This window comes from Octopus sinensis, unplaced genomic scaffold (assembly GCF_006345805.1).
Source record: "Octopus sinensis unplaced genomic scaffold, ASM634580v1 Contig13674, whole genome shotgun sequence".
In the NCBI taxonomy this organism is placed as follows: domain Eukaryota; kingdom Metazoa; phylum Mollusca; class Cephalopoda; order Octopoda; family Octopodidae; genus Octopus; species Octopus sinensis.
The window spans coordinates 548,534-692,712 of NW_021833026.1; the positions used below are offsets into that span (position 1 = coordinate 548,534).

Here is a 144,179-nt window from a genome sequence, read left to right on the forward strand (position 1 = left end):
AAAAGTAACATATTCAATTTTGTTAACTCCTCCATGCGGGAAGTCATGCAAACTTTTAGCAACTATCTCCATTTCGGGTTCATTGTCTAGAGTCTAGACTCTAGACAAATCACTAGCTTTTGATCTGAATTCGCACATTTAAGATACAATCTATACATTTACAATTTGTATGATACCTTTCATTAATTACAGTAAAATTTTCAATTTTCTTAACTAGTCTATTTTTTTTTTGCTTTGTAAGATGTTCAGGAAATTTTATTCCGTAAAGCATCTTTTAAAATTGGATATTCCAAACTATTCTTTACATAACCTTTGTACGAGGACATTGCTGCAAAATATACTTGCACGCTAGAAATAACTCAAGAAATTTAGGTTTTCCACCAAAAAAATTAATTTCTGATAATTAAATTCCTACAATTATAATTTTTTGTCAAAATGAGAGAGTCTTTAGCTAATTTAGTAAATTATTAAATGATAAGAATGAGTCCCGGTCTAATTAAAAGATTTATAATTTAATCCCATCAATGTCATAATTGCAAATTTCAAGGTCACGTCAGGTATCACGCGGCCCATAGGTATCGCGCAGCCCATGTCACATAATAACATTGTCGGCAAACAAGAGACAGCTGGGGGATCACGCCAAATCGAGTTGAACGCGTTTTTGACATCAATTTTAAGGAGAAATGGGATTTCATTACATTTTGCAGAAGTCAGCTGCCGTATGCCATGGGCGGCTGCTTCGCAAGCTCCTTTTACGCTTATGCCCAGTTGAATAGGCATAAGGTTAGCACTTGCTTCCGGAACCACTGATTGACAAATAATTTTAGCAGCAAGGCGTCTGAAGATGTTGCCAACAGCGATAGGCCGTGGTTTAAAACTTTAATTTTGCACATTTGATATATTTTTGACGTTCATATTATGAGTAATTCATATTTAACGTTATTATGACTCATTTTTTGTGCTAGTTTATTAATTTTAACATTATACAATATAGAAGCAATTTTTTTTGGAGAAAACAAATTAAGTTAGGAATTTACAGAGGGGAAATTCAGGGGGGGACTAAAGCACGCACCCTCCTGTGTAAAGTACCGCATGCGTGTTGCCACGGAGAATGGCGATGGATATCCGCTGCAAAAGCCACGAAACCTCGCGTAGCTCTTTCGTCCTGTGGGCCAATTTCCTCCCGATGTCGCTGATGAAGGCCGAGGTTAGAGGCCCTGCGACGCCCGATGTCTCCAAAGCGATTGGTACGAATATAAAACGGCGTCCAAGTTCTTGGTATTTTTTAATTTTGGCCGTCTCAGCCTTTTCCGCAGCGGACCCGGGGGAAGTGGCAGATGACATGATTGCCGATGGAGAGAAAGAATCGATGCACGTAGCATCCCAGACGAGGCACTTGCCGTCCCGAAAAGGAAAGATTGTCATTCCGTCTGGGCGTTTGCCGTCACCACGGTCCAATCCGACAGGACCAAGTTGTGACGGAAACCCTGCAGCCTTGAGGGCTCTAAGCACGACGTCATTTAGCCAGGCGTGGCGGGGATTTCGACCGGCACTCCTGCGACACGAGAGAGGATGGAGCCCTTTAGCGTCGACTTTGGCTCCACATCGGCATCGGTGGATGCTGCATATGTCGAGGCCAAGCCGAAGGGAGATCCCAATCCTCAGGCAGTCGTCATCCAAAAAGGTTCCTGTTGATATAGACGGGTAGGAGCCGAGCCATGCACGGCTGTGAGGATGTGCGGCCGAGAGTAGGCACGCTAGCCGGTGTTGGTCTAGCTCTGGTTTCATCTTCGAAAACGAGTCGGCGGCCCAGATTTCATCCCATTCCCGTTGCACGGACATGTCGGACGGGAGGGGTAGGTTAGCGTCAGTCTAGAATTCCAGGAGGTCGGCAGTTGGCAACTCCAGAGAGAAGCAATTTTTACAATATTTTATTAATAAAAAGAAGCTAATTAACTGATTAGACTTGTAGACTTTAGACTTTGAAGACTCCAGAGACTTTGAAGTGAACATCAATTTTTACAATAAATTAGTGTTATTTTAAGACCAAATCTTTTTTAAAAATTTACAAAATAACCTAAAACTTGAATGACAGCAAAGCACGAACCATTTCGATATTCGGCGAACAAAATTTGACGATGGCATCTATTAGGTCATCGAAGGAGTTGTCTAAATGGCTCACTTTCCTTCTTCATAAAAATTCTATAAATGTATTAGGAGTATTTAATACCTGCAAAATATGCACCCATGAAGTGACGCGCGGTCCCCCTTTGTCTCTTAGTGCGCCATTTTGCCTCGCAGGGAGTGAGACCAATTACAAATTGTATAGCCGCTCCATTTCAGTTGACGCCGACACCATAAAATACTGTGTCTGTCGAAACTCCACATGTACATAAAGCGAATACATGACTGTAAGGTCACTTTCGTGCCTTCGAGCCACGTACCTAAAAATAAAGTACTCTCTTATACTGTATATGTTCGACACCCATTTTTATGGCACAACCAGAAGGGTCATAAAATGTCTGTTTTGACATTTTTTTTCTTTGGGAAAGATTCCAACCTCTTGAAGGAAGACTCCATTTCAGTACAGGGAAGTTCATAGTCCTTCAGTTTTGCAAATTTTCGCATGACAACTGTATCATTCATCTCCACAAGCCGGTAAAAAATTCAAATTTTTTAATAAAAAATTAGAATACAATTGGTTTGACCATCAGTTTGATGTAAAAAAATTCGAAGACAAAAATGACGCAATTTTTATAATAACAAAAAATTTGAGAAAAAGTCAGCTTAAGAAAGAATGTGGATTATATTTTATTAATTAAAATTAAAAAATTGACATCTGTATTCCTTACCATTTTGTGTTATTGATTCCTAACTTGTCTTACAACGATCTCTTAAAAATTAAATTTGTGTACTCTATAATAGCTATTAATAATTCATGGAACAAGAGAGAAACTATAGAAAATTGCTTTTAACATGCATTTTCTAATATTCAAAAGAGCCAAATAATAAAACACACAAAGGAGTAACATCTTAGCCGAATTTATTGAAAAGATATGAAAATAGTAAGGAATATTGATTATATATTTTGAAGTTATAAAGCATAATCATAGATACATTCAAGATAATGAGAAAGAGCTCAAAACATACCATACTTTGATAAATATAGAATGCTAACAATTCTTGTGACTTCTTGGAAATGTTTAAAAAGCGTCCGATAAACAATTTGATTGAATAATGCGATTAAAAAGAATGAAGAAAAGATAGATTCAGTATATTAGACTATATTAAAAAAAACTATACCATTTTCTATTCAATTTTGACAATGCGATAATCAATATTGACATTTTTACATCAATTTTAACAAAATTGGCCGTTTGTGCACCTTTTGTTCTCTCTCAATCGTGCGAGACAATATAGATAAAACATTATTTTTTATTAACAAAATTTCAAATATTTATATTGGAAAATTCGTTTTTTCAATATTTTTTAAACATTTTACTCATTCAATACATAGGAATTCTCTCTAGCAGTCATCGTCATACCTGGTTTTGTGTGTCTGTGATTTGAAGTGAAAATATTGAAATTGAGGATAATTTTCAATCGAAAAAGGTTGACTATACAACGGAAATACAGTAGTAATTTCTTTTGGAAATTATGAATGTTATGTTGTGAAATTTTGTGTCTTATTTGTATCACTAATTCTGTTTTAAAACAGACTCAACTGATTTTGATCGTAGGATAATAGCAATTCTAAATAAGCTTTAAAAATATTAAAATTCCCCCAGATAATATAGATAATTTAAGTGCATTATTAACAATTTTTTTAATTTTATTTTTTTAAAAGAAAAGTCTGCAATTTAAATCAATATTTCGCGTATTCACCACGTTGTGTTTTGTTCTACTGTGCTCCATTATTTTTTTGTTGTTAAATCTAACTTTTATTCCCTATTTTATATTATTCTTATTCAATTTTTATCAAGAATATATTCAATAAATGCATTTTAGTAAAAATTAAATACGTTTTTTATTTGTCAAATATTTTAAAACAAAATATGAGTCAAAATGATTTTTATTTTCTTATCAATGATTTAATTTTTATTTAAAATGCTTTTTTATTTATTATATATCACGGGATGAGATTGACCGCAAATCCCACATTACCAATTTTTCCCAACCAATCACGAATTTTATTACAATTAAAAAAAACAAAATTATTGTTTTTTTGTATATCATCAATTTCTTTATCTGCTAGAACATCTACCAGAACTGCTAGAACATTGGTCAAGGGTCAAAAATGCCAAATATATTTTTTGGATTTTTGATCCTTCCTTTAGCAGGAAACAAATCTATTGCGAACAGTTTTCAGCACTGATTTTGCCAATTATTTTAATTTTTTTCATCAGTAGAGGAAATTATAGACGTGATCAAAGAACCGGAGACCAATCAAGACCAACTTGTCCCCCCACCTAATCGGAAGCTTTGGAATTCTCGGAAATATCAACCGAGGAATGGTTTGAAGACTTACATCTAAGTCGTCTACCTTTCCGCGCCCTACGGTAAAGGCAGCAAAATTGAACACATCTGGGAAATGGTAGCATCAATGATTAGAAAAGAATTAACAAGATTACATCCGATATATACTGCAGCTGTTTTATCACTATTATGGTGATAAAAACAGAGCCGAAGATTACGCCAAAAACAGATGTATTTTATGGTTCTAATGTCGTTGTTATAGCCGAATTAGCTGCATAAAATACGCCTTTCTTGTTGAACTGGAATATTGCACTTTTTAACGATTTGTCAAGATAATATAAAATTTATATCTAAAAACCATGATTTTTGAAGTATTGTGGAGTAAATTAAAGGTCTGCGGAAGTTTTCATATGATGAACCATATTTTGTAAAAAATGGATATTTATATTGTCCTGAAAAGGTATATGTATCCATTATAATAATCATCAATCGACGAGCTCTAGTGAGTGCTACGTTTATTGGATAAAAATCCAATGGACACTAAAACCTTAGCTTCAATACTTAACTTGTATGATTTGATCGAACGAACGATATTATACAGCTTCCTCTTGCCTATCTTGATAAAAATCAACAATGTTTATTTCGACAGCTTTGAAATCGGTAATCTGATTTCGTATTGTCTCATTTGTTTGGAATAATATTCAAATTACTCCAATTCCTGTCTGAGGAACTTTAGGTCAACGAGTCGATTTATAAACCTGGCTACAATATCGGTTTCGTCTTTAAAAATTATTACAAATATAACGTGGATTGTGTTTTGAACCTTGTTGTGTATTATTTTCAAAATAATTACATTTTGGTCTATCAATTAATATAACCGAGGAAGAAGTAAATTTTGTTTTCCGAATGAATGGAATTTTACTACAAAGTAATAATTAACTTCACTAACCAGAGAAGATTCGTTTTGACTTTAAAATGTGGAATAAGTTTTCCACTATAGAATTCGTCAGAGGGAAATTTCATAATTGTTTCGTTCATTCGATATTGAATCGATTTACATTTTGTGGATAAAGAATTGAAACCCTTTCCATTAGTGATACAGATAAATCCCGTCTTTCTGCTCTAATTTGAATTAATCCAGGATAATATTACTTTTTGATATAATTATCGGAGGTAACTGGGAATCATGACCTTCCATTATGCATTTTTCGGACAATAATAGTCCAATCCAGGATGCAGCTTCCAAAGCCTAAATATAATTACAAATTAAAAAGACTTGGCTGCATTCATCAATTATGATAACATCAAATGTTTCAGGAAACAAATTTAGTTTTGAAGCACCAGCTAATGTGGTAAACACAATTCTAGAAGCCCGAATTATCTTTTCCATTTGAGTTCTTATGACTTTATTATAAATGTTCATATTAGCTCTACGTGCTTCAGAATTAAATATATAAATAAACTATGGAATCACTACTTGAGTTTTGGATTGACTCTGACATTGCCATTTGACTTGAAATCGAGTTGGCTAGACCTCCCTCTAACATTCGAACTTCGTTTCCAATTCTTATAAAGGAGGCCTCAGGAATATTCAAGGAACTGAATCGGTAAAGTAAATTATCCACAGCAGCATTTGAAAAAGCAGCTACCAATATCTGTATATTTGAGAAAATATAACAACTCGTTTATTTTTATCAATAAGTAGCTGCTGAATAATTTCAAAAAAAATTTATTAAATGTCATTTCTTATATTAATCAAAACTAAACCATATAATATAATAAATTCCTACTGAATGTCCAAAATCTCTTCGTTCAAAATATATTCGTCCAACCATCGGTCTATTTCTTAAGAATTACTATTTTGTTAAAAAATCCATTTTTTACGATTTAAGTAAAAAAATTCTTTTTTAATTTCCTCAAATTTTATTAAACGAGATATATTTTAATTGTTTAAAACTTTAATTTTGCACATTTGATATATTTTTGACTTTTGATGTGTTATTGGTTTATTTATATTATGCGTAATTCATATTTAATGTTATTATGACTCATTTTTGTGTTAGTTTATTAATTTTAACATTATACAATGTCACCGGTTTTATAGCCCACTGGGTTGGATAACCCACCTACTGCCATATTTTATAATAATAATATTTTTCATATATTTAATTTCATTGGAAAAAATGATTTTCTTAATTATTTTAATAATTTATTGTTCTTTTTTTTTAATATTTTAGCGTGAAAACTATAACTTTTTATTAATAAAGTTTAAAAACTGTGAAAATAAGTAGGGTTGTTCAATAAAGTTCAATTAGAATATGGTTCTTTTGAAATTAACGACAAACCAACTTAATGAAATAAAAAATTTTGATGACACCACTACTATATACGATAAAGAGAAAAGGAGAAGGCTCAGGACGCTTAAAAATCGTTTTTGCTTCAAAGTTCCTGAAAAAACGTATATAAAAGTCGGAAATAAAAAACTGCGTTTTTTTACTCTAGAAGAAAGTGAGCTAAAGTTAAAAATTATTGAGGTATCTATTTCAAAACAATTGAAGATCGAGCATATGAATACTCATTTTGTTAGAGACAGAATGCTATCGTTACTAAGAGACCAAATATATTCAGTAACAAGGGAAGAAATTTGTAGTGTGATAGGAAAATATGTCTATTGCCAAGTAATGTTGTTAATCAGTGTTAGTCGAAAAATTTCATGGCAACAAAACCAACTATCACCCCCATAATTGCAAGAGGACCTAGAGATCGGTATATTGCAGATTTAGTGGATCTAAGGAGATATTCAAACCTTAACAGCAATTATGGATGGGCCTTTTTTTGAATAAGTCTTAGTTGGTTGTTGTAATCGACTCCTTTTCCAAATTTGCAGTGGTAAAACTTGCAAAAACGAAATCAGCTGAAGAAATAACAAGAAAGTTAAAAAAGATTTTCTTCTCAATCCGACCCCGAAAGAGATTCGGAGAGAACAGAAGATCAAATAAATGCATTGTTAATGTTCGACGGAACAAATCCAGAACTAAGTGATGAGTCAAATTCGAATTATTTTGAAAATGACGATAAAAGAACTGAGAAACAAGTGCATGAAAACCTTGTTAAAGCTGGAGAGAAAATGAAAAAACGTCGTAAGTGAAAACATGACGCAGAAGACATTGAAATTGGAGATACAGTGCTGCTGAAACACGACAGGGATGATAACCCTGGTAACCGTAGATACCCATTATATGACGAACTGGATATAAGTACACAGTTTCAGAAAAATTTGAAAAAACGTGTACTATTAATAAAGATAATGGAGAAACAGTATCAAACATTTAAGTAGATTAAAAAAAATTTGATTAAAATTTTGATTTTTTTAAAAATTTTATTTATTTTAAAAATGTAAAGCACAAATGAATGATGTGTGATTTATGCAACAGGCAGAAATATAAAAACTAATAAAAAAGAAGAAAATCAAAGTTAATTATATTTTCTGATGATTTTTAGATTATATTTATATTTTTTTGGTAGTTTTTTCGATGGTGGGTTATCCAACCCGGTGGGCTATAAAACCGGTGACATACAATATAGAAGCAATTTTTACAATATTTTATTAATAAAAAGAAGCTAATTAATTAATTGACTAAAGTCCAGAGCTTTCGAAGTCAATATCAACTTTTACAATAAATTAGTATTTATTTAAGACCAAATCTTTTTAAAAAATTTACAAAATAACCTAAAACTTAAATGACAGCAAAGCACGATTAATTTCTATAAAATGTTAGAAAAAATGAACGTGCTTAGAAGCCTATCCGGTCTATGGAAAAACGGTTCCCACTCGGTACTGGCGAATATTTATTGTCAAAATGTTGAACCGTCCATTTACTAAACCTGTGGATCATGGGGGAATCGAAAAAGTTCAACAAAGGGCCCACAGATTACCCGAAGGTTGGTCGCACGATAACAAACGCTCCGGTCCGGCTCCTCTGGAAGACCTGTCAAGCTGAATTTTAGTCTGTTTGCAAATGCCCCGACAAATGCGGCCAGCCACCTGGTGCGATCTTGTGTGGGCTCGTGGAAAGATTACCGAGCGAGGATGAGGTTGAGTTCATCGGGATCACGTGACGTTCGTTCGGTTTTTACTGTGGTCTTGGTGTTTTAATAAATAAGATAAAATACATAGGAATTCTCTCTAGCAGGCATCGTCATGCCTGGTTTTGTGTGCCCGTGATTGAAGTGAAAATATTGAAATCGGGGTTAATGTTCAATCAAAAAAGGTTGACTATACACCGGAAATACAGTAGTAATTTCTTTTGTAAATTATGAATGTTATGTTGTGAAATTTTGTCTTATTTATATCAATAAAAATAGATTCAGTCATCCAAGCTTTCTGTAAGCTATATTATGAGACTTTTAAACACTTCAGACTAGACATTCATAGTCAAAATTTCTAAAGAATCTAGGCATTTTTGGTTTTCCCTGGTTTTAATTTATGATCTCCGGTCATATTTGAACAAAGCATAATAGACAAACGGTCTTTAAAATTTTTGTTTCCTTGGAATCGGTTTTTGCATATGGTTTTCGATGGAATAAGCTTGCAGTATAATGCAGTTTCATCCAAATTATAGATTTGATCAGCCTTTACAATTTAGCAATTTTTAAAATTCTTGACAAAAAAAATTATCAAATGTGAGAATCTTTGCTTCCTTGTAGTTTATAATTTGTGTTTTTTTTATAAAAAGTGAGGCAAATATAACGTACACGAGAAATTTTATAAAACATTGCGCAATTTTGTTTCAAACATAGCGCAATTGAGATACGTCTGACTTTGAGCAAAGTTTGCACAATGTATTTAACCAGAAAATTCTGTCCCAGCTCCTTTGGCCTGAATGAATCGCAGGGAAACTAACCCCAAACACAAAATACGCCAAGCGGAGGAATATCCCGAAAGTGCGTTTAGTTTGAAAAAGGAAAATAGAATTGAGAAAACAGAATCTCTGGAAACCGAGGTGGAAAAAGATAGCATGCCAGGACCACTTCAAAATTACCCGGAAAGCTAGAGATATCTTCCTGGAGGAGTTTGCTTTGATCTGCATAAGATAAATGTACGTTTGCGAATTTGTTTCTTTTAGAGTGTGCCTCATTACTACGGGGCTACAAGAGACGAACAGTTGATCAGAGTTGAACTCTGAATCAACAAAAGATGCGATCTTTATTCCGCTAAGCAGAAGAAACGTGTTTAATGAATAAATATGACCTGCTTTCGGGTGAATTATCATTGATTCATAATGCTACAATAAATATTGTACCTTTGGGCTAGGATGGTATTGTGAACAATTTTTACAAGCACCATCAGAATACTTTCAGTGTAGGTAATTCAATCAACCCGTATACTGTGATAAGAAAGATTATGCAGGTTAAATACAGAAATGAGTGGATTGACAGGGATGAATGTCAACAAATTGATGTCAATTAAGAAAGACACTTCAAGAGACGATACTACGAGCACAATGATGTGAAACTAAGAAGTGGACAGAAAGACTCGTAACTCCAAGTATGAGTCGTCGTGATAGGGAAAAGACGGCAAGGATAGTGGCCCAGTACCTCATAAAGTAAAAATGCGAATTGAAAATTCCATTGAAATCTCATAACTTAGCTAACTAGTGTTTTAAATTCTCATTTTAATATAATTTAAGTCTAGAATTGAAAATCAGATGGTCGCATGAAAAAAGTTCAAAATTCATTTAAGAAAATATACTTTATAAGGAGTTGACTCACATGATAAAGGGAATTATGAATATAATAAAGTAAACTCTGAAAAGCTCACCCAAATATATCCAGGTAAATTTCCACATTGAAATAAAGAAAACTATTATGTAATATCAATCGCCAATAAACTTAATATTAACAAACAAAAAAAATAGTCAAAAATTCCAACTTTAAAAGCAAAGTCTAAACAACCTACAAAATAGGTAAAAACACGAGACTCAATAATGTATATTGAGACCTCGTGCCTACAAATGTAAGATAACATACCTGACTATAAACCTCTCTTGTTCGACAACTCTAGTGATAATTTAATGTAAAATAGCAAATAGGAATATATTATTCAATTCAAATATATTTTAAAATATCAGAAAATGATAAAAATGTTTATGAAGTGATCGCCTTGATCGCATTCTTTTTGGCATCACTTTTCTGTTTTTTTAGAGTGTTGATCCTTTCCCTCTCAGCACATGCTTCTTCTAGAACTTTGATTTTTGCAGGAAAACGAGCAGGGACGCCTGGATCCTTTGGCCGTCTGGCTAAAAATATAAAATAAATGAATACATTTTGTTAAACGTTTTTTGTGGTCTCGATTAACTTTTTTTCGATGTTGACGAGCTTTTTTTCGAATCATTCTTCCTACTTTATAGGACGAACATTTGTTTTCTACGAATATACAAATTACAATTAACAAACTCAGTTTCCGCATCACAAGACTATATAAAAACGTGCTCCTATTATTAATTATAAATATTATTAATTTAAAATTAAATTATATTTTTATTGATAAAAATTCCCAAGTTTACTTGAATTTATACTTTCATATATCACCATCGGGTCTTTTTCCTTTAGGGCATCTTGATAGCATCAATTTAAAATCATTGATATTGGATCATAACTAATTATATTAATTTTTGTTTAAATCTAAAAAAATAAATAATAAATTACAGGCAAACAAATTGAAATTTTTTGTCATTGATTTGTTTCTTGTTAGTATGGAGGCAATTCAGGCAGAGTTAGATCAAATAGAAGAAAAGAAGATCAAAGATACCGCCAATGTTATAACACACATGCAATCTATATTTTATAACATAATCCGAGCTCGGTCTCGCCTCATCAAGAAAATACCCAATTTTTGGCACAACGTGGTTGGGTTTCCAGTCTCAAATGGTTTAGTTCCTCAATTTTCCACAAACAAAATCATTATTGACCACTGAAGACAAGGAATTGCTTCTTCAAATCCAGGAATTCTTCGTTCTCGACTACCCTGATGACACATATTCCATTAAAATGATATTCGCCACTCCAAATCGTTTTTTCACCAACAAATCCCTGGTCAAAAACGTGGTCCATCAAAACAAGCGTTTTTACATATCCCAAGAGACCATAATCGACTGGAATCCCGGAATGGCAGGTCCTCACCTTGACCTTTAGAGAGACCTTTACATGAAAAACAGGAATACTCTACTCGGCTGGTTCGAGTCTTCCTCGGATATGGATTATTTGGCTTACAAAATTATTGCCGAGTTGTGGACGTGTCCGCTTGTTTATTTCCTGGTGTTTTTCCGTGAATTATTGTAGGGTGGAAAATTAAGCCAGGAAGTGATTGATATTCCACAGGAGAATTCCACGGATTTCCAGGATCCACTTTTTAACGTTTTTTTGTAGTTTAAGATGACAGGACGAAGACGGAGAGTCCGTGCTTTCAATGGAACTGACGGAGGAGAGGGGAATCACGTTGATTCCACTGAATGGATTGATGACTGCCTCCATTTTCGAGTTTGAATCACAGCAAAATGGATCCGATAGTTCCTTCTAGTTTACAATTTTGTTTTTTTGGTTTCTTGAAATGAGTTATTTTTTGAAAGATAAATTTGATGTTTTATTTCTGTTTTTGTGGAATCAGGGGATATTTCTGAGTAGACCCGCCCTATTATGATTTTGGTCTGAGGGTTGGTAAATTACAGTTGCCAAATTGTTGGCTTTATTTATAGATTTTGCCTTATGTTTACTCTTTTGAGGTTGATTTTCCGGTAAAATAATTAATTTAAAAACAATGTTTTCATAAATGAAAAAACAACTTGTATGCAGTTAGCAAAATTATGAAATAAATTCCGAGTTTAATTAGCCAAGAGAGTTGTAAAAGTCTTAGTTCGGACTATTTTCATGACTAGACAAGCAAACCTTAATATCAGTCAAGTTTGTCACAACACGTGCAATACTTCTGAGTAGTCTGAATATAAAATATCTATGTCCTCCAGTTAGTCTATAATAGACACTCCAGAACTCACTCTACTTCGATTAGGTCTGTCAAATCGTTCAGGAGCGAGGCCACTTGTTCAATGCTAAATTATTAATTTTTTCATAATGGAAATAGTTGTTTTAAATAATTACAAGTCGATTGGTTAATGGAAATGCTCAAGTACTTAATTGACATTAATTCATTATTACATGTTATTACCTAGTTATGTCATTTGAGTCCACTTGATGATTTTTTTTCTAAAATTTTTTTTATTATACAGAATACTATTTTTTTATTTGGAATCATACGGAATGTTGTAACCTTGTTTTTAAATAACATATTCCGGGCATTTATAGCAATTATTGTACGGCATAACATTTGGTCGATGTGCTAAAAATAAAAATTAACATTCTTTTATTGACAAATTAATTAATCTTTAATTTGTAAATTCGATTTTTTCCCAAAATATATTTCAATGTAAACTATTAAATTTTATAATTACCGTCGAGACCATTTCAAATATCCTATTCGTTTGACTGCATTAAAATTCGATTCAGATTTAAAAAGTGAAAATTTCGAAATACTTCACCTCTGAACTGGAAAATTCAATATTAACTGTTTGAAAGTGTAATTTCATCAAGTTGAAATTAACCTAAACACTTCCTAGTAATTAAGGACATGCTGAAGAGTGCCAATTAAACTTATTTATAATAACAACATTTATCCCAAAACACCCATAAAGTACCCGAAAATTCTTAAAAATCAAAAAAAATAAACAAAATTGTCTTAAATTGAATAAAAATATAAGTCATGGTACAAAAAAAACTTCCAGGTAAAAAATGTTTTACAAAATGATAATCACAACTTGGGCCTTCTCTTAGCGGACAACTGATAGAAAAAATCTCTGACATCCTCATCAGTGACAGCCTCCCCCGTCTCGACAAAATGTGAGGCAAATTGATTGAACTCATCGACCATATCTCTGACTCCCTGGGCCAAAAGAGACTGCTGATAAAAGCTCATTCCACTATTCCACTCCACTTTGTCCTCATCCTTTATTTCAGAGCCACAATCCTCCGGATCTATCAAAAACTCGACTCCTTCCCGTCGATACATGTCCCTACATTCCTCACACCTACACAGACGACTCCTCCACTCACTCTCGAACACAATCAGTCCACTCCCTTCCATCACCCCACTCTTGAGGGGACATGACACATTGGTCGAAGAAGACCCATAAAAATACAAAAACATGTGTTTTCCAGCACAGAAATGACACACCAATTCCTCGTCGTTGGTGAACTCCGAGTGTGTGATTCCTTCCAAATGCTGCCATATCAGTCACTGAGTGTACCTCTGGATGGAACCAGTCCTCACATATCACGCATTGGACTACTAATCCATCTTCCGGGTCGAATGGACATTTACACGTACAATATAATCCATCGAAATTACTCCCATAAACATTACTCTCATTCCTGTCCTTTCCCTGTGGATATAACTATATATACTTACCGGGCACAGTCTGCAGGGAGTGGAGGATAATTTAGAGTTTCCGCAGTCACATTTGAAATTCCGTTTTGTGTAAAGTTCGTGCATTTCGTGGCCTTCGTGGCAGTGGTACGAACAGGCGAGACATATTCCGGCCGGTTCGGAGCCTCGGCAGGTTACACAGGAATAGAGTGGTTGACGGACTATCGATGGCTGTAAGATTAGTTGATTGTATAATACATATGTGCAGGTTTTATCATCACAATTTCCAAATAAAGCTTTTATTTGCCGTTCTTGTTCTTCCTCTGACTTTATAACGTCTATTAAGTTGACAATATCCCCATCGTCACACATGACTCCAAAAATAATTCAAATTTATTTATTATTAATTAAATTAATCTTTAGTGATAATTTTGCTAAAAAACTCTCAGAAAATTTTTAATAAAAATCTTTCAAATTAAATTCTACTTTTTCATAACTGCTTGTAAAAATTATTAAATTAATTTAATAAAACAAAAAGTATTAGTTTAATATTAGTTGATTAATTTAATTAGGTCTTAATATTTTGTTAGTTTGACCGTAGTTTGGAAGAGTGGCTTCCTGCTCGGAGGCAAACTCATAGAAACCTACAAATTAAGTGCCCACTCACCCCTCGAGTCCTCCTTTAACAACAACGATATGTTTTTGCTGTTTTTTTTCTCTCTCAACTTTAAACAGGCAATTTTTGGATTCACTTTTTTATCTGCCACTCAATCAACAAAAACAAACCTCGGACTTGCTTTTCCAATGTTTTGATCAGTACAGCTGCCTCCTTTAAAATATTCAATTTGCTCTGCATCATTGATTTCCCCCCAAAAATAGAACAGACCCGTCCAAGCTCTTTAAAAGACATGTTGATGTCGTGGACTCGCATTCTGGAGTAACTCCAAAACACACCTTTCGCGACTGTTGTTGGCATATCGTCGATATTTCTCTTTGCACATTTTGGTTGATCTGTTCATTTATACACCACACTACTCTATCTGATCCATGTTCCCAGAATCGACCATCAAAGGGTCTCCCATTCCCGGGTAGGTCGGCGGTCCTAAGAAATACCTCAAAAACCTCCACCGTAATGCTCCATCTCCCCCCCGGCCATGTACTGCCAATAATCACCACCCAGTTACATCATAGTACTGATCTCCGTAGAAGCCCATCGAAGGATAGGACTCCCCGTAGCTTGGCTGGTATGCAGGCTCTTCGGGGACCTTTTAGATGTTACACGTGGATTACATGAAGGTAGTCTTCCTTTGACGGTGGGAGATAGGTGTGAGAATTATTGAAGGAGTCCTACCGTATGGAATAGAGCATACATAATTATTATTGTAGGTGAATTGGTTGGAATAGTATCTGTAGTACTCGGATGTTTTGTCATCTTAATCTAATGTCTAATTCCTAGGGGCATCGTACAGTTCACTTCCTCTTCTGGGTAGAGGTTGCTGAACTGTGGATAGTCCATTTACCAATTTATTAATGATCGCTATTTATGCACATTTAACAGCTGCTGCCTCTTCTGCTAACATCGATTCCAAATAATGATCATCTCAATTAGACCTAATTCAGAATACTTTGTTTCTGTCTAATGCAAAAATTATAATTATTTTACCACACTGACTTAATTTGTCTTAAAAAATATTATATAATAGACATTCTTCTGGCATGCCTCGTCGCCTTCCGGTAAAAAAGTGGTTGACACTTGAGGATCTATTTGATTACGCCCAAAATCAATCACCGAAAATATCCAAATTACTCCAAATGGATCCCAACGTATTCCTCGAATGCTCGGTTGATGTTTAATTCATTTATACCAAGAAGTGCGGAAAAGTCATCGAATCGTTTTATAGCCTGAGGTATCATGAGTGTATTGAAAGTCCACTTGGAAATTATTAATCTAACTATTAATTATTGATATTAATTAATAAAAAACTATTTTTTAATAACAACGATTCTCTACTGCTTTTTCTGAAATATGTTGTTCGTCGTTTTCAATTATGGAGACCTGCTTAATGTGCTAGTTTCGTTACGGCAATAAATGTGCTTGTCTTTTTAAAAATGTAGAGACCGCCCAAAAAGTGGCTTTTTCTAGGAATTTAGTTTTGTTGTGTATTTTTTGATATAGAAATGATGTTATTTTATCTTCAACTTTTTGAAAAAGGTTTTTTCACTTACCGTCCTGAACGTATTCAAATTGCGGAAATTTGAATTTTTCAATAAAGAAAAGACTCTGGGAACAGAGCAAAATCTTTGTTTCCTCTCATGGGAAAAAACATATTCCGGAGTCACTGCGGAGAAATTCCCTAAAGTTCCGCTATTGGGTAAACAGATATATTTTGTGGTATAATAAAACTCGACAGTGATTACTCATTTACGACATAAATAAAAATCTTGAAGGACTTGTTTGGCGACATTCTCAGAGATTGCAGTAATTACTTTACGTATGTCCGACTCCTCATTCAAACAATCGGCCGCAGATGCCACAATCTCCCGAAGGGTCCTTTCGACAAATTCCGTCGCCTTCACTGAATTAGGAAAAGCCTCGCTTTGATGTTTTCTCTAATTGAAAATCAGACTATAAAGATACAAGGTCAGCCAGAATGTCCATAACAGTCTTGAATGCTTCCCTAAGATTGTTGAGAGCGTTGGAATGATCTCGGGACAGACACGCTTCCCCATTTTTACTACAAAAAGAAAGAATTGACTAACGTAATCTCCGATTTTATCCTTTGGAGTGTGGATCTGTATTTTGTAGGACTCATCTCGAAGATTTCACTGATCAAAAATGAGGACCAACCTCTGTCTGTGATTCCGGTGATTGAACAAAGACTTTTTCTTAGTTTCAGCTGCTGAAGCCAATCTCTCTGACCCATATGTGTTGTGGCGAAGAGAAGCCAAAGACTTTGCAATGGAATGACTGGCTGGTTGTTTTTTAAGAATACTTGTTGTCGTTTGTTGAAGAAAGAGACTCGTTACTTTTGAGGTTAGTGTGGTGCTGATTGTACGAGAACGGAATAGTTGTTTGCGGTTTGTCAATGTTGTAGAAAGTGAAACGACTCGAGTGACTTTTTGCTTTTTTGTCAGTGATGAAATCTGATTTTCTAGTTAATATAATTTAATTTTTGATTTTAAAGACTGTAAATCTGTTTACTTTAGTTCTGAAGGTTCTGTAGGTTTTTCCCAATGTCGTCTCATTTTCTCAGTTTTTTCACACTTGCATGAGTGCTCTAAAAATATTAGCTCCGATAAAAATGAATTTAAATATTTATTACCAGCATTAGCCACATTAAAATTGACTTTGTTTTTAGAATTCCTAGTCTATAATAAATATAATTATTTATACTTTGTAGTCCTCATTCACATATAATTTATTCTATATATAAATTATTTTAAGTATTACACTGTGTTTCCACGGACGCATTTTGAACTGTCGATCGGCATGGGTTAATATAGCAATCAATAATTGATTTCCTCCATCGCGGATTCGAATGCAATATGTTGCCAAATATTCTTTAATCGCTAAATAACATAATTTTCACCATCATAAACATATTTATGAATACTTTAAACAATTTTTTTACTTCAATACATATATTTTTTGCATAGTTAAAACGATTTTAACAATAAATTTGCATTTTCAGAAATCAATTTAATTTCCCAGATGCCGACAACTACGTTGTCGATTTCTGTTTTGATTGCCCACTAGCCTTTTTGATATATTGGTAGCCTGAGGACTAAATTCATTTGTTAAAATAATCTTCCTTGTCTCTGTTTGATTTAATGGAAGATTTTTATTTATGAATTAATCAAGAAGGGAAGGTTTTCTAAATAATGTCTTCTGACTCAATTGTTCTAACTCATCTGTTTTTAAGTCTTTTTGGAAATCTGTAAATACCATGGGAAGGCCAGGTTTTTAAAAAAACGACTAGAGATTCCATTTAAAGTAAATATTAATAACAAAAATCAAACAAATACATAAAATAAACAGAAAAAACTTTGTGTTTGAATATTATTTTAATCGGTATACGCAGCAATGTTGTTCGTAAAAAACCAGCGATGTTGATATTTTATAAAGTTTTGTCTCGTAAATTTTTTAATGGCCCAATACCCAAAAATAATTCGTCCCAGAATAAAAATAGTTTCAATAAGATGTATTCCCAATTCATGTGGGCTTTTATCCCTTTCCAAAACAGCTTCGTATAGAATATATCCAATGAAGGGAGTCTCAATAAAAACTGTAAGAACCCACCCCGATGTCAGTTCAATAAGCTAAAAATAATAAAAAGAAAAACTTTGTCTCCTAAATTCCCATCCATTAGAAGGTATAGAGAAATTGGTTGAATAAGTGAGACACTAATTAGTCCTCCAAGAAATATACTGTCAGAATAAAACTGTTGTTATATATTGTAACATTACTTTTAAGGATAGTGATATTATCCATCCTAATGTCCAGATACAGTAGTAAATTGTGTTGTAGAAAATACATATTTGTAATGGTAGACTTGCCTGACATCTATCAACTTTAATCTTAATAAAATATTTTAATAACCAAAGACGTCGGAGTATTTGTCTATCTTTTTATACTTTTTTTCAGAATTAAAATTTATGCTTTTATACATTTACGATTTGTATTCCGCTATGGTTACTATTTTTATTAATTTTGTAATTTTATATTTATACATCATTAAACAAGTATAAAATAAATTTAAAATTCTAAACATAGGATTCCCTATAACACCAGTCCAAAACTTTCTCAGACGGACAATTACAAACAAACCACCCAACACGGTTTCCTGACCTTGATTCAGATAAAACGGCTAAAAAGGACGAACGAGGTTTTATATGTTTCTGCAAGGAGTAGGAAACCCACTCAGAGAAAGAGTGAACTAAACAGAGAAATTCAGGTTCGTCATAAAAAGTGCACTACAATTAAATAAAGCCACAAAAATGCATTATTTCTGTTGGTTGCCGATGGCACAACGAAAGCTGTCTATAGAGTTCAATATCTGCATCGTTGCTTTTACAATCCAAACCGTCAGCAGAAAATTTCCGTATGTTTAATAAAATACTGGCATTATTTAACAGACATTCTACTTTCTTTTATTCAATAGTGCTGTTTGTTTCAAGTTATCAATCTAAACAAGCTTCGAAATGATTTGAGTCAATGTATTTTTAGATTTAATATTCATTTCTATATTTAATTTCGAAAAGATTCCACATGTGATGGCATGATATTCTTATGGGTTATGATTGGTACAAAGCTCTAAAGTGCTGTCGAAAAATGATTCCTCTCACAGTTTAAAGCCTTGGAAAATGGTGTTCGGTTTCTAGATAAATCGGATATAAATATTCTGATCTCAGTTTGGCCAATGACTGCAAGTTTTTAGTTATTTACTTCTTTTTTTGTTTTAGGGATGCCAACCCAATTATTTTGCATATTTGAAAATCCCAAAGAATATTAAAATTGAATATTGAGTGCCAATTCTGTGGTTTATGACAGTCTACGTGCCACGAAAATGGATATATCTTTTCTTTGATAGACGATATAATCGATCTGATTATATATCTCGGAATCCAAAGGTGGGGAACCCGTCTAACCTGTTACATGGGTCACACAGCATAAAGGCAAGGAATCATTAAAATATCTTGTACGATGAAGATCAGCTGTCTAGATTTCCCACTTTGTCATTTGACTACAAAATTACCATTAGGCTAGAGAATCAGATTAAAAAAATTAATTAGTTTTTTTTAATTTAAATTTCTTAATTTTTTAATATCTATAATATAATACATATATTTAAAATTAAACGGGATAGGTTTTATGTTGGCATAATGGAAATTAACCAATACAGTTTGTTCTTTAAATAAAACAGTTCAGATATCGAGGAACACAAGCAGTACATCAAAGATTGTATTAGTCTGGCCGATTTTGTATCAATTGACCAGGAATTTTCAGGTTTTTAAACCACCAAACAATTCCAGGACTTCCCCAAATTTTTACCAGCCGTGTTTCGTCTCTTACAGAAGGCTTTGAAAAATACTGGCGAGCTCGAAAGGTAAATATAAACATATTTTTCATTTCCAGGATATAAGAAATCTCTCCGTGATTCAGTTTGGTCTTTCCACGTTCAAATATTCCGATAACAGGTAATATTAATCAAAATAAGTTATCAAGATGGCTGGTTCGATGTTTTCTCTTTTATCTCCTTCCTTCACAATCAACCCGTTCTAATCTGACATTCACAGTTAGTCCCATGAATATAAATTTGTATTAGTTGCCCACCGCTCTGTTTTTGTCTAATAATTGCTTTGATTTCAATCGTTTGATCAGCAATGGTTTGTTTGATTATTTACTTCCTAGGCATTTCCTACATGAACAGATCACAGGAATTAGAATTGGAGAATCACGGAAATGGATTGTCCAACGGGGTGGTTATTTCCTCGTTTTCCTCAATCATCCGACATCTCTGTGATTCAGTTTTCACTAATTTGTCGTATTTTTAGAAGAAGCAAATAATTGGGCATAATTTATTCATCGATATACTTTTCTTTGTCGACAAATTTATTGATTACCTCCCAAAAGTTTGTTTATTGATTTGATTAATGTAGAATTTCCCCTTGTTCGTCAAGACAGTCCATTCGCTCTTTAATAAGTACAGCTATTTGTTTATATATAGTTTATTTGACACGAAAGTGATTGCTGCTGCCTCCAATCTCGTGGTTTGTTGAAATGTTTAATTTTTCAGTTTCATGACACTTCTTTGCAGACAGTCTATCTCACGCTCAAAGAGAACGTGGCGTTTCCCGATTTCGGTATAAGGAGTATAAGGGAGTAGTTAGATGTGATGGATGGGGCGGACATTCAGTCAATCTGCACGTTTCATAATGCTATGTACGACTCCCTCATTTCGGGATTAGTTTTTATTGCATTACGAAATCATTTCGGAGCAATGAGTTTGGATTCATTTCGTGAAAACTTCAATCATAGGTGAGCTTGGTTGTAGAAGGGAGTAGTGTCTTTATGTCGAGCAATGGACCCGATTCTGTACTGAGACTTAAAATTTCTAAAACAAGTTTGTGTTAGTGTTGTTATATCAGACATACCTCCCTCAGTAAAGTCGAATGTCCTGGTTATTTCTACCTCAGAACATCTTACTAATGATCAGCTTCTAAAAATATTTGCCAATTACAGTTAGAGGGATTTAACATTGGTAGGCCCCATAAACACGTATTGGGATGAGGATTGTGGACTTGTTTTTGTGAGACTGTCTGGCACGAATATTAATTTAAAGATTGGTTTGGTTGTGGTTTGCTATTTTAGTACTTAATTCCGTGAATTTGGGGAGTCACGTGGTGGCGATTCCCTATTACAAGTACAGGGCTATTTGGAGAAGGAATGTTCCCTACGAAGATGAGAGTACATCAGAATTTATTCGACGGTCCATCAAAGAACATCAAACTTATAAGGACGATGATTTTCGGAATAAAACTATTCCTTAATTTATTGATAGGAATTTTTAATGAATCTAAAAACCAATGGTTTTACTAGTAATTTTTATGAGCGAACCAGTTTCCTGATACTGTAGCTTTTAAGAAATTAATGCGTGTGGTTTTGAGCTAAAGTGCTTAAAATAATTGTAAATGTTATTGTCATTACACGCTATTATGTTGTAGAAAAATGCAGAGGAATCATGTCGATCGTCGAATTCAATTTAAAAGTTCTGAATATGTGTGTTAAACAAAGTTATTCAAATTTATTCAATATTAATGAATGCTTGATTAGACATGAACTAGCAAAACCTAAAAACAAACAAAGAAATCATGCAAACAATATTGGAGAAAATAAAGAGGCTGTTCAATTAACAAAACATTTCGTTAACTTTTTTTAAACAAGGTAAACCTTCCATTCTTCCATGTCTGAGTATCTGCGCTTTTTCTACTCCAACAAACAGTTGATTGAAACTAAAAAATTTATGTAAATGATTGGAAATGAAGACATTGTATTGGATTTAGAAATCTAAGTTATGTCTATTTATGACTGATCGGAGATTCCCAATTCCTCATTCTGTTCTTGTGTCCTCTCGTACTTCCTCGTCTGTAAATTGTCATCTGGTTCCTCTCCCTTAGAATAACCATTGGACAACTCACAGTTTGAATACGGCAATTTCCGGCCAAATCATTCAGAAAAATTTTGACCCCATCACCATATTCTTCTCTACAAATCTAAAAAACTTAAAAATACAAAACACCCGATCCAAAAACCCTACAACTCGCTGACATTTTTCACGACACTCTTCGGGGGCACTGTCCCCGGTAACAAAGACAGAAGAACGGGCAACCTAACCAATGTAATAAAAACATGTACCATATCCCTCAGTCCCATCAAAAGACCTTCAACAGTTGTAAAAGTAGAATCCATGCCAACACCAGCTGTGCTCTCAAATTCAATCTCCGGGATCATAACCTTAGTGGACTCAGTCTAAATTGAACATTAAAAATCTAAAAAGCAACCAAAATAACTTCTCTCATCAAATCAAAAGTCGAATTAATAAGAAGCTCACATTCGACTCCATAAGTCTGGAAGGGTTCGGCAGACTTGACTTGGCAGCTCTTAAATCCACAATTCAAACATTTGGTGGTCATGAATACGACGCTCGAAAAATGTGGGACGTCGATCTTTTGGACTCTCAACTCACATTCACGGCGACAGGCCAAACAAGTCTCTGGCATTAAATGCATTTTGAGTTCTAAATCATCTTCACTCTCGTTGGATTCTTCATTTTTTACACCCCTTTTTTCCTCATCCTTCGTTTCGTAAAATTGCTGTTTCGTTATTAAAATAACGCCACTTCAAGTCCGATGAACAAATCCTGTTCTTTAGTCCGCATGTAGTGCTCTTCCACCAGCCGTCCTCCCTCCTCAGAAGAGTCACTAAAAAGATCAGACAAGAGGAATACAAGATTTGAATATAACTATTGCCAGATGGGTCATCCAAGACCTATTTTTAGTACATGATGAACAAACTAGTTTGAAATTCCCAGTTTTTAAACATTCGTTAAATTGATCGGAAATGTCGTCGATTTTGTCAGCAATTTCTGGGGTTTCGAGCTAAAAATGAAATGTCTCGAAATACCCTTCTGGCGGGCTGCATAATATTCAAATCTTTAATAAAATCACTAATCAGCCCCTCGCATGTCGTCAGGACTATATATACACATATTTTATACGTGTGCGATTTTTTTCAGGGGGTAACTCAATTTCTACATCCGGAAACCGAATTGTAGCGAACTCACTGCGTACAATCAATCTCAGCAAATCCTGAAATATCCTCAATTTAGTTAGAACCGACGGAGATGTGGCATGTAAGGTCCAAATGACTCCCTGTGTCTTGAAATCAGTGAAAGCCTGAACAAATCGCTTTTTGTAGCAACAAGAATCACAGGCAAATGAAGCGACAGAAACGATTTGAAAATGAGGAATATCCATTAACACTGACCTAAGTATGCCCTTTGGATTAGTTGGGCTATCTTTACCTTATTGCCACAGTTTACGCACACCTCCTCATGTTCAGTTAGGTCGCGCACATAATCTCGCTCTACGATGTGGTCAACCATCACTAACAGAATAAAACGTGATTTTATTTTTTATTTTTATTGTAATTATATTTTATTAATATAAATTTTGCCCCATCAGCATATTTCTTCCAATTCTTCCCTTTGACTCGTAAAAATAAAGCTTAAAGTCTTTCGAGTAATTTATATGCTTTAATAAATATTTTCATAAAAACTAAACAAATGTGGGAAATCAAACCAAAATAAATAATCAAATATACTATAAATATTTTTTGCATTCAATAATTGTAGCAACGACTAGGAAACGATTCCTCGAGAGATCTCGCACAGCCTGAGTAAAATGACAAAATCCAAACCTTGAGGTACTCCTCCAACTCAATTGCCCCCCTTTTAAACCCCTCTCCCAAATAATACATCAAATCCTCAATCGAACTCTCCTCGCAAATCAAATTAAATATTCTATCAAATCAGCAAATCAAACAACTGTTTATGAAGTGGATAAACAGGCTCGAATAACTCAGTCAAAGAGGGGAAGGGGTCACTATTTGCCGAACACAGGGATTTGTACTCCACTTCCACAGCCTTCTTTCGACTTTTACAAAAGGACACCCCCGAATCCATATCATTCAGAATATCCCTCAAAATGGACTGTCGTGATATCAATTCTTGCCGTTTCGACTCAAGCAATGACAAATTTGTCTAAATAACCAAAAACTCACAACTTTTATTTGAGACTCGATCCCTGTTTTCAGTCTCGTCAGCTTCTCAGAAGCAGCGGAAATGAGTGACAGACGGATTACGTCATCGATGGAGTCCCCTCTATTGGTGGAAGGTTGGGGACAGGCATCAGATGTGGGATATGGTGTGGCACGTGGGTAGACCTGTTCTTGTGGAAGGTCCCCGATCGCTGTCATTTTACGGTTAAATAAGACCACGGACAAATAACGGAATTTTTATGGAGAAAACTTGTTGTAAATTAGCACATAGATTTTGTAGAGATGATGTGTGTTCCTACATTTAGAAATAAGACTAAAACCTTCCATTGGTGAATATATTGAGTAAAGACTTGTCCATTGGGGGCGAGTTGTTCGCTCACATTCACAAACATGTTGTCACGTGGATCGACATAGACTAGTGGTGGCACATGAGGAAAATATTGCCGGAGATAAATTATGATGGGAATGTTGTAGGATGAACCTGCCATTCGAAATAGGAATTATCACCTCTGTAATTTACTTGGATTGTGCCTCGGAGTGAGAAATAGACTTGGTAGAACCCATTTTCCTGATGTTCTATATAGAGTGAAAGAAGAGTACTATTTGGATGGTAGAATGCACTTAGCCCTTTATATATGTAAATGGTGTCTAATATTTGCTTGTTTGCCTTGCTGACGTAGTTGTAGTTACTCTACAAACAGTCATTAGAATTGTATAACAGTTTGAAGCTTTCTATAAACCTCATTGGCTGGAATGGGCACACAAACATCTCGGTTGGGCATCTCTCACCACAGGCAAATAAAATTATAATTCATTAATTAAACTAATTTCAAATAATCAACTTTAAAATCAGATGCACAAAAAATAGTTCCGCGTTGTCAGAATAATATACATTATTTAAATGCGTGTTTCAAACCTAGAATAACCAAACGAACAACTAAATGTTGCCACTTTTGAGGAGATCATTCGGGAGGACAACATACCCAATGACACACCCGCCGCCCCCTACAGAAAATGTGCGGAAACAAGGAAAGAACGCCAGGCAAAAATGAGGACCCTCCTTAGATAAGCTGGGATCACCTGATTAGTCATTCTGAATTTAGGACGGTGATCTTAGTTGAATAATAATAATTGACTTGCACATCAATAAAATTAATTTAAACGTCACTAACCGGCATGTGCAGAGAATAACTGCGTAATAAATCACAGCAATATCAGGAAAGTGGAACACGACTACCAAAATTAAAAAAGATTAATTAAATTTCGTAATTATAGCCAGCAATGTAACCACAACTAAGGCGAAATAAAATCTCCATCAAAAGAATTATTCGAGAAATCGTCATCCCTAAAAGTAACAACAAAAATCCAACCGAACTGTTAAAAAACTGTCAATAACTTTATAAAAAGGCAGCCTCTCAATTCCCATCATATCCCTGACATAGGGAATCATCACTTTTGGAAGTGTAGAAATAGCATCATCCAATTTACTGGGAGATGTGTTAGTACTCAGACTAAGTCCCATCCGATTGAGAACTTCCAAATCATTGTACACTTGAAACACGTCATTAAACTTGAACACATACTCAGTCCTACCAATATGAATGTCCATTACTTGTCGTGAGATATACTGCAGTCAATCACAGTGTCCCGATCAGTGCTCAGAATTATAAAGGGCAGTCGGATTATCGAACTGGGGGGAAGTGTGCCCTGTTCGTCCACCAATTTCTTGTTCTTGTTTATCAGATTGCGAAATGACAGTTGCTGCATGCACAACTGCTGCACTGACTCAACTTTGTCCCTTATTTTCGAAATGAGGCGTTCCTTCTCGTTCTTCAGAGTTTATAAATCAGAGAACCTTCAGTTTGACACATTCCTGGACTGAGGAAATTGGCATTCCGACCCATTTAATCTCCTTCTTTTCCTTAGAAATAATATTGACAGCCATCAGCACGTTCAAAGCATCATAAACTCTCCTTCTTATATTCTTTTGGTCGTATATTGCTCCCTTCAGTAAATATAAAACGTTCTACACATTTGAATATGGCAACATTCCGTCCTTTAATTCATTTTCCAGTGACTCGGCCACCAACTCTTCCGCCACTTCGTTGTACGTCGTCACTCCCCGTCTTTTCACGAATTCACAGACTTTCACGGAAAACTGCCGAAGTCCGCGGTTTAGTCTGTCCGACTGTGCCAATACCTCTCCACTAGTATGACTGTATATGTTATACACATCATTTTTTGTTGTCTTTTGTGGACTGGGGGTGTCGTAACTTCCGCTGAGGAATATATAATTAGTTGCATGACTCAGAGAAGGCTGTTCGGTCTTGAGTGGCACAAACGATGGCCGGACTTGTTTTATTGGTCTGTTTGCTACCACAGATCCATTATTTCCCAACAATTTGACTAAAATGACACCAAAACGGTCACCTGATGTTATTCTGCTTGGAGTTGCCTTCTTTAATGTCTGAGGGTTTATCTTGAGGACTTTCACTGGCATCTATTGGCATTAGTTGACTCAAATTCACCGTGTTTACTGGCTGTTCGGTGGTTGGTTCACTGTCATCGGCTGGTCTTGGTCGTTTGGCTGAATATTGAGTACAATAATACCTTGGCTGGCGGAATCGTTCGGAGGTGATAATGCCTCCTTTTTTATCCTAACTATTTGTTTTATTTATTTATAATATTCGATAATAGTATATTATTTAATTTTCTTATAAATAACCATCACTCCACATCACTAAATAATGTCTTATTTTTTAAGATTATTTTTATGGCAGTATTAATTATAGCTAACCATCTTAATTTAATAATAACATTTATAAAATTATTAAAATTATTATTTAATTAATTGAAATGACCAAACTCACATAAATAATGAGGGATCCATTTCATAGAAGGCTTTCCCTAGAATTCTTTCCTTATGTAATATTTGGATAATAAGTAAAATAATTAAATCATAATTTTCCATTTTCTGTAATTCATTTGTTAACAGTTTTCTGAAGAGGCCATTTATGTTTATCTAGAAAAATATTCAACTGCACTTTTTATAAAAATAACCAACTCAGTTTGTTGTGTTCGTCCACCATTTTATTTTTAAAATCATTTTTGGTATAAATACATGAAAATAAACTATTTGAATTAATTAGAAGCCAATTAAAGATATCCAAAGTATCAACAAATTATGTGCTTAGAACTCGGCGTGTATAGGTGCAGCCCGCGGGCCTCATATGAAACAGTAATGTTTAGTGGAGTAATGCAACAGTACCGTGCAGTCCGATTGTTTGATATGTAGCCAGTTAATCGCTATACCGAAAGAATACAACTTAAAAAGGTATTCCAATCATATTTTGAAGGTACTAAGTTATTTATAAACCAAAATGTCCACCGCGTGTTTCAAAGCTAAATAAGTTAAGAAATAATTTGACTTTGTCACAGACTCATTTCACAAAAAATTACAATCGAAGTATTGCATCAGTTACTGCAGAATGTTTGCAGTGGATGGGTAATTATATTGTAACGCTGATTTCATCAAACAATGTCTGGTAAAAACAGCCAAAATTATTTGTCCAGATAATGCGCCATTTGCTTTGATTCTTTCTATGCAGATAAAAGTTTGCAAATTGAATTGTTGGAGATCCAATCGGATACTAAAGGCCAAATATTTTGAGGTTCTAATACCTGCTTTCTTTACGCATCTTTCTGAAAAGTTTGAAAACTTTAAAAATTTTGCTACCAAAATAATTGCAATATTTGGTTCGACAGATTCACAAAAACTATTCATAAAATACGACTCAAATAAAAATTTATCAGGTTTAATTAAAATCGTGACTGTACGAATAATTGAGCCCAGTAAAATTGTATCAAAAAAATGTCAATTATCCGGAAGTAACTTTAAGCACGATTAAAAATAGTGATTACATATTTAAATTTTCTTCTTTTTAATTTTTCATTAAAATAAATAATCTTTCCGGGATGAAAATTATTATAAATGCGGCTCTCAAAGCGAAATGAGTTATAAACCCCTGCTCTAGAAGAATATTTAACAGGACTTTTAAAAATAGACAGTCTAATTATAGTCTAAAATTTCATTTTTAAAATCATTTTTATTGTAAATATAAGCAAATAAAATAATTGACTTAAAATAAAGTCAGCTTTCTTGTAATTCTACCAATTAAATGTCAGGAAAAATAGATATTACGAAATATATTTATTACTTATCAGAATGGGATTGACATTAATTGGTTTTAAGAGTGAATTAATGCTATTTCAGTTCTTGGACACCTTGGAAAAGTCGGCTATCTGTTTCAGGAGGTCGGGGATCCTGCGGGTTATTAAAAAACAGAAACCTCATATAGCAGGATTTCTTGCCTCTAAATATGGAATGGTTGACAAACTATCTATCACTGAAAACTTCCCAAGAGAGGCTCATTTGCAATATTTATCGAATCAAATCAAGAACAAATCATTTCATTCTATTTTGTTCAGATGTGAAGAGGATTCTAATGTTCACATTAAAATGTCTAGTGAGTGGTTCAACAAAGAGAACAATAAACCAAGAAGTGAAGCTTTTTATTGTATCTTGCAAGATCAAAATTTGTTCTTTCTACGTGTGGGGTGCTGTGCGATTATTGCAAGAAAGCTAAGAGGACAGTAGACCACATGGCTACCCGGTGGAATAGAATGCTAAACAGTGACTATGTAAGAAGGCACGACGAGGTTGTGAGATGCATCTATTTACACGTTTGCAGACATTTTGAAGTAAAGAAACTAAGAAGCTAAAGTCCCATTTGGTCCAATCTATAATGTCGAGATATAGTTTATCGACCCAAAATGTCGAGATACGGATAGATGCATCAATATCGACAAATACCCAAGTTCAGTTCAATAAGGGAGATATCTTTACGACAAGCTGAAGAATGAGATTACTATAGTTGAAGTAGGAATTACATTGCGGGGAAGACTCAAGCAAACCGAAATGGAAAAAGTACATAAATACGATCTTCTGGCTGGAGAACTAAAGATAGTTTACGGGTCACCTGTGAAAATTATTTCATTTGTGCTGACATGGGACAGAGTGGTTTCAACGTAAAAAAGCCTATATGAAAAAATTATTAGTTAAAGCCCCGATGAGAACATATATTCAGGTACTTGTGATAAAGATGACACTAGAAAGCAAGGATAGTTCTCTCAAGAGAAGAAAACCTCCGGAGACCTAAATCAATAAATTAGTTAATTCCTCATTTTGGATTTAGTTACTTATCGGTTTAAAAAATTTTATTTATATAACCACGAATCCTAATGCACTTGTAATATAAATTCCTACAGATTTAAAGATAAATGAATAAAAACAGACTTAAACAAATTAATTTGAGAGAAATATCTCAGTAGAAACCGTCCATGTCATCATCCGCCAGTACACCCGCATCGTCGTCAAACAACACATTCTCAGCCTGTACTGTAATACATCAAAAACACACAATTTGCCATATCTGGAAAATATTGTCCTCCGCAACAGAACCAACAAGCCACGGCTCGTTGATATTCCACGAAAAATCTGACACTTTGGAAGTATGTCCTGCGTGCAAAAACTGTCAATAAATAACCCAACGACAACCATCAATTCAGGTGGTCCATCCTCGACATCCTGTGTCGACAACTCGTCTCCGATTTTACTGAGATCCCAAATTATAAGTCGTCTATCCGAACTAGCAGATGCAAGAATAGTTTCATGATGAGGCGACCAGTTAACCTAAAATACACAACAATAGTAAACCTGATATATCTCACCCCCGTGTCCCTCAAATAAATGAAGTCTATTTTGAATATTTCTGAGGTCCCACAAGGCAACAGTCGAATCACACGAACCAGTGGCAACAACCGTGTCCGAGAAACTGTTAAAGGCAATAGAATTGACTGGCTTAGAGTGGGCAGTGACTTGTTTCAACGAAGAGGACTTACAGCCAGTCCGCACATCCCATCTTAACTGAGGCAACAAATACAACATCATGAGACTTCCTTCGTCGGCCACTGATCCAAAAATATCCCCATTTCGAGGGTGGAAACCAACATCTCCAACAACAGACGAATGCCCTGTGAATATCCCCACAGGACTTTCCCCTCCATTAATATCCCACAAACAAATAAGCTGGAAATGATCAACATGGGACAACATGGTCTTCTGATCCACTCAGGAGATAACCTTCCTTGTGGGCACTCCATGAGAGACCGAATCCTTCTTTGGAGTGTCCTCTCAGTCGCAATGTTGGATTTGGGGAATCGAGTGAGTAAACAAGCACATTTTGCGTGTTTGTCTTTGTTGCAATAATTTTGGTGTTTTGGGGCATATACCGAGCCCGGTTGACCTCCCCGTCGTGTTTTAGTTTAATGTCGATCGTGATTTTATCCAGAATTGGTGTAAATGTCCCAAATTCTGAATTATGGACATAAATCAACCCATTCGAGACATTTCTTCATCATTTTGAGACTGGAGTTGAACTGTGGCCACCATAACATAATTCTGTTCGTCACTTCTGATTTTTGATTTAAAAAAATTAAAATACGTATTTGTGCCTAATAGAATTCTGTGATTAGTGTGATTTGACCCATCAGGCCTGGAAATGTCGGGGAACCACTGACAGGTGAGACTTGGCCATTCAAGAGTGTGAGTCATCATTAGATCGTATAAAAATGGACAGTTCTTTTTCCAGATTTTATATTCGTCGTTTATTATTTCTTCCTCCATAAACTAAATCAAGATATATCGGAAAACCAACTAAACGTGTAACAACAACAAAAATAATATTAGTTTATTTATTATAAATATCAGAAATTATTAAAATAAATTTAGTTTATTCAAATTTTAAACCATATTTTAAAATTAAATACAAAATATAAAATTTTCTAAAAAATATTTTATTTGTAAAATCCAGTCAAAAATAATTTTATATATAAAAAAATAATTAACAAATGTGTATTAAATTTATTTAAATTATAATACATTCTTGTTCTGATGGCAGCAGGTCCTGTGACAGAAAGAAATCAAGATGCAACAGTATATGTGGGAGGCATTGACGAAAAAATTAACGAATCAATTTTATGGGAATTATTCTTACAAACAGGACCAATTGGTACTCTCATAATTCGATACTTGCAGTAAACGTCCACATTCCAAAGGATCGTGTAACTGGAAGACACCAAGGATTTGGGTTTGTGGAATTTATGAGCGAAGAAGACGCAGATTACAGTGTCAAAATAATGAACATGATTAAACTCAATGGGAAGCCAATAAAAGTAAACAAAGTAACATTTTATGATCACTTTTTTGGCTTCTGCACATTCAAAAAATATGGACGTGGGTGCAAATATTTTTGTGGGGAATCTCGCACCAGAAGTGGATGAAAAATTACTACACGACACATTCGGGGCTTTTGGGATGATAATGCAGGAACCGAAGGTACATTCTGGTCCCCAATTTCAGATTATGCGAGATCCCGATTCGGGTGTTTCGAAGGGATATGCTTTTATTAATTTTGCGAGTTTTGAATCCTCGGATGCGGCCATTGAGGCAATGAACGGGCAGTATTTGTGCAACAGGGCCATCACCATTTCATATGCCTTCAAGAAGGAAATCAAGGGAGAACGACATGGCTCTGTTGCCGGTGTGTTTTTGTTGTTTTATTTTTATTTTAGAGAGGATTCTTGCTGCACAAAATCCGCTTGCTCAGACTGATCGTCCTCATACTCTGTTTGCTGATGTTCCGCCTGCTTTTAGGAATCAAATGCCTCCTTTCACGGGATTTAATCCATGTAGTTGTTTTTATTTTATTTCAGCAATGTTTATGCCCTCTCCTGCAAATAATTACCCTCCTAATGTTTGATTTTATTACTTTTTGAACTTATTATTTGTTTTGGAAAAGATTAATTCTTGTTTTAGTGTATATTAATTAGTATTTTTACTCTTAATGTTGATGGATGGTAGTTTTTTGATATAAAATAACTATTTTCACTCTTTTTTCACAGTTAGTAATTAGTTTGTTATTGTTGATGGTTTTGGGGGTTTAAAAATCTTCTTTTCAATTCTTTAGCCATCAAACCACGTTCTACAGACGTGTTGTTGAGAACGGAAGAATTTTCAGCAGCTCTTCTCGACAGGTAAGGCAATACATCCATGAGAAGTCCATAGGGGACACTTTTGTAGACATTGTACCCTGACATTCCCAGAGCGTATGTCACGTTGTCAGATACACCATAAAGTTGGCCAAACGAGACATATTTGGATGTGGGGTTGATATCTAATTTTTCCATTAAATCGACCACTTTAAGAATCGACTGCTCATTCTGTGTGGCTGCAATCAGACTGTACTTGTTTTCTTTTTTGGAAATTTTATTGAGGATGTGGTAGACCACTCGATCGTACATTTCCGACGTCTTTTCGAACGATTCATTGATAGGATTTGGAACTTTATTTGAAATGGCAGATTTTGTCTCAGACTCCATATAGGCACCCCGAACAATTTTAGCTCCCCAACAACGATTGTTGCCTTGAACTGTATCCAATTCCTCCAATAACGTGTCAAATGCAGTTTTTAGATAACACTGATGAGTATTCCAAACCATCGGTTTAGCTTTGTTGTGCTTGAACATCAAAGCTATTGTAAACAACTGAATTCCTCTGTTGAGCATTGTGTATTCCGCATCAACGAGGAGTCTTACCCCCTCGTTGATTGCACTTTCTCCAAACTTTCGGAGACATCCGACCGCATTCGACAAAAACAACTGTTCGCTGGGTGTTAATGAATTGAAAATAGTCTGTTCTAATTTGACGTTATCTTCATTGAGCAATTTAAGCAGTTCAAAGACATAAAAACGAAAATCCTCCACTTTTTGAGTCCTTAAACCAAGTTCTACCAACAAAGATTGAGGAGCAAATGCGGTCATTTTGAAATGAATCATAGGAATGACATGGCCACACAATTTACGAGCAATTTTGACACAATTTAGTGACCCTGAAAGGTTAATTAAGAGTTTATTGTGATATTTTCCACGTCCAGAAATTCTAGCCAAATCGTCTTCACAAGCCAACATTAACAAAATGTTTATTCCTCGTTTATTCAAGTTTAATGAGACCTTCTCAAGCTCATCTTCCGTTTCTCCGCCGGCGAATTGCCCGTAAATTGTGGATTTCATCAAATATTTAAATAATCGTTCTCTTAGTAAAAATTTAGTGGCCTTCATTAAAAAAATGGAATGAACTGAAATCAGCCGGAATGAACATATGTACAACACAACTATTGCTCTGAGTAGTTCTGCGTTGGTTTTAATATTCAGAGATTTTTCGATATTTTTGAAATCAGGTCTACAAATTTTGAGTTTTGGTAGGGTTTTTCTATATTTGACTATGTTACTATTCTCCTTCCATAAAATTAAAGATCCCCCGTGCGATGAACGGAACAAATATTTGGGGAATGTCTTCAGAATCTAGAATAATATAAACTATATTACCATTTTCAAAAAATGCATGAATAACGATCAATGCGTAAATGGATTGATTTATAGTTCAAATGACGTAATTTTTTATTCGAAATACTTATAATGCTTGGATATATAAAGTGCATAATGTTCTATAAACCAGCTGTAATTATTTAATTTTTATAGTTTTGCAACATAAATATTGTTCATTTCGTGACTTGACTATTCTTATCATAAAAAGTGATTTAAAATACTTAAATACTTTATTAACCAAAAGACCAGGGTAAGCCAGTTAATTTTCATCCTGGGGTCAATTCTCGTTATCGTTCCCCTGCCCGCGAGGCAATGAGTACTTCTGGCACGACACAGCTGAAAAATGGGGATCTCTCAACTTCCTTTCGGTCTTAACGTGGCGTTATGGGGTCCACCATGCCAGTTGGAACTTCCAATCGAATATGGAAACGCTCAGGAGGCACTTAATGCCTACCGAAAAAGGACTTCTAGAACTCTGACCCTGAAACATTGTCGTCTCAGTACGATCATTGTGGGCAGGATAGAACCTTTCAGAAGGATCTCCCTCGCTTGAATCGGGGATCACGGGGGATTATAATTAACTGGCTTACCCTGGTCCTTTGGTCAATAAAGTATTTAAAATAAAATGATTAAAAATAAAATGGTTAAAAATTATTTATATCTTTAAAAAATAATTGTTTGTATATCTAAATATTTAATTTGTTAAATTAATAATTAGTGTAATAATTTAAATATTAAATAGTGTACACGTTATCTGTTTGCCGTGTGTTTTTTAATTTCTTAGAATGGATCAAGTTTCTGAACTTGTAAAACCTTTAAAAAAATATTACGTGGATTATCGCCGATTCTTAAACAAATGTGAAAGACCAGATGGCCGAGGTATATCATTATTTTTACATTTATAGAGTTTAGAAAAATAGCATCTGCCACATCAATAGGTTTTGCCATAATAGGTTTTATTGGTTACTTCATTAAACTCATCCACATTCCTATCAATAACATCATTGTGTATGCCATTGTGTATACATATGTTTAGAGGACATTAATACTCATTAAATCTTTTTTCGGACTTGTTAATTTTAGTATTACAATAAAGCTTTATTTTCTGTTAAATATAATTTGTGACATAAGACTATTTAGACAGGAAACGAGTCTGGGAACCACATTATAATCAAATTGACTAAATTCTTTGCAAACAGAAAAATAGAACATTCTTACGGGATTTTAGATCATGTAGAGGTGCTTTCGTGGAAAGTGACGTTGCCTTGTTTGACATCAGAAGTCGTTTTGAGGAGCGTAGTTTTTTAAGGTCAAACGGCAAGGATACCTGGTTGAGAGATTATACTCTTCACATGCCATTGAACGTTATTTAGAATAAATAGAGACAGACTCGAGGAGTTACCTGGACTAATACAATGGAAGGAATTCTGGAGACGAACACATTTGGAGGCTGCCGTACAATGCACAGACAAACCATTCAGTTGTCCCTGTACTGAGCAAAACAGAAGGATCTTTGACTACTGCCAGAAAACACAATGCCAAAGAGTTAGGGATGAAAAATCTCTTTAATACTGGATAGGTTCTTAAAGAAAATCAATAATCTTATTCGCACGGTAGCTAAAAATATGTGTAGATCTTTTTCGGTCTTGATTTTATGAATTAGCCGACTTAGAGGACCCAAAGGACGTACATTGGTCACCTGATCCCGGTTCTCAAATCAATCAACCGGAGGTTAAAAAGTGGGGATGATTTGGATGCAATGAGGAGCTTTGCATGCAAAAGGTTGGAGATGGAAAAAAGATTATCTCAAAATCGTTTCAAGTGCCACACGTGTGGAAATATAACTATTATGTTTTTACTTCCAATAATAATAAATAAAATGTGTCTTTGATGGCTTGTATGTGTTCAAAATTAAGCATAATGTAGATTATTTTGTTGATTTTTCAAGGAATTTTATCAAAAGAGTAATAATTTATTTCCAAATACTGATCAAAATGTTTCAAGCGAATGAAATTTGATATGAGCTTTATATTAAACACAATTGAAGATGCAAAAAATATTGCACCATGTTTCTTTTGAATGGTAGAATTTAACTCCGCGTCATATCAAATAAATAGACTTAATTTACAAATTGATCGAGTTAATAATTTAGTAAACAATGAAAAATAATTTCAGTGTTGACGTAAATGAGTTTGATGTTTTAATATTTATTGTTACCCCAGGATCACCGGGTTATAAGGAAAAAAAGAGAAAAGTCCTAGCTAACCAATTGATCCCAGACCATAGCAATGGACGGCATGTCGATAGCTCGAAACTGGGACGATAGAGGGGACTCGCAGGAATAGAGGCTTCCTCATCATTTTTTGTTGCCTTTTGATGAGAACTGCATCCATGGTGTCAGATAAAAGGTTCCGGCCAATCAATCTTTTGGCGGCTTCATGAATTGTGGATAATTTCATTAAGTAGGAGCGGAAGATGGGCATCTACTACGATTCGCTTGCGTAGGTTAGAGTCGGGTATATGAATTGATGATATACAGTTGATAGGCTCTTAGCGTTCCTGCAGAGGGGTTTTGAAATCAACTTCAGGATTTTCATTTTCATGAGCCCCGCCGTGACCCGGTTTTCGACATGTTTTTCCAAATTTGAGTCCTTGATCCAAGGTTACTCAAAGGATCGTTGGCGTGGCCGTAAAAGATATTGTCTCGTTGTTAATTGTGATTAAAAGTCTTCTCAAATAATGTTGTTTGCAAGTGGTGAATAAGGTTACAAAAGACTTCGCGGGCGATACTTTCAGTCGAAACTAAATCAAATGCTTTTGTAATATCCAAAGACACAAGAACAGTCCTTAAGAGAGTCCTTAAGATTGCATTTTTTTTTATAGTCTTAATAATAAAATGGTATGGTGTGTGTCTGTCTGTCTGTCTGTCTGTCTGTGTGTGCACACCAACTTCAAATTGGCAATACGATGTCCTCGACTTACATGATGAGGTCCTTAAAACCTTCCCCCCAAAAAAAATTAAAAAAAAATTTTCTGCATTTTGGTTAAAATGAACAACTACAATGTCCTCGACTTACATGATGAAGTCCTTAAAACCTTCCCCCCCAAACAAATTAAAAAAAAATTTTCTGCATTTTGGTTAAAATGAACAACTACAATGTCCTCGACTTACATGATGAAGTCCTTAAAACCTTCCCCCCAAAAAAAATTAAAAAAAAATTTTCTGCATTTTGGTTAAAATGAACAACTACAATGTCCTCGACTTACATGATGAAGTCCTTAAAACCTTCCCCCCCAAACAAATTAAAAAAAAATTTTCTGCATTTTGGTTAAAATGAACAACTACAATGTCCTCGACTTACATGATGAAGTCCTTAAAACCTTCCCCCCAAAAAAAATTAAAAAAAAATTTTCTGCATTTTGGTTAAAATGAACAACTACAATGTCCTCGACTTACATGATGAAGTCCTTAAAACCTTCCCCCCAAAAAAAATTAAAAAAAAATTTTCTGCATTTTGGTTAAAATGAACAACTACAATGTCCTCGACTTACATGATGAAGTCCTTAAAACCTTCCCCCCAAAAAAAATTAAAAAAAAATTTTCTGCATTTTGGTTAAAATGAACAACTACAATGTCCTCGACTTACATGATGAAGTCCTTAAAACCTTCCCCCCAAAAAAAATTAAAAAAAAATTTTCTGCATTTTGGTTAAAATGAACAACTACAATGTCCTCGACTTACATGATGAAGTCCTTAAAATCTTCCCCCCAAAAAAAATTAAAAAAAATTTTCTGCATTTTGGTTAAAATGAACAACTACAATGTCCTCGACTTACATGATGAAGTCCTTAAAACCTTTCCCCAAAAATCAAAAAATATTTTCTGCATTTTGATTAAAATGAACAACGCGAATGTCCTCGACATTCATGATGAGGTCCATTAAAACCTTCAAGGCAAAAATCTCACGTATTAAGAATATCCTTGATGAAAACGACAGCGAGAATATTAACAATGATGAACTCCCAATTATTCGCGATAAAGAAATTCAATTCATCCTATGTTTTTCTCTTTAAATTAAATGCATATATCATTATCGACCATGAATCAAAATTAAAGCTATTATCATATTTGACTTTGACAGAATGTGCAATCACAGATTGCACGACTTTGAATATAGAGTGTGCAATTAACAGATTTTGAAAAACCACTTTGATAGTTGAAACCACATTAGCACAATCATTAACACAATTTACCACCAATTGACGCACGACCTTGAATGATAGAGTGTGCAATTAACAGATTTTGAAAAACACTTTGATAGTTGAAACCACATTAGCACAACCATTAACACAATTTACCACCAATTGACAGCGCAATCAGAAGAATTTGCGTAAAAATATTAACTATTTACTTGAGTTTTTCGTAAAGATAGAATTTATTTTCGGTATGCCTCTTTTCCTAAACTTTTTTATTATTCAAAAATAATTTTTTAAATAGATAACCGAAGGAGGAAAAACGAAGCTGAAGAAAAAACGGTCAGCTTAATAAGGTAATTAATTAAATCTTTTTTGTGTGTCGCTTTCTTGCCTGCCGCATTTCCGCCTGCCGCATCTCCCCCTGCCCCATTTCCGCCAGTAAAAAACAAAAAAATAAAAAAAGAAAAAAAAGGAAATTACAAAGGAAAAATGAAAAAATTAAATATAAAAAAAATAAACCACAAAAATGAAAAAAAAGTTTGCAATGACAATAACAAGCCCAGGGACAGTCATTAAAGGTAGTTGGGTTATTTTTAGAGAGTGAGTGCTTTTCACATGGACAGCTGTATGTGGGATGCTCGAGGGTAGGCAGAAGAGAAAATTTATTCATATATGCCAAGGAAGGACGGACGACAAACATCGTTTATCAACAGCCGATAGAATAGGGTTACATTAAACCAGGTAGTTTATACATCTACATAAACTTATAGTTGTTTGATGAAACAGGCCCTCCGCAGGAGCTAGGTCGCGGTGAGCGAAGCGAGCTGCCGAGCTAGTTACTTATATTTAATTAAAATGGGGAATAAGTTATACACGAATTAATAAAGAGCCTGGAGGTCAGCTCAAAGTCGCCGCACTGCGTATCGAGTGGCAGTTTCCGCGGAGCACTGCGACCGAGATTGATTTAATTGCATTGATTTCTAATCAATAATCGTTTCAACAATAAAAATTTATTAAAATAAAGCGTCTACGTTTTTTTAACTTGATTCATATTAACTATTTTAGACTTCCCTGAACTTGTTTTAAATAAAATAATAATAAAATAGACCTCTAGTCGATTGTTTGACAAAATTTGAACAACTTCAGCAGGTTCTCCATATGGGGATTCAAATCGGTTTAGCCTTAGGGAAGGATTTGTCCCAAAATCCTTTAGAACTCTAACCTAACAATTATTCACTAAAAATACTCCGCTCCCAATTGAAAAATCGTATTTCGATTGATGAACATTCATTTTTTTATTCATGCGTTTAAAATATGGTGAATTAAATTAGGTGGAGAAAAATTCAATATAAAATCACTAGCATCCAAGTTGTCTAGCATATGTTATTCAAAATTTACCTGAAACATCTAAAATATCTTCTACATCCATATCCTCTGATGATACATGATAAAAATCATCCAAACACTCACTTTCTTTGAAATTAAAAAAATTAAAAAAACTTTTATCATCATGAATGACAGTGTTTATACCAGAAACTCCTCTTAGTTTTTTAAATGGTGTTTCATTTATAGAAGAATTTATTAAATAAATAATAAATAATAAATAAATTTATAGAAGAATGAATAGTCGTGTTATATGTAAAAGTGCTTCGTTTAATAAATTGGATCCAGTTTTTAGTTGATTCTTCACTCATCAGCTTTGAAAGATTTCGTGTTAAAGTTTGATTAAATCTTTCCACGATACCCTGAAACAGATAAATATTGTGTTATTACTTGTGATTGAGGATGATTTGGCCTTCCGTAAATATGTTGGATTTTGTTTTTCGTGCAAAGAGAATCGAGATATTTATTCCTAAACTCAGTTCCATTATCTGTGTAGAATCTCGCAAAAGCCGATTTCTGAACAAATTTCTTCGAAAGCCTCACAAATATCTAAATTCCAATATAAAACATAAATATACTTATTGCAGATTTATTTTTAACTCCTTTACAAATGGCATACTTACTGTAAACATCAATGACGGTAAATATCCATTTGTAGCCATCGTTCGAATCGTTAAATTTTTTAACGTCTATAAGGTCTGCTTGGAATCGTTCATTTGGTCTTTTGGCAATCACATGGTACTTAGAATCTGAAACCTGCTATATAAATTTTTTATTTCGTCCTCTTTGTCTCTTCAGCCAGCGCACTGGCGGAACCCGGGTTTGCGACAGTCCTGGGAAGCATTGTCGCCGAAAAAGAGTCGACACACGTGGCATCCCAAACCAGGGACTTGCCTTCCCTAAAAGGAAAGGTCGTCATCCCGTCGGGACGCTTGCCGTCGCTCCGGGAAAGGCCGACTGGCTCTAGGGTGGAAGGGAAACCAGCCGACTCTAGAGCCCTCCTCACAACGTCATTCAGATGAGTGTGACGGGGAATTCTCCCGGCACTCTTCTTACACGACAAGGCGTGCAAGCCGTTTGACGAAATTGAGGACCCGCACCGGCAAGGGTGGGGCTGGCAGATGTCCAAACCAATCGTAAGCTGATCCCAATCCGCAAGGATTCGTCGTCCAGTAGTAACCCCGTACTAGGAGTGGGGAGAGCTTTGAGCCAGTCACCCGTGTGCGGCTGACAGGCGCAGTTAAGGGTGACTGTCGCAAACCCGGGTTCCGCCAGTGCGCTGGCTGAAGAGACAAAGAGGACGAAATACCGGTGTATTTCGGACGCTTTTGAGTTTGCCCCCCTCGTCTTCGAAACCTCTGGAATCGTCGGAAAGGCTGCGACTCAACTCCTCACCGCCATTGGTAGAAAAATCTCCACAAAAACAAACGACCGGAGGGAGACGAGCTGGCTGTTCCAGCGAATCTCGGTTGCTGTGCTCCGCGGAAACTGCCACTCAATACGCAGCGCGGCATCGTTGAGCTGACCCTCAGGCCCTCGACAATTCCCTTAGCCACCCAATTGCTTTAAATTCTTTGTGTGTAAAAAAAAAAAAAAGTTTTTTATTTTATACTTTAAGTGGAATGGAAAACTTGCGTATTGAGCACTCTTTGACGACTCGTTCGATAATTTTACGCTTTATTGTAAAATAGGAGTGTAAACATTCCTGTTGCAGTTTACGAATTCCAGAATGGCTATTCCGGTGAATAGAATCTGCAATAGTTTGCATCTCACTCTCATTATCCATGCAAATAACTAGTTTGTGCTTTTAAAATCTTTCGTCTTTGAGGTATAAGCAGTCATCAATGACAATAAATTTAGTGGATTTTTTAGTTAATTTATATTTTATTTGTCTTGAAGATGTCTGTACAGGTTGGCCATTTAAAATATTGACTATAGTATGATATTCTGAGATATTTTTTACAAAACCTATTATTACATATACAAGGGAATACATTTTAAAGAGGACATGTTGAAAATTGAATAATAACGCTAAAAATATTAAATATGCCCACACGAGTAACGAATGATTAAACCACATTAATTATGACATCTGACAGCCAATGACCTCGTAAAATGATTGATTGACAGGTGACATGTAGCCAGCATGGGATGCGTAACCACCATGGGACGCGACATAATATCCAAAGACACAAGAACAGTCCTTAAGAGAGGTTTCTGGGCGTTGAATCCTTCAGAAATAAATTGAGTGTTTTTTCTAAACCCATGTTGGTACACAGACATTGGGATGTCATCTCGAATACAATCAATGAACATCCTTTCCAAAACTTTTGAAATCGCGCAGAGGATAGAAATCGGTCTGTAAGAAGATGGCTCCTCGCTGGTTTGCCTGCCTTCCAATCGGTATTCTGTGAGATCTCTTCCAAATTTCAAGGATACAATTCGTGTTTATCGACGCGTTGAAAATCAGGGCTAGTGTCTCCAACGTCTTGGGGCCCAGATGTCCCAGCTCCATAGTAGATATAGAATCTGGTCCTCTAGCTCCCGACTTCCGTGTCCTGACTATCGTCCCACGAACGTCTTCAGCAGAAAATAGGATCCAGTCTATAGGTGGTACTAGTTTAATTTTCTTTAAATAGACACGGTGATCTTTGGAGAAATCCTGATGTGAGATTGAAGCGTAATAGTTGATATGGTATTGTGGTTAACTAGGACTTTTTCGAGATGTGTAGCAGTGGAGGTTTTGATGGATTTGATCGTATTATACACCCTTCTAACAGAAGGGTTTGAAGAGAGATCCTATCCACCATTTTGTGTCATTAACTTTGATCTGCGTGTCAATTTCACGGTTAAGAGCATGTATCCTAGCTGAATGAATGAATGAATTTTTATTAACGGAAAAGCCGAAAAAAGAGGGAGAAAGCCGACTATTGCCTCCATTGGTATCCTAGCTATGTTCATTTTTTGAATGTTTCTTTTTCTTTAAAAAAGTTTCGTTCTTTTATCAGAAGTTTGGTCATTATCCCAAGTCCGTTTGACCATTTTATTAAGAAAGATGGAAAGGGCTTCTTAGCCATCCAGCAGGACCACCTGCCAAAAGACCAAAACCTCAACAACCAGAAGCACATCACCCCGAAAGAAGACCTACGGCTCATCGGTATGAATAGCTTCCTCGTTTTGATGAGAATCGCGTTGAACATTCTGACCATTTGTTCAACTGTTGCAAAGCAAAAAATGTGAAAATGACCAATAAAACTTTCGATGAAACTTTCTTGTAGTTAATAGAGGTAGGATACAATCACTTTATCAGTGTTCTCGTTTTGACTTCCAGAAATATAGGATTGTGGTCACTTCTAAAGTCATATTTTACTGACCAGTCGATAATAGAAGCCAAGGATGGAGATGCCAGTAAAATATCAACTGAGAAGGGTTTGTCATCTCTTCTTGAATGTTCCAAGAAACCTTGGAGTTGCATTGCTGGGCAAGAGTTTAGATTCTTGAAGTAGTAATACGTGTTAAATATCCAAGCTTTGTGTGGAAGGTGTTTTAATATGACTGGCTTATTGTCATTTTGGGCAAAGATGATCGTTAAAATCACGGACATGGTATTTGAAAAGTTTTCTGCAGATAATAAATTTCAGTGTCAAAATGCGATTTTCTTGTTATTTGTTGATACAACTGTTTATTGAGATATTTTATTAGTGGGACACATTTTTTATTATTTTTATCAAAAATAAATGAATAGAAAAATTAAGGTTAAATGTTTAAATTATTTTTAATCCTGGTTCTATGCTTTTTAAAGGATTCATATTCTTTCTGACGATCTGGGAGTAAATATACGGTTTTTATTTTCTAAATTCTGAAATCGGTCTAGAAAAATTTTTTCCGCATGTTTAATTCATAAAACACGTGGCACTACACATTTTATCGTGTTATACTTTTAACGTATTGACCTATATTTTGACGTTGATATTCAGATGTATCCATTTTATCAAAAACGCTGCTAAAATTTAGTATTAACTACTGAGAAGTATAAAAACACTATTTCTTATTTGGAAAGCAATACGATTAACTAAAATAAAGGAGCCAAGATTTCTAAACAAGATTAAATGTTTTTTTACAAACCCTTGAGCTAATAACCAATAATAGAACAAAAAATTGTAATTACTTAAGATGATTTGAAAACTGAGTCTGAATTTACACTTAAAAACGATGAGGATAATGAATAAGAAATATCAAACTCGAATTATGAAAATTACTGAAGAACTAAATCAAATAGAGGTATAAAATTAATAAATTCAGCTAATTTCCGAAAAAGATTTGACAAGTCCAAATCGTTCAGAATTGTGATTAGAAATTCTGGCAATCCTAGAACAGAAATCCTTCCACTTCCCAGCACTCAACACTTTAAGAAAGGCCTTAGAATCGACAATGTTGCTAATCGAAGTCATATTGGACTGATCCTCGTCATTGTTGATTCCCCTCACCATCCTGCTGTCGGGCTGCACTGCTTCCATCTCCAACACCCTCTGCACCACATTTTCCAACCCCTCTCTAAAACTCAACCAACTTACAGCACCCTGAGGCGATTTGAAGGTCAGAAAACACCTGATGAGGTCTCATGTCCTCAAAAAGTTCAAGCAACAATATTTTGGTCAGATTGTCGCACGCGTATACTATTTTGAGCTCTTGAAAAATATCCTTATCAGTAAGACTGGCCAAAGCAGAACTCCTTTAAGGAAATTTAACATTTTTTGAATACTGGAGAGGATCGGACTCGGCTGCTATGGACATGAGAGTATCGCTGAGTCGGAAAGCCTGGAAATTGAACACCCCATTTGAAATAGACTCAAAATCTAAGAAAATGACGAGTAGAATGTACCAAATGTGATCATTATCGAATCAGGAGCAACTATTTGTGACTCATAACAGTTTATTATTGTGTCCACGTTATAAAAGGACTTGGAGGATGAATTTTGATACCATCCTGCCCGGTAGTAGTCCATGTTGACTTGTTTCATTAGTTGGGATATGTTTTGTTGATAGTCAGATTTTCTCTGGTTGGTGGACTCCTCGGTCATTGGGAAGATGTTCGTAACTTCGCAGGTATCGCCTGATACGATTCCAAAGAGTAGACCATAGCAAAGGTCTTTATTATTTGATGTATTTTTTGCATGTCTTATAAGTTTTGTAACAGCCTGAAAAAATATAAATTTTAAAGGAAACCAAAGGACTCAGAGAAACTTTAGTAACCACCATAATACACGCAAGATATTTTATTACAAAATTAATTTATTATTTTTTTAATATTATTAATATAAATGATTAATAATAAAATATATATTTGTGGTTTTAAAAAATCCATAATTCCAGAAAATTCCAAATAATTCCGGACCTATGATAAAGCATTGTCTGAAAAAATAGACTTTCGTCGATGCTTAAAAGATGCTGGGATCCCCTAGACAGAACTCGGCTGAAAGAAAGAATAAGTGCCATTGAAAAATCACTTTGTTATACAGCCCAATTTGAAAAAGAACGTGTTGGTTACGCCAATCAAAAATGCTCCACCCAAAACACCCCAAATTCTGGACAGCGTACAGTAAAATTACTGGAACCGGAACAAAGGCGGAAGTTATTCGCCTGAGACTTCCTGGAGGTTTGCCTGTCGAGCCAGGAGGAGATTACCGAACTCCTCCGCAATCAGCTCGCAAATGTTTTGAAAGCAGATCCATCTGCCTCCTTTCCTAAACCTCCTCCAGCAAATAACTCAGACAGATCGAAACACTGCCACCCGATTACTGAATCCGAGACCTGGGAAGCAATAAGTGCAGCTAGAAATGCGGCTCCGGGATATGACAAGATCCCTATGTCCTGCTTCAAGCATGCATCAAGCTGTTTGGTGTCTCTGCTCACAAACCTCTTCAATTCCAGCCTAAAGAGAGGGTACGTCCCAAAATCATGGAAAAAAACTGAAGTTCGAATGGTCGAAAACCTAAGAAACCTAAAGAGGAAGCCTCGAGCTATAGGCCCATAAGCCTAATCTGCTCTATATCAAAGATAATGAGAGAATCGTCTACAGAAGCTAGTACGCCACATAGAAAAATCACTGGCTCTCCCACGATCAGTGGGGTTTTCGTCCTGGCCGGTCCTGTGCTGACTGCATCTATCGCTGAATTCGATAGTATCTAAGCAGGGGTTCTCAAGTGCGGCCCTCGGGGCCGCATGCGCCCCGAGAATCTTTTTGCGGCCCCGACTTCCAAACTTTAAAATAATTTTTTGATATAAAATTAATTGTAATTAATATTATTAAAGATAATATTTTAATACCTGTTTGTAAATATATTTCAGGTTGAGTATTTTTCATGCCATCAAAGAATATCGAACATTATCTCAAGAAAATAGAGAATTTCAAATTGAATGGAAAGAAAAGTTTTTTTTCGTTGAACTGAATGGTAAAGCTGTTTTTGTTTGATATGCAACTGTTCATTAATTCATTGAAAAATTATACTATTGAACGTCATTATAAGAAGCACAATTTCCATATGTACTGATGGGGGGGGCGAATATGATTGGTCGTAATAAAGGGTTTCATGGACTTTATTCAGAATGGAGACTTGAAAAAAATCTTGCCTATATTTTGGCAAACATTGTATCATTCATCAGGAGAATATAATCGCAAAGTCACTTAAAATGCAAAATGTAATAAGTACGGTGTTGTCCATTGTGAATTGGATACGCGGTAAATCTCTCAATCACAGGAGATTTAAAAAAATGTTAGTGGAAAATGACACAGTGCATAATGATGTGCTTTACCATACCACTGTTCGATGGTTGAGTCGTGCCGCGTGCCTAAAAGGTATATGTGCTTGTAGAAGTTAGATTTTATGAACTACTCCTCAAATAAGAGAATTTGTTAAAGACCACAAATACCATGATTTGTTGAGCAGTAAGAGAGTGGATTGCCGATTTAGCTTTTTGGTAGATCTAAAAACCCTCTCATTATCGTCGTTAAATTGTGAATTACAGGGGAAATATAAATTTTGCCATCAACTCTATGGATCTATGCTTCTTTTATATCAAAATTAAAACTTTGGAGGGATCAAATAATGCTCAAAGATACAATTCATTTTACTTGTTTGAGTGAAAATAAAGCTAACGGTTCATTTGAAAAATATACTACCATTATCAGTCACCTATTGTTGAATTTGAAAAACGTTCTAAGGTATTAAAATTTAGTTTATTTTAAGAATTTTGATGAAATTTGCCATCAATGAAAAATTTTTGCAGCACCATTCAATATAGATCCTAAGAATGCTCCGCCATCACTCAATTAGAATTGATAGACCTTCAATCAGATGTGCAATTTACCTCAGTGCAAAAGATTGAAAATTTAATGGGAATTATAGTTCACTTCCCAAAGAAAAATATCCGAATATACTCATAAATGCTTATAAATATGCTTCATGTTCGGATCCACTTATTTATGTGAGTCAATTTTCAGTAAAATGATTCACATAAAAAATAAATATCGAAATAAATTGACTGATAATCACTTATGCCAGCTTTTGCGATCTACATGTGCCTCCTATATTCCGTGTTATGACAAATTGTTAACAATTAGTTAAAATAGCTAACAATTTTTCGTTTTAGTTAACAATTTTCGTTTTAGTCATTTTCTTTAATTAATTAAGACTAACTATCTCGGTTTCTGAATAAAAAATGAATGAATCTAAAAAAAATTAGTTAAAAGTTAATGAAAGTTTTAATTTAATTTATTCTGCGGCCCCGAAGACAATGGTTAATTATCGATTTGGCCCCGACGTTAAAAACTTGAGAAAACCCTGATCTAAAGCACGAGACTCTGGCTTATCGGCCAGTATTATCTGCTTGGATGTATCGAAGGCTTTCGACAGTGTCTGTCACTCAGTTTTGCTGGAAAATCTTGTGAATTGCGACATTGATGCGGAAACCCTTGAATGGCTAGCGAGCTTCTTGAATGGGAGGATCTCCTTTGTCAACTATCTTGGCCGAGACTCGAAAGCCATTCTCCAAAAAAGGGGAGTACCTCAGGGCTCAGTCCTAAGCCCGCTAGTATTCAACGTATATATGGCAGACTTCCCTAAACCTGTGTTCATCTCAATGAATGTGCTCATCTATGCAGATGACGTCATTATCACGGACGAAACAGCCCTTCCGACGACGTCGGAAATGAAGCTAAAAATTTACATAGAACAAATACAACAGTGGATGGCAGTGAAATACTTGACTCTGTCAATCGAGAAATGCACGCTCACTAGAGTGTCGGTGAAAAGAAGTGCGAAAATGTTACTATATACGATCGAATCCATCCGGAGGACCCACTCGTTTCTGTACCTGGGAGTCCAATTTTCCGAGAACGGAAGGTGTGAGGAAGATATCATCATGAGGAAAAAACGGTGCACACTGTGCTATTCATCTTCCGGGCAGCTATCCTTCCAGTACTGATGTATGGGCTGGAGGGGTGGATTTTGTCCCCCTCCAAGGCAAGAATTATAAAACTGCTGGAGAAAACGAGGAGATTAGCGCTCAAGGTGGCCTTCGGCGTAAATCTAAGAGAGAAAATACCGAGCTGGCGCGAAGTCTTTCCTATGATTGGCGAGCTTGCTGAAACCCAATTCCAAAAATTCCTAGAGAAGAGAAGAAAATAGCCCCGGACGACCCTGTGTGTAAGGCCACTACTGGCCCTTAATTTCTTTTATGTCCGATATCCCTTTGCAAAATAAACCCTTATCTATTTATCTATCTATCTAATTTGGAAGAGTTGTCGATCTTTGAATTTTAGCGTTCTTTTTAAGGATAAGATCATTTTGAAAAAAAATTCATTAAAAATGTTTTAATATATATATTTATTAATATTATTGAAATACATGTAAAAAGAATTCTCTAGAAACTCGTGTGTTTAGTATGGCAGACCAAGTTTGGTTTTTAAATGATTTTTAGCAAAAATTATTGGGCAATGCGGAATACAAAAAGCGAAATTTTGCCAAGGCATTAGAATACTACCAAAAAGCAATTGAACTTGAGCCCACCGAAATGATTTACTACCTTAATGCAGCTGGTTAGTTCTAATGATTTACAGCCACAAACTCATAGCTGTCCTCCTCGAACAGACCGAATACCAACAAAGCATAGATATGTGCCTTCAGGCTATAAACGTCGGGGAAGAACAAAACGCTTCTTTCAAGAACATAGCCAAGTTTGTCCATCTTGCTTATATCCAGGGCCTATGTCCGTGCAGGGAATGCCTCTTACAAGAAAGGGGACTTATTGGAGGCCAAGGAATTCTACAACAAGTCACTTCTTAACGAAAGAAATTCTGAAATTGTGTCCAAAGTGTACCAAATTGAAGTGGAAATTCGTAAACGAGAAGCAGAGTCCTACATCAACCCAGAACTGTCCCAGAAAGAGAAAGAACAGGGCAATGCTCTGTTTAAAGAAGGAGAATTTCCTAAGGCAATTGAGCACTACACCGAGGCTATAAAACGCCTTCCGACTGATGCCAAGCTCTATTCGAATAGGGCTGCCTGTTATGCCAGTCTCCTGGCCTATCCTTCTGCTCTTAAGGATTGTGATAAGGCAATAGAGGTAGACCCCACTTTCAGTAAGTGGTGTCTTGTAATGTCTAGTTAAGCCATATCTGAGACAGGGGGCTATCCATGTTGCGATGAAGGACTCTATAAGGCCAGAAAGGCGTTTGAGAAGGCTTTGGATATTGACCCCAACTGTTCTGTATGGGAGGTCTTTTATTGTGGTAGGAGGCGATTGCTGGGCTGAGGAATTGTTCGGCAGGGGAGTCTGGGAATATGGACGAGATTAGACAGCAGGCAATGAATGATCCCGAGATTCAGAACATTCTGAGTGACCCTGCAATGAGGCTGATACTTGAACAGGCTCAGAATGATCCGTCTTCTCTCATGGCGTTCTCTTCTTTTTTATGATTGTTAGACATTTAAAGGACCCGACTATTGCCTCCAAATTTGAGAAGCTCGTCAAATCTGGAATTGTCGGGGTTAAATAAATGTTTACTTTGTTGGGCTAATAATTACTTTTTCCTATTCTACATTCTGACTGTTTATTTTTAGGTAGACTTAGTGTGCCTTCCGTTATCACATTCTTAACCTATTTCAAGAACTATTTATTAAAAGCTGCCATAACGTAGTTTTCAAGTTTTTGGGTATTAAAGTTTCTATTTGATCTCAATAAACTTTTGAATTGCGAAAAGCATTGTTTGACAAATTATTTTTTTGTAATAATAGGATGGAGCTCTTAATCTGGTACCCATCTAGTGAATACGACTTTTGGTGGAATTCCAATTTCTAAAAACAACAATTGTCGCTTTGAGGAGACGCTCAGCGAATAGGAAAGCTAAATGTTTACTATTTTAATTAGCAGCAATTCCACGCAAGATGGCTATTGATATGCGTTGGAAAAGCCATGTCCGTTACCGATGGTCATTTCTCCTTCTGCTTGCCAGGTCCCCCAGTTTAATAAGGAATTTTTTAGTTCTGGGACCGAGGACTCCCGACGTCTCCATTGCGATCGGGGCAAAGATATGACGGTGAGATAATGCACTGTATTTCTTGATTTTTAGCGTTTCGGTCAGGTTAATGCGGAGCCCGGTTCTGCGCCTGACGTAAAGATGTGTCCGTGCAAGTCCCAGATGAGCGACTTGCCATTTTCGAAGGGAAAAGTCGTTAGGCCGTCAGGACGTTTACCATCTTCTGAACCAGACCGACCAAAAGATTTTTGACTTCCATTAAACAATTGTCGCTTTTGGTTCTGAATAAGATTTGTGGCCTACATTATATGTAAAATATGGGCAACTCAATGAAATGGAAAAAATTAGGATATAGATTTGTAAAAAATTTTCATTTAAATCGTAAATAAATTAAAACAATACCTGCCATCATATACCTTGTAGCATCAGAAATAAGAAGCATAAAATTATCTTTTTCGACCATCAGATTTTCGATCAAATCATCAACAATCTGCGCTATAATATTTTTGTAGGTGATTAAAACCAATGTTTAATAATAATTAATTATGTAAATTCTATCTTAAATTATTTAAGAATCCAGATCGTCAGTGATTTCTCTTCTTCGCTGGGAAGAAGAGTTTGCAACAAAATTCTCATCATTTTCCATTTCTGCGTCAAAGTAATTGTTCAACTGAGTGTCCTCACGACATGCCAGCTCCGCAAGTTGATTGGCGGCAGAGGCGTACTCCTCGTTGTCTACCTTCATCCCATGTCTGTGTTCAATAAGCATACTCTCTAGAGTCCTCTTCAGCACAACCGACTGGATGTATGTCCTCGTTCCTTCTTCAATGGATAATTTGTCCATATGACTTTTAAAGAACTTTGAGACAACTCCATCCCATGTCAAGACAATTGGAATAATCTTCACTTTTGCTTCATAGAGAACCGACAGTTCGTTTGCAAGCAGGTCATATTTGTGAAATTTCTCCACTTCAACTTGCTTTAAACGGTCTTGCGAGGTAACTCCCACTTCGATTAAATGAATTTCTCTTTTCCTCTTGTCATAAACGAAGATATCAGGTTTATTGAATTGAACCTTTGTTTCAGTCATAATTGAAGTGTCAACTCTGATTTCGACATTTTGGGTCGACATTGTTGACACGACTGAATGTCCTTTCAATTTCCTGCTTCGTTTTATTCCATACATTCGACACAAGTGGAGATGAATACACTTTACCACTTCGTTGTGTCTTCGGAGATAATCACTGTTTAGCATCCTACCACACCGCGTGGCTAGATGGTCAACAGTCTGCCTGCTTTTTTTGCAGTGGACGCATAGTGATCCCGTGTATGCAAAGAACAAATTCCTATCTTGCAAAAGACAGTACAATGCTTCGCTTCGTGGACCATTGTTCCCTTTCGATAGCCATTGCGAAGAAGTAGATATGTCGACATCTGATTCCTCCATACATTTGAACATCACCGAGTGTAGTGATTTACTGTTAATTCGGTTAAGCAAGAGTTTCCTTTGTGCGTCCTTCAGTAACTCAATGGTCAGATTTTCCCTGCCGACAGCTGCATATTTGGAGACAAGAAATTCTGCGATTGTGGCTAAGTGCCATTTTTTTCCTTTTATTACTCGCAGAATACCCGACCTCCGCAACAGGTAGTCGACTGTTTTTCCAAACTTTTAAGAAACTGGAAGAGCATTAATTCGCTTTTGAAAGAAATTGAGGCAAGTCCTCTTCCAAGGGTCTTGCGGTCCAAATACAACCTCTCCTTATTTGCAGGCTGGAGGTGTAACTTGAGAGTCGTAAGTAATCGGCGTATTTGTTGGTCAATATCATCAAATTCGTAAGGTTCATATTGATTAGCCCAATATAATAATATATAGGGATAATGCATATTCATTGATTCCACGAAACAAATTTACAGCATTCAGGTTTGTTTTTGACAACATAGTTATCCTCTTCTTGACATTCTCCAATATGGAGTCCATAACTTTATTCTTGAGAACATTACTTCCGCCATCTTCAAGTACACCCAAGTAGCGATATCCGTTGATTCCATCGACAGTCTCACAGCATGATAAAGATTCCACATTAGATGCTGATTTTTCGGAATTCATCTCTAGGCCGACACTTTCAAAAAATCCATTAACAGCCTCCATCATTTTGACTAACACATCTTCTTTGAGGGCAACTATTTTCAGATCGTCAATAAAGAAGAAATGATTGGTGGAGTATGTCAACATATTGGGATCTTCCCGACTAATTTCGAGTTTGGGAAACATGGAGTTAAGCATCCTGCTTAGGGGATCCATCGCCATAACGAATAGCAGCGGGGACAATGAATCTCCTTGGAGTATTCCCCGGCTTAACTTTACTTTCCCAATTCTTTTCCCATCGATATGTAAGTTTACTGTCCACTTCTTGACTATGTTTTTTACAAAGCTGACAATCCAATGTGGTATTCCAGAGCAATCCAATACGTGGAACAAGAACTCGTGATCAACTGAGTCAAATGCCTTCTTCACATCGACCCAAGCAGAATAGAGGCCATTTCCATACTCCTTATTTAAGCATTGGTTAATGAGGGCTTGCTCTTTGGCGCCTTGACATTGCTTCCTCGTCCCAAGCTGATTATCTGAGATTAAGCCAAATGCCTCGATGAAATCGGCCAGTTTGGCATTAACACATTTGGTGACAAGTTTATACAAAGTTGGCATACACGTTATAGGGCGTAAGTCCTTCGGGGTCTCACACTCACTTTTTTTAGGGATCAAGTAAGTTACGCCAGTGTAAAACCAGCTATCAGGCGTGTACTCTCCATTAATTATTCGGACTATCTCTTTACACAGAAACCCATGCAAAGAATCCATCTTCTTTAAGAAAAAGTTATACGTTCCGTCGCATCCGCATGCCTTCCAGTCAGGTGCATATTTGAGCATATCCATAATAAAATCACTTGTGAATTGAGGTCGCATGGTTTCAGCGCCAGTACACCTCACACCCACAAAATCATAAACTACGGGCCCCATATTTTTCTTGCTCCAGACATCTTCCCAAAATGATAAGCACTCACCATCACCAAACCCATACAGGGTGGCTTCGTTGCTCGAAGATAAGTTTCGATAAAATCTTCTGCGGTTTAATTCAAAACACGCATTGTCTTTCCGGAAATTTTTCCTCGAGGAATGGATAGATATCTGTTTCTTTTTGATTCTAATTAGATCATTCAATAGAGTCTCAATTCTGGTTAGCTCCCCCTTCTTAGACTTCTTATATCCGTAGCGGCAGAGAACATCCATTGCCTTTTGCTTTTCTGCCTGAGGCAAGGTTTGTTTGGAGAAGGAACGAACTGTGTCAATTTCATCTGCTAATTTAGAGATTTTTCTTCCGTGTTTTCCAACCATGTGCTCTGTGGTCTGGCTCTCGTAGTTAAGGCCAAATAAGCACACTGTGCAGCATATAGAATATCGGTAATTTGATTAATATCTTGGGGCGGATCATCTTTTGTAATATGATAAATTGCAGAATTTAATCCAGCCAGGATATCAGTTTTTACCATCCTTCGTTGCACCTTTGGAGTTGGCTTTCGAGAGTCTCTCTGAATAGACTGAACTTTCCCAATTTGGAATTTGAGTTCCTCTAGGCAATTTCTGAAACTGGAAATTTCTACGTCCACATCATCTTGCACTCTGGAAGAGTCGCATCTTCCTTGCACATTGTTATTCCGTCTAGCCATGCTCTTTAGTTGGCATAAACTGGAGCACTTTGCCGAGTACTTCTCATTGAACTTCTCCAGGACAAGGTTCCAACCACCTCTTGGCATCCTTCCAAGTCTTTGCTTCGCGGCAAGGGCAATCTGAGACACCCATTCGCCTTCAGAGACACCATTGACATTTCCGATGATCGCAGAAAGAGAATGCAAGTTAGTTTTGGCAGCATCACCAACAAGATCTTCTTTAACACCATTAGCTCTTGTGGCATTGTGAGGTCCCATAGGCGACGGTCCTGTCTTTTTTAAGTTCTTTTTATTTGCAGGAAGGCCCGTAGGTTTCGTTTTCCTTAACTGCTTGGAAACGTACATGCACACACCACAACAACTAAATAATTTTTTTGTAGGTGCATAATCAATTTGCTTAAATGAACCAAATAAATAATTTTAGAAAGTTTGATTGATCTAATTAAAACCGCGACATATTGTTTTAATTTTTGAGTTGAGTCATTGGTTACCGCAAAAAATTTTTTGTCTCCTCCCGTTGTGATTGAAAAAAGTCTGATGGCTCTTCGTTGTTCGCTTTTGATACTGGTAAAACATTAGTTTGAGATTCCACGTGTTGATACCTTCTCAAAGTGCACCTCTCTGCCTGGATCTCGTGCTAATAGGGATGAATTTGCAAAATTAAAGAAATATCAGCGCTTTGCTGTTTGGCAAATAAAATATTTTGGAGAAAAAAATTTTTAATTGTCGCAACTTTGGATGGGAGTTTATATTTTATTTGTATTTTTTTGTTTTACGAAAGCATTAAAGATAGGAATTCAAAATTTCTACATTGGCAGCCAAATTAATGAGGAATCAGTGAAAAACGTCAGGATTAAAACTGGGTTTCCCGAACTTTTTCTTTCGTGACACCCCTAAAAATGTTGATTTTATCGTCAGCAAACCTAAATTATATTTAAATAAATATTCGTTAAAAACATTTTACCAAAGAATATCAACAAAAAGAACTCTTTTCGAGAAACTAATGAGAATAATGTAATTGTTTTGTTACTATTACAAACTCCTTTAATATCAGGAGTTAAACTTGAGAGTTGGACTTTCCTGTCAACCGACGCATTAATCGATTCTTGTATTTTCGCAGGGTATAACGAAAATGCAGATTCACATAAATATATTGTCGAAAATGGTAAGAGCACGCGGACAGCCTGGTCTGACAATTATGGATACTAATTTTGTATTTTATTCCAAAAACTGAACAATGATTGACGTAAAAGTTCAGAAGGAAGAAAAGCTTTGCACAATTTTTTGTGACAAAACATCATCCCTAGTATTCGCCCGTAGCACCCACTTTGAAAAATGCTGATCTAAAAAACAAACCTCAAAAGAAGCAGAGGTAAATTATCTAAAAAGAAAATCATAAAGAATAAAAACCACATGAAATAAAAAAACAGCATTAAAAAGATATAATTTGAGTAAACAATAAATATATATTAACATCAGATAGACAGTATTGAATCATTAATCTCGTTAATAATTGATAAAATTAAAAACAATTTCTGTCCACAATGCCACAACATTTTACGATCAATTTCAGTTTAAATCGGCTTTGATTATAATTCAATATTTTAGCAGTTTTATGTTCGCCAGACCAATTATAAAATATTTGTTAATGTTAATAATCTTCATCTAACACCAAAAGTGTAAATTGAATAAAAAGGAAATCTTAAAAATATTTATCAACATGCTTTGCTCGATTTATTGAATTATAATCAAATTTTGTAGTTTCTAGAAAATTCTTTTTACATGTATTTCGTGCACGAATTTCTAATCACAATTCTTAACGATTCGGACTTGTCAAATCTTTTTCGGAAATTAACTGAATTTATTACTTTTATACCTTCATTTGATTTAATTTCACAGTAATTTTCATAATTCGAGTTTGATATTTCTTATTCATTATCCTCATCGTTTTTGAATGTAAATTATATATTAACATCAGATAGACAGTATTTCATTAAATTAAAAACAATTTATATAGTTTCCAGTGCTATTCGTGTAACTATGATCTGCCTTGTGAACATACGTATATCTTTGAGTATCCTCGGGAATATAAGAAGGCGATAAACATATTTGCGAAAGAAGACAGGCCTGGTCTCAAAACAACTGTTAAATGTGAACAATGCGGTCATGAGGAGGCATTCTATCAAGAAATACAAATGAGGTCGGGAGATGAGCCAATGTCGACGTTCTATCGATGTTGCAAATGCGAATTTACTTGGAGAAAGGACTAAAGTTTTGATGTTTTTTTGTTTTCAAAGTGTCGTTTTATTATCAAAAATGTTCAAATATAACTGTTATTAATTTTAACAAATTTTTAGTAGTTTAGGTCGAACTTGTTTAAATCGGCTTTGATTATAATTTAAAAAATCGATGCAAAGCATGTTTAAAAATATTTAAAAATTTTTTTTTTCAATTTATACTTTTTTATTTCAAATTAAGGTGTTTAATATGATTTATTTGAAAAATGTGTTTTTTTTGCATAATTTGATATTGTTAAATGTTTTTGTTTTGTTTATTATGCGAAATGATTATATTTATACCAAATTCGTAGTAAAATATTATAAATAAATAAAAATAGTAAATATAAAAAACATTATAGTGCGATGAAAATATTTACATATTTTGATTTTTCTTATATATTAATAAATATTTCGTAATCTAACACGTAATTGTTGAACGATATAATTCTTATTCAACCGAATTAACCAAGATTCTATAACGTAAAATATTTTTTAATAAAAAACATAAATACATTTTTTATTGATGTCGATTGCTGTGGTTTGTTCAAGTAATCAAATAGGAGCATGCAGCTGTTAATTTTCGTTTCTTTATCGTTAATTTAAAATTTTTATACTTTCTAATGATCGTCTTTAGAGATATTTCGATTAAATAATAAATCTACAAAAAATTGCTAAAAAAATAACTATAAAACTATAGATGTCGACACGGCACGTTATTTGTTAATAATCTATTTATTTTGACTAAATAAAATAAATTTACTTAAATGATAAAATAATTTTTCGGGTCACCCCTAGTACTTTCTCGTTGCACCCATTTGGAAAATGCTGATCTAAACAAACTAACTTCAAAAGCAACAGAGGTAAATTATCGAAAAAGAATTATAAAAAGTAGAAACCACATTAAATAAAAACCGCATTAAAAAATATATAATTTTAGTAAACAATCGATATATATTAACATAGATAGACAGTATTGCATCATTAATCTTGTTAATTATTGATTAAATTAAAAACAATTTATATAGTGTGTTTGTTTATTATTTAGTAGAATGCTTCTTTTCTGTCCACAATGCCACAACATTTTACGATCAATTTCATACAAAGACAAACTCAGATTCCAGTGCTATTCGTGTGATTATGATCTGCCTTGTGAACAAACGTATATCTTTGAGTATCCTCGGGAATATAAGAAGGCGATGAACATATTTGCCAAAGAAGACAGGCCTGGTCTCAAAACAACCGTTAAATGCGAGCAATGCGGTCATGAGGAGGCATTCTACCAGGAAATACAAATGAGGTCGGGAGATGAGCCAATGTCGACGTTCTATCGATGTTGCAAATGCGAATTTACTTGGAGAGAGGACTAAAGTTTTGATGTTTTTTTGTTTTTAAAATGTCGTTTTATTATCAATTATTAATTTAACAATTTTTTAGTAGTTTAGATCAAACTTGTTTAAATCTGCTTTGATTATAATTTAATAAATCGATGAAAAGCATGTTTATTTATGTTGAAAAAGGCAATGTGACCGCACACGTGCCGCTGTGGCTGCACTGTTGACCTTTTCGGTCTGCACCCTTTATCGTGCAGGAGGAGTGCCGGACGTTTCCCGAGGCATTCTGCTATGAACTCATCATACGGCGGGATTTCCTTCGGTCCTCGAACCACCGGGTCTTGACCGCGGCGACGGGAAACGTCCTGACGGGATGACCCTTTTCCCCTTTGAAGGCGGAAAAGGCCTCGTATGGGGTGCAACCTGCTGGGACATTTTTTCTGCTTCTCACTTAACTTCGTGTGCTCTGGAGGCTAAATCTGCAGCTAAGAAAGCTGAAGATTAAAGCTATCAAAATATTCTGCCCTCTCGGAGGAGTTTTCTGTGGTGCCGATAGCGGCGGAGACGTCGGGTGCTCTTGGTCCAAAAACTGAAAAGTTCCTTCGCAAGCTCGGAGCCAAAATCTCAATGCGCACCCAACATTGATAAGCACTTTTTTTAATTTGTGTTCTTGAAATACACAAACTCTGCATCTATATATCCTAAAAAGTGCACAACAAAAATTTTGATTAAGCTTTTTAGTAATATGAGACATCGCTTATTTGGTGATAACAATTTTTTGCTATAGTATTGTAATTCATTTTTATTTAAGAACAATTTCGGTTACTGTTTTTCCGTGGAGTAATGGGAAATACCTCTCGTGAGACTAAATTTTACGGACACCTTTTCGAAGACGCATATAGTTGATTCTATAATCAGTTTAGCTTCCCCCACTAAGAAGGCTGAAAAATATAAAATCTCGAAATATTCCAATCTGTAACACAACATCATCTTTTCTCCAATTTTCGTAGAAACGTCCGAAGGCAAGAGTAATAAATCGTGGTTTGAGTTTGGCTTCAGAGTTTGTCGAAATCATTAGGGTTTTTTTCTCGTAGATTAGGTCATGTTGCAGAACAGCCGGTAATGTTTTCCGGGGTTGTCCATGAATTTTTGTCCATCTGTCAGAAAGTATTCTTCCATGGTCTGATAGGCGGGTGCAGTTGGATCCATTCCCAGAATGTGCCCGAATAGCCTTCAGCAGCCTCTATTATGTACATTGATATAAAAATTAATAGTTGTACTCTCCTCCTTCTTTCAACTTGATTTAAAAAAACTCACTACGCCAGTTGAGTTGATTAGAGCTACGTGCTTATTTGAAATTGGCCAAAGTACTGAGAAAATAAATTTTTCCTTAATAAATTGTGAAAAAATTGACCAATTTGCGAGGGTTAACTGTATATGTTACAATTACAGATTTAGAGTTATTAAAAGAACTCTTTTTAATTTTCGACCGAAAAAATTAATTTGAGCAGTTTTTATTCCAAGAGAAGCAGAAAAAAGACAAGTTAATTAGGCAGACGATATATTTATCAACAACTGTCACTGTCAGTCGAATTCCTCCGAGATATGTCCAAGAGCTAAAGAAAGCCGGCAGTTTGTGTCAATTTCAGTGTATTTGGGTAAACCAGCGGTCACGTTGAATTTGATAGAGACATCATCTACGCTTTATATTCAATTACAATAGGAAACAAGTTGGTTCTCGACTTTCCCAAACATGTTTGAAATTGATTTGGAGATGGACAAGTCTAACTTATTTGTTCAAAAACACAATTTTAAAAGCATGACCAAACTCGTTATGCAAGGAATTTTAAATTATAACAAAAAGTGATCACATCAGCCAAACATCTTTGTCTAAATAAATAATCTATTTTTAAATCTTTTTTTATTATCTCCGTACATAGCCCAGCATGAGCACCCACAACACTACTTTTGGTGAGGAAGGAATCTAATCGGGCCACTGGTGATGGTCTCTTAAAGTGTCACCGGTTAGCGAGAGTGCCCTCCGAATATAAGTTACTAAAAGGCCTTTTCAGAGAAGCCTTAAAGGTCCTCTGCGTGATACTAAAAATTGCAGTATTATTGAACCGCATTACACAAAGACAATAATTTTGTGATATAATATATTTACTTTTCAAGCATTCATATTTAAATGGGTCTAGTATTCAAACTCGCACATATTTTGAGTAAAAGATTATCAAAAACAAATTTAGGTATTCTAAAGTGTCCTGTAATGTGCTTTTTACCAATTTTTGACTTATAGATAAAAGTGAGTGTATTACTCATGGGAGTGATCTCTTTACTAATCGACTAAATATTTTATTATTTCTAATCTATACAATCGAAAATTCATTTTGAAGCAAAATAATTTTTATTACCATCAAGGTGGGGTTTGGGCAGTTTTAAGGAATGGTACTTTTGAAGACTTAATTTGTGATTTTACCAAATAAATCTACCATTTCTCAATGCAGCTTGAACAATCTCAGTGATTCTTGACTAGTTTGTTTTTGTCAGTGTTAGGGTGTGGCATATACAAGACACATAAATTTGATCGATGAATATAGCAGACTGAGACACTTTTAGAATAGATTGTGCATTCTAATTAAATGCAGCTGACAATTGGATTACCCAGTGGTGACCATTAGACCACCCAGGACGAACAAAACATTGTAAACATTCCAATAAACAATCTACCTATCAAAATATAGTAAAATAACAACAAAATCAGTTATATCAAACAGAAATTGAGGTTAGGAAAAGTTACTTTTTCAGGAGGTCGAGTTCCTGTTGAATTTGAATTATTTCTGTGGTGTAAAAAAGTTATTTTACCATCCATTTTACAAATCAGTCTCCCTTCATTGTCGAAAAGAGGCTTTCCTGAATTTTTGTAGAGAGAAAGCGCTTCCATGCAGTCCTCCTTGTCGATATTCTCCATCAATGCTTGAACTTTTTTGAGAACGTGGTAATATGTATCACCAAATGGTTCTACGTATGTTTCCTGTTGGTTCTGAGGTTCAGAGGAACTTTTTTGGCCAGTTTCCTGTAGAGTTATAAAAATTTCTTGTTATCAAAACATTTTTTTCTTCTTCAGATCCAACCATTTTAATTACTATCTATGAGTAATTACAATCTTATTTGCTTTTAGGTTTGCCGATTTTATCTTGCTGATAAATAATACATTATTTTAATTAATATATACTAATATTTAAATTATTTTTTACGTTCTGCATTAAACCATTACATTTTAGTAAAAATGTGATCCATTCTTATGGCCTTATCTTATATTATGTCAATAACGAATTAATGTTATTATAATCAATTATTGACGTTTTAATAGAACCAACTAAATTGAGTGGAAAGTGGCCACAGAGAAAATTAAACAAATACTTAATTATTTTCCCTACAAAATTAGCCCACAGACCCGTACCTGATAATGCAGCCCATTTGATAAATCCTGTTAATAATTGAATACTCAAAACATAATTGAATGAAGGCAGATAATTCCTGCGTTTCTGAATTAAATTCCAGCCTTTCGTCAATGAGGTACTTGTAGAGCTATTGTTTGTGTGGCACAAAACTCGAAAATGTTTCTGTTTTATTAATAAATTATTTAATCAATTTGTGATAACTTTGTAGTATAACTACTTATAATAGTTTGCTTTATTCTTTTTTAAGTACAAATAACATTCTTTCTGTGCTTAGTAAATCATATCCGTAGGACAGACTCAGTTAAGAGTGGTATTATTAAACCCAAACTTTGAACACGACCTTAGTCAAAAATCTTTTCTGTCAAAAAATAGACAGTACTTTACTCCATGTCGTAAATGACACAATTCTTTCTGGGTGGGTACTCTCAAACCCATCAGAGTGAACTGATCTCATTCTGGATCCAAATTGTTTCGAATTCTATTCTACAAATTCCGAATGGAAACACTGTCAGTGTGTGCGATTAAGTAAAATTTTGATTATAATTTTATGGTTAACAACCACAAAAGTAAGCTGCCCTGTAAAATAGATAAGTTTACTCGTCGAAGACATTAACTCGGACTCGAATAGGAGGAGAATCGACTGAAAGCAGACGCAATAATTAAAAATCAATTTTACCTGGACTATTCAAATAAATTATAATGCTCTTAATTATATGGTTGTCTCTCTGAACGAGTTAGTTAGCCTTGTTCTGTCAGGAAATTGAGACTAGGCTCACATCCAGTGATCAACATTTTCAAAAAATGACCTTCCCAGTGATTCTAAAGAAAAAAGCAAATCGCATTGCACTAGTTCTGGCACCTGGTAGCAAGTAAAACGCGAATACAACCACATTGAACGCCAATTGAAATATAAATGGCACAAATTAGTAACTTGAGAAAAAGATGTAAAGTCGGCTTGAAAACAAAGATGGAAGATATAAAATAATCTCAAATTTTAATTAATCTACATCTACTCTGTTTTATTTTGTTCAACAATAAAAATTCAATTCATAAAGAATATTTAAAACACAAAAACGAGAAATCTGCCTTTATTTGACAAACTATAAATTTAAAATTCGTCCCAAAAATTATTCCGTTTCCGAGCTCTGTCAAGAATAGACATCGCGGAGATATCTTCCTCGTCTGCAAATTACAACTAACTTATTCCAACCATAAATTCTTTCCATTTTCGGACGAATATTTCCTGTGAAGTCCAACGGGTTTTCGACGTTGTTAGAATAAATTTCCCGCTCTGGAGATATTGAAACTCTGTTTTCCCGCGGTTTGTCAAAATTTTTCACAACTTTCTCGTTTTTAAATGTGTCAAAAAAGCATTTTTTCTTGCTTTTTTTAGGCACTTTATAAATAAGTGTTACTGTGCAATACTTGCTGGTCGAAAAGTAGTTTTTTGAGTGCACTTAATTTTGGATGGTTTTTCAACGGTCTTTTCTTCAGTGACAGGAGAAGGGTCTTCAGTCCCAATACCAATACTGATAGCATCCACTCCCAAAGTCTCCCTAAGGAGTAAAATGACCAAATGTACGGGACGTCTGTTTGTGTGGAGGTTTCAGCATCTCGGGCTGTCTGAACAGCCACACTAAATTTATTCGGAGGCAGATGAAATGCCGTTTTTGGAAAAGTTTTTTTATTTTGTTCGACTTTTATTTTTTCCTTAGGAGCGTCCAATCTGTAAATAAAAAGCATTTTTGGGTACATTTTTGACATTTGTACACCCACTTGATTTGGCTTTGATGTCTCCCCTGTCGATATACTTTTAGGTGAATCAGTTCTTGGATCATCTAAAAATTATTACTTTGGAGAATCGGCGGGAAATGAACGTGGAGTGGCCGATTGGTCGTCCCACATTTGAGCATTTCGGGAAATGAGTTGGAGAAAGTGATTCCGACTAAAGTGCATTCCTCTTCCTCGTTCCTCATATTCCGAAGCCAGTTTTCGAAGGCGGAGGATCTGCTCATACCAATTCTACGATTCAGGCCACTTTCGGTTCAACCTCCTCATCCTTCCCTTCAGTGGGGGACCTATACGTGGACTGGTACTCCGAAGTCCTTCCTCTACAAAATTATGATGTCTTATTTACCGCGGCTGCTTGTCAAATATTTTCGGCACTGTTGTTATGACTACTTAAATATTTTGTTACCTTTTTTATTGGTAGATTTCTACAAATAAAAATTTCATTAAAACCTTTTTTTGGGGTTCGGTGATGGTTTTTGGAGGTTTTCTCTCTTCAATAGTCCAATGCCTGTATTCTCGTTGATATTCAGATTTTTGCTATGATTTATATGAGATGGGATACTCTGGGAGCTGGTCTCATTTTTTCGACGGTGGAAGGGTCCGTGGTTACCATTTTTTCAGGTTTAGTTTTTGTAGTGTCATCAGTTTGAATCGAAATGTTGATTTTTGATTCATTTTGAAGTTTTGTGATTTTTTGAATTTGTTCATTCCCTTTTTGTTCCGACATGTCAGGTCTCGGAGGAGTAGGCTGAGGTTGTTCTATTTTTGTATGCGGAAGGCAGATTGTATTTGTTGGTTTCTCAATATGAAAATTGGAAATACTTTAGAAAAACGTTTTCTAATTTTGTATAAAATACCATTCGAGAATTTGTCATTTTTTCCTATAACTGCATACTCCGAATCCCCATTGACCAATTTTTCCGATGGTGGAAATCTCTTTTTACGGGCAAAAAATGGTTCTATAAAGAATTATGAATTTTTATGTATCCACCACATATTTCCTCACGCATTACAAGTAGTAACCGTTGCTACGAGTCTAGCCGTCTATAATTTAATGAACACTTATTTATTAAATTTTATAAACAATTATTTATCAAAAACTCAACCTAATTATAATCATCCATTTTCGAGTTTCTAATTTAATCGCTCATAATATAAAATTATGCACATCAAACAAAAATTCAAATCATAGTCCCAACTAGGGAGACTTCCTCCTCGGATACAACAGGGTCAGGGAGTTGGCTGACAGATGGGAGAACCACCTCAGCACGCAGTCCATCATACTCTTCCTCCAAGTCACCTCCCCCAACAGTAAAGTCAAGAGAATCAATCCCTTCAAGCATAAGACTACACTCATCCATAGTATGGCCAATCTCCTCCAAATCGACAGTAGGAGTACGAATACTGAGGACAGACATGACCTACCAGTCAGAAACAAAACCAACTGATTTATTAACCAAATTCAAGTCGTGTTGGGCGAGAATGGAAGTGAGGTTGTCCACAACTGCATCAATATAGTCAATTCTCTTCTCAATTCTCTTTCCTCTCCTCATAAGACGCAATGTCTGCAAAAATGACATTCATTTAACACCTTCAATTTATTGGAGGAATGGACACTTTCTCTGATGAGTTGATTGACTCTATAACTCACCCAAAGTACTATACAGGCAGAGGGAATCCTCCTTTTCCTTCCTTTGGACTCCCAACTCCTCCACCATCCACTCACATTTGTGCACAAATAAGTCAGACTGGCTTATTTGTCCATTTAACTTGATTAGACCATCCTGCATATTACAAGTGTCCATCCTCCTTAATATTCCTACCAGAGTGGTCTCGTCCACTCTCCATGAAAGTTCTTTGGCTAGTTGTTGTAAGGAAAGCACTCTGTTTTCCAGAATGTGGACAATTTCAGTCTCCAATTGCTATGAAATAGGGAAATGGAATACTTTAACACAGCCAGTGTGAATATATTCCTTTTCATTGCTGGAAATAAAGAGACTGGAAAGGGAATTGACGAGGTTGTCCACAGTCCAGGATGTGTTTAGGGAGAATGATGTGAGGGATTGAAGTGTCCCTTCTCTGGTGATGAGGGAGGAGGTGAATACTTTTCCATTTCTTGAATTACATCGAATAGACATGGTGGAATACGACCGTTATTTGTGAATACATTTTGGATTGAAAGTAATGATAATTTTATTTGTTTTGTGGCAGACATATGCTGGTTGATTTGTTTTGACCAATATTTGACTTTGGATAGTCTGTCTTGGGGGTTGACCTTGCTTATTGGTTGGTACATATTATACAAAGCCGAGTCACACATCGGCAAGATCAATCTATTATTTATTTTAAATTGATATATATTTATAATATAATTAAGAATTCATTAATTATTTTAACAAATATCAAAAAAGATTGACGGGCTGGACAAAAAGTTGAAGGCGTCATAGTAAAAGAAATTTCATTTTTAAAAGAGTCTTTTTTACTTTCAATTCTCCTGCCTACACAAAGCCATCCTAAGGTCTCTGAGATGAGTTTGAGGGTCGATAAAGAACAGTGATTCTCAATTTTTATGTACTAAAAAACAAAATTTTCTAAAGATCCTATCGGATTTTAGACATGTTTTTAATTGATCGTCTTTATGACGTGACTTGGTGTAGAAAAGCGGAGATTTTATTTCAGACCAAATGATGGCATTGCAATAAGCAATGAATATGAATTAAATTCGGACATTTTTGTTTCAAAAAACACAAATTCTTTTATTTTCCAAGACATGTTCGGACTCGAATAGAAGGAGAATCGACTGAAAGCAGACGCAATAATTAAAAATCAATTTTACCTGGACTTTCAAATAAATTATAATGCTCTTAATTATATGGTTGTCTTTCTGAACGAATTAGTTAGCCTTGTTCTGTCAGGGAAATGAGACTAGGCTCACATCCAGTGATCAACATTTTCAAAAAATGACCTTCCCAGTGATTCTAAAGAAAAAGCAAATCGCATTGCACTAGTTCTGGCATCTGGTAGCGAGTAAAGCGCGAATTCTACCACATTGAACGCCAATTGAAATATAAATGGACAAATTAGTAACTTGAGAAAAAGATGTAAAGTCGACTTGAAAACAAAGATGGAAGATATAAAATAATCTCAAATTTTAATTACAAATAAATTTGTGTGGCCGTTCAGACAGCCCTTTTATTTTCCAAGACATAAAAATTATTTTAAATACCTACCTAACACAGGCCATTAATATATATTATTATCATTAACCAGACATTTTTCAATTTGCAAGGAAAAAACAGTTTTTCTAAGTGTATTTTTAAGGAATTTTCAACGCTTTTAGCCATTTCGTCAATTTTTATCATTACTCACAGGTAAACTAAATGTCAGTAAACTATATTCTGACGACTGCTAATAACTAAAGCTGCAATGATCTTGTCTTTCTTGGCTGCCAAATAATCGGAATAGTGGCGGAGGCTTGGAATTCAAGAGGCAAATTGCCATGGGACTGAGTGCTTTCCTGAAAATGAACAATATATGAAAAATCGGAGATATTTGTTTAAGGAATAAATTCAATCGTGTTTTTCAAATATATAAATATTTCAAATTATCAAAATATTTAAATAAATTTCAAATAAAACTATATCTTGTTCTTGTGGGAACAACTAGAAGTTAATGGACAAATATGATAACGAAATTATTCAAAATGTATTTTAACAACCAAAACATAGGATATTTGGGGAGAAAGTCTCTTAAAAAAGAAGACTCCTCAAAAACCTTCCCAACCCCCGAGAACTCTAAAATACTCTCCCTCATCCTCCTCCAAGACCAGTCTTATAAAGAATGGAATAAAACAATTAAATAGCCTGGAGACATCCCAGAAGGAATCCACCCCTCAAACCACCCCCCAAATGTCCTCCCCCTCCTTCGAATTTCCCGCCATTACTGATATCCCAATCGACAAATCTACAAGTCGAGGGAGGACCTCGAATTACAGACGGCTGAACATGAAAAGACAATATCACCCACCTGGAAAGAGAAAGTCGAGAAAATATCCGCGATTCCGTGGAAGGACAGTCACGGAAGACCCCTCAGGTGAGGACCAGGTGATATTCCAGCTGACTTTGTGGTGGAACACACAGAGAGAGTGGTCTCCCTCTGCGATGGGTGGGAATTGGAAGGGGAGTGTCCTTCATTTGAGGGTTCTGTGGTGAGGGATGTGATAAAACGTGGTGATTGGGGAGTATCCTTCTAGATCAGTCATTGGTGGCCAATTTGTTCAAAATGGAGTCAATTGTGGGAGTAATAAACACAGCAGGACTCCACTTTGCTCAAAGAAGGGGGTCTATTGGCCTGGTTATTGTGGATGATGATATAATCACTGAATTACCCCAATTTGTAGTGCACTGACTGACCAATGTAGCACTCCAATCCATCTGTTCGGTGTATTAACAATAAATGTAATTATTATGAAATTAAGTCAATCACTGCCCAACTGACAGACCCGAATATTACCACAGTCGTCCTTCCCAGCAGAATATGTCTCAGGACCCTGCCTTTACTGGCTGTGGCATTGGGGACCAGGCTTGTCTCATTCGTGGCAATAATCGACGGTCAGAGGGTACTACCTGTGCCTGGATTTTCCACTGATTTATTCAACACAGTTCAAGTGTGACTTTTTGTTACAGTTTGTATAGAATATAAAGCACTACCATGGAATTACACGTTTTTGTGCTTTTGTAAACATAATGGACTGTGAATTGCTTGAGAAGGCTAAAATGGTGTTTAATACTGACAAGATTGTGAGTTATCCACAGACTGAGACACTCCTAAAGTGTTGTCCTGTCAATGAAATGGACTGTCGGGTAGAATAACAATTTGAGTGGGGAGAGTATTGTAGGGATAATGGAGCATGTCCACCTTCAGTACTCTTCGTTTATAGTGGTGTGTGACACTCCAAGCACAGTGGAGACATTATACAACAATATTGCCCGGACTACTGCTTTAGGCATGATTTGATATGTCAGTGTTCAGGCACTGTGCTGGCAGTCCATCAATATTCCCCAAAGGCACTGAGACTTGGAGTCCTCAAAAGACCCAAATTCAACCTTCTGTTCACAACTGAGAGATTCGGTCGTTATTTATTGTCTGATTGTGTGAGTACTGGTGAGTGTTGTGTCTGATTGGAAGCATTCATTTACTATGGAGTGCTACAGTCATTCTTCTCTGCCATTGGTCTAGTCAGGAATATGTTCTGTGTTACCCCCATTGATCAGGTCTCCTCCTTTAATGACTCCTCTCGACATGTCCATCAACTCCATGTGGATAAATGTCAGTTTAGAGAGCTTTTGTGTGACTTGTTTGTGGGTGATCACAAATATATATTCCTTACTAGTGGTGATAAATATGATCTTCATCCCAATGGTGGTGTTTGTGTGTTATTAGGCAGTGATTGGGGGAGTTTGTGCTCGAATTGAGGAGGTGGTTGGTCACCAAAGGTTCCATTCTGTCTCCAATGGGTCTCCACGAGTTTGTGAGGTCGGATTTGATGGGACTGAGGATGAGTGGACTTGTCTCCTCAATGAAGTGATATTACACGCCTCATGTTAATAGAATACATTTTTGTCACAGATTGCTAATTTTGTAAAGCCAGTTGACAATTGGTCGTCGTTCAGAGTGGATATAATTGATTTCTGTAATAAAATGGAATATGAATTGGTCTATGCAATATCAATGCTGTATTCTCTCAAATGGAGGGATCAGGGGGATGGGTTTGTGGCCTCTTCTGGGTTGTCGGTGGAAATGAGTGATTATGGCACTGTTTTTGTGCATGATCCTCCCTATTTTGATTCAGAGAGAGTCGAAGAATTGTTCAATGATTTGGTCACTCACCAGAGTCGGATAATTGAGAGGGGAATGGCACATGTGTCCCTAATCCACTATACTGTCCAGTAATGTGTGCATGACTAATATTAGTCCCACTGACAATCCTCGACTAATCGACATGAATGAGATTAGACAAGAATATGAGAATAAAAGTGTGAAGGGAGTCTCATTCGAGCAAGATTTGGACTTGTTGAATGAATTGGTGGGGAGGTTTGTGAAGATGTATGGGGATGTACCGGGGATGAGTGGGAGAGTTGTGGCAATGCTCCTACACGGAATTGGGACTCCTGCATTCCCGTCCTTCATTTGGAAATCTGTTAAACAGTTTTGGAGATGCGGGTTGTGTTTTGACTTTAACTCCCTCGTGAGATCAGCTCACAGTCTTTTACACATCCGGTCTTTTGATATTTGATTTTCTAATAAAATTACAGTTTACTCTCGATTGGAAGCTATAACTACATTTTTTGGACAAAATGCTTTTTTTGGTAAGGAAATTCCATTACTCGCCACGTTAAAATATTAAAAATTTATTAAAAAATTAATTTTGCAAATATTTATACTGCGTGTCTTTTTTGTGAACATGTAGAGTTTCCTGTCAGGTATTTCTAAAGTGGAGCTAGTGGTCTCCCCTTTGGGAGCTACAGAACATTTTAGGGAAGCCGCAAAAAATTGAGATCTTGAATAACAAAAATTTAAATTGTATTATTATTAATAAGCACACTGCAAAATAACGTTAGTAAAGTTATCCCGCTTGTGCCACCCTCTCCTGGATGCGTTTTGTTAATCGCTTCCAAGTCCCTTTGTTCCTCGATAGTTCCCTCAGGTAAAAAATATTTGATTTTTATTTTTGACTAGGACTGGCATTGATGACAGCTTTCAGTCTCGGGTCGGTTTCATTCTCGGCTCGCGATAAATAGATTTTCAATCTGACATCATGGCAATTCAAGCTTTTGCAAAGTAACAAAGAAAATTTTCCATATACACTGATTTAACAAACAAATTTCCTAATCTGCAGACGAGAGCTCAATTTGTTCAATTTTTAATCAAACTATTCTGTTAAACGTGGCTTCATCAAAACTAGTGGCGGTGATTGAGTCCATGACCTCTACTATAGTTTATTGTTTTCGTGACCAGACTAATAATTTTTTTTATCTTTAAAATTTTTGAGCACAAATTTGTCTGATGATAATACAATGAAAATGTGCAAATGTATTCAACTCGCATTTTCGTACCAACTCCAGCATGTCGTCGAGCCATATTAGGGACACCATCGGTGCACAAACATACAAGCTTCTTTAAATCAAATCCATAATAAAAGAGAATTTGTTGTAGTTTTACAGACTTTTAGTAATATCGTGCATTAGTACCAGTTCGAGAAATTTTTTTATAAAATTTAAAAATCGAGTCACAAGCCCAAAAAAGATTGCTAATTGGGCAATTCCAATAACGTTGGCTGTTTCATCGATCGCAGTTGAAAAATATTAAAATTTCAACAATTCAAATTTTAATTGCTGTTTCAAATTTCTTTGACATTTCTTTGATTCAAATTTTAAAGACATTTCTTTGATATGTTCGGCAACTGTGTTTCTAGTCAAAAAAATCTCTAATGAAATTCTCATTATCTGGACAAATAATTTTGACTGTTTTGACCAGACATTGTTTGATGAAATCAGCATCACAATATGATTTCCCATTCACTGCAAGCATTCTGCTGATTTCATAACTTGCAGTAACTGATGCAATACTTCGACTGTGATTTTTTGTGAAATGAGTCTGTGACGAAGTCAAATTATTTCATAACTCATTTAGCTTTGAAAGACGCGGTGAACCTTTTGGTTTATAAATAACTTAGTACCAAGTAATAATATTGCTAAGGGGTATTTCATGTCTCCACAAATATTGTTCAACAGTTTTAAAAATTGTTAGTCCTCTTGTGTCGAGTTCAAGGTGTTCAGAAAATAAAAATTCTTCTTGAATTACATCATTTTGATTAATATAAAATACGTAAATTGATAAAAATGCAAAACTCTCCGTAAATGTTGATTCATCAATTTGATTTGAAAATTTTTTTGTTCTTAAAAATGCACATAATGTTTCTTCGATATCAGATGCCATTTACTAAAAGGAATTAATCAGAATCACAATTAACCATTAAATTTAGCACTTCCTTGACAGCTGCTAATATTAAAGACTCTCCAATTGTATGAGGTTTTCCTGATTTTGCTATCAATTGTGATATTTTGTATGATGCTAATGGACCTTTTCAAGCATCTTTGAATTTTTTGTAAATATTTGGAAAAATGATTTTCTTAATTATTTTAATAATTTAATGTTCTTTTTTTTAATATTTTAACGTGAAAACTATAACTTTTTATTAATAAAGTTTAAAAACTGTGAAAATAAGTAGGGTTGTTCAATAAAGTTCAATTAGAATATGGTTCTTTTGAAATTAACGACAAACCAACTTAATGAAATAAAAAATTTTGATGACACCACTACTATACACGATAAAGAAAAAAGGAGAAGGCTCAGGACGCTTAAAAATCGTTTTTGCTTCAAAGTTCCTGAAAAAACGTATATAAAAGTCGGAAATAAAAAACTGCGTTTTTTTACTCTAGAAGAAAGTGAGCTAAAGTTAAAAATTATTGAGGTATCCATTTTAAAACAATTGAAGATCGAGCATATGAATACTCATTTTGTTAGAGACAGAATGCTCTCGTTATTAAGAGACCAAATATATTCAGTAACAAGGGAAGAAATTTGTAGTGTGATAGCAAAATGTGTCTATTGCCAAGTAATGTTGTTAATCAGTGTTAGTCGAAAAATTTCATGGCAACAAAACCAACACTTTCCTTATAAAAATTCATATTTTAGTCTTTTTTAGCAGTCGAACTTATTTATGCGAAACCAACAACAAAGTTAAAAAAACAAGAAATAAGAAAAGCTATTTTTTAAGAAGCCAATCGATACTGAAGACTGGAGGATCGTCTGAAATATAATTTTATTTTTGTCAAAAATACCGTTTTTGTCATCTTTCTTATTCCCTTTATCATCGTTTTGATCTTCGCCGCATCTCTTTTGATCTTTTTCTTGGTTTCGAAGTCCTTTTGGTTTTCTGTTGCCACACACTTTTGGGATTTTTAAATTTCTCATAAAATGTGTATATGTCCGTTTTTTATCGACGACATCTGATAAAATAATTGTTATACTAATCAAACAATATATTTGCCAGTCATCAGTTATGATAGGGTCTGGTAGTCTTATAAAATTGGCTCTTGGATTATCCCATTGACGCATAGCTTCTCTCTCGATATCTATAAACGATATCGATATCTATCCAAATGTCATCATTCATTGTATTTGAATTGTCCCATTCTCTCCACAGAGATTGTCTTTGTTCGTTTCTTTGTCTTTGAGTCTCATTTTGGCTATTCCAGTTGATGTCTGACCACTCATCGGCTTTACATCGACATGGAATTCTCATGCAAGTACAGTTGTGATTATCTTCAGGCATATTTAATTGTTAACGCGTAAATAATATCGACTGTATTTATAGTCGATTTGGGGCGTTTCGGCTTAATAAAATTAGAAAATCAAAAAAAATTTACGACATTGACGCGTAATTTATTATTAAAATAGTAAAAAATATATTTTATTACTAATATTTTTTCAATATATTATTAGTAAAAAAAAGAATCCCAAAATAGTTTTTATTTACTCCTTTTGCATAACACAAATTCTTGAGTTTAGCCATTTCCCCAATGGCTTGTAAAAACTATTGACTGGGTCTTTAAATAATACTTTCAAATTACCTTAGTAGTTCTTTTATCTTTAGAATACTGAAAACCAGCAAATTTTGCACAAATTTTGCACAAAAACTAACCCTAACCCTAACAACAAAACCAACAAAACCAGAATGACATTACAGACAATGGGAAAGAGTTCAAGAATAAATGCATAAAGATAATGTGCTCCGAATTAAGACGACCTAGAACACACCGGGTTCAGGGGCAAGTGGAGAGGTTTCTTATAGTCAATTTATTTGTAGGTTTAATCAATCAATTAAAAGATGGATTAGCTCTACAAGTGCATACAACGGAATGCTAGGGAAATTCAAGGAATTTTATCAATAAATTGTATACAAATATAACACTACACAACATGAAACTACGAAATGGGCGCCCTTCAAAATTTTTATGGGGGATAAAAGAGATTCGGAGAGAACAGAAGATCAAATAAATGCATTGTTAATGTTCGACGGAACAAATGCAGAACTAAGTGATGAGTCAAATTCGAATTATTTTGAAAATGGCCATAAAAGAACTGAGAAACAAGTGCATGAAAACCTTGTTAAAGCTGGAGAGAAAATGAAAAAACGTCGTAAGTAGAAATATGACGCAAAAGACATTGAATTGGAGATACAGTGCTGCTGAAACACGCCAGGGATGATAACCCTGGTAACCGTAGATACCCATTATATGACGAATTGGATATAAATAAGTACACAGTTTCAGAAAAATTTGAAACTACGTGTACTATTAATAAAGATAATGGAGAAACAGTATCAAACGTGCATTTTAGTAGATTGAAAAAATTTGATTAAAATTTTGAATTTTTTTATACGAATTAATTCTTATTTTTTATTGACTCCCATTAAATAAATAAATTTTTATTTATTTTGAAAATGTAAAGCACAAATGTATAATGTGTGATTTATGCAACAGGCAGAAATATAAAAACTAATAAAAGCTATAAAACCGGTGACATATTTTAAATTAGAAAAATACTTAATATCCCATCAGGTTTCTCAGGACAAATCTACCTTTGACAAAATTCATTTCTGAAAATAGAGATTCGCAGGCATACGTCGATGAAAAAATTGTTATTATCGCGATCGCTAATTTTTTTAAACAACAAAATTTATCAGGAACGGAATTCCATACTGTCAGTATTTTTTCTTGTGAGGTCTTTTCATGTGAAATTGATAATTGATCATTTTCAATTATTTCCAAAGTATTTTTCAAATCAACAAATTTCTGTTTCCAAATAAAACTGTAATGTAGATCTATTAGCTGCATTTCCAGATCTTCAAAATTTATCCATTCTAGAATCTTCAAATTAAGTTTATCGAACTTGTAGTTATTGGTTGGTTTTCATCAAAAAAAAAAAAAAAAAAAAAGTTTATCGAATGTAATTAAATCTGGATATATTATAAATTTGGATGTTTGGGAAAATAATTTTAATTCAACAAATCTCGAAGAAAATTCGTGAATTACTGACTGAATCAACGATGAACATTCTAGAATTTTTTTAGGTAGATCTATTTTTTACGGACAAGTAAATTTGATTTTAGGAATTTTATAGTATTTTTTAAATATTTAAAATTGTTGGAAACTACGTCAGGGTTAAAAACAACTAATTTGGCCTCAAATGGCTTAATTGAATCAATCGTGTGGCATAATAATTTATTACCACCTTGTAAATTCATGTTTAATTCATTCTTCCATAATAGTATTCACGGCGCAATATCTGACAAAAATTGCTAGACGTTATAATCTAGATATGTCAGTACTTTTGTCAACACAAGGGGAAATGAAATCATAAAACATAATATCTTTACTTTGTTGAAGAGAGATATTTTCACTCATCACCAAAATTCTTTCCATTAACGTGTTTCGTGAGAGGGGAATATTTTTATTTTTAAAATAATTTTTGGATTTTCTTTGAATAAGAATGGTGCACATTTTATCCACGCTTCTTTTATATATTCAACATCAGAAAAAGGTTTCCCATGCTTCGCAATAACGTAGCTAGCACTAATTGAATCAGATTGACTGTTAACGAGTTTTCTGAGTGATTCTGATTGTTGAGATTTTTTTTAACTGAGATGCAATTGTTTCTCTTTGTTCATCCTTAGTTTTCCCAGATAATGATTTGTGAATAGTTTGAAAATGGCGTTTTATAGAAGATGTTCGGCAAGCAATTTGGCCGGAGCATAACATACATAAAGCTTTGTCTCGTAAAAATAAAATATTAATATTAACCTCTGTTCAGCAATCCATATTCTTTTATCCATGAAGTTTGAAATCCTCTGCCATTTGAGTTAGCTTGCTTTGATTTTTTACTAACAGTATGCTTAAGAACTGACATTTAATAATCTAACGTGTAGAGCAGTGTTTCCCAAACTTTTTCTTGTTGTCGCCCCCTTTAACAAACTTTTTAGCAATATCGCCCACCATGAAAATGTACATCGAAATAAAAAAAATTAATTTATTTATAACAACAATCAATGAGAACAATGACGTTGTATGAATTTAGAAACAAGTTCTTTTACATTTTGAATAATTTGGCTTTATGTTTGTAAGACGAAGCCGTAGATCTCCTCTCTCAGCAACTTCTAAGCGGTTTCGACTTTTGGTAACGAGTTGAGATACAACGCTAAAGCTTCTCTCTACCAAGTAAGAAGTAGGAAAAGCGAGAAAAATAATTTAGCTTTTTCCCATAACACAGGATATTTTTCAGGAATATCCGCCTGTAGCCAAAAATCTTGATAGGACTTTCGTTTGAATATTGGTTTCAATTCCTAATCATTTTTCAATACAATTAGTTCCAGTTGACAACAAGATTCGACGTCGTCGATATCATTTTAGAGAGTGATTAAATGTTCAACATAATTTTAGAGATCGTCTTCAGAAAGTAGGTTCTTAAGATTGTCGAGACGTAGAAATTCGCTTGAAATTTAGCGATGAGTAAAGCAATATTATCCGGCGACGCCCGATGTCTCCAAAGCGATTGGTACGAATATAAAGCGGCGTCCAAGTTCTTGGTATTTTTTAATTTTGGCCGTCTCAGCCTTTTCCGCAGCCGACCCGGGGGAAGTGGCAGATGACATGATTGCCGATGGAGAGAAAGAATCGATGCACGTAGCATCCCAGACGAGGCACTTGCCTTCCCGAAAAGGAAAGATTGTCATTCCGTCTGGGCGTTTGCCGTCACCACGGTCCAATCCGACAGGCTCAAGTTGTGACGGAAAGCCTGCAGCCTTGAGGGCTCTAAACACGACGTCATTTAGCGAGGCGTGGCGGGGACTTCGACCGGCACTCCTGCGACACGAAAGAGGGTGAAGCTTTTTAGCGTCGACTTTGGCTCCACATCGGTATCGGTGGATGCTGCATATGTCGAGGCCAAGCCGAAGGGAGATCCCAATCCTCAGGCAGTCGTCATCCAAAAAGGTTCCTGTTGATGTAGACGGGTAGAGTTAAAAATAAAATTAATGTTTCCTATATATTCTTTAAAATAATGAAATTTTTATCCCCAAAACAATTTTTGTTCAATTTTATTATTTATATTAGTTATTAAAAAGCATTCTTTATACGATCAGGAATAAAAGAGTTAATTAAGATATATCATAATTTTTTTCGAGTTCTCACACACTGATGATGAATTCACAGCTTTCTGCACCACCTCAAGCCACAATTATTGCAGAACTAAAGCCGAGGGTACCTCGTTATGTCTCTCTGTGAAATCATGGTTATGCCTCTATTGTAATCACTTCGGGGTAAATAGTCAACGGTCTTACTTTTACAGTGGTTACACTGTTCGTTGACAATGAAAAATTCATATTCTACAAATATGAGGATAACCAAAAAATCAATGTAAATTAACACAAAAGACAGAATGTGCTCATGTCAACAACTTCATTATACTAGTTTAATCAATAAATTATAATTATTCATAAAAGATACTTCCACACTGATAATTTTCTATGACTGTAGGGGTTAAGAAGATTCAAAATACAACTGTAGTCTAACTTCAAGAGACTGCTTGTGAGGTTACAGAATTCCATGTCCTTCTTCGCCAGATGGGCCTTTAGGCCAGATGGGCTTAGAGGGCATCCGAGAAAGGTTGCTTCTGATGGCTGGGTTATTTGTGCACCGGTGATGAAGTCTTGGATGATCATATTCACGTTAACTTCTAGGCCAAGGTTGCGCAAAGCAGGAATTAGGCGGGATAGGTCTTCGGTGATAAATTCCACAGAGCCGCCAATGGTCGCGTCGTCCAGGTACCATAAATTGAATGGAGAGAGGATTGATCGTACTGCCTCGTCGATTGCTAAGGCGAATAGTAATGGTCCAAGAGGGTCGCCTTGTTGGACTCCAGTTCGGGAACGGATGACTTCGTCCCCATAGATAAGTGAGGTTTCTTCCACGTACGAAAGAAAAACAAGCTGGGAAATCTCAGGAGCCCTCTCGGCGCATACCTCCATTATTCGGTCCCTACTGACGATGTTGAACGCGTTCCGCAGATCAAGTTTAACGGCCACATGAGGATGGAGTAAGGCATCCTTTGAGAGAAAGAGAGTTCGGGCCGCGTGTACGGAAGCTTCACAGCCGTTTGGGATCCCGACTCCCATTTGTTCGAAACTTAGGCGGGAACAAACGATCCTCGAGGCCAATTTAGCAGTCAGACGGCGGAAGTAATTTCCAACAGCTATGGGACGGATTCCGCCGTCCTTCTTCCGAATGCAAATTTTATTAATTGTTATCCACGTGATTCATTTGTAAACAAAATTATTAATGTGAACTCTCCAATTCTATAAGCTACTTTTTTAATTTTAAATATCATTAGCTTTTGACTAAATAAAAATTATTTTGAATATCTTTTATAAGTTTCCATATAAAATTTTCTTCAAATTCCTATTGGGTAGCTGACTTATTTTTAAAAAAAGATATTGTTTTTTGTGTATTTATATAATATTTTAAAAATAAAAATCTAACATGTTGATAATTCTTGATAATGGGTTCTGGTCCTTTCGAGGTACTTCTCCACAAGTGAAGAGTACTTCCGTATCTTTTTGTATTCAGCAGTTGTGGCGATTGATTCAGGGGTGGATGCGGACATCAGTAGGTTCTTGGGCGAGAATTAGTCTACACACGTAGCGTCCCAGATAAGTGGCTTTCTTCTGTTGAAGGGAAACATCATTAATTAGTCAGTATTGTTTAAATAAATAGTCGTTAATTTTTTTGACAATAACACATTTCATGATACCTGAAAAGAAATTAATATTTTATTAATCCACAGAATTCTAACATAAAATGTCAATCAATAAATTGACTTTCTTGTTTACAAAGATAACGATTTACTGAAATAAAATATAAGATTTCAAAACACTAATCTCTTGGGTAATCTTTGATTAATAAAATGTTAAATTTATTTATAGAATAGAATGTTGTTTATTCAATTAATAATTATTGATTACAAATAAGGCTTAAACCCAAAATAGAGGTGATCATTTTTGTACAAATTGTAAAAAGCATATTTCATTTCTGTCGTCAAATTCAAAAAATATTTGGAAACATAATCAACAGAGTTCGTTTTATGCGTAACGTCTTTGATCCAAAACATTCCTTTTTCTGTTAATCCGTAAATCTTAAAAAGATGTTGAATAAATTCATCAAGTTGTTCTAGATATATTATTTTGTAATTGATGTATCCGGGCAAACACAAATCGCTCATTAATGCCCAATGTTCATTAAATTGTGAAGCCTTTTGGGAGTTATTTATTAAATAACTGACAAATTGTTCAAATGTTACAAACTCTTCAGGATAGCCAGTTAAGGCTTGTCGAACTTGTTGAACATAGTGTGGCGATTTTCCGGCATTTTTTGTTTCGTAAATAAATTTGTTTAAATATGCAGAGACTATGCGTTCGGCTGGATGTCTTACTATCAAGATTTTTTGAACGCCTTCCATATTGTTGATTGAATTCAAATTAATAAAATTTTTCTCATACGTTTTTATATAATTGACTTCGTGAATTTCATTTTGAGAAAATCGAGTACAGTTTTTGATTTTGTTTTTAATACAGTAAGTCATCAGTAACCATTTTAGCATTGTCGTTGATCCAACTTTAGGGATTTTGCAATAAAATAATTTTTGTTCTTCTATTAAATAAAACCGATTCCATTGATGATTAGAGAAGTCGTTTTTAGTGTATATGGATGTCATTTTATTTATTTGGAATTCATAGATAACATTTGAAAAGAAAAATGTAACAAGGAGTAAAGTAAATGTCAGGATAACTGAAGTGATTCTTTTAATCATCAAATTATTTTATTTAATAAAAAATGTTTACCTTTTGTTCAATTAATTAATTTTAAAAAAAACAATTTTGCTTTTAGCACCAATATTTTTCAAATTTAAGTTTTTAAATCATTTAGAAGTTTCTTAGCTATTACCAAAAGAGAACTTATGGATTAATTATAAATTCTTTTGTCACGGTTTAAGTGACATTTGTCATGGTCCAGATGTGTGCCAATCCCGCAGGTGTGTCTCGATCGGGACCATTTTTCAGCAAAATATTAGATGAGTTATTTTAACATAAATTCAGCACATCGAACGATGCCGCTATACGAAAAGGTAGATACGAGAATATATTAAGTTGTTGACAAGAATGGGAACAGCTATGAAGTTAAAAATAAAAAATGAATTAAAAAAATATATTTTTCACAGTTAAAAAAATCACATGCAGTGTTTAGAGTTAATATTCTAGGTCAAAAAATTATGGTTAGAGTTAAAAATAAAATTAATGTTTCCTATATATTCTTTAAAATAATGAAATTTTTATCCCCAAAACAAATTTTTGTTCAATTTTATTATTTATATTAGTTATTAAAAAGCATTCTTTATACGATCAGGAATAAAAGAGTTAATTTAAGATATATCATAATTTTTTTCGAGTTCTCACACACTGATGATGAATTCACAGCTTTCTGCACCACCTCAAGCCACACTTATTGCAGAACTAAAGCCGAGGGTACCTCGTTATGTCTCTCTGTGAAATCATGGTTATGCCTCTATTTGTAATCACTTCGTGGGTAAATAGTCAACGGTCTTACTTTTACAGTGGTTACACTGTTTCGTTGACAATGAAAAATTCATATTCTACAAATATGAGGATAACCAAAAAATCAATGTAAATTAACACAAAAGACAGAATGTGCTCCATGTCAACAACTTTCATTATACTAGTTTAATCAATAAATTATAATTATTCATAAAAGATACTTCCACACTGATAATTTTCTATGACTGTAGGGGTTAAGAAGATTCAAAATACAACAATAATTATCTTAACTATGGATTTTATTTTGTGATTAAAAACGATTTGAAACATTCACGTGTTATTATTTGTTACGTGATTGTATCCATGAAGCCTTCATTACTTTCTTGGCCTCAAGTTTTTAATCATTCCGAAAGCATCTAAAACTCAAATTATTTTTAACAACAAAAAGGATAATATTCGAAAAATAAGACGATTTATTTAATTTTAGTACTGCAGTCAAACCCCTCTAAACCAAGTCCTATCGGATAAGAATTGTATCGTAACAATTCGTTAAATTTATTTATAAAGAAAAATTGAAACAGTAAAATTAATAGAAATCTGCCAATAAGAATTGTATCGTATTTACCTTCGATTCAGCAATCCCTAGAAATTGTTATTATAGTTGTAAGAGGAAAAATAAAAGTCTCGTAATATAATCTCGGACGTGGAATAACGAGTCTCTCACCGAATCGTGCAAATGATTTCCCAGACATTCAGTCCATTTGTTTGCGTGCTCTTTGAGAGAGCCAACCAAAGGCTGCATGTTTATTCGGAGACACTCAATGTCTTGGATGTCGTTAGCTTTCTCTATTTCTTTGATGATTTTAGTGTAGAGCTGAAATTGGTCGTCGAAAGCGGCGATGGACGGGCCTTTGCTGAACCATTTTTCAATGATTGTTGCCTAGATGGGCTGAAAGGCTTTACTTTGTCCACTTTCCAGATCGGCCGATATTTTTTCCATTTAGACAAATAATTGTGACTGTTTGTGATAAGTCGCTTGACGATGTTGATCGAATTTAATATCAAGAACACTGTCAGAGCCGAGTGCAATGAGGTGTGAGACCACAACGACAGGTTGGACTAACCCAGAGTGGGTAATGTAGCTCAGGAGATTAACAGAGCAATTCCTTATGATAATGTCCTGAGTCATAATTTATGAACATCGGTGGATGCCGCATATGTCGAGACCATCCTCAGGCAGTCGTCATCCAAAAAGGTTCCTGTTGATGTAGATGGTAGGCGCCGAGCCAGCGCCGCTGTGAGAATGTGCGGCCAAGAGTAGGCACGCTAGCCGGTGTTGGTTTAGCTCTGGTTTCATCTTCGAAAACGAGTCGGCGGCCCAGATTTCATCCCATTTCCATTGCACGGGAATTTATTTCTTGTTATAGCATTCTATATAAGTTGGATAAAATTTAAGTTTGCTAAATCTCTTAGGGGAACCGCCTCCCCCAAAATTACATAAAATATACACAAATTTGAGAATTAGTTACTCAAAAATAAAAACATAATCAAAATTTCTAGTAAGATTTAGAGTTAAATCTTAATAATAAAATGGTATGGTGTGTGTCTGTCTGTCTGTGTGTCTGTCTGTCTGTCTGTCTGTCTGTGTGTGCACACCAACTTCAAATTGGCAATACGATGTCCTCGACTTACATGATGAGGTCCTTAAAACCTTCCCCCCAAAAAAATAAAAAAAAAATTTTCTGCATTTTGGTTAAAATGAACAACTACAATGTCCTCGACTTACATGATGAAGTCCTTAAAACCCTCCCCCCCAAAAAAAATTAAAAAAAAATTTTCTGCATTTTGGTTAAAATGAACAACTACAATGTCCTCGACTTACATGATGAAGTCCTTAAAACCTTCCCCCCCAAAAAAATTAAAAAAAAATTTTCTGCATTTTGGTTAAAATGAACAACTACAATGTCCTCGACTTACATGATGGTCCTAAAACCTTCCCCCCCAAAAAAAATTAAAAAAAAATTTTCTTGCATTTTGGTTAAATGAACAACTACATGTCCTCGACTTACATGATGAAGTCCTTAAAACCTTCCCCCCCAAAAAAATTAAAAAAAAATTTTCTGCATTTTGGTTAAAATGAACAACTACAATGTCCTCGACTTACATGACGAAGTCCTTAAAACCTTCCCCCCAAAAAAAATTAAAAAAAAATTTTCTGCATTTTGGTAAAATGAACAAAACTACAATGTCCTCGACTTACATGATGAAGTCCTTAAAACCTTCCCTCCCAAAAAAAATTAAAAAAAAATTTTCTGCATTTTGGTTAAAATGAACAACTACAATGTCCTCGACTTACATGATGAAGTCCTTAAAACCTTCCCCCCAAAAAATCAAAAAATTATTTTCTGCATTTTGATTAAAATGAACAACGCGAATGTCCTCGACATTCATGATGAGGTCCATTAAAACCTTCAAGGCAAAAATCTCACGTATAAGAATATCCTTGATGAAAACGACAGCGAGAATATTAACAATGATGAACTCCCAATTATTCGCGATAAAGAAATTCAATTCATCCTATGTTTTTCTCTTTAAAATTAAATGCATATATCATTATCGACCATGAATCAAAATTAAAGCTATTATCATATTTGACTTTGACAGAATGTGCAATCACAGATTGCACGACTTTGAATAGAGTGTGCAATTAACAGATTTTGAAAAACCACTTTGATAGTTGAAACCACATTAGCACAATCATTAACACAATTTACCACCAATTGACGCACGACCTTGAATAGAGTGTGCAATTAACAGATTTTGAAAAACACTTTGATAGTTGAAACCACATTAGCACAACCATTAACACAATTTACCACCAATTGACAGCGCAATCAGAAGAATTTGCGTAAAAATATTAACTACTAGCTCGGCAGCTCGCTTCGCTCACCGCGACCTAGCTCCTGCGGAGGCCTGTTTCATCAAACAACTATAAGTTTATGTAGATGTATAAAACTACCTGGTTTAATGTAACCCTATACTATCGCCTGTTGATAAACGATGTTTGTCGTCCGTCCTTCCTTGGCATATATGACAAATAAAAATAAATAATTTAAAAACAAAAAAATAAAAAAACTTTAAAAATTTGTAAAATAGTATAAACAAAAAAAATCTCTGCCGCCACGGCAACAACCTGTCTAATTTTTTTAACAGCCAAGTAAGATAATGCTTAAGAGCCTTTATAGTCCGGAGATTTAGCTTAGTGACCTTGATTAGACAAACCACTGGCGGAAATGGGGCAGGCGGAGTAGCAGCAGCCAAAAAAGCGACACACAGAAAAGATTTAATTAATTACCTTAAGCTGACCGTTTTTTCTTTAGCTTCGTTTTTCCTCCTTCGGTTATCTATTTAAAAAATTATTTTTGAATAATAAAAAATATTAGGAAAAAAGAGGCATACAGAAAATAAATTCTATCTTTACGAAAAACTTCTTTTCTTAAGGTCGTCTTCCCTCCTTCGTTATCTATTGAAAAAATTATTTTTGAATAATATAAAAAAGTTTAGGAAAAGATGCATACCGAAAATAAATTCTATCTTTACGAAAAACTTAACTAAATAGTTAATATTTTACGCAAATTCTTCTGATTGCGCTGTCAATTGGTGGTAAATTGTGTTAATGATTGTGCTAATGTGGTTTCAACTATCAAAGTGTTTTTCAAAATCTGTTAATTGCACACTCTATTCAAGGTCGTGCGTCAATTGTGGTAAATTGTGTTAATGATTGTGCTAATGTGGTTTCAACTATCAAAGTGGTTTTTCAAAATCTGTTAATTGCACACTCTATTCAAAGTCGTGCAATCTGTGATTGCACATTCTGTCAAAGTCAAATATGATAATAGCTTTAAATTTGATTCATGGTCGATAATGATATATGCATTTAATTTTAAAGAGAAAATCATAGGATGAATTGAATTTCTTTATTACGAATAATTGGGAGTTCATCATTGTTAATATTCTCGCTGTCGTTTTCATCAAGGATATTCTTAATACGTGAGATTTTTGCCTCGAAGGTTTTAATGGACCTCATCATGTTAGTCGAGGACATCGTAGTTGTTCATTTTAACCAAAATGCAGAGAAATTTTGTTTTTAAATTTTTTTTGGGGGGAAGGTTTTAAGGACTTCATCATGTAAGTCGATGACATTGTAGTTGTTCATTTTAACCAAAATGCAGAAAATTTTTTTTTAATTTTTTTGGGGGGAAGGTTTTAAGGACCTCATCATGTAAGTCGAGGACATCGTAGTTGTTCATTTTAACCAAAATGCAGAAAATTTTTTTTAATTTTTTTTTGGGGGGAAGGTTTTAAGGACTTCATCATGTAAGTCGAGGACATCGTAGTTGTTCATTTTAACCAAAATGCAGAAAATTTTTTTTTAATTTTTTTTTTGGGGGGAAGGTTTTAAGGACTTCATCATGTAAGTCGAGGACATTGTAGTTGTTCATTTTAACCAAAATGCAGAAAATTTTTTTTTAATTTTTTTTGGGGGGAAGGTTTTAAGGACTTCATCATGAATGTCGAGGACATTCGCGTTGTTCATTTTAATCAAAATGCAGAAAATAATTTTTTGATTTTTTGGCGGGAGGTTTTAAGGACCTCATCATGTAAGTCGAGGACATCGTAGTTGTTCATTTTAACCAAAATGCAGAAAAATTTTTTTTTAATTTTTTTGGGGGGGAAGGTTTTAAGGACCTCATCATGTAAGTCGAGGACATCGTAGTTGTTCATTTTAACCAAAATGCAGAAAATTTTTTTTAATTTTTTTGGGGGGAAGGTTTTAAGGACCTCATCATGTAAGTCGAGGACATCGTAGTTATTCATTTTAACCAAAATGCAGAAAATTTTTTTTTAATTTTTTTGGGGGGGAAGGTTTTAAGGACCTCATCATGTAAGTCGAGGACATCGTAGTTATTCATTTTAACCAAAATGCAGAAAATTTTTTTTTAATTTTTTTGGGGGGGAAGGTTTTAGGACCTCATCATGTAAGTCGAGGACATCGTAGTTATTCATTTTAACAAAATGCAGAAAATTTTTTTTTAATTTTTTGGGGGGAAGGTTTTAAGGACCTCATCATGTAAGTCGAGGACATCGTAGTTATTCATTTTAACCAAAATGCAGAAAATTTTTTTTTAATTTTTTTGGGGGGGAAGGTTTTAAGGACCTCATCATGTAAGTCGAGGACATCGTAGTTGTTCATTTTAACCAAAATGCAGAAAATTTTTTTTTAATTTTTTGGGGGGGGGGAAGGTTTTAAGGACCTCATCATGTAAGTCGAGGACATCGTAGTTGTTCATTTTGACCAAAACGCAGAAAAATTTTTTTAATTTTTTTGGGGGGAAGGTTTTAAGGACCTCATCATGTAAGTCGAGGACATCGTATTGCCAATTGAAGTTGGTGTGCACACACAGACAGACAGACAGACAGACACACAGACAGACACACAGACAGACAGACAGACAGACACACACCATACCATTTTATTATTAAGATTTACTTGAGTTTTTCGTAAGATAGAATTTATTTTCGGTATGCCTCTTTTCCTAAACTTTTTATTATTCAAAATAATTTTTTAAATAGATAACCGAAGGAGGAAAACGAAGCTGAAGAAAAACGGTCAGCTTAATAAGGTAATTAATTAAATCTTTTTTGTGTGTCGCTTCTTGCCTGCCGCATCTCCCCCTGCCCCATTTCCGCCAGTAAAAAACAAAAAAAAAAAAAAAAAAGAAAAAAAAGGAAATTACAAAGGAAAAATGAAAAAATTAAATATAAAAAAAATAGACCACAAAAAATGAAAAAAAAAGTTTGCAATGACAATAAACAAGGCCAGGGACAGTCATTAAAGGTAGTTGGGTTATTTTAGAGAGTGAGTGCTTTCACATGGACAGCTGTATGTGGGATGCTCGAGGGTAGGCAGAAGAGAAAAATTATTCATATATGCCAGGGAAGGACGGACGACAAACATCGTTTATCAACAGGCGATAGTATAGGGTTACATTAAACCAGGTAGTTTTATACATCTACATAAACTTATAGTTGTTTGATGAAACAGGCCCTCCGCAGGAGCTAGGTCGCGGTGAGCGAAGCGAGCTGCCGAGCTAGTATCTAATAAAAGCTAAAATACAAATGGCCATATATTAAATTGTAGACAGCATTACTAACCAGCTAAGAGTTGGCAACGATAGCTGTCAATAATATAGCATATTTTCGACCATCATTAAATAAAATGAAGGAGATCTATATGCATAAAAGTTAAACATAACAAGCAAACTAAACATAAACAAACTTTTTAAAACATTTAAATAATTAAAAAACATATTTTAATAAAATAAACTAAAAAATATTTTGTCACAATAAATCTAAACTGTTTGGAAACATTGCTCAGTACAACCCAGCTAACATCAAACAACGAAGACTAACCTCCGGCCAACTAATAAACAATATCGTGAAAAGAAAAAATATCAAGATAATATCAAGCAACACATATCACAACTAAATATGGAAGGAAAGCCAGACGTTCTTCTGGAAAAGTTGGTTGCGACCGTTTAACAGGCCGCCATATTTCTTGCAATGCCACCATGGAAGAATTTTTCTGCCATAATGAATATCGAACCTATAGAGGACGTCAAAGAAGATGTCTTCTTAAGACACTTGCAGAGGATTATGCTGTCATCGAGGGTCGATTGAAGGATGCTGACGATTTGGACAAAATCAGAAGACGAGAAGGACAACAAAACGGATAGAAAATACTAACAACAAGCATAGTTAAAAAAATGGCACAAGCAAAACCATAAACACTGTTTATTATTAACGCGAACATGCATAACTAACTAAATAACTAAATCAATGCCGAAAAGATGTCAAAAGGCCTTTTTTTGTAGTTTCGTGGATGAATTTATTGTAGTCTTTTGCTATTTGTTGATGCATGTTTTGTAGCGTCCAAAATTTTTATTCGATGCACTAGTGGATGAGATCCATCGTTTTCAAAATTGATTAATTCTATTGAAACTAAACACAAAAATATTTATCCCTGTATCCACGGTGCTCATGGTCGCCCGGAACATGGTCAATTTCGTATTCTTCAAAGTTGTTTTACCCGATAATAAATTAACGAATACAATACTTTAATAAATTTTAACTTGCCAAAAATATGGAAACAACAATTATCATACTTAAGACACGTACTTCGTGTAAATGGCTATCTGCGGTTACTAGAAAAAGAAAATAAGGAAGAACAAAATTAAGTTGGACATCACACTTGGTCAAATTTAAGCACATATTATTTTGTTATTATTTATCCACTTTCGCAATGTCATGGATCATGACAAAGCTTGTGCAGCACAAGAAACAATAAGAGTTGTTACTTTGGTCCATTTCCCTCTATCTTGGGCGACATCCCGTAATGCGTCAAGATTGTCCCCATTCTTAAAATTTTTCCCCACCCTCCGGAGGTCTCTGTCTAGTGTCACCAGACGAGTATTTCTTGGGCGTCGGCGGAAACAACGGCCGTCAGTTACAAAACAGTCTTCCATAGGGGTGTTTCCCGGTATCTCCAGATCCATCCTTGGGATGTGTCCGATAGGTTTTCATTTGCATGCAGTAATTTTGGTTTGCTTGACGTTCTGGCATGAACTGTTTTACTGCTGTGCCTCTAATGCCAACTGGAGGCTAAAGTGCGGCGAAAGGTCTCTATCGAAGGAATCTAGATTCAAATTATCCGTGTCAGAAAGCCTTCATGTTCCGGCATAGTTTGTAGCATCCAAAATTTTTTTGACAAATTCAGTAAATTCTGTCTTCTCCACATTTACATTGAGGAACCACTCAGCAAGTTTATTTGGTGATTCCAAATACTTCCTAATTTTTCGAGATTATCTCGATTTAAGACATCTAAAATTACTGATTAGGATAATCTTTTCAACATTGACCTAAGTCCTGAAATCGACTAAGACTGCACAGCCGTGTGAGATATAGTTGTTTCCTCTGTCTGTATTCCAACTTTAGCTGTTTTCGTAACTCTTGGGACGTTCCATCATGCCCATGGCTTCAAGGCTGAATTTTTTTATGTCTGCTTGATATTTTTTGGCATTTTTCAAAGCTTCATTTAACAGTTTCTGCATCAATATTTCCCCATTTTCAGTTTCGAAGCTTCTTTAGAAAAACTCTGGCATCGATAGCACTGAACTTCCGGTTTTCTGTACCACTCGGCCTTTACATCCGAAAATCCGATCTTTACCCCCAATCGTACATGCAACTGATCTTCTCCATGATCATAAGTTACCATTATAAAGATAAACAGTCTCACTCACTTTCTCTCACAGCGTTTGAGAATGATTTTTTCAACGAGAAGACGTTCACCTATACGAGAAATTGAACTAAAATTTCTCTCCAAAATAATGACCGGGAAAGTATAATTTTTTTTCACTGGTAGAATCGGGTTTTGCCTCCTTCTGAGTCTAATTTTGGGCAATCCTCGTGCATTTTGGTGCGGAAAAGTTAACGGTTCTAAGAGACTTCTCTCTTTTGCATTAACGATTGACGATTCAGACTGGGTCGGGGTAGATTTTCTAAGTACTCCGCGTTAAATAAAATTGTCAGAAAAATATTTTATATTTTAAATAAAAATTGATTCGTGTATTCTTTAGACATTAAATCAGAATGAAAAAAACAATTTAGTCAGCACAATTACTAAAGATTTTGAAATAAACAAATGTACTACAAATCGAAATCCGATAAGAAGTCTTTTGAACATTAAAAAATTTTTTCACATGGTGACAATTTTGATGTAAATATGCTTAAAAGTTTAATCAAAATGCTAAAAAAATAAGGAAAAATGATTTTGAAAAAACTCTAAATGATTACTTGACTTAAAATCTCGGTTTTTGTGTCAGATATTTGTTTAAATGTTCATAGTCACTTCAATGAATTGTTAAAAATTGTATAAAATTTTTACTATAAGATACGATATTGATTATTTCCCTTACTGGCCAATTTTCCTTTGGTGCGAAAAATGACGAGTAATAGAAAAAAACTATACTCGCATTTTTATACGCCTTTCCACTAATTAAACACAAAAAAAGATTATTCAAGAAAACTTAGATTTCTGTACAAGTCAATTAAGATGGATTTTCCAGTTTAAAAATGTTGACAACTCCATCGTCCCCAGCAGTGGCAAAATAGCCTGGATAGATATAATTCCAGGCAACAGTGTTAATCTCACAGTCATGAGCTGCAGTCAAATAGGCCACTCTCTTCCAATCAGCATCCCCCAATACTCGATATACCGACACAGCTCGATCAGCCCCACACCACACAATCAGGTCTTGTACAGGACACCTACACACTCAGAACACGACAACGACATCCCAATCTAAGCAATATATCGGCAGTTCAGAAGGTCCCTCCAATGTGGCACTACAACAATATGTCGGACACCCCTGGTAGTCTCCACGTTCAATCCACAACAAAACCCTCCCATCAGCACCCCCAGAAACCAATTTCCCCCCATCCGAACAAAAAGCAATCCCCCAAACTGTCGACTCATGACCGCCTACACGTCCACAAACCACCCAACTCAAAATCTGATAGGACTCCCAGTCAGAATCCACTCTCGCATGCAGTCTAATGTCGTTATCATAACTGCAGGAAGCCAGGACCTGCAGATTGAGTCCCTACAAGTGACCTGAAGGGAAGGATGCCATTTCAGGGACTTGACATCCCCTGAATGGGCAGAAATGACTGCCACACACTCAAACTCGACATCTTGGTCCACTACAAGTGAAGGTGAGGACTCACTCCTCCAAATCCAAATAGTCTTATCTCTCCCACAGATCGCTATGTACTCGCCAGATGTGTCCCAACATGAATCCTTGACTTCACTCTCGTGTCCTTCCAGACTATTTGTCTCAATAAAGTCCCCCAATGACTTTTTCCAGATCAATGTAGAACCATCGAATCCACATGTAGACATGATGTCATTAAATTTGGGATGCCATGTCACTCTTCTGATGCTTCGGCTGTGGCCACCAGTGAGGATATGGGCAATTTCGAAGGTCCGATTGTCCTTGCTGGTCTTCCATATTCTTATTTCTCTGTGAGATCCACAGGAGGCCAGAAGTCTTCCGTCTGAGTTCCATGCGACTGACCAGACCACTCCTGCTTGTTTTTGTTGACTGACAAGAACTATACTCGTTTCTTTGGCCTATAATATATTTATAACATGCACAACTAAACCATCTATTAATAAAATTTATACTACCCCGGAATAAATATTAATTAAATTAAATAGTCAATTTAAATAATTAATCAATAAATATTAATTTATTAGTAATAATAACAAAATTAGTAATTTCGATGTTGTTTAATAAAATTGAAAAGTCCTAGTGTGGACGAATTGTATCCCGACGTGAGGGACTCGTCACTAACCATTCTCTTCAGCAAGTCATTAGCCAGTACTTTGCCCAACTCAACTCCGAATTGGTCGAACGAATTAATTCCGAAAATAATCCCCTCTACAAATATCTTATGTTCGTACAATGCTACAACTACACTCAAATACTCAACCAATCAGACATCCCAACACATACGGAGAATATCGAGAGAAAATGATGGACGTACTCGGCCTATTCCCTGTAAAGACCTGCAATAAATTCCTCTAATAAACCCACCTTATGAGGGGCCAGTCTATCAATCTCCTCCTCAGTCAATTTAGAATTATTTTTTAATTCCATTTTAACTTGTCCGAGACATTTTCCAGTCATGAGGGCGTCAGTTTGAGCCAGAAGATTAGACAGGAGAATCTGGTGAGTGTGAGGGAGTACATTATGGTGGTCGGGGTCATCATGTACTTCATTGCACTGAGCAAATCCAATAAAATCTCCAGGAACGACGTGTGTCCCTTGATGTAAGAGTTGGTAGAAAGAATGTTGGCCATTCGTCCCAGGCTCCCCCCAAACAATAGACCCAGTGGGGTAGTCGACTGTCTTTCCTGATTGACAGACTGATTTGCCATTGGATTCCATATCTGCCTGCTGTAAATAGGCAGGAAGACGATGAAGGTACTACAAATAAATAAAAGTGAGACCTGATTGTAGGGCAATATGGCGTGGGTGGGCAGGCGGAGGATGGAAGAGTTGAGAACACCAATAAGACCCATCAGAATGGGGATCTACAATACTAACCACGTTTTTACATTGTCATGTGCTGGTCGTGTCCGGAAATGCTCATCCATTGCGTTTGCACCTGCGAGAAATTCCCTAAACATGTCCATGCCTACGTGGAGACAAATAGAGAGGCCAATAGCAGACCAAACGGAATACCTTCCCCCAACCCACTACACATAGTGGAGGCACAAACCTCCCAAAACTCAAACATATTGGCAGGGTCGATCCCAAATTGCTGGACTTGGTGGTGATTGGTGGACAATGCGACAAAATGATTGCGAATTGCAGTTTGCTGATATTAGTGAATAAATATACACATCCGTTGTAGTGTTCTAACAGCCATTTCCTTGCAGTGAAAGCATTTGTAAGTGTTTCCTGGGTAGTGAACGTCTGTGGTTATATTTTTCACTCACTTTGGATGCCACAATGAACAGAGTCCTCTCTGGGTCGAGTTTGGAAAGTGTGCTCATTATGTGGATTCCGTCAATATTGGACACAAAGTGCACATTCGGACCCATTTGGTACCCTTTTAGAGCTTCAGTCACCATGTAAGGTCCCTGTGACTCACAAAACAGGTCACCTACCAAGTCGGACCCCCCGATTCCAATGTTCACCACATCCGTCACGGATTTCCCACTAAATCCCTTCCATCTTCCCGAAATGACGTCGGCAGAGAATTCTTCCATGTGTTTTAGTACTTGGGAGACAGCAGGATATACCTACATTGCCCAACAAGGCACACCTCGGTCTCATTCACCACCAGGTTTTCTCCGTTATTCATATGCCGAAGGGCAACGTGGAGAACAGCACGATTTTCCGTGAAATTGACTATTTTTCCGTTGAACATATCCTCACGTGCTTTCCTTACTCCTCGACTCTCGGCCTGAAATGTGAGTTGATGAGGGTAACCAGTCTGAGCAGTAGATTGAAGGACTCGTCATCGAATATATTTTTGGAGAAATCAAACAAAATATGTTCATTTCCCAATTTTTCAGTTCGACTATTCATAAGTGTCCTTCACAACCTGTAGAGATTAAATCTGTCCGGGTTTTCCTTAAACAGGTCGTTAAGTATTAAATTGTTGGTCGAGTAATGCGAAAGTAGTTTAATGAATATTTCATCGTCCGTCAGCAAACTCATTATGAATTGTTTTTAATTTATTATTTATTTTTGACTAATTTAAGTTAGTTAACTTATAATTAATTAATTTATTATTTTAGGAGACTAATATCGCTACCACTTTTTTATTTTCTTTTAGTTTCGACTTTTTCCCTTTACTTTTGGTCGATTATAGGACTACTGGAGATCCCAGGGTGACTATCAATGGACTGTAATAGCAAAGGGAATTTGGAATATGGCTGGGCCGAAAAGGATTTGCTATCAAAAACACAAAAAATTGAAACTCAGCACAAAGAATATAAAATGCTCAACAAAAGTCTATTATAAGAGAATAGAAACCTGATTGTCCATAATATAAAGAAAAGAATAAGTCGGCTTCATAAAAAAACACTTATACAGTGGGGCGATGAGGTTAATGAGCTCAAATTTGGGCCGAAAAGGTTCCAAAAAATCTGGCATGGCTAAAGGATTTATTGTGAATGATAAAAATGCAAGACAATTGCTTGACAAAAAAGAACTACCACCGAATATTGCTGTTTACTTTGAATCTTTTTTCAGAAGTGACAATAAACACATAAACTAATTTTTCAGAGATCTAAAATTCTCGACTACGCTAATTACTCTGGTAGAGATACAAATAAAAGCTGGAAAACAGCGAATTTCGGAGAATTCATGATATCAAGGGGAACTCTTGAAACATGTCAATTTTATTGATTTATGAACAAAGAAACACTTTAAAATATATATTTTAAACACACGCATTTCGGATATGACTTGAAATTTTAAAATATATATAAACCTGGAAAGCTGATTGGACTGGTAGAAAATCTCAGACCAATAATTCCTTTAAAGACTCAGCGAAAACTACTGTCCCTGATTGTCTTGATAACATTTTTTTCACAATAGACAAATCTAATTCATTATAAATAATTTTTTCACTTTTGTATGCTTTGTATCTAATTTCAAAGGAAACTATTCTTTAACTGTATTCAGTCATATTCACAAAATCTAAACAATCAAAATCGGTTTTATTTATCAAGATTTTAAGTTTAAACTAATATGTCGCGACCCACGCTGGCGACCATCCCACGCTGGCGACCATCAGTTTGACAGGTTATGACCTTCAGTTTGACAGGTGATTAGTTATTTAATTTAAACCGGAAAAAATTCATTTTAAGAAATGGTTTAGCGTCATTTTAGAAAAAAAATTATGGTTTCTCTCAAAATATGTTAGCATGAAAAAAGCGACTCAATTTATCATTATTAATGATCGGTATATTTGCGACTCCTAACTCATAGTCTTTATCTAAAGGACGAGAATAACCAAAAACACAAATTGGTCATTTGTCTGGACAATGAAATGGAGATGAGGACACTAACATTTGTCATTCACCAAGAATCCCACTAGGGAATACGAAAGCTTCAGAAAAAGTGCAGTGAATTCTATTTCACTGTAAAACGTCCTGCAAATCTTTAAAAAATAAAACTGCTTCTGGTAAGACTTGAAATTTAATTGAACAAGTGGTGAATAAATTCCAAAAATTGTTTTATCAAATTGGATATTGTCAGATCTTCCAAACGGACAACGGGTTGGAATTCAAAAACCAACTTATGGCTCAACTATGCGAGGAATAAATTTGAAATAAATTAGGGTGTAATTGAGCGCTTTAACTAAATAGTAACTTTTTTCTATAATACGACACACCACTCGGCGATCAATGAGACCCCCTTCAAAAGTTTATGGGTATTTCTGGAATTAACACTGTGATTTATGAAATACCAGGTTATAATCTTATTTATAATTTAGATGAAAATAACGAGGCATTGTTTGTCGAAGATAAACTTAATGGTAAATTTACGATATATTTATTTTTAGAAACGAATAATAAAAGATTGTGGGACGAATCCGTCATTGAAGCTACACAGATTTGAATCCCCATATGAAGAAAAGGGAAAAATATAATGTCTAAATACAGATTAATGGTTAGTTGTCTTTCCTAACAAACATTTAGTTCGAATTACAAAATAGTTACTATGAATAGAGATAAAAAAAATGTTAAGTTTTTTGATTTTTTAGCAATTATCTTTAGTCAGTAATTAGTGTCAAACTATGTAGGTCGCCCTGTCAATCTTGTCAACAATGAAGGTCGCTCTGGTCGCCAGCGTGGGTCGCGACATAATAGATAAAGATGACAGTTTATGGACTGTCACTTATGATCAATCTCTGATTTTCTCTACCCACCGAATACGATGTGTAATAAAGCTAGGCGCAAGCTAAACGCACTACGTGCAGTCTTTGATTAGTTTTTGAAGAAAGTTTAAAACTGATATACAAAAGATTCATCAGAACAACAATGAATTATGCCTTTTTTGCTGGTCTCTGTCCGTCTTGACTACATTTCTTAAATACTTACAACAAGTCAAAAATGCTGGGTTTAGAACGATAATCGGATGCTTAAAATCTTTATCTATTAATCACCTCTATTGGGAAACAAACATCCTGCCCATCGCCGACCATCTTAAAATGCGCAGGCTCGAATTTTTTGATGACTCTTCGACTGCTTGCCGCTCAGTTTACAATTTTTGCAAATCTGCCAACAAAAGAAAAATACGTGTTACCTGTGCTGATCTGGAAAAAACTCTGTTGAAAATCTCCTTGGGGAACAAAAAAAATCGGCATTAATGCACGACTTTATCTCCACAAGAATATTCAGGAGATTATCACCGAACAAAATACTCCAAAGACGTCCCCAGAAATCGATGAACACAAGAGGAACGTGCAATTCTTGCAAGACTTTGCTGCAAACAATAAAATTTATCTACTATTATGAAAGAGTGTGTCTACAAAAAAGTCGAAGAGTTCCCGATGGAAACAAAAATGCTGATTTTGTCAAATTTGTTCGAACATGAGAGAACTGACACAATTTTCGTTGTTGTTGAATTCCTGGTAACTGGCTTTGTTTCGACTCGAAGAATACGGGATTTTATGAACAGAAGCTTTCGTTTCTCGCCTTTTTCACTTTGTCGACCAAATGCCTGGTCCCCATTGCTAGATATAATCCATAAACACTCTAATCGAACTTGCTTAATTCCTTCAAATGTCCGACTGACATGGAGGTTATTTCAGAGTGGAAGGCACTTGTAAAATTCTTTTTTAAAAAAGTAGTTGGACCTAAAACAAACACATCATTGATTGTAAATAAAATGTGTAAAATTAAAAACACACAAAAATATATTCCATTGCACGTGATCACAGAAGCAGGAATCAGCGGATAACACGCAATATGAATTTAACTTGAACGAGTTTTTCATGACGAGACAAGGAAGACATGTTCTGCCGAAAGTGTTCCAATACCTCAGTCTCTGTCTCCGACAGATAACCCAAATACTCATACCAATACGGCAAAAGAGGACCATTCTACACATCAAACTAACACTAGCTTACAAATCTGTCAATAAAGTTAATCACCACGTGTTCTATTCTCCTCACCTCCTCTCCCTCCTGCAGTAGAGGATGCAACGTGGACAGTGACTTGAAGGCGAAAACAACGAACGGGGGATCCAAAGAATACTACAATAACAAAGACAAGTACATTTCTAACGACCTGCTCAATCAAATTTATGAACGCCCCCCGAAGTGATACGTACTCGGACGGGATGTACTCCACCAGGAAAATAACAAATCCAAACAGTTTATCCACGTGCTGAAATAAACTTAAAAACAACCTTAGTTAGAAATGCGACTCCAATTTGTGACATTTTGTTAGTCCTGAGGTGTGGTTGGATGGTTGAGGGGGGAGATAGAATTGTACAACTGGTGTGGAACATTTTATTTGTGCAGATAATTGCGTGTGTAGTGCAGACCAGTATCGTCCTCCACCAGTAGAGAGAATGTCCCCTCCGTATTTCCACAGTCACCCCGAATGACCTGCCACAGAGAGGCCACCAAACTGCACGTGCAAGCAAGACAATACCGTGCCAACTGCATACACATTAAGACAAGACGAGCCATGCTAAGAAATAATTATTTATACTAATTATTTATAAGTATTAAAATTATCTTGTAATATATTTCATATAAAATAATAAACCGTGATTTTCATGTCTTATATGGTGGACGATTCTGGTGTAAATACAGTAAATACTTATTAAAAATAATTCAGAATTTATTTGACAAAAACTTGGAATTGAAACGAGATTTCGATCACTATAAAAATAATCTGCGTATATCAATATCGAAGAATCTCCACGATGAACTCGAATTCGACTTAATCGAGTGCGATGTTTCCATTGCGAATGCTCTGCGGAGAATTATGATGTCGGAAGTCCCCACAATGGCCATCGAGAAGGTTTTCATAACACAAAACACGTCCAATGCAATCCCCGACCAAGTAATTGCACATCGTCTAGGCTTGGCTCCCGTATTTGCGGATCCTGACTTATTCGAGTACAGCAAAGGTCTCCCTTCTCAACAGCAGATCCCCTCGTTGCCGACGAGTACTCCACACTTGTATTCAAATATTCAAAAGTTTGTCGCAGTCTGAACCCCAAATCAAATGCACATGACTTTTGGGATGGATCTGTGTGTATGAATTATTCGCGAATGTTTTAGTTAGTTCTGGACTACTGAAATGGGTGCCAATTGGAAATCAGGCGGAAAGAGTATGTTTAGTGATATATTTGGGTAGTTGGCCGGACAGGAGATAAGAATGTGGGCAGCTCTGCCTATTTCCCGTCAAACACTCGGAGATGTGAGATTGGCTGTGTTGATTTGCAGGAATTGGATTTTATTTTCAGAATCATTCCAAAATGATTTATGAGGGTTGATTCTTTTGATTTTGCAAATGGAATTGCCCTTGAGAGGAAAATAGAGAGTTTAATAATTTTCCTGCGTAATATTTGTCCAGTAATGCCACATTTTGGAAAATTTGTGATATCCTGAAATACAGGAGAATCTTTAAACAGTACAACCCCTCAACACTGTTCAAAAATCGCTCCAGGTAGGGCTCTCGAGACGAGTGGATCGAGTGGGATCGGGACGTTTTGCTTCTTCAAGTCAAGGCCCGTCGGTTACAAAACTGAAGGGAAACCTGCCCTTTCCGGAGCTTTGTGGATTAGTTTGTTGATTTCAGTGTGCCTTTCATAATAAAATATGTTCGTTTTTGATTCAATGTAAACTATGTAGGTCACCTTGTAAAGTATGTAGGCCAGCAGGTTACCATCCTGGTCGCCAGCGTGAAATGCGACATATTGTGTCAGAATCTATCACTATAACCTCTCACCAAGCTCCTCTATATCCTCCACTACCTACACCCTGACCTTCTGTCAAATCTTGATTTCTTTTTGAAGACTTGTGTGGAATCAATCCTGAATATTCATTTTGACGGAATCGAGTAAATCGCGTAAACATAACGGACCCTCTTTAGAATTGGACTCCGCTTGCTAGTGATCTCGCCCTTCAACTTCATTTCTTCTCACTATTCAGTACCCGTGGGTTAATCCAAAAGATTTGACTCTCCATTCTCGATAACCTTATCAGCTTCGATAAGTTTCATAACTTGAGAGAAGATTTCTGTACATTTCATGTATTATGCCAAAATATATGGCACTGGATTCCCGAATTATTTTCTATTCATTAAATTATATAAAGATACTACATGCTTCAATCAATTAACCCAATCATATCCTTGAAAACAGCCATGCGTTCTGAAAACCCGATGGCAATGTTGGATCCAAAAATCTAGATTTTCATTTTATTGTCCAGATCTAAATTGTTAGTAAAAAGCATATTAATGCTTTCATAGTGTTCGGGATAATTTCTCCGCCTCACCTCCTAGGCTACCACGACTCCACCCGTGTACGGAATGGCAACACTAACAAAATTATTTTCCAAAATAACGAGGCTATAACCGCTTTATATGGCTAAGCTCATCTATACCCTCTACTACCTCCCTTGATTGTTGAAGATCTTCTTATAGCCGACATTTAGAGAAAGATTGCTTCTTTTATATGTGAGATACAGGAATCATCATGACTCTGGCAAAGAATTTTGATTCTCATTCTTTGTGGGAACATTTAAGCAACTCTCTCTGCATATAAATGAGTCTTTTCTTGCTTTAATAAAGAACTTAATTTAAAAAAATTACGTCATCCAAAAATTTTTTCAAAGTAATAGAAATTAGTTTGAAATGAATGAAAAATATATTCAGTGTCATAAGGAAGTCAGCCTCATGTTTGTCGCTGCTAGAATTTGTCGATTCTAAGGAACTTGACTCTCTGTTGCAAACTAAATGTGGATAAATCCGTGTTAAACGACATTGTCAAAAGAGGCCTGGACTCAGCAGGCTTTCATTCTGTGGGTCTCGATCCGAAGACGGGAAACGTTTCAATGGATTACTGCGGTTAAGAACATGTTCCCCAATTGAATATTGTGGTCAGAATTAACAAACACTGGAATAGAAGAATTAAGAATGATAGGATTATGTATTTTAAATGCTACAACATTTTTAAAACTCTAAATGTTTTTTGCAATTTAGTATTTGACTTATAATTATTAACTTTTGTAAACGCTTTTCACATCTTCATCTTTCTTTTTGGTAACATTTTTAAAATTTTTTTATTGATTTTGTTTTTATTAGTTTGGAGGCTTGCTAAGTTGGGCATTGGTCCAATTCTAGTGGCACGGTAAGGCCAGTACTGAAACATATTACATCAAGTCATAAGTGCTTTTGATTCTATTAAGAATGCGTTTATTCAGGCATCATCTTGTAAGTGTGTCGCAAAAAACAGACTTACCAGACGGTGCAGATTAAGCGAAGGTTTCAAGTTTTCGAAGAACTCTGCGGACTAATAATATTCTGATTATTTTTTGTTCATAATCCAAGTGATTTTGTCACGAATAAATGTTGTCAAAATTTCTGACAGACTCCTAGTCTTCTCATTCTTATACAATAAATTTTACTCCCGGTGATCTGTCAATCGGAAAGGATGGTTTGGAGGATATTTTATTTGTGTTTTTTTATTGATCCATTTTAAGGATCACTGAAAGAGAATAATATAGAAGGCCTACAGGATACCTACAATTTTTTAAAAGTAAAGTCTAAACAAGCAGACTCTATATTTGTGTGACATACATTGAGAAAGAGTATAATCAATTATTTATGACTAAAAGTACATTTCCGTTCATATTCTTTTGTTTTCTGTACTGAATTGTATAATTGATTCAATTTTCTTTTAAAGGTGAGGTCATTTGATTCAAAAGGGCTTGCAAAATGGAATTTGCAGATTGACAACGAACAGTCACTTTGAATGCTTTCCTTTATTTTAGTGGTCGAATTGGGCCTTTTGTATTTTGAGGTTTCTATAACAGTCTTGCTAGGTGTTTGGGATGGTTGAGGATCGTAGTGCATAGACAAACATTTTGGTCTGATTCCACTTCCTATCACTATTAATTGGTTGTTTTCCACTAGTTGAGAAGGGGAACATTTTTTGACATTATTGCATATATATGTATTTTGTTTATTTAATATTTTGATGTCATTTTTTAATATATTTCCCTTTTTTGTATTAATTTTTACAAAGTGGTTTAAACTAGAATTTATAGTTTGATAAATACCGATTTATATTAAATACTGAGGACATGTCCGTGTGTGAAAAAGGAAACATCACCTAAGCGGTTAATAAAAGAGAAAATATAATTATTGTATTTTTAATATCTATTTAAATGTTAGAATATAACTAAAAAAAATTTAATATTTATTTTATGTAAATTAAAAGTAAGTCATCTTGCTGCTTAATTCCTCTGGTTTTCGAGACCAGTGGGATAATTGGACCCAAAGCGCTCAAACTCCTCTCAGAGATTGGTTTAATCATCTCGAGAAGGAGTCACGACAGTCGTGAAACGAGCTGGCTTTTTCAGCGGATATCGTTCGCGATATTACGTGGAAATTGCCTGCCCATTCTGTGGTCTCCTCGGCGACTTATTTAGTTTAGTTAACTTCTCTTTTTTCATTTTTAATTAAAAGTATTTGGTTAAAGAAATTCAAAATAAAGTAAGTCATTAACTGGTAAACTTGATGCGGACATGGATTTTTTCTTTCAGGAATTTCATTTCATTCATCAAGTAAAATGATGTTCAAACTAGAAAGAAAAAAGTAAGCAATTGGGTGGCTAAGGGAATTGTCGAGGGCCTGAGGGTCAGCTCAACGATGCCGCGCTGCGTATTGAGTGGCAGTTTCCGCGGAGCACAGCAACCGAGATTCGCTGGAACAGCCAGCTCGTCTCCCTCCGGTCGTTTGTTTTTGTGGAGATTTTTCTACCAATGGCGGTGAGGAGTTGAGTCGCAGCCTTTCCGACGATTCCAGAGGTTTCGAAGGCGAGGGGGGCAAACTCAAAAGCGTCCGAAATACACCGGTATTTCGTCATCTTTGTCTCTTCAGCCAGCGCACTGGCGGAACCGGGTTTGCGACAGTCCTGGGAAGCATTGTCGCCGAAAAAGAGTCGACACACGTGGCATCCCAAACCAGGGACTTGCCTTCCCTAAAAGGAAAGGTCGTCATCCCGTCGGGACGCTTGCCGTCGCTCCGGAAAGGCCGACTGGCTCTAGGGTGGAAGGGAAACCAGCCGACTCTAGAGCCCCTCCTCACAACGTCATTCAGATGAGTGTGACGGGGAATTCTCCCGCACTCTTCTTACACGACAAGCGTGCAAGCCGTTTGACGAAATTGAGGACCCGCACCGGCAAGAGTGGGGCTGGCAGATGTCCAAACCCAATCGTAAGCTGATCCCAATCCGCAAGGATTCGTCGTCCAGTAGTAACCCCGTACTAGGAGTGGGGAGAGCTTTGAGCCAGTCACCCGTGTGCGGCTGACAGGCGCAGTTAAGGGTGGCCAGCTGGAGTTGGTCCGACTTGGAGCGAAGTTTTCGTAATGTTGTCAGCAGAGAATTTCGTCCCAGCCCTTTGAACTGAAGGGATCGTGGGGAAATCAAGGTCGAGTGAGCACCACGTACGGCATGCAGATAAGAATTCCGTGAGCTCATTAAGTTCGAGAGAGGAAGTAGAACTGAGCAAACGGAATTCCTGGAAGCCGACATGGATAGAATAGCAGGGTAGGGCCAGGTCCGCACAAGGGCGGATCCCGATCCCCCCGAAGCGAGTTGGTAAACTGGCACGGTAAAACCGTCACCAGTGAACCTCAAATTGAGGTGGAATGTTAGCGATTGGTGGACAAGATTATCGATTCTGGATAATGAGTCTGTGGCAGCGAAACACGGGGAGGAACGGAGGATATAGGTCAGTCTGGGGACGAAAAGAAAGTTCTTCAACAAGAAAAACGCAAGATGCGAGCCAAGCCCACGGATCCGATCAGTGAGTAGTTTAATTTCGTCCCATTTAGACGATAAGGCATTTTCTATGCCATCAGCGGAAATTGGAGAGCCCAAGATAACTAGATCGCTGGTGGGCGTTAGCCTTAACCCAACGATCAGGCTGCTGAGAGAGGAGAATGTGTTGCGGAGAGCGGCGGGGCAAGAGAAATGTTTACGAGTTCGCATTTTTCGCCGTAAGAGATAGTCCGATCTTGGAGAAACCGGAAGTGATTCTCTTAACGTCTTCCATAACGACCTCTGTAGGTCCACCAATCGTCACTCGTCCAGGTACCAGAAGTTAACAGTGGAAGAAAGGTTCCGTGCAATGTGTTCAACAGAGAGGGCAAACAGCAATGGGCCCAGTGGGTCACCCTGCTGAATGCCGCATTCTGACATGATGATCTGATCATGGATCAGAAGGCAGCTTGGGGCAGAGTATGCCAGCTTACAATTGGGAAGAGAACGGGGCAACGTGCCGAGACCACTTCGAGCAGATGGTCCCGGCGGACGCAGTTGAATGCGTTGCTGACGTCCACTTCACGATGAACTTGCAGTCTTCTGGCTTTGACTGACAAGTTGGCGAGTGCCGTGCGCGAGAATTTCGCAGGCACCTTGGACGCCGACACCGTACTGGAAAGGGAGAAACTCCAGACTCAGGGGGGAACCACCCTGCGGGACATTATCTTGGCCGAGAGTCTCCTGAAAACGTTACCGACCGCAATGGGCTTCACGCCACCATCGGCTTTCGACAGGGCAATGAGGCCAGCAGAGAAAAGAAGATCTCTGGCGACGGTTGGAATCTTTTGCAGGCCCGATTCATCAACTGCAAGTGGACTAGAAACATTCCTGTCAAATCGACGTTATATTTCGTTTATCCTAGTATCCGGCTCAGTATTACTAAGCTAAGGGAAAATATCAAATATATTTCGACGGTATTCTGCCTTCATGGCCAAGGAAGTATGTCGAACTTTAAAAATAAAAAGACTTTCAAATTGAGCCTAAAATATTCTGTCTTAGAAAGATCATGCTTCTATTTTTACTCAAACTTTTAAACCTGAGAATGAGAATTTGTTTTATATTTAGCCAGGTTGGTTAAATCTTGACTTCCTCCGTGGAAATATGGATTAAAAAGTCACTGAAAAATTGTTTATATTTTTTACTTGATCAAAAAAGTTGAAGAACTGAGTCCCTCAAGACAAGTTAGGAATAATAAGTGATTCACGTCCGATGGTCTTATCTTCTGACATTGTTGAAAGGATAGTCAAGAGCTCAAAATTCAGGTCACCGACACCGCGCTGCGTATTGAATGGCAGTGTCCGAGATTTTCTGAAAAAGTTTGTCTCAGTCCGATCGTTAGTTTATATTAAAAGAAGACAACGTTAATAACGTCGTGCATACAGACAATGCCAACTCTGATTGAGTCGATAAAGAAGACGTTTTTTATAAATTACTAAAAATCCTAAGAAAATCAATTTTCAACAAAAATTTTATTAACGAAAGCGATTTTTTGAATTTTGACTCATGTGTGCACGTAAGAATGACGCAAATCCTATTTTGAAAATAAGAATTCTTACAAAATTTCCTCCAAGTTTTCCTTAATTCATATGCCGCTTTATGAATGAATTCAGAATAAAAGATCATTACAAATGGAATACTACAACAAATGGCAATAAAAATTGCAAAAAATTCATTTCCGAATTTTAAAGCTTCAAGTATATGGATTAATTCTTTTAAGAATTAATTTGGAATAAAATATTGTACTAAATCAGGCAATTAGTCAATCCTGTATTTTTATATCAAAGCCATGCTGATTTTTTATAAAAAATGTCATCTTATAATCTCAAAGATGTGTTTAATCGTGACGAAACCGCAGTGTTTTTTTAAACACACGTCATAAGACGTTGACACTACAATCCGAAGTAAGAGCATCGGGAAAGGTTTATAAGGACAGCCTTACACTTATGTTATGTACCAATTATTTGGAAATAAATTAACCCATTTATCATCGGAAAATCAAAAAATCCTCTTTGGATGAAGAATTTGAATGTGAAAAAACTTCTATTAACATATGGCAACAGCAAAAAAGCATGGATGAATTGTATTTTGTTTGAAAATTAAGTGAACAATCTTAATTAAAAATGAAAATCGAAACATTCTTCTTACGTTAGACTGCGCTCCTGCTCATTATATTGATAGAAAATACGGTAATATTGATTTTTTCCATTCCCGCAAATACCACCTCAAAAATACAACCACTTGACCAAGAAATCAGCAGATCTTTTAAAGTGAACTATGAAAACCTCATGATGAGGAATATTACTTTAACTGAAAGAGAGGATACAATTAACTTTTATGAAAAAATCAGTAACTTAACTAATTGATGCAATACCATTGATAATTTAAGCATGTGATGAAATTACAAGTAACGAAAATTATTTAAAATTTTCGTTAAAAAAATTCACTGTACTTCTATTAACCGTGTTTTATTTTTTAGAGAATCAATCGATTAATAGGAAAAAATGGTTGCATAATTTGTTATTTGTGATGCTTGTAGTCAGTTGTTAGTTTGCGTGTGAACATGCTCATATGATGAGATAGCCAGGTTTATGTAATCAAGATTCCACTTTCTCATTCAAAAAACGATAATTTCATGATCAAGCCGTTTTTATTTTTAGTTATTAAATCCGATATTATTAAAACTAATTAACTTTTTTTTCCGAAATACTTTTCTTATCGGCGACCTCAGGCAAGTTTATTGTCGAAATTCTTTTTTCACATTTTTCCGTCGTGGGAGCTGTTTCGCTCCTATTCCTAAAGAAATTTATATTCTGAATTCCTAAAAATTCTGAAGAAAATCTAAAATCAAAAATGTTTGTCTCTAAGTTTTCCATCAAACTTACTAAAAATTAACGTACTTGTAATTAATAATTAACTTAAGTATTTTGAGTCTTATGAAGGAAAGAACCCATTGTATTTGAAAGTAAAAACATTGGACTATTCAACATATTAATAAAGGACATTTATTCAGCTGGAGAAATCAATAATTAGTCTTTCTATCAGACTGGGGAGAGAATTCCACGAAATGTGATGACCCTAGTTTAATCCAAAACGAATCAACCCTGAATGACACTTTCCCCGACGAAGAGACCGAAATGAGATAGTGAGACACATTTTGGACATCTACTCTGACTGATAGGGCGTAAGAACTCGGTGTGGTCGAAGATTTACGAATAAGGAAGTCCCCCACCTCTTTGTTTAGTAATTGCTGGACAGCCTCAGTCCTTGATTTATATACAAACCCGTCACCTGGAAATTTCCGGTTGGTACCACCCATTCGAAAAGTTGCTTAAACAGACTTTGGACTGGTTTTTTGTATAAATCAGTTTGGCTCTGTTTGGAAATAGTCAAATATACACAATACTTGTTTCCGGTGACTCTTGGCAAAGACAAGACGTAGGACCCGACATTATTATCCTCGACTAGTCAATAAAACATAAGCATCACCAGAGCAGTCGACGTCTGTGGTTTCCTTCAAGTCCATCAGTGCTTGATCCTCCGTCATTGAGTCTCCGGGAAAAAACGTAAACGAGTCTGTCGAGTCGAGAATTCCTTCATCCACATTCCAGTCTTGCTCAGTAACTTTTTTTGGCTTGAAAAAGTTTGAGACTTTTTCACGAATGGAAGCGTCTGAAATAGCAAGACAATATACACTTTTTTGGTATGTAGGGAATATGAGCGAGTTGTTTTTGTTTGTTCGATTAATGATTTTGTCTCTTTTCTGGACAATATCGACAGTCGCATCACTCCGCTTGGCTTTCCGCAAGTTCATATTTTGTAGACCTGAAGAATTGGAGTATGCCGGCAATATGCAAAATCTATTCAAATGAGCAGTGGAATAACGCCAGGCACTCGCTTCCGATATCCGTCAAAGGAACTGAGTCTCCCATTTCCTAGATAAATTTGTCGATAATAAAGTATTAATAATAGCATATGTTCACTTTGTGAGTGAGCTGTAATGCGGCACTAAGTTATGTAACTAGTTCAGCTCATTGATTACTGAATATTATTAACAAGTCTCACGTCGGCATAAAAAGCTTATATTCTTAATCCGTTTCCCGAACATGACAAATCAAGGCCAATTCGATTTTTTGTGGTTGTAAAATCTTGCTTTCCACATTTTGAGAAACGTCGTTGTCTTGTGAGATTAAAATATTTATGTTTATCTAATTCAATTCCAGTCTTAGTACAAAATAAGCGTCAAGACGTTTTCGTCTTGTAGAAATGCAAAACTGCAGAGGTTGATAATATTTAAATAGTCGATGTCAAAATCGATACAATGTTCTTGTATTACTACAACTTGTGCATCTGGAGTCTTAATTCGATTATTCTGAGAGAACTAACTTCCATTCAATTGCAAAATGAGTTCGTGTCCACCGCGAATTTCTAACCTAGTACTAGCTTGCTCAACTACAGAGAAAGAGCGATTTTTAGTTGACCTTCAAAATTTGTTTTATTAATCAAAAATTACTCATAGTTAATTTTAAGGAATTAATTCGGATATTTCTTATTCTTGCTCTTCTTTGTCCGGTTTTGGGAAACAACAGCAAATTTTAGGACCAGTAGAGAAATTGTCATTCGTAAAAGAAATTTCCAAAGATATGGAAGGCTGCCTTTTTGCGTTTCTATTCAAATAAATCCGAATTTTTAGCATAAAAAACAACTTTCGAATTTTCAAAATACTGCAAACGTCATTGATGTCTTTTTTGGATTCGATAATGAATAGGTTAAAGTGGAATTCGGTAAGTAATAAGCCGAGAAAGTCCAAATTAGCTTGCAGGACGCGGGTAAACTATTAATTGAAGAGGTGATATGTCCTATTTCAGTTTTGTGGGGTTCCTAGTGAAACCGGACGATGGAGGGATTAAACGAGATAGATCACCGGTGACCAAGTCAAGGGAGCCCCTGATTGTAATATCGTACAAATATCAGAGCTTGGAAGCCGGCTCCGTCGATAGCGGCAAGCAAGCGGACAAGAGGATCGCCATTTATTTAACCCCATTCCTCCCCTGAAATTGCGGCAGATATTAGGTTACCGCGGGGGTTGTTAGGGTTCGATTTTTACCAGGATGTGCTGTGTGCATTGAAGTCCCCAACGAGAAAGAGATTATTCATGTCGTTAAAGGTTGCGAGATGTAGATTGTATGAGCGTGCAATATTAGTTGAGGTTGGGGGATGCAGATGTTGATTATATTGAGATTGGATTTCATGTTATTTTTTATTTTAAAGGTTGTATCTCGCTTTTTTCACTGAGTTTATGTTTGAAATCGTTTGATGTTTCGATATATGAGATATTTTTACTGATGAACGTAATTAGGCCCCCACCGGAGGAGGGTCTGTCAAATCGTATAGTAGAATAATCTGGAATTTTTGGCGTTTTGTGTTCTTCATTTAATTTGCTTTCTTGTAGATGTTGTTTAAGATAATAAATTTTTGGATTCCGTTGATGTTCAATTGGAGAATATTTATCTTATTCCGACGCTTTGGACTGGAAATAGTGTGATACTTTTAGATCTGCCGGCGGGGGTGTTACCTCGTGAGAGTATTGTGTGCAATTCTTTTGTGGATACTGATGACTCGTTGACCAGATGAATAACTATTAGATTTGGTTAAGTTTCAAGAAAGAAATGGATCCCACAAGAAATGCAAGGAGATCGTCAAGAAAATAATTATATTAATACATCCTGTTTATTAACGGAAATTACTTCTCTTCATTACCAGCTCTAGGAACTGACTCCCTTAAATATGTTTTGCCCAAACGTTGATATGGAAAAAATTTAAATATAATCTGGATACTTTAAAAATAAATTGAACAAGTAATCTAAATATTTCATCAATGATTCTGAAAAATAAAAGTTTTTTAATTGAGTATTTTAATTATACAAATAGTTGAATTTACGAAGAATGCCAAATTGCAGTAGTAGAAATTTATTTACTACTAAAACATTTTTTAAATTATCTGATTATCTCCAAGAACTGTCATTAGAACAGTAAAAAATTTCATCTCTCTTTTAAAAAACGTTTTTGAAAATTTTGAATATTTTTCTATCGCATTCGACAAATTTAGCAAGCATAAAAGAGAAATACTTCTCAACTTGCCGTATTTGTTTGAGAGATAACTGAAGCATTCTAACAGTTTGTCAGAATTATTTTAATGACGAGTAGTGTACCTTGAATTGACGTTTTAAGGCATTTAATGAAAGCTTTTAATAAAATCCAATTTAAAAATTTGTTAAAATTACGACAGAAGCCCCTCTATGATCGGGAAATAAAATTTTTTCCTTCAAATTGAAAATCTTTGAAAATGGGTGTTAATATTCGCGTCCTATCATTAGAATTGTTTTTATTAAAATAACATTTTTTATTAATAATTCTTTAATTAATCTTAATTTTAAATAGAAATTAAATAGAAAATATAATAAATTCTTTACGCATTTTCCATTTAGTTCGTAGTAACCGTCATTGTTGTGCACGATTAATTTATTTTTTTTATAAATTAAGCCACATGTACTTGTGGGTACTTGTGGGTTTACCATGTCGTGCTTTTTTCAGTATTTAGTCGTTTTTATATTTAATTTGGATTCAAAGGGAATAATTCGTGATGTAGTTTCTTTTAATGATTAAGTTATTCGAAATTCTATCTTTTTTGTAAAATTTTCCGATTTTATTTCCTTGATCTGTTTTATTTTACATACCTTGAAATTTCTGAATTACTATTATTTTATTTGTAATTTTTATCTTATTTATCCCTATTTTTGTTTTTTTGTTTTTTTCTCTTACTAAAAGTGTATTTAAAATAGATATTTATGACCCTATTCAAGTTTAAGATTCTATTTTAAATCTTTTTTTTTTTAAATGACAAATTATTAATCAAAACGAAGCTAGATTAGTTTTATATTATAAATCGTCACGCTCCGGCAGCCAGTATCGCGTGCGTGTTGCCACGAAGAACTGCAATTCCGATACGTTGGCGAAGCCAATACCCCTCGCGACTGTCCCTCCTTCGTTTAGCCAGCATCGCACCAATTTCCTTGAGAAATTCCGCGGTTTTGGATCCCACTACACCAGACGTCTCTATCGAGATTGGGACAAAACGGAAAAGTTTTCCGATCTCCAAATACTTAGATATCTTCGCCTTTTCTGCTGCATTAGCAGCCCAACCGGGCGAATGAATATTCCGAAGAATCATGGACTGGGAGAACGTGTCTACGCACGTCGCATCCCATGCGAGTGATTTTCCCTGGGAGTACGGGAAAAGAGTTATCCCATCGGGCCTTCTGCCATCTCCCCGGTCAAGCCCGATGGGTTCCAGGTGTGCTGGAAATCCTGCGCTCTCGAGGGCCCGTCGTATTATGTCATTGAGTGCGGCATGGCGGGGAGCGCGATCTGCACTCCTCTTGCAAGACAGAGGGTGTAGTCCTTTGGAATCGACTATTCCTCCACACCGGCATCTGTGTTCCTGACAGACGTCAAGACCCAAGCGTTGTGCAACACCGATTCTCACACAATCGTCGTCCATAAGCGTACCGAATGAACTCATGGAAATGCGTGGAGCCATGCACCACTCCCGTGCTGTGCCCCGGATAGCAAACAGACGAGCCGGTGTTGGTTCAACTCCCGCTTCAGGTCATCAACGACAGCCTTGCATGATATTGCGTCCCAACAATTCTGTCTCGAGACATCATCTGGGATTGAAAGTCCGGCTTCCTTCCATTGCAAGCATGCCTTGTCAAATACTGTGTCCAAGGAGAGTCCAGTAGTGTTACGTAGGATTTCCTGGACGAGATGACTGCAGCTTGAAAGCGATGACAGATATGCCGGGAATGCGAAATCCAGCGCCGACCTGAGACCCGTTCCTCCGATGCGTGTAGGAAGCTTGCATTGATTCCAACCAGGTTCGTCAAAGTGGATGTTCAAGAGCGATTCAGCTGAACTTCTCAAAGTCCTATCCAGTGTCTGTAGAATGTCTCGATGTTCCAAGCAGGGAGAACAACGGAGAGCGTATTGGAGTTTAGGCAAGCCAATGCTATTTTTCAAAAGGAAGAATGCAGTATGAGCATTGAGTAAGGAGAGTTTCTCCGTAACTCTAGAAAGACCCTTGTTTTTTTCCAGCAGATGGCACCGCAGTTCCTTTTCGCCAAGTGGGCACCCAAGAAAGTATGCCCTCTCCCGAGGTAAGACAGTAATCCCAGGTAATATCGATTTGAAAGACTTGACCACGTTGATAAAATCACTTTCCGAGTATGTGATATTTATCAGCTCCGATTTCTTTATATTTATATCAAGTCCGAGTTTTCGTAGTACAGGCACGGCTTGTGACAGAACGTCAAAAACTTTTCCCCACGGCCCTCCAATCGTGGCATCATCAAGATACCAGAGGTTCAGTTCCGCGCTGATGGAACGTACAGTTTCGTTGATTGCCAACGCAAAGAGAAGTGGACCAAGCGGGTCCCCTTGCTGGACTCCAGTCTCCGAATAGATAATCTTGTCCGCAAAGACGAGTGAAGACTTGGTTCCGTAGGCCAGGTAGACGAGTGGAATGAGTTCCGGGGCTCGTTTGCTTACAGTCTCGAAAATTTGATTCTATTAATTGGTTGTTTTCCACTAGTTAAGAAGGGGGACATTTTTTGACATTATTGCATATATATGTATTTTGTTTATTTAATATTTTGATGTCATTTTTTAATATATTTCCCTTTTTTGTATTAATTTTTACAAAGTAGTTTAAACTAGAATTTATAGTTTGATAAATACCGATTTATATTAAATACTGAGGACATGTCCGTGTGTGAAAAAGGAAACATCACCTAAGCGGTTAATAAAAGAGAAAATATAATTATTGTATTTTTAATATCTATTTAAATGTTCGAATATATCTAAAAAATTTTTAATATTTATTTTATGTAAATTAAAAGTAAGTCATTAACTAGTAAATTCGATGCAGACATGCATTTCTCCTTTCAGGGATTTCATTTCATTTATCAAGTTCATTTTGAACGATTTCACTTTTGTAGGCCCGATATAATTTATCCTAGTGTCCGGCTCAGTATTAGTATGCTAAGGGAAAATATCAAATATATTTCGACGGTTTGTGCCTTCATGGCCAAGGAAGTATGCAGAACTTTTAAAATAACAAGACTTTTAAATTGAGCCTAAAATATTCTGTCTTAGAAAGATCATGCTTCTATTTTCACTCAAACTTTTAAACCTGAGAATGAGTATTTGTTTTATATTTAGCCAGGTTGGTTAAATCTGGACTCCCTCCGTGGAAATATGGATTAAAAAGTCACTCAAAAACTGTTTATATTTTTTATTTTATCAAAAAAGTTAGAGGACTGAGTCCGTCAATACAAGTTAGGAGTAATAAGTGATTCACGTCCGATGGTCTTATCTTCTGACATTGTTGAAAGAATAGTCGAGAGCTTAAAATTCAGGTCAAGAACGCCGCGCTGTGTATTGAATGGCAGTGTTCGAGATTTTCTGAAAAAGCTCGTCTCAGTCCGGTCCTTAGTTTTTGTAATAATTTTCCTACCAATGTCGGTAAAAAGGTGAGTCGCAGCGTTGCCGGCTATTTATACTAAAAATCCTAAGAAAATCAATTTTAACGAAAATTTTATTAACGAAAAATTTTGACTCGTGTGTGCACGTAAGAATAACGCAAAAAACAATCGAAAAACATAGTTTCAAAGAGAGCTCGAAGTTTTTAACTATCAAAAAATTTAAAAACATTACACAATCTCAAGTGAGTAAAGTATTCAACATGCCAATAGGAACAATAAACAAAATCCTAAACAATGAATCCTATTTTGAAAATAAGAATTCTTACATAATTTCCTCCAAGTTTTCCTTAATTCATATACCGCTTTATGAATGAATTCAGAATAAAAGATCATTCGGCGATACTATTACAAATGGAATGCTACAACAAATGGCAATAAAAATTGCAAAAAATTAATTTCCGAATTTTAAAGCTTCAAGTATATGGATTAATTCTTTTAAGAATAAATTTGGAATAAAATATTGTACTAAATCAGGCAATTAGTCAATCCTGTATTTTTATATGACCTCCACTGCTGCTCGCCGCGAACGACGAAATGCTGCGCCGCACTTCGCCTTCAGTAACAGTTGTCCTTGGCATATCTCCCGGGAGCACGAATGGGCGGTAATCTTCCGGCGGACATGGATGTTTTCGTCTGATCTGCTCGAGGACTTCAGGTGTTGGAGCCAGGACGGTATCGTCGCTGGAAACGACCCGCAACGCCGCCCGGACGTCGCCTTCAAGAAGTTTACGATTTACTCTCTCTCCGAGTGTATCTGGGCAATTCCGAAAGAGCGTATGATCGGCGTCCGGATGTTTTGCTTTTGAAAATTCCGTTTTGTTAATAGATCGTGATTGGAAATCGTGGATATTTTTCTTCATTTTTGAGGAAAGTGAGTTTCCAAGCATGGAACTTTCTCTAGTGTTCCGATGTGGCTCCTTTGACTCAGTGTAAGGTATGCCAAGTGCAAGCGGGGCGAAACCGAAGAGTTTGAGCCAGGCCTCTTGGTCGTTGGACGTGAGTGCATCGTCAATAGCGGAAGCCAGGCATATAGCTGCAGGGATCCGGACGGGTCTCGGGATCTTAAGTGGAATCTTGTTGGCCTTCCTTTGCTCAGACAAGAAAAGCAGGAGAGAATCCGTATTGTCGAAATCCAACGGCTCGCTAGAGACGACAGGTTCATTCGATATTTTCGCCTGGGTCTTCCGGCCAAAGCCCATACATACATTGCAGTTCCATAAACTGAGTGAGGATGCAGCCTGCCGGGACATCCTTACACATCCGAGGTGGAAAAAGTTCCCCCAAATCGAGCAGAAGAGCCCGTACTTGCGTGCATTGCCACAACCGCACGAAGAACACACCAGACCAACTCTCACAGGGATAATGTGCGTAGTGTTGTGTTCTTGCATCTTGGAGACTGTTTCTACGCACTCTATTTGTTCGATGGCTCTTTTTTCTTTCTTCTTTTTCCAGTTCCTTTCGTTCCTTTAGATTTATGTGCCCTTAAATAAGCACAAAAGATTAAGCTTTCTTAATTATACTTCGTTTGCGTAATCTGTCGTTTATCTGTGGAATCTCCCCTTCGAGGATTTTCTGTGTTGTATTTATAGACAGTATTCTTCAAAATATCAATTCAATTATTGAATTCGGATTAAAATATTGTTTTTGTTAATCAACGCTTTAGTGTTTGATTATATCGTTCTACCTGCCCTTGTGATTGAGGGTGTCTTGGTCTTCCGCTGCAGTTCAAACAGTCTTTGTGACAGGGCATATATATCTAATTTTAAATAAAAAGTTGTAACCAATTTATCTTTGTTTCCGACAAAATAAAAATTGGATGGGGCAAGGTCATTATCTGACAAACAGATAATCCAATTATTTTTTATAATCTGCTTATTATTTTTTAAGTAGAATGAGTCATGGTCAGACTAAAATGATTTTCCACGGCTTTGCCCACAACTTTCTAAAACTATTATAAAAAACAAAAGACTATTAAGTATCTGTCGGCATCACAGTACATTATTCTCAAACTTTTAAAAAGTTCCTCAAAATTGGGTCTCATTTTGGCATCCAGTTGCCAACCTTACAATTTGACTGGGTAAATACTATACACTTATGAAGGAGTAAAAATATATCAATCGAAGCCGTTTTCGGCTAGGGAAGGCGTCTTCCTCGATTCAAAAAAACTTGAATTTCATTGCTTTGTAGATGAGCGTAAGGGACATGTCCATATGTAAATCTCCCACAACGTAACCCCAAAACTCCACACGTCTGACTTGTGGGAGTGTAAAGATAACTCCAAAGACTCCGGGGCCATCCATCTGACTGCAAACTGCTGGTCAGACTGCCCAATCATACCCTTCGGCTATTTTTATATAAATAATGTTTGTTCATCATTTTTGACTGTCCAAAATCTGCTATCTTGATGTCATAATTACTATCAACTAAAACGTGTTAAAATTAATTTACGAAGGACATTTCTTGCGGCTAGATCGCAGTGGACCACCCCAATGAACTCTAAGTAGTTCATTCCCTTTAAATCACAAATATGCATCAAATACATCTGCAATTTGATAGGCCCACTTGAGCATTTGCTTTGGAGTCAAAGAGTCCCTTTCTTGCTTTATATTTTTGAGGAGACAGCCGTTTTCGCACAATTCCATTATCAGTTTGATGTTTATTGTCATGCAAATTCCGATAAGTTTGACGCAATGGCAATAGTTGGACGATACCAAAACTTTGATCTCGTTTTCAAAACCAATAATGTCCTCCATACAACGGGTCAGTTCCTTCACTGCGACACTCTTTCCTTTTCCTTGACTTTTAGAGACCAACGTGGCCTTGAATGTTAGATTAATTGTATTACCTTATATACAGTTCCAAAAGATCATTCTCCAATCTTTTTTTGCAAAATCAAATCATTCTCGTCAAAATAAAAATTGGATGGGGCAAGGTCATTATCTGACAAACAGATAATCGAATTATTTTTTATAATCTGCTTATTATTTTTTATAATCTGCTTATACAAGCACTCAACACAGCCAGTTGGACTTAAAGAGTTTTCAGGCCTGTGACAAGTCCTTTTCAGACTTGAGTTTGTCAAAGTTAGGGGATTCTTACTTCTTTGAAGGTTTGCATGAGTCTGCACAGGGATAACATGTTTTATTCGCTAAAAATGACTCGGAGGGCATTCTCGGATACAAGAATTATTGAAATAAGCTACTTTACATTCATTGCATTGATCGTCTCTCTAAAATACTATAACAAACTCATTTACTGGACCAGTGCAGCCACTTTGGCACATTTCACTGCACGCGTAACAAGTTTTTCCTTTGAAGTAAAAATCCTCCGTACAGTTTTGTAAGCAAAATGTGTGTTTTTCTGAGCGAAATATAAAATTTTTGCAGGATATGCATCTCATATTTCCTGGTCCAAGACACCCAATACATTGCTCGTGACATAATTTGCCACGACTTACTAAAGACATTGATTACATGTTATAAGTGAACCACACAACGACTGGTTGTAGTCTGTGATGATGTCCAGGTCTGAATGAATCCATCTTTTGATATATTGCTGGTCAAAGTAGCAAAATGATTTATTGTGGGATCTTAACGCCACAGCACCGTTGTATACAGTTAAATTTACATTTCCCGGGAAATAGTCATATCCAATTACCATCATTGCTATGTTCAAATTTTTTCGAATGCTAAAAAACGCGTCATTGCTTGTAAATACATGTTTTCTCCTCTTACGACAAGATTTGGTGGAAGAAATTCAAGTGAATTTACATTTGCAGGTAAATACACTGAAAGATATCCCCTCACCGTCCTGATCTTCTGAAATTTTTTTAGTTGAATTTCAGTAATAGTCCCTGAACTGACTCTGCTCATGAGCATTAAGCATTAACTCTTCAAAAAAATTCTTGCCGATTTGTAAATCTTTGCTGATTACCGTGCAGTTAACAATGTCGCTGATGGTGTTACTGTTAAAGTTGATGATTCCCTCCGTAGAGTTTATGACACAATCTATTATCACTAGATGGGATTCACTTTTGTCACAATCTTCTCCCTCGAACCGTTTAGATTGTAATTCCTGCATATCTAAGGAGTGCCTGTAATGGGACTTACATTGCATTCGGAATGATTTTGACCAAAGCATCCTCCAATACACTGGTCGTGGCAGCATTCGAGAGATTCTTTACCGAAGCAGCGGTTTTCGCACTTTTTGTTGCATATAACCTTCGAAACTATTACGTTTATGTACGAATAATGCATTTTTGACAATCATTGACGCCTGGTCCCCAACAGTGTCGTCTAAAATTTAAAATGGGGCAGTGAGAGTTGCAAAAAACAGGAACGTTGTTATTGTTTTCAAAATAGGCTTTTTGTGTGTCCAGTCTAAATATTTCTGGGAAAAATATTGTTTTAAAATATTTTAGCGTGGTCAGATGAACTCGAACATTTCCCTGCAAAATTTCTGCTAGTCTGAATAACAAAATTACCAGCGAGTTGTGGGAGTTTGAATTCTTCGAAATTTAGTGTAGAGAGGAATATAGCTTGAGAGTAATAAAGCCGTTTCCCTTCGATGACACGAAGGTTTGGAGGACTAAACGACTGTCCTGTGACGTTACACTTTTTATTCTTTTCTTTCAAAATTCGATACTTTCAAATAGTAATGTAGACACTTTTACGTAATTGAATCCACAAATAAAAATAGTCAGATTTATAAAATTAGAAATCAATGGGAAATAATCCTGATTTTTACTAATTATTTTCTATGGATGTGTTTTTGGTAAAAATGGCTAGATATTCTAGAAATATCTACCATGACTCGAAAATCTTTGGGAAGTCTTCTGTAGTAAAGGAAATAAACACTTTAAATTTAGGAAACTAAGTGAGAATTCATAGCTTTAGTTATTTTTGACAGGTGATTAGAGAAAATTGACTTCTTGGAGAAAATCTACGTTAAAAATAAGCAACATTTCATATTTCATTATTATTCGAAATTTATTTTTCACAGATAATAATTATGTATGTATTGAATACAATTTTGTCATGAAATCATTCTAAGATAATATTAAGAAACTATTACAGTTGAACTTCTGCCCCAATAGAAATCCGCCCCAGATTCAAATACAGAGGGTATGGTAATTTATACTCTTTTTTAAAAAATAGCATTTAAAAATCAAAAAATCCATTTTATTTATCAATTTAAAAAAGTAATCGCTAATTTTCTCTCCAACATTACTTTATCTGAGTCGTGATATTTCTGGCAATATTTTAAATTAAACATTCGGAAATTAAAATCCCACCTTGCCTCAGATTCAATGAAAAGTTCAAACACCAGACGATCAAATTTCAATGATAGATCTGATTCATAGTTTTTGTATAGGACTGCGTCAGGAATAGAATTTGAATCAAATCCTTGTTTAGCTTCCATTTTTATTCTAGATACTGTTCCCTTCCCAACTTTAAAAATCTTGGATATTTCCTTTTTAAATATGGAGTTTACCAACACTTAAGCAAATTTTTGTTTAAAGCAAAGCAAGTTTTTTTGGCATGATCACTAAACTCTACGCTATAATTTCAAATAAAATAACGTATAAAAATTTTATATAAAATTATTTTTAAAATGCCCCAATAAACGGGGTCGATAATTTTTTTAGTATTCTATAGGTAGAAAATTGAATAAACTGCTATAAAATGAAAGGATTGATTGTTGATTTCAGCTTAACTTTGATGATTAAAGATATTTGTCAAAACAGGTAAAATGAAATACTCTCATCATGCTTTGGGCTTTGCGACAACTCGCCTATAGTCGAGTTCAAGTGAAAATATTCCAAGGGTAAATAAAATTTTTAAAAGATTTATATTTTCTTTAATATTACCTTTGTTATACTGTCACTTGCCGTCGTAAGTGCGCGTGTTTCAGTATTTTTCCCAACGAGGTAGGGGCAAATACCTACACTTTGCTTACTTACTCCTCCAATCAACCCCCGCAGGCAAAAATTTTAAAAACAATGATGACATTATAGAGCATGACGTATTTTAAAATAAATAAAAATTTTATTTTTACCAGATTAAATCTAAATAATTAAAATTTGAACAATTTTTTAAATTTAATCCTTATTATGACTGATTTTGAACTGCTTAAAAGCCAAAGAGATAGCAAACTTTTACTACACCGCAACTATTTGTATAATTAAAAAACTTTTATTTTTCCTCTTACAACTATAATAAAAATTTCTAGGGACTGCTGAATCGAAGGTAAATACGATACAATTCTTATTGGCAGATTTCTATTAATTTTACTGTTTCAATTTTTCTTTATAAATAAATTTAACGAATTGTTACGATACAATTCTTACCCGATAGGACTTGGTTTAGAGGGGTTTGACTGCAGTACTAAAATTAAATAAATCGTCTTATTTTTCGAATATGATTCTTTTTGTTGTTAAAAATAATTTGAGTTTTAGATGCTTTCGGAATGATTAAAAACTTGAGGCCAAGAAAGTAATGATGGATTCATGGATACAATCACGTAACAAATAATAACACGTGAATATTTCAAATCGTTTTTAATCACAAAATAAAATCCATAGTTAAAATAACTAGTGTTGTATTTTGAATCTTCTTAACCCCTACAGTCGTAAAAAATTATTATAATTATAATTTATTGATTAAACTAGTATAATGAAAGTTGTTGACATGTTGCACATTCTGTCTTTTGTGTTAATTTTCATTGATTGTTGAGTTATCCTCATAATTGCAGAATATGAATTTTTCATTGTTAACGAAACGGTGTAACCACTGTAAAAGTAAGACCGTTGACTATTTACCCACGAAGTGACTACAAATAGAGGCATAACCATGATTTCACAGAGAGACATAACGAGGTACCCTCGGCTTTAGTTCTCCAATAAGTGTGGTTTGAGGTGGTGCAGAAAGCTGCGAATTCATCATCAGTGTGTGAGAACTCGAAAAAAATTATGATATATCTTATGGAATAAGAGGATATATTTATTTATGGAATAAGAGGATATATTTATGGAATAAGAGGATTTATTTATGAAATTAGAGGATATATTTATGAAATTAGAGGATATATTAATGAAATACCCTGTAAATTAACTCTTTTATTCCTGATCTTATGAAGAATGCTTTTTAATAACTAATATAAATAATAAAATTGAACAAAAATTTGTTTTCGGGATAAAAATTTCATTATTTTAAAGAATTTATAGGAGACATTAATTTTATTTTTAACTATTTGACCTAGAATATTAACTCTAAACACTGCATGTGATTGTTTTAACTGTGAAAAATATTTTTTTTTAATTCATTTTTTATTTTTAACTTCATAGCTGTTCCCATTCTTGTCAACAACTTAATATATTCTCGTATCTACCTTTTCTTATAGCTGCATCGTTCGATGTGCTGAATTTATGTTTAAATAATTCATCTAATATTTTGCTGAAAAATGGTCCCGATCGAGACACACCTGCGGGATAGGCACACAGCTGGACTATGACAAATGTCACTTAAACCGTGACAAAAGAATTTATAATTAATCCATAAGTTCTCTTTTGGTAATAGCTGAGAAACTCCCAAATGATTTAAAAACTTATAAATTTGAAAAATATTGGTGCTAAAAGCAAAATTGTTTTTTTTGAAAATGAAGTAATTGAACAAAAGGTGAACATTTTTTTAGGAAACAAATTATAAATATAAAAATAAAATTTTATTTGTTTATTATTTTATAAATTATTATTGCTATGCAAATATTTAATAAAATAATTTGATGATTAAAAGAATCACTTCAGTTATCCTGACATTTACTTTACTCCTTGTTACATTTTTCTTTTCAAATGTTACCTATGAATTTCAAATAAATAAAATGACATCCATATACACTAAAAACGACTTCTCTAATCATCAATGGAATCGGTTTTATTTAATAGAAGAACAAAAATTATTCTATTGCAAAATCCCTAAAGTTGGATCAACGACAATGCTGAAATGGTTACTGATGACTTACTGTATTAAAAACAAAATCAAAAACTGTACTCGATTTTCTCAAAATGAAATTCACGAAGTCAATTATATAAAAACGTATGAGAAAAGTTTTATTAATTTGAATTCAATCAACAATATGGAAGGCGTTCAAAAAATCTTGATAGTAAGACATCCAGCCGAACGCATAGTCTCTGCATATTTAAACAAATTTATTTACGAAACAAAACGTGTCGGAAAATCGCCACACTATGTTCAACAAGTTCGACAAGCCTTAACTGGCTATCCTGAAGAGTTTGTAACATTTGAACAATTTGTCAGTTATTTAATAAATAACTCCCAAAAGGCTTCACAATTTAATGAACATTGGGCATTAATGAGCGATTTGTGTTTGCCCGGATACATCAATTACAAAATAATATATCTAGAACAACTTGATGAATTTATGCAACATCTTTTTAAGATTTACGGATTAACAGAAAAAGGAATGTTTTGGATCAAAGACGTTACGCATAAAACGAACTCTGTTGATTATGTTTCCAAATATTTTTTGAATTTGACGACAGAAATGAAATATGCTTTTTACAATTTGTACAAAAATGATCACCTCTATTTTGGGTTTAAGCCTTATTTGTAATAAATAATTATTAATTTAATAAACAACATTCTATTCTATAAATAAATTTAACATTTTATTAATCAAAGATTATCCAAGATATTATTGTTTTTAAATCTTATATTTTATTTCAGTAAATCGTTGGTCAATAAAAAGTGTTAAAAGTGTTAAAGTGTTATCTTTGTAAACAAGAAAGTCAATTTATTGATTGACATTTTTTGTTAGAATTGCATGGATTAATAAAATATTAATTTCTTTTCAGGTATCATGAAATGTGTTATTGTCAAAAAAAATTAACGACTATTTATTTAAAAAATACTGACTAATTAATGATGTTTCCCTTCAACAGAGGAAAGCCACTTATCTGGGACGCTACGTGTGTAGACTAATTCTCTCCCAAGAACCTTCTGATGTCCGCATCCACCCATGGATCAATAATCGCCACAACTGCTGAATACAAAAAGATACGGAAGTACTCTTCACTTGTGGAGAAGTACCTCGAAAGGACCAGAACCCATTATCAAGAATTATCAACATTTTAGATTTTTATTTTCAAAATATTGTATAAATACACAAAAAACAATATCTTTTTTTTAAAAATAAGTCAGCAACCCAATAAGAATTTGAAGAAAATTTTATATGGAAACTTATAAAAGATATTCAAAATAATTTTTATTTAGTCAAAAACTAATGATATTTAAAATTAAAAATAATAATTTTGTTTACAAATGAATCACGTGGATAAGAATTAATAAAATTATACAAACCGATGGTGAATTGATTAATCATACGCCACAACAACTTTTGAGGTTTTGGTTTTACCCGAAGCAAATTTTTGATTATGTAAAAATTCAAATGAATCTAGAAAGCATATTTTAAATATTTTTACTCTAAATTAAAGTATATTGTTGCTAGAGTCATGATTGTTTTACATAAATATTCTCTACTTTCCGGTTCTAGATCACTAAAATCTGAATTTCATAATTATCTTTATCTAAATAAAAATATCAAAAAAGCTACGCAGTGTTTGCCAGATGAGTGTCTACCAACAACTTCTAAATTGTAAGAAAAAGAGAACAAAAATATTTGATCATTTCTTGAAGTCTGCTAATAATATTTATCTAGCTGTTGTGGTGTGATTAACGGAAACCTCAGATGGTAAATAAAGAACGAAGCGAAGACGAAGCACGAGGAACAAAGCCACTGAGGACAACTCGGGCATGTCTCTTTTGTGGGCAGTCGAATATCAGGAAATTTGGAATTAACTGCACGCCATGTGAATCATTCGCCCATTTGGGCTGCATAAAAATGAGCAAAGCCTGCGCCGAGACGCTGTCAAGCTGGCAGTGCCCCCCTTGTATTGGAAACGAGGTCCCCAGGCGGGAAACAACAGCCCAGCCAAACTTTACATCACCACATACTGACCACATTCTCTTGAAGATCTCGAACCTCCGGAAAGCCAGGAAAATCCCAGTAAAAATCCCAAAAGGAGCACGTATTGCCGCAGCAACGTGCCTCTCAGACCTCATTGACAACGCACTGTCCTCTGACAGCTGGGAATCCTGGCTAAAACTTATATGCTTCGCACCTGTTGCACTCGGAACACCTACAACGGAATCTGATAACCAGAGTAAAGAAACAAACCCCCGGCTAAACTTAACCGGGAAACTGAAAGGAAGAATATTGAATTACGGCAGTCATAGCATACACGCAATACTTGAACAGCCACTTATTGCCAATGCGGTCAAAACCAGAGGAGCATTCACCAAAGATGCCCCCAACAAACTGAAGGAGCGAGTGAATCGGAAACTTCTGGAGGGCGATGTGCGGGCAGCCCTACGGGTTATCACGTCCGATGACACCGTGCTGTCTAGCACCCCCGAGGTCCTGAATACCTTAATTCAGAAGCACCCAAGTGCACCGAGTGATTATGTAAAGTTCTCGAATCCTGAAGGAACCCAAGAGATTATGATTACCGAATCAGAAGTGCGGCGCGGAATCGCTTCCTTTGCCGCTAGCAGCAGCGGAGGCTTGGATGGGTTACGCCCCGGCCATATCAAGGACCTAACGTCCACCTACACCTCGGAAGCAGGACGCTGTCTTGTTAAATCGATCACGGACCTAATAAGGAAAATGGTGAATGGCGACATCCCGGAGTATGCCAGAGAATTGCTCTTCTCCGCAAGGCTACTCGCGTTCAAAAAACCAACGGAGGAATCCGCCCCATTGCGGTCGGAAACTATTTCAGAAGACTCGCAGCGAAGATTGCTTCGACCCTCGTGAGCCGCCCACTCGGTGCGGAGTTCTTCCCAGAACAAATGGGTGTTAGTATCCAGAACGGATGTGAGGCAGCGGTTCATGCGGCAAGGCGTTTCTTCACACAGAAGAATACTGCAAACGAATGCATTGGAATCAAATTGGACATAACCAATGCATTCAATTCTCTCAGAAGAGACTCCATTATGGAAACGTGTTGGAAGAGGGCTCCCATGCTTTTCCCTCTTGTTAAATTGTCATACGGAGAAGATACGTCTCTGTTTTTGATGATGAAATCATCAAATCAAAAACTGGTGTCCAGCAGGGAGATCCGCTCGGACCCCTCTTATTTGCCCTGACAATTGATGATGTTGTGAGATCAATTGACGCACAACTAAATCTCTGGTATCTCGACGATGCCACAATTGGAGGATCATTCGAGGAAACATACAATTCTTTACGTCAAGCACTTCCCGCATTAAAACACTTGGGATTGGACATCAATATTAACAAATCAGAGTTAATAAATGTCTCATACTCAAACACCGACTTTCTCTCTATCAAGGAGTTTTTCAACGAACTGCTTCCCGGGATCCCGACTGTGCCAGTTGATAAACTATATTTCCTTGGATGTCCACTCAGTGAAGACGAACTCAGGAACCATCTACTTTCTAAAAATGAAGAATTGTCTCGCCTCGCAAAAAGATTGTCATGCCTCGACTCTCACACATCCTTCTTCCTGATGAGAAACAACATCGGACTACCCAAGCTTTTATACCTACTGCGAAGTTCACCCTGCCACGAACATTACGACAGTCTACTTTCGATAGACAAATCTCTCAAACAAACTGTTGAGTCACTAATCAACGTCCGCTTCGACGAACTCGGTTGGAAGCAATGTAAGCTTCCCTCTGGATTTGGGGGTGTCGGTCTAAGATCGGCGCTGGAGGTCGCGTACCCGGCATATCTTTCGTCTCTCTCAAGCTGCAACCATTTGACACGGCAAGTCCTTCGTCACACTATTGGACTTCGCTGGAATGAGTCATTTGATGAAGCTTGCCGGGATTGGAACGGGTCAGGACTCAAAATCCCCGAAGACACAACGAAACAAAGAACTGGGATAACATTGTCTGCTCCAAAATTTCAGAAGGGCTTAAAAAAGAAGCAAATCAACATCGCCTTGCTTGCCTGGTGTCAGCCTCAAGTGGAGGGAGCGGAGCATGGCTTGGTGCAATCCCTTGCCCAAATCTCGGGACTTTTTTGGACGACGATTCTTTGAGGATTGGAATCGGACAAAGACTTGGACTAGACGTTTGCCAGGAGCACCGATGCCGCTGCGGGAAAACGGTCGATGCGAAGGGATTGCACCCGCTATCCTGCAGGAGATCCGCCGGAAGAGGACCACGTCACGCCGCTCTGAACGACGTGATCGTCAGAGCTCTGAAGGCTGCAGGCTTCCCAGCACAGCTTGAACCAGTGGGTCTCGATCGAGGTGATGGAAAGAGACCTGACGGGATGACTCTTTTCCCTTTCAACTCCGGACGATCTTTGGTCTGGGACGCAACTTGCGTCGATACTTACTCAAGCACGAATCTCCTTAAATCGGTTCAGACACCTGGAGCAGCTGCCTCAATCGCGGAAAACCTTAAAACCAAAAAATATTCCTTCCTCGGGGACCGCTACAGATTCACCCCTGTTGCGGCTGAGTCATCAGGAGCTGTTGGCCCAGCGACTGCCGAGTTCTTGCGCGAACTCGGAAGAATGCTCGCCACAAAGAAAAATGATCCTCGTGAAGGAGTATGGCTAAGACAAAGGATCGGAATAGCCATACTCCGAGGGAACTCGCTTTCCATACAGGCAGCGGGCTTCCTCAATTGATTTCTCAAATCAATCTCTTCTCTGAATTTATTAACTGACTTTAAAAAAAATAAATAAAATTCAATTTCTGATATTTATTCTAACTTTACAAATATAAGTAAAAAACAAATTGATATTTTTTATATGACCACAATAATTGGTGCTCCTTGATATTTTTTAAAAATAATAGTTGATTTTATACAAAAAGTATCAAACAGTTAAAATATATCAACTTTATTGTATAAAACGATAATATATTTGGAAGGCAATACAAATATTTTGGAACTGTGTTTAAGGTCATTATAATTTAACTGTGGTAAAGTAATCTATTATAAAAAAACAATAATTGTACGACCAAAGTTTGAATTTACAGTTTCTTTAAACAAAGCACTAATTTTATAATGAATGAATTTAATCTTATAGTCAATAAAGGATGGATCTACATTATGCATCAAGTGTCGTTTTTGAATGCATCAAGATTTTATAACTCATCATTTTTTATTAACTTATTTAATTATTAAATTCAGAAACCAAACTCCGTAGATTATATTCTGCAGGTAACTATGACTTGAAAATAGACAACTACGAAATGCAAAAATTACAATTTTATTCTGACTCAAAATAAATTGCAGATTCTAAATCATGCTTTGAATAAGTCATTTAAATTCTTAATAATTAATTGTAAAATAAACTAATCGATTTATACGAACCAATAGCAATTTAACTAATCGGACAATGAAGACATTCTGTGTTATTTTAAAAATTATAAAGTTAATAATAAATCAGTCATTTGCTTATCTTTCTTTTAATGACTCCCATGCTCCGATTAATCTCTTTTATGACAATATCCCTCTCCTAAAACTATACATTAAAATTCTTTCCTTGTCTAGTTGAGAAAGTCGAGATGAAATTATATTTTTGGTTACACTGTTTTTTTTCTCTTGGTAGGCTCCGTGTTCAACATAAATGTTCTCTAACTTGACTGGATCTTTAGATCTTCCAAACCTTTTCTTGTACATTCCAATTTCTGAATTAGAGTCGAATGATAATTTTTTCATTATTTGTGTAACAAAAATAAAAAATTGTTTAAAGGGAGTTTAAATGGATACTAAATACTATATGAATTTTAGAAAATTACGTAGACAAAAATAATATTTAAATATTTAATTTAATTATTATTAATATAGAATTGAAAAAATACAAACTTGAGAAATAATAGACCTTTCGTAAAAGAAAATTTCAAAATAATTTATATTCTACTTATAAATTACAATTAAACTTGTATAGTAAAACTTCTTTTAATTTTTTAATTAAAAATATATTAAAAAATATTTTATTTAAATAACTATCGTAATATCTAAGAACGATCTTGTGGGACAATTATGTCGATTTATTCACAAGGAGGTTATATGATTGACGAAAAGACAGAACAAACTAAAATTATAAAATCAAAACCATTGCGAGGTATAGCTCATTCTACGTCATAAATTAGCACCTTTAATTTGTACGGAACAAGCTTCCTGCATTATATGTTCAACTGAATTTCGTTTTTCATATTTATTGGCACAATTTAATTATCATGTTTGCGACAATTGCAGAGAAAGAGATGGAAAACACAAACTTATTACAAAAACTGATGCCAAAACTCAGTTTCTTCTTAAAGATGGTCATTTTGATGACTTGCCCTACCTTTCCAAGAGGAATCCACACATGCGGAAATATTACGGGGAAATGAAGTTATATGTTACCTCTCAAGTTATTCTACAATGTCTTATCATAAAGGTTCTTGAGCGAGCTATAGAAGTTTGGGGAACTCAAGAAAGGATCATTTCTGAGAGGAGGAAGAGAGATTTGAATCAACAAAAGAGGACGATAAGAAAGTACAACAAAAAAATATCGGGTTAGAAAGTGCATTTTATTATTAAATAATTAATTTGAATTTAATTATATAAAAATTATTATTAATTAAGGATTGAGAGCTATATCAATTTTTCCTGAATCTACAAAACTTCACCAACATTGTTTTGAGAATATAAAAGAAGAGACAAAATATTACAGAAAATGTAAAATTTGCGGTTTTAAAGTCGAATATGATGAGTTGTGATCAAATATCCTTAAAAATAGAAGAAATGGATTTTAGTTCATTTCTTACTTTCTCAATCTCTATCATTAAATTATTTATTTCCATATTTTTTCTTAATATAATGTCCTGGTAGTCACGTTCTTGTCTAGCCAGTTGAGATTCGAGTTGTTCTATTCTTTTCTCTTGTGCAGTCACTCTTGCAATGCTGTGTTCTTTTACTAGTGGAGGTTTCTGGTGGTTTTGTTTTTGAGGGAATTGTCCGTCCAGCCACTGATTAAGAGAGAGTTTTGGTTTTTGTTGAGGGCAGTAGAAAGTGTCGTGTTTTGGGGATTTTTCAAAAACGGAAACTGGTTCTACCAAACTTCTGCTAAGGACACTTCGATAAAAGCGCATGGTTTCTCCTTTTTTGTAGTCTAACCCCCACTTTGGCATAGAAACTGGCCAAGTTTAACTTTTAAATATTTTACCGACGCTGCTGTGCTCTGTTCCGAGATTGTATGTGCGTAGAAGAGTGTTGTCGTCTACGGCAATAGTCTTCATAGTTGTGCAACCCTCGAATTTAAAAAGGAAACCAACCTTAGAAAAGAGGTACATCAAGTTCTTTGAACGATCGTAAAAAGGGATCAAAATTCCGTGCTGATTGTCGATTTCAGTGATACTTTTTGGATGAGAATAATTTCTCTACAAATTAAAGATTCCAATTTACATACAATGTCCCAAATTGCCATCTGCCGAGACATTTGTCCAGAGTAGCCTATTTGTACGATTCTGATATCGTCCAAATACAGGACACGGAAAAACCGACTTGATTTGGTACGGATTTGCCCCTTTTAAATACTATTTTCATTTGTATATACAATGCTTTTTTTGCAGGTTCTGACGTCAAAAGTTCTTATGATCCCGTCCCGAGAGGAAGTAGCAAAATTGGACCCAGCTTCGTCCCATGAACTTGAATATATTTTTTCGTCAGTGACATTTACTGTGTTTATATTTGTGAGGTTTCCAACGTCCCAAAGTGAGATCTAAACACAAAACTGAGTTTTGGAGATTAAAAAATGTTGTTTTAAAAAAACAAATATTTAACTGTAGAATCTTTAGAACAACTCAGTAACAACGAATCCACGACTGGATTCCATTGCAGTTCGACAGGTCCCCTGGTTTCCAAACTTCCAAAATATTCGTCGGTCTCTAGGGAAGACTTCCCGCTGATTTTCCACAGTTTTATCTGCAAATTTATTTCAACAGACAACCAAATTGTCATCTGATCCCGTGGCAATGAGGTTAGTATCCATAGGAGACCATTGGATATCGTTAATTGTGCCGGAATGAGCATGGACATAGACAGTACTTGTTCTCGTATCTCCTACCTTTATAATACATGAAATATATTTAGTACATTATCTATATTAAAAATTGCTAGACTGTTGCCATTAATTCCATAAGTTGTCGCATAGAAGATCGGATTTACAGAGGCTGATCTTCCATTTCTTGTGGATTGGTATTCTTTTATGTTGTAATGACATTCCTCAAAGGGAGGAATGTTAAGATCAAACAGTTTAGCCATTCTGAAAATGATCGAGTTTTGCGTAGATTGTCATTTTCATATGGCCTCTCAACGAATATATTGATATTGGCAATAAAGGATCTTCGATTAGCAATTACTTGACTTTGTTATGAACATGAATCAATTAATGGAATGAGTAATCTCAATTCTCTTCTCGATCCAATTGGTCTTATCGGCGTAAAAATACGAAATCTGCAATTTATTGATAGTTGTGAAATGTGTGACATGAACATTATTGACGACATTGCTTTTAATAACTTTCAGATTCTCCTCATTTTAACAGGTCAAATTGGAGGTTCGTTTATTTTTGAACATAACAATTATTTAACAGTGAGAGCTAACCTAAAAGTACCCACAGCTGTAATATTACGAGTTTTATTATGATAACATTAATTCACTTTAATTAGTTTTCTTTTGTAAACAAAACTTTTTCTGTATACTCTAAACTAGGGAATGTCAAACATGCGGCCTCGGCATGTATAGGTGCGGCTCGCAAGCCTCATTTGCAACAGTAATGTTTAGTAGAGTAATGCAACAGTACCGTGCAGTCAGAATTTATGTCTATAGAATACAGAAATCATTATTTTATCTTTTAGAATATAAAATATTTTTAGTTTATTGTAAATCTTGTTTGAAAAGTGCTTCTTTTGTTAAAAAATGAAAAGAGAGTGTCTCAAAAAATGAGAAATTATCTATCTTTTTACAACAATTGATCCAAAAATACATTGTTTGATATGTATCTAGTTAATCCCTATACTGAAAGAATACAACTTAAAAAAGCATTCCAAATCACTGATCATACTATTATTTCAAAGGTACTAAGTTTCTTATTAACAAAAAAGATCAAATACGTGTTTCAAAGCTAAATTACGAAATAATTTGACTTCGTAACAAATTCATTTCATCAAAAATTACACATTTGAACGATCTTAGTTTGGAATTGTAGGGCAAAAACAAGCTCATAACTCAGTTGTCAGATAATATCAAGTGTTTATTTTAAAAATAAAATTATAGAAGTTTCAGCTATTAAATGAAGATTTAGCTCATTTTCCTACTTGTAAAGAATTGAAGAGTACTGTTGGTGAACATATTGTAATAAATTTTGCCAAGTATGAAAAAAATTGGAAGGAATTTCAGGAAAGATTCAATTCTCGTCTTTTGAACATGAATTTTTATCATTCACAGCACAATTCGCTTTCGATGCTTCTAATACAAATAAAAGTTTAAAAAATTAATTGTTGGAGATCTAATCGGATTCTACACTAAAAACTAAATATCTTAAGGTTTCAATACCTGCTTCTTTACGCATCTTCCTGAAAAGTTTAAAAACTTTAGAAATGTTGTTACAAAAATAATTGCTATGGTTAATTCAAAATATGTGTGAACAACTTTTTTCATATATGAAATTAACAAAAACTGTTTATAGAACACGACTCACAAATAAAAATTTATCAAATATGTATGATAAAATAAGTTTAGATAAATTCATTAATACCTAATCAATATAAAAGCAATGAGGAATTCAAGAAGCATTCGCTCGCTTTTATATTGATTAAATGAATTTCCTCATTTTTGAATAAGCATTTTCAGTCAGATAAGACTATATAACTCTCTGAATGATATGGACTTAGTTTTACTTTTTCATGGGAGCATAAAGCTATAGAACTTAGGTGACAGATGTTGTAGATAAATTAATTATACTGCTGACGGTTCCACAAAATAGCACTTTTCCTTCGTAGTTCCAGTTTCTAAGATCTCTGGTTTGAAGTTTAAACTCAAAAAAGATGGCTTCAGCAATAAGTTTAGATTCATGATAATAAAAAAGCACTCAGCTTTTAATTTATCAAAAAATAAATGAGTCAAAAATATCTATTTTCATAAGTTAAAATAAATTAGTTTATCATTAAAAATAAAATAAATAAAAGTCCCAAAAAGAAAAAAATATTCGGAAGAATTACTGAAGAATCTAAACTGCAAAAAAAACAAAACTTGGTCGAGTTGTCCGGTTGTTGGCCGTTGGGATAAAAAATGAAACAAAACTAAACGGGAATAAACCAAAACTGATAGTCGAGGCTGTATTAGGAAAGAGAGACTCAAAAATGCCATTCGTTGGTGCCTCATTTTCGCACCTTTGGCCACTCGGCCTGTCAGGAATGTTTGATCTTAAAAAATAAATCTCAAAAAACTACCGGGGATCAACCTGCTGTCCTCCGTTGGCATAAATAGGGATTAATGACGTCTGAGATATCCCGGATCTACACACTGGACAACTTGTGCCTGTGGAAGTCTGCATCCACTGGTAAATACAGGACCAACTAGTGAGGTAGGAGATATGTGACTAACCAGTGAAGGTGACCGCAGAGGCTGACAACTGGATCCTTGGCTCGTTCGAGACAGATGTTGCAGATATAAAAATCCTCTTCAAAATTCATTTTATTCATTTGAGTATTTTGTTTGATAAAATTATTTCAATTTATGTTGTGCACAACAAAAAACAAAATGTTTTCCTAATTGTTTTATTTAACAAAAAACGAAAAATTAAATATTTATATTCAATATTACTCCTTATTGCTATTAAAAATTAAAATAATTAGTTGAATAAAATTTGAATTTTTAAATAACCACTACTATTAATGTTTTCAATTTAATGTTAATCTTGATAAATTAGAGGTTCCTAGCATATCACACGGGCCACGCGATACCTATGGACAGACTTTTACATTAACCTTGAACTAAGATTAACTTCAATTTAAAACTATTTTTTTAGTCTAGTCCAGTGATTCTCAAGTGCGGCCCCTAGGATTTAATTGAGGGGCTTAATTTCCAAGGAAAATAAGATTTTTGAACTCATCTGTGAAGAAAAATATTTCATTATTGAGGTCAATGGAAAGGCCTTTTGCCTAATATGCAATTCTATTATTGTTACTTTAAAAACGTATACAATCGAACGACACTATTCTTCCCACTCTATTCTTTATGACAAATTCACTGGTGTTTCTCGGACGAAAAAACTAAAACAAATGAAAGAAGATTATTTAAAGCGATCATCCACTTTCAAAAGTGGCTAAAATATTACTCATTGGCTAAAAAATTTGATTTTTGCGGCCCCTGGCTCAAAATTCTTGAGAAACACTGGTCTAGTCATTAGTACAGTCGATATTTCTTTTTTCGAATTTTTTATCTGTTAAAGTAAAATATTTAAAACTACCTCAAAGCAGTTATTCGATAAATTTCGAACAACATAACATTTTTTTTCAGGAGTTATAGCCCAGCCGAACGGATTGCTTTCGCGTTCCCGCGCACGATTGCGAGCGAGATCCTCTGCCTCAACCAAGAGGACTCGCGACCATCCATTTTCTTCCGAGCAATGAGGATACCGAGGTATTTTATGAAGCATGAGGTGAGCAGACGTTTCTAATTGGTACTTTGTCTCCATCACTAAAAGTATACTTACTATTATAAACATTCATTCTCATGTTCATAGCTTTGTACTAACTTGAATTTTCATCAATTTGGTTAATTTCGAAATTAAATCTCTTCGCACTTGGAAACAAATTGTCTGACCGAAAATAATCTGGATATAGTTTTTAAATCCAATTACACGAATTCAAACAATTAAAAAAATCTTCCATTTCTTCCTAAGTCACACACTCATCACTTAAATTATCTAAGTCATAATGTGATATATAATAACCATGGATTATTGAACTTATTCTCTTTATTCCTCGATATCTTTCGAAAGGACTTTCGTTAGAAGATGGATGGACAAATATGCTTACAGTGAAATATCTTTGTCAACATTCATATTCAATTTTATTTTCATCTCCGTGTAAAAACTCGTGTAATGATTTCGCCGCAAGCTCCATTTCGGTTTCATTATCGAGGGATATGACTAAGATGGGATCACTTGATTTAAGATAAAGTCTGTAAATTTATTGAAAATTTATAATACCTGTCATTGATAATGGTGAAATTCGCCATCTTCTTTATAAGTCTATATTTTCGGAAGATTTTCGGGAAATTTATCATGTAAAGCATTTTTTAAATTTGATATCAACGCAGTTACAAAACCCTTGTAAGAAGCCATGCAACAAAATAATCATTCATGCTAAATATCACGCTAAAAATTAAGGTTTGCCGCTATAAAAAATAAAATCTTTATTATCATAACATTTATAAATAAAAACTAATCTAATAAGATCACGATAAAAATCAGATATACAAAATTAAATATCGAATTAAAAATAAAAAAGACCTCCAACCTCATATTCATGTCCAGTAAACTCACGGCAACCGATTCCCACCCTGCCCTATTTCTATTGAAGAACTGGTTAGCAATCCCCAAGCTACTATTCACCCTCAGAGGTGATCCCTGCTTCACAAATCACGTGGGTTTTTCCACCTTTGACCATGCTCTCAGATCATGCCTCGAAACAATCTGTAATGTCTCTTTCGATGACCTCGGCTGGAAGCAGGAAATCCTCCCGGTTAAGCACGGTGCGTAAAGACCAACCATGTAATATAGTATTTGTTTGTTTGTTTGTTTTTTTAAGAGTTAAATTTATTTCAAATCAAAAGAGAAATAGTCATTGGCAGATAGCCAGAGTATTGCCTCTGACTATGGCTATAGATATTCGTTCGGTTAAATACCGGTGCTCACACGGGTCGCCGGTAACCCTTTCGATTAATGAGGCAATACGCTGGAGTAGGGTCCGAGTAGAAGGCCCCTGTATTCCTGACGTCTCAACAGCCAGGGGGACAAACACTCTCCTATTCCCAATTCCAGCGTATTTCTCAGCTTTTCTTTTCTCAGCCCGTTCAGACGGGGCTCCCGGATTCTCGATGCATAATTTGATATTCTGATTAGAAAAGGAGTTCACACCTGTGACGTCCCAAACCAGACACTTTCCCCTCTGGAATGGAAATGTGGTCATCCCATCGGGTCTTCTGCCGTCCTCTACGAAAATCCCTGCAGGTTCCAATTGTGTGTGGAATCCCGCAGTTCGAAGAGATCGACAGATGATCTGGTTCAGTTCGGAATGCCGTGAGGAACGTCCAATTCCGTTTCGACAGGAGAGGGAGTGATATCCAAACTCGTCAGTCCACACGCCGCACCGGCATTGGTGTTTTTCATAAACGCGTAGACCGAGGCGCAAACAAACTCCAATTCTTACGGCTTCATCGTTAAGAAGGCAGCCAGTTGTATTACAAGGGTAACAGTTTAGCCACGCGCCGCTTAGGGGCTGGTATTTGTTAAAAATTAATTTTGTTTTAATCAAATATATCAATTGAATATTTATGTATTTTTATTTAATAAAGGCTGATATAATATTCATCAAAATGGGTTTTGTTGACGTTTTTAAACATAACTTAAATTTTCATTCATGTTTAAATCATGAACATTATTTATAATCATAATATAATTCTAAATAAAGGTATGATCGAAATTACCTGCAATGACCGTTGCGGCAAAAAAGTGCGAATAAAATGCCTGTAATTCTTACTTTGAATATAAGACAGGCCTTCTGATACAATTGGAGATTTAAAGAAACTAATCTCAGTTCAAACAGGAACTCACCACTCCAAAATTGTTTTAAAAAAATGGTTTCTTATTTTTTTAACCGATAGGTACAATGTATATAAGGACCACATAACACTCGACACATGTATTTCAATTTATTATATATTTAGACGAAATTCATGACGGAATGAACCTCGAACTTTACTATCAGTGATTTTTTGGTTTTTTGATTAATAATATTTTGATTTTTTGAGGAAAATTATTTATTTGATAACGAAAACAATATATTATTAATTTAAACAGCTGTTCAGTCTAATATGCCCTGATATTTCCTAAGTTTTGTAAATTCAGCACTGTTAGCACGAGACTCGTTGATGGCCGAGTTAGAAAATGTATTGTGGAATCCCAAACCAATGGTTTACCAGTCTCGAAAGCACATATTTTTTAATTAATATTTTTATTTTAATGTTTATTTTTATTAAAATTTAAATAACCTACGGTAATATTTTAAATGAAATTTAACTTTATATACCAAAGACGTCAAAATTTTTTAAAAAGTGGTTATAGAAAATATCAATTAATATATGGTTTATATTAATTTGATAAATATATTTATTTATTTTTTTAATCATTAATACTTCATATAATTACTTGTGGTGTTGCTCGTGACTGTAAGTTTGTTTGATAATAATTTAGCCATTTTTAATATATACGTTAAATATTTTGTTACTATAATTATTTAGTCTAAATGTACAACGGTATTGGATTGACAACCCCCCGAGGAAGCGGTACAAGTGGCTATGTCCAGAAAAACCTGGCCTGTCTAATGAAGAAAAGCCAAAAAATAAAATACGAGTATTCCCAAGAAGGCAGCAAAGTAGCAGAACTCAAGAAACCAAATCAGTTTATTCTCAACCACGAGAAAAAAAGGAAAGTCGAAGTCCAATGTTCCGAAATGGAGGATTTGATGCAAAAGAAAGGGTACTCACTCTCGTCCTCACAAACAGTTATTCCGAAGAAGAGTGCAATCGAATGGTCTCTGAATTCCGTAGGAAACTTCTCGACAACCTTGATGAGACGGTCGAAATAGAATTGGACGAGTTTGGACGTCCAAGGTCAGAATCTGATAATTTACAATTTAGTACTAAAGGGAGTCACCAGTTGGCTGTAGCCACCAACAAGAGGAATGAAATGCTCAGAGACGCATTCGGACTTGACGAGTCATATGATCGAATATCTTCTTTGTCGAGAATTCCTTTCAAGAAGAAGGGAGAGATCGAGTCTGCGAAGGTCGATGTCAATCCCCCTCAGGCGATTATTTCGAATGAGGAATTGGAGCGGCAAAAACTTAAAGAGCTTAAAAAGTCTAAGAAACTGGAGAAAAAGGCACTGAAATTGGAAAAGAAGGAAAAACGGAAGGCGGAGAAGGAAAAAGCGAGAAAGTCCAAGTTTGGACTAAAAAAATATTTTTAGGAGGAGAGGAAGAGATTCTGAGGAGAGCAGTGAGTGCAGTTGTAGTGACTGCGATGTGAGGTGAGTGTAGAATTTGTTGTTATTGGTAGTAAGAAGATCAAGCGTGAGGATCCATCGCCTCGGCGTTACAAAAGTCTAGACGTTGATTGACTAATAATTTGTGTCTTTTATTCCTTTTGTTTATTCTAACTGTTTAATATGAACATTCGTCTTATTTGGGAAGCGCTAATAAAATTATATGGAATTTTGTTTTTATACAGAACAAGATTTTTATTTTCTATTTTTGAAAATCTTTTTTAAGTACAGTATTCTGCAGTTACTATAAAAAAACATTTAGGATGTTTTATGAGCTTAAATCAATATATGCTAAAATACCACGTCATCTTCAAAGTGGTGTGTTACAATTATTAAATAAACTAATTAAGTAGCCTTCGAGTGAACAAGGGGGAACACTTCAAATATCTTTCTCATCCTTTCTTTCTCTTTTCTGGCTCTATAAATTTCGAAAAGTTGCAGTCATGGGTCTCTTGTCGACTAAATTATAAGAAAAAGTGGATCGGTGAGCATTAAGCGAGATAAACAGAAGATTTTTTGTTGTTAAATAAACGCATTAATTTATTATTGATAAAAACGTAAGTTCTGTATAAAATGTTTATCAATCTTCTATTAATTTCCAAGCCAATAAGGTCCACATTCACTATCAGGTTTTCTCTGGGCCTGACATGAAAAAAGATTAGTCATCACAGTACGAGGTTGTCTCATTTCTAGTATATCGTTCATATGCCATTCATATCTACAAATAGAAATATAAATAATACTTTATAATTGAATTTATTAACAAAATACTTTTATTGTGTACATCTCTTGAGAGACTGACGATTGTACCGATACTGGACACATAAAGATGAATGTTATTTAAAATTAGACGAAATGGGGGACTGTTAGCTTGCCCTTTTGTCAAAACTAATTTCAAGTTTATTTAACTTGCCTTAACTTGTTTTATGAAATTCTGAAACAAAACCGACGTCTTTTGGATGGACAGATTGATAAAGAGACCGGTTCATTAGAGAATTGGCGGAAACTCCACTTAAATCATTAATCCTTAAGAATAAAAAACTTTTCAAAAACCGGGAATCGACAAAACTAACAGTAAGATCGCCCTCTGTTCGAAATATAAACGAATTTGCGGAAATGACGTGGAAGTTTGACCATGGTGAAATAATAAAATTCCCTGTCATTACTATGACACTTCTCATGTTGTGATTTTGGTGCATTTTCATATTACATTGAACTACCTTGACATTTTACTTTAATAGATTATACCTTGCAGTTCTCAAATGTAAGTCCAGCAATTCTTTTAGGAAGAGTTGTCTTGATTCGGAAAATTACTTGCTGTCTTGTATATAATCCAGTGTAGCTCAAAGGGATTTGACAATTTTTTAAACATCTTTTGAATTCTTCAGAATCTTTGTATAAAATGTAAGAATTAAAATTAGTTCCGACAATCTCTTGCTACAAAATTTTATAAAAAGGAACTATAAACCTGATTTATTCCTATATAATCGCCAATAGAAGGAGAAATGTACAAAACTTTTCCTTCTTTGTTCATGATTGTAAAAAAACCGTTCATTTCCTAAAAATTAAATAAAAAATGACAATACGCAAATTCCAGTATTTTGACGTGGCTGATCAATTTGATGAACATCTGTCGAGTGAATGGCTGAATATCCTTTGAATATTTGCTTCAACTCAACAAAGGCTGAGAGAAGTCTTAGTAAAGATGCTTTGTCGAGATTTTTAGTAATTGAATCAGAAATGGGAATTTTTTCTGCAATTTGAACAAAAGCCTGATTTTCCTTCCGCCTTCGTATTTTTGCCGTATTTTCATGCTCCATGCAAAACTAAAAATTTTGTTTGTCTCAAAGATCATTAAAATATAACTAAAACTAAACATTTGAGCAAAACGTGACATTTTAAAGTCAATGACATTATTTTGGACTAAATTCTGCTATCATTTACTCAAGTGGTAGTTAAATGTGACCATTGAGTGACAAGCAGTAGTAAATATGGATCTTTGACAGATTTATTAACCTTATCACATAAGTCATTAGCCAGCAAAAACACATGTTTAATTACTATTATTAAAAACTTGCAAAAACTGCCATTGAAGTTACATTAATATGATTGTAAACAGCGATTAAGCACAGGCACAATTATATGTTTAGCGCGTTCGACAATTAGCGGGTAATCGAAACGTGGAATAGTCAGATAATTTGAGACGTTGAGATATTTTTTGTCATTTAACACGTACATTAATTTTTGAGATAGATTCTGCACAACTCGCATGCAAATGTCGATTTTTAAGTGCAAACTTAGTAACAGGTTTTCTTTTCGAATTATTTTACTTTTATCTTTTAAATATCAAAGTATTGTGCGAGTAAGGGCACAATATGCCAGACTGGGAGCATATGGAGTGTCCGTCTCATTTTAAAAACATCAAAATAATAATTTTTTGGATTGGTTTAATTTTAATTTCTTATTCTGTCGTCGTTTCTCATTAATTAACTTGATTTAAAATTTTTCTAAACTTGAAATATCAGTTATTCAAATATTCTTATACAATTAATTTATTTCAAAATTGGAAATTAAATTGTCTTAATGTAAATCTTGAAACTCTATAGTTTTCGAACTCATTTTAGTTTGAATCGTCTTCTATCCGTTAACATTAAAATGAACAAATGAATCTACTCTAAAATATACCTAAAGTATTTTCAAATAATTAAAGTGTGACTAGTGTCAATCATTAATATGTAGATTAGTATATTTGATACCTACGAATTGGGTTAAGACCTAGCGCAGAATTATAATTCAAAATTTTTAATTATGACAATAATCAATATTTATAATCATTTTCAGATTTCCCCTGCGCCGAACGGATGAGTCGCCGAGCGGATGGACAGACAATTTCCACAGAAAGTTCAAATAACAAAAATCTTTTTGATATTTAAGTATAAAAAGTAGTTTAAAATATGATTTTTTAATTTTATTTAGAATATTAAAATACAAATCTCTTTAATATTAGAAACAATTTTTACAGTTTTTTAATTTATGAGATTATCGTAAATGACCTATAACAAAAAATCGAGAAAATAAGGATGAATAAAACACTACTATTACATAAAACAAACAAATTGTTTATAAAAACATTTTCAATGAATAACTTCATAGAATTAGAATAAGCATTGATAGGATATTGTTGCAACAAACATAGAAAACGAAATGTGCACTATATTTGGCAGTTCATAAAAATGAAAGTATAAAAATTTATATTCGCATGTAATTTGGGTTATATCTAAATGAAAATTCGGGCTCAAAATCTGTCAGGCGGAACTGTGGACGAGTTCGGGCTACATCCTCTCTCCTGCGCCCGCAGTGCAGGCCGCGCTCCTCGCCACGGTGAACTAAACGACATCGTGAAGAGTTCCCTCAAAGCCGCCGGGGTGCCGTCCGTCCTCGAACCGGTCGGTTTGGACAGAAGTGACGGCAAACGCCCTGACGGCTTAACTACATTCCCATTTGAGCAGGGAAAATCCTTTATATGGAATTCCACTTGCTGTGACACATTCTCCAACGGGAACCTAGCCAGGGCCTGTCGACCCAGGCTTTGCTTCCAATCGCGCTGAAGATTTCAAAATCCTGAAATACGGTCACCTTTCCAGCTTCATTTTCACGCCCATTGCCGCTGAGACCTCTGGTGTCTTTGACCGCAAGTCGCTTTGTTTCCTACGCGGTTTGGGGAGAAAAATCGCCAAAAAAAGGGACAACCCGAGAGAGTTCTTTTGGCTTCTTCAACGCCTCTCCATTGCTGTAATCCGCGGCAACTACTTCGCAATTCGTGAGGCTGGGAGGGCGCCCTAACTTGCGTAGTCTTAAAGAATCCTTCCCCTTTTCTAACTGTCTTTTAATAAAAAGAGTATGTTCTGAAAAAAATTTTAATGAAAAACAAATAAAAATGAGTAGCTTAAGATGGTAGTTAAAAAAACTCAACAAAAATAATTAATTAAATAATAATATAAAGTTAAAGTAAATTTGTGTTATTAATTATTTACTGGAAAATCAAAATTATTTAAATAGTTTAATAAAATATCATATCAATGATGCGTCGTCAAATCTCGCATATTCTTAAACGTGCATTATCATCCGAATCAGACAACCTATCTTTCAATGAAATGGTCATGAAATATACACAGAATGCAGTTAAGATACTCGAACCATCCCTTGCCAACTACCTCCCTCGTAATATTTATAAAGTATATTTTAGCAAAAATGGATTCTGACGAGAAAAAAAGGATCATAAGTGGCATTTTAGAGAACATAATCCCCACCCACGCCACACTTAAAGTCAACTTTCCCGTAAAAATGGACGACGGCCGAATCAAAACTCTCACCGGATGGCGAGCCCAGCACTCAAACCACAGGCGACCAGTGAAGGGAGGTTCTCTTCAAATCTGTAAGTGTAGGCGTGAGATATTCTATTCACGTCAACGAGGACGAAGTCAACGCTCTGGCAACTCTCATGACCTTCAAATGTGCTGCCGTTGATGTTCCCTTTGGAGGGGCAAAGGGAGGAGTTAAAATTGATCCTTCAAAATGTTCGGAAAACGAATTAGAAAGAATAACCCGTCGATATACACTCGAGATTGTCAAAAAAAACTTTATGGGTCTATTTTAATCTGGTAATACCGTAGGACCGGCAATCGATGTCTTAGCTCCAGACGTGGGGACAAATGCTCGGATTATGGCTTGGATGTCCGACACATACCAAAACACCGTCGGTAACCGTCAAATCACCATGTTAGGACACACTGACTTATATTCCCGTGCGTGTGTTACCGGAAAGCCTATTCCACAAGGGGGTATTCACGGAAGAGTCTCTGCCACAGGGAAAGGGTTGGTGATCGCCACCAAGATGTTTATGAATAACTCTCAGTTCACCCAATCCGTCGGGATCAGTCCCGGACTCAGAGGGAAGACCTTTATAATCCAAGTGGAGGAGGGTGACTCATTTTTAGGGTTTCGGAAACGTGGGGTTACATGCGATGAGATATATGACGAGAGAAGGGGCAATGTGTATTGGAGTGATGGAACACGATGTCTCCCTTTACAACCCTTCAGGGATTGATCCACGGGAATTAGAAGATTACATGCTGGTATGAAGTAATATTGAATTTGCAGGAAAATAAATCGTTAAAAGGGTATCCAAAGGCAAGAGAGTATTCGGGTGATTTATTCACTGAGCAGTGCGATATTCTTATTCCATGTGCGCTCGAAAGGCAAATCACAATGAAAAACGCTCCGTTCATAAAGGCTAAGGTTATTGTGGAAGGAGCTAATGGACCCACCACCGTGGCAGCCGACATGCATTTGAAATCGCGGAATGTTCTGACAATTCCTGATGTGTTGGCTAACAGTGGAGGAGTCATCGTTTCTTATTTTGAATTCCTTAAAAATCTTAATCACGTCAGTTTTGGTCGACTGTATTTCAAATATGAGAGAGAGTCCAATTATAATCTGTTGGGTATATTTTTTCTGTCATTTCAGCATCTGTGGCTGACTCTTTGAACATGTACAAGCAAAGTGGACAGGAGGATTACGTAATCCAGCCGAACGAAGCATTCTTGAAAAAGATTGAGGGTGCCAGTGAAAAGGATATTGTCAATTCTGGATTGGAGTATACCATGGAGCGTTCTGCGAATGTATTTTGTGTTTTTCAGCCTTAAGAAAATTATGGCTTCGAGTAACAAGTTCAACCTTGGAGTTGATTTGAGGACTTCCTGCTACGTGAATTCTCTAGAAAAAATATCGAGGGAATTTATAATGTCCGGAATAGTTCAATAGTGGGGTAATCTTCTACTAATCTGTGTTTTAATCGCTTTTAATTCGATTATTCGGCATTTTTGTTGGTTAGTTGCTACATGATTTCTAGGCTAGTTATTGTTTCTCGTGTTAAATTGCCCATGTGGCTGCGGTAAATTGATTTTTAAAAAGATTTGATAACTTTATATTTAATTTTTTTATATGCAGGTCGAAAAATTGGGTGTGACATAAATCAATATTTTCTTGTTATCCTTATTAATTTTCTATAAGAAGAGATTACGATGGTTTCAGGAAATTGTTTTTAACTAACATTCAATTTCAATTATTTGCTTGGATTCTGTTTTTGATAAAAATTACTAAGGTTATTAAAAAAGTTTGTCACAGGTCAAACTTTTTTTTGGTTAGCAGAAAAAATAATACTGTTTTTTTAAAAAAGTCATTCTTTATTTTCATTAGATCGACTAAAGTTTAAAGGGTCTTAACAAAATTTTTAATTAATCTTGAAATGGTTTTTTTAGTGTCAAGCTGATGTTATTTTTCTTAGTAATTTTCACAGTTATTTAAAATATGAGCAAGTGTCATCATTTTTGGCTGATCAGTTAAACTAATTTTATCGTCTGCAAGATCTTGACATACGTCACTGCTGAAAATGTTCACAGAAGGTACATATACATAATAAAAAGAGAACTTAGATCCAAAAATTACAAAATAAAAAATTAAGATGTGATCAATAACCCATATCTTTTATTTCTTATTAAAGTGAAATGTAGTAAAAATGAGAAGACCTGGAATCAACTGATGGAAATATATTTCTAGTCCAGGAATTGTTCTAATTTTTTTGGTGTTAATCCCATTTAGTTTGCTATTAATTTCATATTGTTAGATATTAATCCCACTCAGTTTTCTGTTAATTCCATTTAGTTTTTTATTAATTTCACTTAGTTTTCTATCGATTCCAGTTAGTTTTCTAATGATTTCACTTAGCTTGATTGGTTGGTGTTAATCCCACGTAGTATGGGAAATAGTATAGTACTTTATTACGGGCAGAAACTAAAAAACAAAAATCCCCCGGATCACAAGTGCAATTTTTGGTAGTGAGAATTTCAATTTGTAGAAAGCACATGAAAAACATCAAATACGTAATAAACACGGAAACACTTTCACTTTAAGAAATTTACATCAATCAAAACAAAAGAATAGAACAATAGACAAAATTACAAAACCTTCTCCAAAAACAAGAGACTTTTTATTTATCTTCTAAATCAGGAATCTGCAAATACTTTTGGAAAGAAGCCAATTTTTGAAATTGTTTAAAATTTCGAAAAATTAAAGAGCCACCCTTTATCACTTGTCCAGATCAAAAATTCCATTAAAAAATCAAATTAATTATTTTTATTGATTCCTCCTTTCTTTGAAGAGTAGTCTGATCTGTGTCGTAACTAGTCAATTTTAATCTGAAGTTTGATCATCGATTCAAGTTTGTTATTTTTTTCTTAATTTGGATTTGATATAATTTATGTGCTAAAATTTTGTTCACATATATAAGTGGACAGTGTTTAGGTCTTGGGCTTTAGTGACTCAGGTCCTGGGTTCGAGTCTGGTCGCTGTTTATCCAGTTGAAGCTTCCACGCATCTACAATAGGAAAAGATTTGATGAGGGACGGCGTCATCAGTGAACACTCACTGCGGAACCGGAGCGTCCATCATGGACAAGAAGTACACGGAAAAAAAGGAAAGACAGATGAAGATTGTTCCGTGGCTCTACCTACGATTAGTTAGAATTAATTTCTCTTCACTTAAAATAAAAGCGTGTGTCCCGCCAATTCCGAGCAAAGTACTGTGACCCGGCAAAAAATAAATAGTCAAAACTCCATATGCAATTTTTTAATTCATAAAAAGAATCCAGAGAGAGAACATAATTCATTAAATGTCATGTCCAAAAGTTGCATTTCGAACTTAACTTCATTAATTTCAATTGACGATAAATTTAAAATGCTAAAATCCTAAATGAATATTTAGACATTTACATTGAGCCTATTTTTGAAAATTTTTCTCACATACGAAAGAGAATTTATAAAAATAATCGATTGAAAACGTGCCCTTTCGAGAACCAACAAACTTTGTTGTACTGGAAAAGATCAATATACTCATTGGTCATTTCTTTTAACAAATCTTTAAATAGTTAATGGTTAAGTTATATATAATAATATATTATTTTTGATACAATAATGCCTGTCTGTTTGAATCTAAAATTATAGAGTTTTCCGAGCTTTAACGCCGAAAGCGCAGGCATCATCGTTAATTCATTAATATTAGCGTTGAAGCTTTAAGCATTAACGTTTAAACGCAAAAATTAACGTTTTCATGGAAATTCTGTGTTAGAGTAAAAGCTATACAAACAAAAATGAAATAAAAAAAACGTTTCAACAAACAAACTAATTGTTGAACATTCAATGGCACCGTTCATTTGCCGAACTGTACTTCACATTTTAAAAATAAAACATATTATTTTAAATGATAATGACTTAAAGATATAGTTTTTTGGGAAAATTTGTAAAATTGGAAATGTGGTCTGGCAAATTGCGGATCCAACAAATGGACGGTGACATTCAAATAATGGAAAATTTAATAAAAAAGTCAGTGATTATCTAAATATGCCTAAATCTACAATAAGGCGAATACTTGAAGAAAATCTGGAGATGTTAAGTGCAAACCCCGTGGTGAAGATTATTCATCTAAATTAAATGAGTTAAACAAGAAATACATTATTAGTTTGGTTGATGATAATCAATTATTGGCAACTACCAAGTTAAAAGACATGCTGTTTTCTGAATATGTAATGAATAAATAGAGAATCATTTTCTACAAAATTTGTAATTTTTCCTTAAATGGGGAAACTGATGCTCGGATACACCATTATAAAGGATTAAATAGAGTGATTCCAAATTTTAATCTCGAATATTAACCATCCTACTTTCCTTTCTTAAATCCAAAAGAAAATATATTTTCTGTATAAAAGCATTTTGTAATTTCTGAAAATATCAACAATTAATTGAAAAATAGCATGTATTACTAAAAATGACTGAAATAATTATTGATCATTGCGACTTTTTAATCTCAAAATGCTCAAACATATTCATATTCCCTTTCCCGAGCAGAAAATAAAAATTAACGAATAACGATCTTAATTATTTAAAAATGTTGTTTTGATTTCCCAAAAACGCCAATGCTTGCGCTTTCGACACGAAAGGTCAGAAACTCTATATTATTTAGATATCCTCAAAAACACAGTTTAAAAATCATATTAATTACTTTCATTGTATTGATGGAAAATATTGATGGAAATTTCATTGTATTGATGCATAATTAAGTCGATATTTACCCAAAACCTTAACTTTATAAAATATTAAAAGAAGATTAATGTCAAAACTAAAGAGAAAAGAAGGGTAAGGTATTAGACTGTTAGTTAGTATGAGCCAACGATTAAACAGCAGAATACGTTGCCAGGAATTCTGACACAACCTTAGCCAACTTTCCATCAGTTTCTTCCGTTAACTTACCCTCAGTTCGGATTGTATTAAGCAAATCCTTCTGACTGCTACGAAGATATGCGAGGAAAGCCTTCTCGTATTCTGTAATACTAGCAGGATCCATCTTATCCAGATATCCACGAACACCCGAATAAATAACCGCAACCTGCTCCTCAATTGGCATAGGAACTATCATTAAATACATCCAGCACACCATATTGGCCTTGTTTTAGAAGCTCTGTCAGCCGAACACCTCGGTTTAACAAATTTTGAGTTGAAACGTCGAGATCCGATCCAAATTGAGCAAAAGCAGCGACCTCTCGGTATTGAGCCAATTCAAGCTTCATTGAGCCAGCCACTTGTCTCATTGATTTCATTTGAGCCGCCGATCCAACGCGAGACACAGAAAGACCAACGTTGATGGCCGGTCTGATTCCACGATAAAATAGTTCAGACTCCAAAAAAATTTGACCGTCTGTGATAGAAATAACATTTGTTGGAATGTAGGCTGACACGTCACCGGCTTGGGTCTCAATAATCGGCAAGGCAGTCAAAGACCCTCCTCCAAACGAATTATTCAATTTTGCCGCACGTTCGAGCAATCGTGAGTGAAGATAAAACACATCTCCCGGATATGCCTCTCTCCCAGGCGGTCTTCTCAAAAGAAGAGACATTTGACGGTAAGCCACCGCCTAAAACTCATAAAACAAACAAACATGTTTCGAAAGATCATCATATATAATAAGTGCATGCTTTCCATTATCACGGAAATAATCTCCCATGGCACAGCCAGAATAAGGAGCAAGATACTGGAGAGGAGCAGCATCTGAGGCAGTTGCGGATACAAAAGCAGTGTATTTAAG

General features: G+C 35.3%; 6 protein-coding genes, 2 long non-coding RNA genes and 5 pseudogenes across 8 annotated transcripts; 4 read left to right on the top strand and 9 right to left on the bottom strand.

Moving 5' to 3' along the window:
• Window positions 1–30,448: 30,448 nt before the first annotated feature.
• Window positions 30,449–31,035, bottom strand: LOC115229809 (annotated as a pseudogene).
• Window positions 31,036–31,302: 267 nt separating this feature from the next.
• LOC115229810 lies at window positions 31,303–32,170 on the top strand (annotated as a pseudogene).
• Window positions 32,171–32,327: 157 nt separating this feature from the next.
• LOC115229811 (hydroxyproline dehydrogenase-like) lies at window positions 32,328–40,035 on the bottom strand. The gene is made up of 2 exons (XM_029800099.1): window positions 39,997–40,035; window positions 32,328–33,770 (listed from the first exon to the last, which is right to left on the bottom strand). The coding sequence occupies exons 1-2, from the start codon at window positions 40,033–40,035 to the stop codon at window positions 32,328–32,330; spliced, it is 1,482 nt and encodes a 493-aa protein (XP_029655959.1).
• A 3,579-nt stretch (window positions 40,036–43,614) lies between these two features.
• Window positions 43,615–44,555, bottom strand: LOC118761460. Its single transcript, XR_004997392.1, has 2 exons — window positions 44,136–44,555; window positions 43,615–44,105 (listed from the first exon to the last, which is right to left on the bottom strand). It is a non-coding gene; the product is annotated as an uncharacterized LOC118761460 (long non-coding RNA).
• A 7,204-nt stretch (window positions 44,556–51,759) lies between these two features.
• LOC115229812 lies at window positions 51,760–52,218 on the bottom strand. Its single transcript, XM_029800100.1, has one exon. It carries the CDS (start codon window positions 52,216–52,218, stop codon window positions 51,760–51,762), a length of 459 nt encoding a protein of 152 aa, XP_029655960.1.
• Window positions 52,219–77,639: 25,421 nt separating this feature from the next.
• Window positions 77,640–78,278, bottom strand: LOC115229813. Its single transcript, XM_029800101.1, has one exon. The coding sequence runs from the start codon at window positions 78,276–78,278 to the stop codon at window positions 77,640–77,642; it is 639 nt and encodes a 212-aa protein (XP_029655961.1).
• A 972-nt stretch (window positions 78,279–79,250) lies between these two features.
• On the bottom strand, window positions 79,251–90,991 carry LOC115229814 (annotated as a pseudogene).
• Window positions 90,992–113,469: 22,478 nt separating this feature from the next.
• Window positions 113,470–114,340, bottom strand: LOC115229837. The gene is made up of 4 exons (XR_003883363.2): window positions 114,034–114,340; window positions 113,807–114,001; window positions 113,645–113,774; window positions 113,470–113,613 (listed from the first exon to the last, which is right to left on the bottom strand). It is a non-coding gene; the product is annotated as an uncharacterized LOC115229837 (long non-coding RNA).
• Window positions 114,341–118,423: 4,083 nt separating this feature from the next.
• LOC115229815 (carbohydrate sulfotransferase 9-like) lies at window positions 118,424–119,176 on the top strand. The gene has a single exon (XM_029800102.1). The coding sequence runs from the start codon at window positions 118,424–118,426 to the stop codon at window positions 119,174–119,176; it is 753 nt and encodes a 250-aa protein (XP_029655962.1).
• Window positions 119,177–133,381: 14,205 nt separating this feature from the next.
• LOC115229816 (serine/arginine repetitive matrix protein 2-like) lies at window positions 133,382–133,909 on the top strand. Its single transcript, XM_029800104.1, has one exon. The coding sequence runs from the start codon at window positions 133,382–133,384 to the stop codon at window positions 133,907–133,909; it is 528 nt and encodes a 175-aa protein (XP_029655964.1).
• Window positions 133,910–134,575: 666 nt separating this feature from the next.
• Window positions 134,576–135,804, bottom strand: LOC115229817 (single-minded homolog 2-like). The gene is made up of 4 exons (XM_029800105.1): window positions 135,571–135,804; window positions 135,233–135,421; window positions 134,795–134,799; window positions 134,576–134,702 (listed from the first exon to the last, which is right to left on the bottom strand). The coding sequence occupies exons 1-4, from the start codon at window positions 135,802–135,804 to the stop codon at window positions 134,576–134,578; spliced, it is 555 nt and encodes a 184-aa protein (XP_029655965.1).
• A 2,431-nt stretch (window positions 135,805–138,235) lies between these two features.
• LOC115229818 lies at window positions 138,236–140,017 on the top strand (annotated as a pseudogene).
• Window positions 140,018–143,489: 3,472 nt separating this feature from the next.
• The window catches only part of LOC115229819, a 1,606-nt pseudogene continuing 916 nt past the window's right edge, over window positions 143,490–144,179 (bottom strand).

What these genes read in the sequence shown, in the direction of transcription:
- LOC115229811 (XM_029800099.1), bottom strand. Translation starts at nt 40,035, where the DNA reads ATGGCTACAAATGGATATTTACCGTCATTGATGTTTACA. An exon ending in TACCGTCATTGATGTTTACA is followed by an intron (nt 33,771 to 39,996) that starts GTAAGTATGCCA and finishes ATATTATTCTAG; the next exon opens with ATTCTGAAGACATTCCCCAA.
- LOC115229812 (XM_029800100.1), bottom strand. Translation starts at nt 52,218, where the DNA reads ATGGCGATGGATCCCCTAAGCAGGATGCTTAACTCCATGTTTCCCAAA.
- LOC115229813 (XM_029800101.1), bottom strand. Translation starts at nt 78,278, where the DNA reads ATGCTAAAATGGTTACTGATGACTTACTGTATTAAAAACAAAATCAAA.
- LOC115229815 (XM_029800102.1), top strand. Translation starts at nt 118,424, where the DNA reads ATGACATCCATATACACTAAAAACGACTTCTCTAATCATCAATGGAAT.
- LOC115229816 (XM_029800104.1), top strand. Translation starts at nt 133,382, where the DNA reads ATGTTCCGAAATGGAGGATTTGATGCAAAAGAAAGGGTACTCACTCTC.
- LOC115229817 (XM_029800105.1), bottom strand. Translation starts at nt 135,804, where the DNA reads ATGGAGCATGAAAATACGGCAAAAATACGAAGGCGGAAGGAAAATCAG. An exon ending in GTCAAAATACTGGAATTTGC is followed by an intron (nt 135,422 to 135,570) that starts GTATTGTCATTT and finishes AAAATTTTGTAG; the next exon opens with CAAGAGATTGTCGGAACTAA.